The 116,616-nt window shown below is 43.0% G+C and overlaps 3 protein-coding genes and 1 long non-coding RNA gene across 5 annotated transcripts; 1 reads left to right on the top strand and 3 right to left on the bottom strand.

Moving 5' to 3' along the window:
* Nucleotides 1-19,975: 19,975 nt before the first annotated feature.
* On the bottom strand, nucleotides 19,976-84,307 carry LPCAT2 (lysophosphatidylcholine acyltransferase 2). 2 transcript variants are annotated; one of them, XM_060131466.1, is made up of 14 exons: nucleotides 84,044-84,307; nucleotides 76,425-76,564; nucleotides 74,925-75,142; nucleotides 73,501-73,613; nucleotides 71,527-71,587; nucleotides 70,335-70,393; nucleotides 69,023-69,057; nucleotides 65,718-65,772; nucleotides 55,702-55,784; nucleotides 52,993-53,118; nucleotides 51,258-51,411; nucleotides 30,383-30,481; nucleotides 25,145-25,280; nucleotides 19,976-21,654 (listed from the first exon to the last, which is right to left on the bottom strand). In XM_060131466.1, exons 1-14 carry the CDS (start codon nucleotides 84,212-84,214, stop codon nucleotides 21,470-21,472), a joined length of 1,635 nt encoding a protein of 544 aa, XP_059987449.1. In that variant the 5' UTR covers nucleotides 84,215-84,307; the 3' UTR covers nucleotides 19,976-21,469. The 2 variants fall into 2 exon arrangements, with proteins under 2 accessions (XP_059987449.1, XP_059987450.1); XM_060131467.1 differs by lacking the exons at nucleotides 71,527-71,587; nucleotides 73,501-73,613.
* CAPNS2 (calpain small subunit 2) lies at nucleotides 36,763-37,794 on the bottom strand. The gene has a single exon (XM_060131468.1). It carries the CDS (start codon nucleotides 37,693-37,695, stop codon nucleotides 36,946-36,948), a length of 750 nt encoding a protein of 249 aa, XP_059987451.1. The 5' UTR covers nucleotides 37,696-37,794; the 3' UTR covers nucleotides 36,763-36,945.
* Nucleotides 38,030-47,677, top strand: LOC132509693 (uncharacterized). Its single transcript, XR_009537106.1, has 3 exons — nucleotides 38,030-38,062; nucleotides 42,383-42,466; nucleotides 47,438-47,677. It is a non-coding gene; the product is annotated as an uncharacterized LOC132509693 (long non-coding RNA).
* A 2,315-nt stretch (nucleotides 84,308-86,622) lies between the features above and the next one.
* Nucleotides 86,623-112,414, bottom strand: MMP2 (matrix metallopeptidase 2). Its single transcript, XM_060130572.1, has 13 exons — nucleotides 111,976-112,414; nucleotides 109,185-109,411; nucleotides 108,160-108,308; nucleotides 107,009-107,137; nucleotides 106,617-106,790; nucleotides 103,767-103,940; nucleotides 102,737-102,910; nucleotides 100,688-100,843; nucleotides 99,302-99,437; nucleotides 95,061-95,197; nucleotides 93,889-94,048; nucleotides 89,227-89,336; nucleotides 86,623-87,751 (listed from the first exon to the last, which is right to left on the bottom strand). Exons 1-13 carry the CDS (start codon nucleotides 112,129-112,131, stop codon nucleotides 87,648-87,650), a joined length of 1,986 nt encoding a protein of 661 aa, XP_059986555.1. The 5' UTR covers nucleotides 112,132-112,414; the 3' UTR covers nucleotides 86,623-87,647.
* Between the last annotated feature and the right edge of the window lie 4,202 nt (nucleotides 112,415-116,616).

Here is a 116,616-nt window from a genome sequence, read left to right as displayed (position 1 = left end):
ACGTTCTTAACCATTGTTCTATCCTGGTGGCTCAGGGTCTCCCTCTTTGGTCCCCACCTTCTTCATCCTCCTCACCTTCTCACCTTCCCCCTTCCCCACTCAAGCTTCCCACTCTCAGCAGGGCTCCTCTCGCTTTTTGTCTGGGAACCCGGAGGCTGTGGCTGATGCAGTTCTGAACCCCAGCATTGTCTGTTTGCAGCCACCATCTTCTCTGGCCCTTTCTCCTCAGAACTGGAGTCCTTCCCTCTCCAAGGCTTACCTCCTCTCCACTCCAGTCCCTTATGTCCTCCCACCTCTGGGACCTGCCCCAACACCATCCTGTTTCTCTTCTACTTCTCTTCTCTCCTCCCCTTCCCTCTGTCCTACCCAGGTCTTCTCCACCTGATGGCATCCCCCCTCCTTAGTGCTGTATCACACTCCTTTCCCTTCCTCCCAGGTAACTCGAAGAAGAACCCCCCACTCACAGCTTCCGTGCCTCACCCCCAACTCCCAGGGTCACACAGAACAAGCGCTCAGACTCTGACTCCTGACATGTGGTCCAGGGCTCTTCCCACATGCCACATCTTCTCTGTGGAGCATTTATCAGACTAGGTAGTCTGGGCACACCCTGAAGGGATGAAACAAGGGACGGGGAAGCTGAGATGAGGAGGCTGGCGAGACTTTGAGGTCTTGGTGGAGGAGGGTCCAGGCTGGGCAGAATTCTGGGTGACAGAGTCGAACACAGGTCATCATTAGGTCATCCCTGCTTATTCCAGGGGACACAGAAATGCACATACTAACCCTCCAATGCACTGCTTTCCTTGTGAGGAGACCAGGTAGCCAGTTCATACTGCCCAGGCATAGATGGGGGCTGTTGAGTTGAAGTCAGTGCAGACACTCGGACACCCCTGCAAATATACTGCATATTTCTGCTTGCGTGTGTGCCGGGGAGTATGAGGAGAGGGGGTGGTAAAGGGGCTGTGGCCTTAGGAGACTGAGGGACAGACCTGCTGTCCTCATGGGGTACATGCAGTCAGAGAGGGGAGGTGGCAGTTATATTCTCTGTGACCCAAGAGCAGGATCAAAGCCCATAAACACACACTGCAGGGAGTCAGCCCCCAGCTCCCCGGAGCACAGGAGGGGGCTTAAAGAGCTGTACCGGGGTGGACGAGGCCCCCCTCCCAGGCGTGAGGGCCCGGCTCCCAGAGGCGTCCAGGCTGAGCCCCAGCGTGAGAACAAATCACATGGTGGGGATTGTTTGCCTGACAGTTTTCCAGGCACTCATGAGGCCTGGGAAGGGGGTCGCAGGAGGCTCTTCCTCAAGGCTTTCCCAATTCTGCCAATCATTGCTAATCATTTTACTAATAATAATCCCTCCACTTTTGCCTCCCTGTCTCCCAGCCCACTCCTAACAAGACCTACTCCACTCCCCAAACCACTTAGAAGGCAGGACAGCCAGGGCTTAGAGGGACCTCGCTACCCTTTCCTGAAGTAGAGCAGCACAATGGGTTGTGAGATGTTGATGATTTAGGCCCATGCAGCCCCTGCTTTAAATGGCTTTGCCTCATATAGGAAGAAAGTGTGACCCCCTTCCCACTGTAATAGAGAAGAACAAATCTGACTACATATTAGATCTGTTTCTTCTGTTTTAACCTTTGTATTCTATTGCTTTTGCTTCCAGTTAAGAATGTTGCCTATAGCCTGAAATATACAGCACAGCCCATTCTCAAGGTCGTAACCTTTAAGGGTATAATACTTTCCCATTCATATAGAGATAAAAAGTTGCAGAACAGGGAGAATAACATTTTCTTCCTTGGAGGTTTACAGGAACATCCTGACCTGACCTACATGGACAGCTACAAGAACAAACGATTCTGACACCAAGAAGTTTGCAAGAACAAGCCACGCTCCTCCCTCACCTTGTCTTTAAAAATGCTTTGCTGAAACCCTTCGAGGAGTTTGGGGTCTTTTCAGGCATGAGCCACCTGTTCTCCTTGCATGGCCCTGCAATAAACCTTTCTCTGATCCGAACTCCAACGTTTCGTTTGGTAACACCATGTCCTTTTAACCCTGACTATTGAAGTAGCACCTCTCTCTCCTTCACTGATCCCCATTTCAACAGAGGGAAGTGGGGCTCAGGATCAGACCCTTCTAGCCCAAACAGTGTCAAAGTACAATTGAATAACAGTGTTTCATCTCATTGCATATCTATTGTTACGCTTACCATCTATTTATAGCATGTGGTAGTGGTTTTCGATTTCTGATATTATATAAAGTTTCTTTCATTATTTATTACTTAATGATTTTAAACTTATGACATATCTCAGACTTACATAAAATTATAGACACTCCTATAACAAACAACTAACTAACTTAAGAAATAAAAACATTAGAAATATGGTCGAAGTTCCTGAGTCTCTTTCCCAATTGTATTCCTCTCCCTCCCACCTGCCCTGGCCTGCCGCCATCCTTATATAATATTGATTATTCCCAAGCATGTATCTATGTTTTCACTAGATGGATGATAGATTGATAGGTAGATGGATGGATGGATGGATAAAGACAGAGACAGATATAGGGATATATAACTAAAATTGTATGTGTATACTCCTAAAATTATCTTACATATATGTGTGTGTGTCTATGAGGCTTAACACACACAGAAAAATACAGAAAAGTGCAATAATTACGAGTGCATTTTTTACATAATGAATATACTTTAAAAAAAATGACCAGCACCCCAGAATTCCCCTTTGTACCCCCTCTCCGTCACCATCTCCTCCCTCCTCCCCTCTAATGGCATGGACTAGTTTTGCCTGTCTAAACAACAGAAAGTATCGTTTTGCATTTTTTTTTAGTTTCTGCTTTATAGCAAAGTGAATCAGCTATACATATACATATATCCCCATATCTCCTCCTTCTTGCGTCTCCCTCTCACCCTCCCTATCCCACTCCTCTAGGTGGTCACATAGCACCGAGCTGATCTCCCTGTGCTACGTGGCTGCTTCCCACTAGCTATCTATTTCACATTTGGTAGTGTATATATGTCCATGCCACTCTCTCACTTTGTCCCAGCTTACCCTTCCCACTCCCTGTGTCCTCAAGTCCATTCTCTACATCTGCATCTTTATTCCTGTCCTGCCCCTAGGTTCTTCAGAACCATTTTTTTTTTTTTTGCTAGCTGATTTTCCATGAATGGTTGCTAATATAGGGTCTAGCTCAAGAACAAACATTTTAGAACCAATTATATCTTTTTTTTCTTTTTTTTTTTAGATTCCATATATATGTGTTAGTATACGGTATTTGTTTTTCTCTTTCTGACTTACTTCACTCTGTATGACAGACTCTAGGTCCATCCACCTCACTACAAATAACTTTGTAGCTTTTTATGGCTGAGTAATATTGCATTGTATATATGTGCCACATCTTCTTTAACCATTCATCTGTCGATGGACACTTAGGTTGCTTCCATGTCCTGGCTATTGTAAACGGAGCTGCAGTGAACATTGTGGCACATGACTTTTTTTTTGCGGTACGCGGGCCTCTCACTGTTGTGGCCTCTCCTGTTGCGGAGCACAGGCTCCGGACGCGCAGGCTCAGCGGCCATGGCTCACGGTCCCAGCCGCTCTGCGGGATCCTCCCGGACCGGGGCACAAACCCGTGTCCCCTGTATCGGCAGGCGGACTCTCAACCACTGCGCCACCAGGGAAGCCCCACATGACTCTTTTTGAATTATGGTTTTCTCAAGGTATATGTCCAGTAGTGGGATTGCTGGGTCATATGGTAATTCTATTTTTAGTTTTTAAAGGAACCTCCATACTGTTCTCCATATGGCTGTATCAATTTACATTCCCACCAACAGTGCAAGAGGGTTCCCTTTTCTCCACACCCTCTCCAACATTTATTGTTTGTAGATTTTTTGATGATGGCCATTCTGGCTGGTGTGAGGTGATACCTCATTATAGTTTTGATTTGCATTTATCTAATAATTAGTGATGTTGAGCATCCTTTCATGTGTTTGTTGGCAATCTGTATATTTTCTTTGGAGAAATGTCTATTTAGGTCTTCTGCCCATTTTGGGATTGGGTTGTTTTTTTTATTACTGAGCTGCATGAGCTGCTTGTAAATTTTGGAGATTAATCCTTTGTCAGTTGCTTCATTTGAAAATATTTTCTCCCATTCTGAGGGTTGTCTTTTGGTCTTGTTTATGGTTTCCTTTGCTGTGCAAAAGCTTTTAAGTTTCATTAGGTCCCATTTGTTTATTTTTGTTTTTATTTCCATTTCTCTAGGAGGTGGGTCAAAAAGGATCTTTCTGTAATTTATGTCAAAGAGTGTTCTGTCTATGTTTTCCTCTAATAGTTTGATAGTGTCTGGCCTTACATTTAGGTCTTTAATCCATTTTGAGTTTATTTTTGTGTATGGTGTTAGGGAGTGTTCTAATTTCATTCTTTTACATGTAGCTGTCCAGTTTTCCCAGCACCACTTATTGAAGAGGCTGTCTTTTCTCCATTGTATATTCTTGCCTCCTTTATCAAAGATAAGGTGACCATATGTGCATGGGTTTATCGCTTGGCTTTCTATCCTGTTCCATTGGTCTATATTTCTGTTTTTGTGCCAGTACCATAGTGTCTTGATTACTGTAGCTTTGTAGTATAGTCTAAAGTCTGGGAGCCTGATTCTTCCAGCTCCGTTTTTCTTTCTCAAGATTGCTTTGGCTATTCGGGCCTTTTGTGTTCCATACAAATTGTGAATTTTTTTGTTCTAGTTCTGTGAAAAATGCAAGTGGTAGTTTGATAGGTATTGCATTGAATCTGGAGATTGCTTTGGGTCGTAGAGTCATTTTCACAATGTTAATTATTCCAATCCAAGAACATGGTATATCTCTCCATCTGTTCATACCATCCTTAATTTCTTTCATCAGTGTCTTATAGTTTTCTGCGTACAGGTCTTTGTCTCCTTAGGTAGGTTTATTCCTAGTTATTTTATTCTTTTTGTTGCAATGGTAAATGGGAGTGTTTCCTTAATTTCTCTTTCAGATTTTCATCATTAGTGTATAGGAATGCAAGAGATTTCTGTGCATTAATTTTGTATCCTGCTACTTTATCAAATTCATTGATTAGCTCTAGTAGTTTTCTGGTAGCATCTTTAGGATTCTCTATGTATAGTATCATGTCATCTGCAAACAGTGACAGCTTTACTTCTTCTTTTCCCATTTGGATTCCTTTTATTTCTTTTTCTTCTCTGATTGCTGTGGCTAAAACTTCCAAAACTATGTTGAATAATAGTGGTGAGAGTGGGCAACCTTGTCTTGTTCCTGATCTTAGAGGAAATGGTTTCAGTTTTTCACCATTGAGAACGATGTTGGCTGTGGGTTTGTCATACATGGCCTTTATTATGTTGAGGTAAGTTCCCTCTATTCCTATTTTCTGGAGGGTTTTTACCATAAATGGGTGTTGAATTTTGTCGAAAGCTTTTTCTGCATCTGTTGAGATGATCATATGGTTTTTCTCCTTCAATTTATTAGTCTGGTTTATCACATTGATTGATTTGTATATATTGAAGAATCCTTGCATTCCTGGGATAAACCCCACTTGATCATGGTGTATGATCCTTTTAATGTGCTGTTGGATTCTGTTTGCTAGTATTTAGTTTTGCATGTTTAACATTTATACAAATGGCATCATTCTGCATGAATCTTTCTGCAAATGTTCTTGAGATTTTTTCATATTGATACTTGAGTTCCTTTTTAAAACAAATGTATTTAATTTAGAAGAGTGAGTTGATTTAAAGGAAAACATCAAGGGCACACAAAGACGAGTTGAACTTGGACGGCCAGAGGAACAATGGCTCTAACTCCACTGCCTTCCCCCCTTACAGATGTGAAAACTGAGGAGAGTAAAAGTCATACCCTCAGGTCACTTTGCAAGTTCGGGACACAACTGGGATGAGTGCCCCAGCTCCAAATGCTAGAGGCCAGAGATCTTTTCTACTGCGTCATGTTGGCAAGAACTGTCTCCCTCACCCCACCCCACGGCAAAAGATACCAACACTATTTTCTAGCCAGGGTTAGTTCTTAACCTTGAACTGCAGAAAGTAAACTGTTTTTGTGAGTTGATTGTTTGAGAATTAAGCCTGGGATTGGGGTGTGTTGTGTGGGGGGAACAAGACAGCTGTCCAGCCTTCAAAGTTATGACAAGGCTTCCACTTGGCAGCCCACCTCGGTGACCTATATTTTAATATGTGCTATTAGATTATTGCTAATGAGACATCTTAGGGATAAAAGAATTATGCTTGCTGCCTGGGCTGTGGTAAAAGTAGAATTGAATTAAGGGCTGAAATCGTTTAGGACTCTGCTAGACAACCTGTCCCCCAGGCTGGGCCTGAATGGAGATATTAAGCTTTGGAAATTACACAGGAAAAATAAGTATAATTGATCTAAGGTAACTTCACTCGTCTAAATTAAATAATGTGATTGTCACAGGCAGAAAGGATGGGGATGAGGAGCCGGACAGAAAAGGCTCACTATCTGCAAACAAAGTTATAAGTAAAAGCCGTAGGGAATTGACTTTCCCCTGATGAGCTGAGCACCCTCCCGATGGCTCCGAGTGTCCACTTGGGCATCAGTGGGAAATGGATCTAGTCTGGGCATCATAGAATAATCTGTGGTGTGGCAGGGACTCAGACCACCGTCTTTACCATCTCCTACCTAACACCTGAGCACTTCTTCCTCTCCTCGGCCTCCAGTGTGGGAAGCTCCTGCCCGCTCCAGCCCCCTAGTCAAGCTGTCCAGTGTCTGTGCTCTCGGTTAAAAGAGATTTCTCTGCTGGTGGCCAGCCAGCTGCTTTTGTGTAGCATGTGTCCAGCCACATGAGTCCTGCCCTCTGGAACACCAAAGGTTGGTGCAATGCCACCTCCCTGGAACAAGGTCCCACCCCCTCCTGAGCCACCTTCATCATAGCTCAGTTGTGTGTGCAGTGCCCACCTGAGGCCAGGTCTTGAGCGACATACTTCATTTGCATAACTTCAGAAGACCTGGGTCCCGTCTCCAAGGACCTCATGGGCTGAAGGAGGGAAATAAATTATATTCCTCGCTCTGACCTAAATATTTGCATTCCACCAGCTCTTTCATTGATTCTACGTTATTTGAGGGCAAGGCTGGTCCTAATGCTGTTTATACAATGGCAGATGCTACCATCACATGCCTGCCAGGCAGGGCCGATCCTGCCCACCTGTGAGGGCGGAGACTTCTCCCCTCCTCCATCCACTCCATCCAACCATCGCGCCCCACTGGCAGCTCCCTTTACCTCCCCAGCTCCTGTCTGTCCTCCCCTGGACCACAGAGCTGGCTGCCTGGAAGGTGAGACTGAGGGCTCCCCACCCCCAATCTGCCCCCCAATATTGCTGCTTATAATGCATTAAAACCCACAGTTAATCCTTTTGTTTTAGCTACTACCCTCTTCAAGCTAGACACCAACTAGTATATGTAGATATAAGAGGCTTCCTTTATCCTTTCTCTTTTTCTTCTCCCGTTCTTCCACCCTCCCTCTTTCCTTCCTTCCCACAAGTATTTCTTGAGCAACTATTACACATCAGGAACGGTTCTATGAGCCAGGATTGTAATAATAAAGAAAACAGATGAGGTCCCTCTTAAACTCAAGCAGGGGGAAGACTAGAAAGAAATAAACAAGTAACTAAATCAGCTATCAACAGATACTGACAAAGCCTTGCAGACAATACCAGAGCAGTGGGTTAACTCAGAAAACCTGGGAAGGGCCCTTTAGTTGGGTGCTCGGGAACGCCTTCTCCAAGCCCTCCCCAATGAGACCAAAAGGTGAGAGGGACCTAGGTCGGCAGGGAGCAGGGAGGGATGACTCAGGTAGATGAAGCACCGTGTGGGTTGGAGGGAGCTAGCAGCAAGGGGCAGTGCCTCCCAGGGGTGTGGCCAAGGGCAAGGGAGAGGAAGTGGAGAGGTGGGCGGTGGCCTAATTTTAATCTGCTTCTTGGCCACCCTGAAGAGGATGGCATTTACTCAATGCAGTGAGAAAGCCACTGAGGCCTTTATACAGTGAGCAGCACAATCAAAATTGTATTGAAAGGGTCTGTCCAACACTGTGTGCAGAGTGCCGGGCAGGGGTGGGGCAGAGGCCTGGTCAGGAGGTCCTGGAGTCACCGGAAGAGAAGAGGGGGCAGTGTGGAAGGGGGGCTGAGGCCTTCCTCACAGGCAGGAGAAGGAGGACAGCAGGCGCAAAGGGTGGTTTTAACGACGAGTCTAAATCACACCCCAAAAGAACAGTCTGGGGACATTTTCTGATCCTGAAAAAAGGTAAAGAAATACTGAAAGAGTAAATGGACCTGCTCTCTCTAGTTCCTTACACACGTGACCACCCTGGCTCAGAAAACTGCCTAACCTTCCCAGTCCTGCTGGGAACCCTGCTGGGCCTCTCTGTGTCTTTCAAAGTGGGCCAAACAGGTTCCATGCCCCTGAACCACCCAGGGATGGGCCTGCTCTCTGGGTGGGTCTGTGAACAGGGCAGAACACAGAGCCTGGTGGTACTTAAGAACATCCCCAAACCTCACCCTGTCAACAAAAACGTGACTTTTAGTGTGTGGGACAGGAGAAATCTCTATTTCTCAAAAGCCAGTTATTGAGTTGGAGAGACTCCCATATTAATCTCCAGAGATGATGTTTTTTAACGCAGAAGCGTGAGCTCTATCTTCAGTGCTGTGAACTTCTTTTCTATTAAGTTAGGAGAGAACATGAAGCGGCTCTTGCACATCTCAATCTTCCCTGTCGCACTTGGTACAGGGACCGTTCTTTGGGCCTCCGCTTTCCCTTCTGTACGATGCATGCAGTGTTTCCCAACATCTAGTCTACTTCTGTTCTGATGTTCTGCGTCCTTACTGAGGGGGAGTGATGAAATGGACTGCTCAACACTATAACTGGACGTGAAGAAGATCACTTGCGCAAATGGTGAGCCCCTGGTCTCGTTGGGTCCTGGGGTGGGTGTGAGGGCTGCTATTGACCGGGAAGGAATCCAGTGATAGGCGAAGGCCGGAGCAGGACGTCTGGCTGCCGTGAAGGACTCCCCTAGCAGGGTGTAATTAACTTTTCCTGACTTCTCCTGTTGTGTTCGTCACCAGGGGTCTCTGGAAAGCCTTCATTACTCTCCAAGTGTCGATTTTCTTTTTTCCATTTCTTATTTTTTCCTGTTACCTTCAGACTTGGAAATTATCTCAGTGACTCAGCCATTTGACTTCTTATTAATTCCAGGATTCCATGTCCTATCTGCCCATTTTCCTTCCTGTTTCTCAGAAGCCTGGCTTGTACTTTAGTTCTTCCCGGCAGCCACAAATTAAGGCACTGTCAGTGACTCCCTGCTACCTTCGCCTCGAAAGTATCGCGGTCCAGGGTCACTTTCCACTCCTCATAGTTCCTGTGCTGAGAGTTCTAAGTCCCATTTCTAGAGTGGAAAGAGAATTCTGAAGTTTCTGCATATCTTCTAAAACAAAACAAAATCAAATCCCAAACAAACAAAAAACAAGACCCCAAATAAAGCAGGTCAATTGAACTGTGACTAGTAAGATAAATCACAGAATTTCTAGGATGGATGGAACTCCAGAGTCTGTCCAAAGTGATGCTTCTCTCCACCATATAATCTCCAAACGGTGGGCACTGAACGTGTGCTTGGATGCCTCCCACGACAGAGTGCTCATTTCTTCCAAAGGCAAGCGACTCCACCTTTAGACCTCTGATTGCTAGGGAGTTGTTTCCCTATAACTTCCACCTGCTGGCCCTGGGTTTAACTCCTGGATCCTCACAAAAGAAGCTACTTCCCTCCAACTGTAACAACCGGCGGGTATTTGAGGACAGGGATAACTACTCCCTCTCCCTCCGTTTCACCACGCCCTCGCACCTTGGGTTTTCTCTTCTCTGGGCCAGGCATCCAGCCCCAATGCCTTTAAGTGTGTCTTAAGAGACTGATTCCAAATCATAGCTTCTGGAATTGCCTCTGGAATTCAGCAGCTGCTAGGGACATCAACGCTAATTGCTTAAGAGGCCACACGACACATTTCTTCCCCTCCTAGCCCTTGACTTTCTCAGGTTTCCTTGATCTGGTTTGTAATGATCGCATCCCAGTGAAATGCAAACATTCACACTGTTTCACTGCCCCAGAGAGACCTGCCCATTCTCCGCACCAGAGAAGGCCATAACCCTTTGTGATCACTTAGGAAGGTGCCTAAGGGCCACTAAAGCAGCCGTGGCCACGCAAGCCAGATGTCAGGGTGGATGGTGGAAGGAGTTAACCTCTGTTACAGAGCATCACCAACCAGTGCCTTTATGGGCCCACCTTGAGGTCCCAGTGTTTTACTTGGCCCACCCAGTGCTTTATAGATCAGGAAATTTCACATAAAAATCTAGGTCTCTGCAGAGAAAACAAACTTATTGTTATCAAAGGGGAAGGGATGTGGGGGGAGGGATAAATTGGAAGTATGGGATTGATAAGATGCACACTCCCATATATAAAATAGATATACAACAAGGATTTACTGTACAGCACAGGAACTATATTCAGCATCTTGTAATTCAGTATAATGGAAAAGAATAGAAAAAGAATTTGGATAACTGAATCACTTTGCTGTACACCTGAAACTAACACAATATTGTAAATAAACTATACTTCAATTAAGAAAAAAATCTTGGTCTCTGGCTTCCCATAAAGCTTGGGGAGTTATGTCTGGCCACCCTGAGTCTTGGAGAGGGCAGGAGCTCTCCAGATCACTCCAGACCCCTTATATCTTGACGGCCGTACTCACTTCCCTCTCTGCCGAGCCTCCGTGGCTTTTGAGTTTGCAACCACGGCCCTCGGCCCTTCCACTCCTTTGTCACCAGTGTTGCCCCCGCGATGTGGTGCTGCCTGGGAAAGAGTTATCGCTTTGCCTCTACACGGGGCTTTCCATGTGCACTGACCTCCCCAGCCATCGCTGGCCCTCTGTCTGAATTCCTACCTATGTGAGTGTTGCCAGGTGATTCCTGACCAGATCAGGTGCCTTTGGGCCATCCTCCTGGTCTAGCATTTGAACCTGATCAGATGTTCTGCTGAAATAGGCAGGAGGGATAGGGAAAGAACCATGGGTTACCAGGCTAATCTGAGTGTTAATTAACCAGTTGCCCTGAGAACGTGTGGTCACATGCTTCTCTGGTGGAGGCCTGGGAATCTGAAGGGCTGTTGCTGAATCTTGTTCAGCGCCATCTTTGGAAACAATACATTTACCAGAAAGGACTGTATGAATTTCCTAGGGCTGCTGTAACAAAGTACCACAAACTGGTGGCTTTAAACAACAGTTACTGTCTCATGATTCTGGAGGCTGGAAGTCTCAAATCAAGGTTTCTGCTGGGCCTTGCCCACTCTGAAGGCTCCAGGAAAGAATCCTTCCTTGCCTGAGGAAGTATGGGCCTTAGGTGTGGCTCAAGGGCTGCCATGTGAGGGATCAAAGCAAAGGAGGTCTCTTCAAGGTACCACTTCTACCCTTATGTGGACTTCACGAGCATCCTGAGCCCTCTCCCATCTCTTGTCGCGTCAGCTTTCTCCAAAGGCCCTGTGTGGTCGACAAAGCCATGATGATGATTTCCTTTTAGAGAGGCAGAAATTGAGCTCAGAGAGATGAAAGTGGCTTCTTGGTGGTGTGTGGGAATCAGAGTTGACCTACGAGTTAGAGGACTTGGAACACTAAGCCAGCTTGGTCCCCAGAACTCTGCCCCCAGAGCTGGATCCGGCAGTGACTTCGCCTCATGGGGTCTCAGCTTCCTCATTTGTAAAGGAGGCCTAATGCTTCTTTTGAGACACTGCTAGTAGGACCCAAATAGGTAGCTTCATTTTGATAGTACCTTGAGGATCATTAAAAAAAAAACCCCAACTTTCTGGACCCATCATTCAAATGATCTACTGATTCAGTGAATGAATGGAGACAAAGTTAAGGTATATGTGTGACTATTATGAGTGAGCTCAAGGCAGAAAACAAAATCATTCTCCAAAAATGTCCTCTGAGGGTCAGGACCCCATGATCTGGTTCCTTCACTTCTGAGCCATTTATGGTTTACATTTGAATGTTCCCACAACTGTTCTGCATTTGCCAACATTTAATGCAGGCATTGCAGGGTGATGATGGGGAAAGGGGCAGTTCTGGCAGATTTAAAAGCAGCTTACTAGCAGGTTGGGTTTCTGTTTACACACAATTTAAACAAAGAGTCAAATTGTCACTGGGGAAAGTGACAGTGCTTCTCTCTCAGGATTTCTGTGTTTTGTTTCTTCACCAAGAAACTCTGAGGTTGAGAGTATTCAGTTACTTATTTGTCCAGAAATATCATGGCAGAGTTGAGGAGATAATGCGAGGCCCATAAATGTGGCAGAATTTGGATGAAGAGGAAATGTGCTATGTAAAGATGACACTAATACGGTACGGTAGGGTTGGGAGATTATTGAACAAATGTTGCATTCTATGGCAGGTTGAATCTATTGCCTGAGAAAACACCTTTGTTCAAATAAATTTCCTGTATCGGAAATCCGTTTTAGCCTCCTAAAATTTTCCCTGTTCATTTTATTTGACAAATCATTTGTTCTCCTCCACCCTGTGCATCTGAAAGGAAAGTAACCCTGAATGGAGTGAAAAGTGATTTCAGCAGGCCCCGTCAGTGCTGTTCATAAGGCCTGTGTTTACCTTTCAAAGGAAATTCCTTTTCCGTAACCCGTAACAATTGTGCCGAGCACAGAGATTTTGCTTCAATTATCTCAATTTAATTTGGAGCGCCTTCTAGTTTAAAACACTGACAAGCAGGTGATTGAATCTAAGAAACCTGGAAAAATTTGCAAGTTTATATTATGAATGTTTTTCACTGGAGAAAACTCTGTGTGTGTGTAAAATAAATTTAGGGGAAACTTTGGGCTTTTCTACTATAGAGAAGTGGCTTACAATTCAGCAATGCTATTCAAACAACCACTTTGTAAGGGATTCTTTCCTTCCCCCACCTCCAGTTCCCCAAATTATCACTCACTCGAACTTTCTCCATCGGACACATATGCTTCATCTTTCTATATGGCAAAAATGCATCCAACAACTTGTGAAGCTATCTACTGGGAAAATCAGTCTGGGTTAAAACTTACTAATGTTAAGAATAAGAAAGTATATCATTAAGATTGTACAGACATCAAAAGGATAACACAGGAATATTAAGAACAAATTTATTGTAATAAATTCAACAACTTAAGTAAAATAAATAAATTCCTTGAAAAATGCAACTTATACTGACTCCACCAAATGCTAGTGAGAATGTAGAGCCTTCAGGGTTCTTATCTATTGCTGATGGAATGTAAACTGGTACAGCTACTTTGGGAAAAACGTCTTATAGTCTTATGCTTTTGGTGTCAAGTCTCAAAACTCTTTGCCTATCCATAGAGCCCAAAGATTTTCTCACACATTTTCCTCTGAAAGTTTTATAGTTTTTCATTTTACATTTAAATCTGTGATCATTTTGAGTGATTCTTTGTATAGGGTGTGAGGTTTAGGTTGAAGTTCATGTGATACTCTGCAAGTAAATTAACTACCTGGCAGAACAAAACTCAAAACTCTGTTAAGGATGATAGCCAAATCTAGACACTCAATACAGTGGCATCTATAATGTACAGGATATAGTACAAAATTACTTTCATAAATAAACTGTACACATTTGTGTACAAAATAATTTGTATAAAGACACGTGAAGAAGGAAAATATGACCCATTACCAGGAGAAGAATCAGCCAATATAGACCCAGGAATGACAGAGATGATGAAATAGGAAACAAGGACTTTAAAACTACTATTATAAGTATATTCCAAAAGGTTAAGAAATCTATGAACATAATGAGGGAAAGAAATATGGATTTCTCATTAGCCAGGTAGAAACTAAGAACCAAATGAAAATTCTAGAAGCAAAAGTTGCAGTATCTGAAATGAAACATCTGCTGTGCAGATTAGATGAAGAAGAATCAGTGAACCTGAAATAAGAGCAACAGAAATGACCAAAATTAAAGTACACTGAGAAAGACTGAAAAAAAATCCCACCATTTGAGGTCCCACTCAGTGACCTGTGGGATAATCCAAGCAGTCTAACATATGTGTAATTGGAGGAGAGAAAATAGAAATATGAGGGGCAGAAAAGTTATTTGAAAAATATAATAGCTGAAAAATTTTCCAATATGATGAACTCTAAACCTATAGATCCAAGAAGTTCAATAAACCCCTAGAGGATAGCATAAAGAAAATCACACCAAGGCAAATCACAATAAAATTTCTCAAAAATTTCTCAACAGTAATAAAGAAAAAAATGTTAAAAGTAGCCTGATGGTGAAAATACATTATATACAAGAGAGCTATGAAAAGAAATATTTCTAACTTTCATCAGAGACAATAAAAGGAAGAAGACAATGGGATCTTTAAAGTACTGAAAGGAAAAAAAATGTTAACCTAGAATTCTGTATCCAGCAAAAATATTCTTCGAAAAGGAAGGCAAAATAAAGACACATTTAGACAAAAGAAAGCTGAGAGAATTTATTGTCAGGAGACTTGCACTACAGGAGTCGTTTAAGGACATTCTCCAGGCTTAAGAAAAATGATGGAAAGGTGGAATTAGAATGCCAGGGACAGTAAATATGTAGATAAATAGACCTTTTTTTCTAAATTTTTAACTTGACTATTCAGAGCAAAAATGATAAAAGTGTCTTGTGGGATTTAAAACACATAGAAGATATATTACAATAGCACAAATGATGGGATGGAGTGAATTGGAAATATATTTGTAAGGTTCCTATGTTATAAGTGAAAAGTATACTATTATTTGAAAGTAAACTATATTAATTTAAAGATATCTATTGTAAGCTCTGGAGAAACCACTAAAAATAAATAAGTACAGCTAAGAAGGCAAAAGAAAATAAGATAATAAATGACCAAAAAATATTGATTAATCCAAAATAAATCAGGAAAGGAGGAAAAAAGATCAAAGAAGATCAAAGAAAGTCAGACAAAATATAAAAGCAAGACCCAAACAGACCACAAAACACTCACTTAAGAGATGCATATTAAATATAAAGTAAAAAGATAGAAAAAGGTAAACATGCAAACACTAAGAAAGTTGGTGTGGTTGAAGTAGCTATGTTAACAGAACAAGTATTACTGGAATTAAAGAGGAATATTCATGATGATAAAAAAGGTTATTTTATCAAAACTATATAACAATTGAAAATGATTATAAACCAATGGCAAACTCCAGACAAACTGACAGTTGCTAAAACCACAATTACAGTTGGAGATTTCAACATCCCTCTTCAATAATTAATAGAACAAGTAGACAAAAAACAGTAAGAATAAAGAGGACTTATACAACACTATCAAATAACTGGATCTAACTTATGTTTCTAAAACATTACACCCAACAACTGCAGAATACACATTCTTTTCTAGTACACATGGGATATTCACCAAGATATATCATAGGCTGGGCCATAAAATGAGTCTCAAAACATTTAAAAGAATTGAAAGTTTTAAAAAAGTTATCAGAGGAGGAGTTTTTCCCCCAAGCTAGAACCCAGGCCAGGACAGAAAATTTCCTCAGAGTCTTCCTTTACCAGAAGATGAATTTTCGCAGTTCATTATTTTACTGAGGGTGTAGCCCTTCAAGTGTCTTTTTTTTTTTTTCCTCCCCTGAGATCTCAGTTCCAAATCCCCACATCATATAAAAACCTTGTCTTTTGTTTCCCATAGCCACAAAATACAACCCTCTTTGTTACTAAGATTGACGAATATCCCCAGGTCAACTATAACTTATGCCTTCACACAGTGCTGGGGTCCAGCTCCCTTTTCATTTTTGGCCTTTGAGCATTTCCCTTAGTATTGTGCATGCTCAGCTACACATTTCAAATATGTTGGTGATATTTTGTTCAACATTCTAGGGGTTTTGTGGCCAGAGGGTTCTCAGATTATCTAGTTTCCACGTTTCTGGAACCTGAAGCTTGTCATACAAGTTTTTACTTACTTTATGGGTTCAGGTTGCCTTGGCCTAATCAAAAGTCCCTTCACTTAGGAGCCAGGCAGCCTTGGGTTTGAATTCCAGCCCTGGTACTCACCAATTATGTAACTCTGAGCAAGTGACAAAACCTCTCTGAGCCTTATTTTCTATATTAGTTTTAGGGATCATAATCCCAGGTTTTCAAGTTTGTTGTAAAGATGATCTCTATTCTAAATACAATACAAGGCACAATAAGTGAAAGATAATGTTATCATTATTCATTCTTCAAATACTGAGTGTTCACTGTCAGGTACACCCTCTTAGTGCTATGAATAAAAGACAATAAATACATGAATAATACATTATATAAACATATTTTAATATATAAATATATATTTGTTTTATATATATATATAACAACAACAAACCCCCCAGAAGTTTAAGTGCACTACCAAAAAGGATAATGGGATTGAGACTGCCCATAGAGACAGAGTGAGCTTTTTGATTAGGTGATAGGAGATTCCCATTTGATGGTGTGACATTTGATTTAAAATCTGAATGAAGTCAAGAATAAAAAATTTAGATGAGAGGTGATGGTTGCACAACTCTGTGAATATGCTAAAAAAGCTGAATTGTAGGGCTTCCCTGGTGGCGCAGCGGTTGAGAGTCCGCCTGCCGATGCAGGGGACACAGGTTCGTGCCCCAGTCCGGGAAGATCCCACATGCCACAGAGCGGCTGGGCCCGTGAGCCATAGCCGCTGAGCCTGTGCGTCTGGAGGCTGTGCTCCGCAACAGGAGAGGCCACAACAGTGAGAGGCCCGTGTACCGCAAAAAAAAAAAAAAAAGCTGAATTGTATACGTTACATGGGTGAATTGTATGGTGTGTGAATCATATCTTGATGAAGCTGTTTTTCTTTAAGACTGAAGGAAGAAGAGAAAACAAGGTGAAAATCTTTGGGAAAGAGCACTCCAGCTAGAGGGAACGGCAGTACAGAGACCATGAGGTTGGAAGGGACTTTCATCAGTTGGAGGAAAAGAAAGATTGGGTGGTGGGAGTTTAGTTAGGGAGGAGATTGGAGATGGTGGAGATCTAGACTATGGTAGGGGACAGACCAGGCAGGGCCTTGTAGATCATGTTGAATACTTGAGATTTTATCCAAAGTGCAATGGGTAGCCCTTGAAAACATTTAACTGGAGAAGTGATATCTGGTTTATGCTTTCAAACAATAAACTTGTGCTTTCTGTATGGCAAGAGGATATATAGGAGGGCAAAAATATAAGCAGGGAGACCAGCAAAGGGAATGCTTCACAATAGTTAGAACGAAGGTCCTAGATATTGCAATTCTGGCTTTGTCCTCGGTCCCTCAGACTCTCCTTTATTGATCATAAACTTTATTCTGAGAGCAGAGATGTGACAGAAAAGGCCACTGCAGCAGAGGGACCCATGAAAAGTAGAGAATTCATGCTCTACCACTACCCACAAAGGAAAAAGGTTACTGTAGTACCCTGGCATTCACCTCACCTTTGGTTTACAGTAACTTGTACTATTTCTACAGGAAGGTTTCAGGGTTTTCAGCTGATCTCTCCTGGGCCACAATGAAGAGGGTCAGGAGGGTTCACTTTTCTAGGCTGGGGTTGGCCAATCTTTTTCCCCATCTCAGCCACTGCTTGGAACCATTCTGAACTACCTCTGTCTCTCTTTAAGAACTAAGTCAAGGGCTTCCCTGGTGGCACAGTGGTTAAAAATCCACCTGCCAATGCAGGGGACACGGGTTCGATCCCCAGTCCAGGAAGATCCCACATGCCGCGGAACAACTGTGCGCCACAACTACCGAGCCTGCACTCTAGAGCCCGTGAGCCACAACTGCTGAGCCCCCATGCCACAACTACTGAGGCCCGTGTGCCTAGAGCCCATGCACCTCAACAAGAGAAGCCACCGCAATAAGACGTCTGCACATCGCAACAAAGAGTAGCCCCCACTCGCCACAACTAGAGAAAGCCCACATGCAGCAACGAAGACCCAATGCAGCCAAAAGATAAATAAATAAAAAAATAAAAAAATAAAAAAAGAACTAAGTCAAAATTTCCCACAAGTAGAAAAATACACGGGCAGATGCTCAATCTATAAATTTTATAAATCAGGCAGCTTTGCTGCTTTATATAAATGATTAGAAGCATGGCCTTTGGAATCAGACAAAATTAGGTTTAATTGCAAGCTCCGCCACTTAATGAGTAACTTAGGGATAGTTCTAAATTTTGTTTAGTAAAACTAGGGACAACAATACCTATGCTTCATTGAGTGTTTAAATGTGTTGATGTCTGTAAATCACTTAGTACAATGCCTGATACATAGTAAGGATGCCAGATTGGTAGTATTATTATTATTACTTATTGTAATAATTAGTAAGTCTGTTACTTTTACAAAGGGAAAAATACCTTCAAAAAGATGAAGTCTACTTACCTTTAAAAGACATGAACCTGTTAACTACTACATGAGGTTAAAACTATGGAATCAAAAATAATCATTTCAATTTTTTCCTGTAATAAAATTAATTTAAAATAAAGTTAATAATTATAAAATCTTTAGCCAAAAAATTTTTCATTTTGGAATTCAGTAAGTATAAATAAGCCCCTTAGCAAACTACTCATAATTATAAACTATTATGGAGTATGGAGTTGATTATTTTTAATAGTCCCAAAATGAAAATCAAACTCACAGTTTCAATATTTGAAGAAAGATCACATATATTATGTTATAGCTATATACTATGTTATAGCTATATACTATGTTATACTCTGAAGGAGTATTAGGTATACTTTTAAAAATTTACATTTCCAGGTAATTTTAATGATACTGGAAAATGTTATATTGCAAGTAAAAAAGCAGTATATAAATACCATCTACATTGTTTATGATATGTATACGTGATATCTATGTTGGATATATGTCAAGAACTTTGTGAGGGCCTTCGCCTCTATCAACTCACAGCATGGCATCGATGGAATACTCTGGTATAACAATTTACCAAAAATGGAAAAGTCCATTCAAGTGAACAGAAAAGAAAAAAAGAATTATAAACATGTATGCTTTCCTAGGGGATGGTTTCTTACTAGTGTCTTTTAATCCTCTTTAGTGATTCCTTTATAAGAATTCCACAAGGACCTTTGTGGTCGAGAGCCCATTTGTTCCAATACAGTCAATGGTGTATCAATTAACTGGCATCAACTAACCACCTTGCATCTGTAACAGTCTGAAAGGGAGAGCTCCTGAGTCTGGGAGTCAGATATCTGTACTGCTGTGCCTCATGCAGACAGCAGACCATGTGTCTTCTAAAAGGGGCTCTTTTAAATATCCATTAGAGGTAGCACTACTAGCGATCACACTCAGCCTTCCAACACTCTAAAAGCATTGGCAAAGGAGAATTAAATATGCATAATGCAAGCAACTTGTTCTATAAGCATTCAGTATGCTGTTATCCTTCAATAGAACTGTTCTGATGGAAATTTTTATGGTCTTTATAGGTCTTAGGATCTAGTATTTCTCATTTCAAGGAGTAACCTCGTTTTTTCAAACTATTATATAAAACCACAGTGCATTTAACTGATTTAGTTAAATTTAATTTCTTACTTTAAATTCTAAGAGGAGAAAAAACTCTTTGAAGGAAATCTTTGTTTAGATGGCATAAAAGTAGAGGCCTCGTTGGTAGTAGTACTGACAGTCATGACTTGTGTTATTACATACACCCTACCAGTCAAAAGTCAACTTCTTTAGGAATAATAACTATTGCTGCTTTGGCTAAAATTTGAGTCTTTCATTAGAGTAAAATTATGTCTGACATTTCATAAGGCTTAAATGCAAACAAAAATGATTAATCACATTCATAAATATGCAAACTTACGTTCAAACCATGATATTAAAAAGGTATATTACATTTGAGACAAAATGGCAAAACCAGAATTTTTAATTGCCAAGAATTTTATGTAGCAAGTTTGTTCAGTAACATAATAAAATAGGAATATTACATTGGCAGAAGTGGAATTAAAGAACATAAAATATTACTTTAAAACAGGAAAACAATGGGATCACTTTCAAGAGCCTCACATAAAGCTTGTAATTTAAAATGCTACCTTTTCATGATTAATGGGATTAATATGTGGGTTTTCTGTGATAAAAATCATGGTACCTGAGTAATACATACATTCAATTGCATATGACAACCAATATTATAAAGATGTACTTTCCTAATTACTTAAGAAATTGTTTTCAGCTTATTCAATGCTCTGTCTAAATAGCTTAAGATATGTAAAAAGCAAACAATCATACTGTTTCATCCTTCATACTTAAGGATGAAACTTTTTAGTAAGCATGTGTGACTATAATAAAATAGCACTTGAGGGAAATTATTGCTTAACCTAAAGGAAAAAAATATCACCGTTAAATTCCTGCCTGGGGGTTAAATTGTGGTCTTGCATTAATAAAGTAGGTTTTTGGATTCCTTAGCTTTTGGTGATAATTTGGAACCTTTCGTATTTTCCCTGTAGATATTTCAGGCAAGCTCTAAAATTTGAGAGGACACAATAAAATAAAACTCCCACTTAGATAATAAAATATATTAATTCTAATAATATATAAATAAAGTAAATCTGATTCATTTACTGGGCAAGGGCTACATTCTAAATTACCCAACTCAAATTAAACTAAACTCTGTGGCAAACAATTTTTCTCGTTAGGCAATTAATGTTACCTTCGATAAGGCAATTCCCACATAGCCTTTGGCCATAGCTGTTGTCTTTAAAACAAAGTTCTAAATCTGTAGATCATGCAAAAGGTTATGATCTCCTTAGCAGGTGGTTAAGGAAATCTACAATAGGGATGCATGGTCAAGAGAATATGAGTTTTTAAGAAGTCTCATCTAATTAGCGGAGCTCTCCCTTCCAATCCCCCCATGTTTAGTGATCCAAGAAACTGAAATGCAAATGGAAAAAATGAATCTGTGAAGTTAAAGGTATAAAATTCTGCAACGTTCCTCAGACTCTTCATTCTTATTTCTAGAATGGGAAGGGATTAAAGCTAACCTTATTTCTTTAGAGGAAAGTAAATGAAAAATTATTTATACTTTTAAAACTTTTTGCAGCGTTGATTAATGCTCATCAGTAAATAAGGGAGACCATTTCATTCATTTGGATATGCAAATTAACCTGGAAAATCCATAAAAACATCTTTATTGCCAATAAGCCCATCAGTATAGCAAAATATAATGTAAAAGAAAATGAATATTACTTGATAAACACATGTGAATAGAAGCATTTCAATAAGAAAATCTATCTTTTTTTATAAAAAAGCTTTCTATTTTAAACATCATTACTCAATCACAAATAAAATACTATGAGTAAATGCCTTTGAAATTTCAAGTAAAAGCCACCGCATTTTCCTTATTAGGAATGTTTGCTTTCAGTCGTCCTTTTTGTCTGAGGTACTCTCTTCATGACTTTCAGGGCTGACTTTATTACTTACGACTGAGGGAGTTGCTTGGACTTCTTCTGGTAATGAAAACACATGGCACGTCTGGAGGTCTAAGTAGGTTGTAAATATCTTAGCATATTCTGGATGCTTTAGGGCAAAACTTTTAAATTCCTCTAAAAGAGGAAAAAAAACAAAATCCAATAAATTGAGGTGAATCTTCTTTTGGCATGATGCAGATTAACATATGATCTTAATAATACAATGATCGTAAAAGTCTATTACTCAACCCCTTTAAATTATACAACCACTTTGGGAGATAGTTTTTTCCATTAGCTAGTCAAGTTGAAGATATGCATACTTTATTCCAGGGTATATAAGTGAGAGAATTTGTGCATATTGTGCTCTGGGAGACAGGTATGAGAATGTTCATAGCAACATTATTCATAATAGGTAAAAAATGGAAACAATTCACATGTTTGTCAACAGTTGGAATGGCTAAGTAAATCATGGCATATTTGTGGAACAAAGTGCTACACAGCAATGAAGATGAATGAATAGCTGTGTTGTAACAATGTGGATGAATCTTAAAACCATAATGTTGAATGAAAAAAGCCAGATGCAAAGGAACACATATTGTATGAGACCATTATGTAAAGTTCAAAAACTTAGGCAAAACTAAAATATATTTAAAGATGTGTACTTTTGTGGTGAAATGCTAAAACAAAGCAGGCAAAGATTCCTTTTTAAGTCAGGTCAGCAGTTCCCTCCTTTAAGACAGAAGAAGGGGTTCTATTTGGGAATAGGCACATGGAGGCTTCTAGAGTTATTGAAAAGCTCTATTCCTTGACCTGAGTGGTAGTTACACAAGGGTTCATTTGTAAAACTTTGTTGTGCTCTATGTTTATGTTTTATGTAATTTTATTATTTTTTTGTAATAGAAAATGTTAACAAAATTTATTACCCAGGACTCTCTATCACTGGCTTTTAAAACTATTTTAACCTTTAACTCTGGTAAAGAAATAAACCATCTTGAAAAGCTGAGCCCTGACTTATGATCAGTAAGGGCAAGTAGCGTGCACAATATTCACTAATCATATCACAAGACCCCTGAGTAGTAGGTCTCCTTTTATCTCAGGTGTTTGAGATTTAGGAAGTGAGGTAGAGTATAGAAGGCTTACAAAATTAACCATCAGAATTTGAACCCAAGCCTCCGGTAACCTGGAGTTTCTGAAATATGATGCTACCCTCAAGTTTGACATTTCTCTCTCCTCTTCTGTTTGGACGGAGAAAACTTTATTGAGCTTATATAGCAAAGTGAGCTTGGTCTTTGAATCAGCTTGCTATTTGACTCTATAATAAAAGGTTTTTAACCCAATATCCTATTTCTATCCATTCACTAAAAAAAAAAATCCTCTGATAACCAAGTGTCTACTTCATGGCACATTAGACTATCTAGCAACTCTTGAAGATAAAAACAGGTCTTAGTGATGAGGAAGTCACCAGATAGAGCCCAGATCATTCTTTGCAATTACAACATTATTTTGCATTGACAGAGCACTTTATATTTCCAAATCAGGCAAGCTATTAATTGTTCTTTCTTAACATCCAAAATAAAGATTTATCTGAATGAGTCTATTTCAATGACAGAGATACAGAGGACATAAGTGACTTCTAAGATACGTGGGCAGGAGTGTTGATCTACTGAAACCACGAGCTTTAATTTTAAGACTTGTGCTCTGGTCAAAAGATCAAGGCTCTCTGTCCTCTTTGGGGATGCTAGTGGCATTAAAGAGTAACTCATTTCTAGAAGTGCTGAGAGCTGGCAATAAGTAGAATTTAGGCATTAATTTGGCTAAAGGAAAACCAAGAATGAAAACACTTTAAACTATCACATTTAAATAATGTAAATGGATACATTCATGATACATTTCTATACCTATTCTTTCATAAAATCATACTTAAATACCTCAAACATTCCTGCAAAAAAAAGTGGGCTTGCATAATATTGGGGAAAGGGAGATATTCTAAAAAGAAAAAGGTTGAACTCCAAAAAACAGAGTAGATTTCCCTAAAAACATACTAAAACTGACAGGTAAAAATATGACTACCTACAAATAATTCTTAGTATTAGTTTCCATTGAAATAGCTATTCCAAATACTTTTTCAAAATTTGTAGTTTGGAGTAATACAGAGTATTAACTATGCAATGAAAATGGTCAGCGAATTAGTACACATGGGGTTTTTGACTCTTAAGTTTTTTTTGTTTTTTTTTTGTGTGTGTGTGGTATGCGGGCCTCTCACTGTTGTGGCCTCTCCCATTGCGGAGCACAGGCTTCGGATGCGCAGGCTCAGAGGCCATGGCTCACGGGCCCAGCCGCTCTGCAGCAATGTGGGATCTTCCCAGACCGGGGCACGAACCCGTGACCCCTGCATCGGCAGGCGTACTCTCAACCACTGCACCACCAGGGAAGCCCAGACTCTTAAGTTTTATATCAGTATCTACTTGCCATTTTATCTTTTTTTTTTTTAAATGAACTTAATAGATAAGTGCACTTAATTACCTAAAATAGAATAAGGACAGCCAAAATGATAGTAATTAAAAACAGAAGAGTAGGGCTTCCTTGGTGGCACAGTAGTTGAGAGTCCGCCTGCCGATGAGGGGGACACGGGTTCATGCCCCGGTCCGGGAGGATCCCGTATGGGGCCCGTGAGCCATGGCCGCTGAGCCTGCGCATCCGGAGCCTGTGCTCTGCAACGGGAGAGGCCACAACAGTGAGAGGCCCGCGTACCGCAAAAAACAAAACAAAACAAAACAAAAAACAGAAGAGTAAGAGAAGTCTATGAACTAATTCCCCCATCCCATGAAAGTTATCGGGTTGAAACTCTTTGAACACCAGAAGGAAAAAGGCATTCAAGAGGAATCCCCCTCTGGCCCATGAGAGAAGACTGGGGAAGATAAGCCACGCTGACAACTACGACCATATCAAAGCTAAGGCAGAGGCCTCTCCACTGAGGTGTGTTTCCCAAGGACACTGTGAAACTGATGAACCATCCCTTCAGCCCTTAGGGGACTTGTCTTCATGTGTGGACTCGAGCCATCAGGAGAAAGGCTGGTCACTGGTGGACGGACCTGCCACTTGGCCACAAGGTCTTCCTCCACGATAGTCCCTACCTCATAGGGGTGCCATCAACATGATGTGAGATAATGAACGTGAAAGCTCATCTAAGCCACTAACAGGAAACATTAATAGATGGTTTAGCTACTGTTATTACTGTGGGTGCCTCAGTCCATATCCCTCTACTGTGGCTACAACTCTGACATTCTCTAGTAGATGATCTTAGGTAAGTCACCTAAATTCTTTGCATCTCAGTAACATAAGAATAATGAAGAGTACTAATTGAATAGGCTTGCTATAAAGAATAAATGAATTAATACATATAAAATGTGTGAAGAGTGCTTAGCATACGGTAAGTCCTCAATAATTAGCTTCTACCATTACACCACTACTACTATTATTACTATCATCATCATTGTTACTATTACTTCTATTGTTAACATATTAGTGGGGGGAAACAACACTCTTGTATGAGGGTCAGTCATAGTCTGGATGTACACTGTATACTGTACAGTACACCGAACCAGGAGCCAAACTGCCTACTCACCATATGAAAAAGAATCCCCCTGGGCTATTTCCTTGAAGAGACCAGAAACATCAAGGTCAGGCACTCCAAGGGAAGCCTGCATAATGGTGGCGAACTCTTCCTCTGTTATGAAGCCATCCTCGTCAACATCAAAGAGCTGAAGGAAAAAGAAAATAAAGCCTAAGAATGAGCTCCGCCAGAGCAATGGTGGTATGTAATAATCTTAAAAAATAAACTGTTTAGTAATTCAGACATTCATTGTGTGGGGGGCTAGGGATATATGTCCATAAGTATGGTATCTGCTGCCTTCACAATACTTATAGTTTAGTGGTAGAAAGAGATAGGATTAAAATAGGGGCTATAGGGACTTCCCTGGTGGTCCAGTGGTAAAGAATCTGCCTTATAATTCAGGGGTGCAGGTTCGATCCCTGGTGAGGGAACTGGGATTCCACATGCCGCAGGGCAACTAGGCCCGCATGCCACAACTACTGAGCTCTCGCGCCTTAACTAGAGAGACCCCATGCCACAAACTACAGAACCCACGCTCCCTGGAGCCTGTGTGCCACAACTAGAGAGAAGCCCGTGCGCTGCAACAAAAGATCTTGTGTGCCGCAGCCAAAAATAAATAAAATAATAAATAAATCTTTAAAGAAAAATACGGGCTACGACCATAGTAAGTACAAAAGCACATGGAAAAAATAGGGGATATAACCATAGTAAGTACAAAAGCACATGGGAGTCCTGTGTAAACAAGATGAATCCTACCCGGAGAGGTCAGGGAAGGCTTTATGACATTTGAGTTGGGTCTTAAAACATGAAGAGATGTTCCCAGAACATACAAGTACTGGCAGGCAATTGCCTGGGGCTCAAGTCAGGAGAGAGAAAGACAAGCAAGGATCAGATCATGATGGCCATATAAGGCCTCATCTACCCCTGCAGGATTATGATGGGAAGGGCTGTGGGGTGATTGCCTGTGAACTGAGGGAGCTCTGAGGCAAAGTGTGGAGGATGGAGAGAGGGCAGAAAGTTGAAAGGACTAGAGGCATGAAAAACAATTAAGAGTCTGGGGTGGAGAAGCAGGAAGGGCAGGAAGAGACAGAATTTATAAGGAAGCAAAGACAGGACTTACATATCAGTTAGAGGTCTGTAGTGATGGAAAAAAAGGAGCTAAAGACGGCTGAGGGATTCTAGCTTGGGCAAATGGGTGAAGGAGGGTTATGTTACCAAGAGTGGGAAAACAGGTTCCCAATGAGATCAAGGGTTAGACCTGGAGAGCTTAAATTTGAGTCAGAAGTGCCAGGAGGAAGTTAAGATTGAGCACATCAGCTCAGGAGAGTGATGAGGCTTCAGATATGAATTCAGGTAAAGATTGAAACTACAAGTGTGTTTGAGCTTCTCTGTGGAAAGTGCACAAAGTAAGGCAGAGCCCTGGGAACAGCAAGGGTTGAGGTGTGTGCAGGGAAGAGGAACCGGCCAGAAAAACTCAGAAGCAGCAGCCAGAGACATGGAGAAGCAGAAAGAAAGAGCATGCATCTTGGAAGCTAGGGAAGGTTTTCAGCAAAGAGGAAGAAACTCTGAGTGTGGTAATGGCCAACAGAGTAAAATGGCATAGGAAGGCCAAGCAAGAAGCAAGAAGGTTTGCTGGATTTGGCAATTAGGAGATCCTGGCGACGGATGGTAACAGGAATCAAGCAATGATTAGAGAGGTGAGGCATGGAGGCAACAGGCATGGCTCTTCTTTTAAGAAATTATGGAATAAAGCACAGGAGATAAATGGGGTAATAACCACGTACAAAAGGAGGCTGCCTTCAGGAAGGGAGAGACAATATGTTTATAGGCAGAGGGGAAAGGGTGGGATAGTCTGAAAGTCAAGCAGCAATGCAGGGGTAACTGATAGATAATTAATATGCCATATTCATAATCCTCTCCAGGGTATTAACATTTTTTCATGATATCAACACTGACTCTTTGCAGGCACTGATCCAACATGTTCAAATCACTTTACACACTCATTGAACCCTAATAATAGTCTTATGTAAGGGGGGGTGTTGTTATGAGCCCTATCTCACAGATGAGAAAGCTGAGCAACAAGGAAGCCAGGTAACTTTCCCAAGGTCAGACAGCTTGTAAATGGTCAAGCTGTCACCCAAATGCAGGCAAATATCTACAGTTCCTGCTGTTAAGGTATCCACTTCTGACCAAATACACGATCAAAAACAGGCATTGGATGAGGTGTGATAATCATGAAAAGAACAATAAGCAAATACTGAATAGTGTTTTAATTGTTCACTAGGGTGGGAGGAGAAGAATATAATTCGAAGTTGTGATTTGCTGCTCCCAGATAAGAAGGCACTGGGACGCCTAGTCCATTTTCTACTACTCAGCCCCTAAATGGACGATAAGATAGCTGGAAAGCGCAAAGTGAATTAGCTAGCATTTGTTTTCACAACAGTAGCCCCGGGGCTCTTTATGGGCCTTGGACTTCAGGCGCTAACTGCCAGGATTCAGTCACAACCTCCCCCCACCTTCTCACAAACTCTAATTTTTCTGTAAAAGTCTTCCATTCCTAAAGAATTCTCATCAGCTTATCAAATCATCTAAATTTGGTCCTTTGATGGCTCTTCCGTCTGTGTAAGTTTCCTTCACACGTCCATTCTGGGGACTTTTACTTCCTCTCCATTTGTCCTTTGTCACAACTACCCCACGAAAACCCCTCCATTTCTCTCAATTCCTCATCGCTCCCAATAGCCTCCCTACTACAGAGTTCCCAGATCTAAGGTAAATCTCATGCTCTGGGCTCTGGTAGAAGGTTTAACACCCCATTTTCCTTGGAGAATGGGGGAGCGATATCTCCCCAGTGCACGGAATGCTGTGGGACTCTGCATCAAAACATCCTGTCTTTCCTAGCAAGCACATGGTCCAAGACCATTTGGACTCTGCCTGGAATTTGAATGATGAACAGCGTTGGAGTTTGCTCACTCTAACGGCAGTGCCCAAGGGAGATGTAGAGCAGCTCCCACAGCTGGGACCTCTGGAGCTGCCTGCTTTGGAGTATTCCCTGGAGCCTGCTTGCTGTCCTCACAACTGATTCCTCCACCAGAGTCTATGCCGACTGCTTACAACTGAAGAATGCTGACTAATATTCTACCTCTAAAGGTCACTGTGATGATGAAATATGATCAAAGATGGGAAGTTAACAGTGAAGTGTTACCCAAATAAAAGGATGTGAATGCATTCTGTATATATACAAAATGATACTACTAAATGAAAAATAGAAGCATGCCAAAATAATTTTCAAAAACATCATACAGGGACTTCCCTGGTGGCACAGTGGTTAAGAATCTGCCTGCCAATGCAGGGGTCACTGGTTCGATCCCTGGTCCGGGAAGATCCCACATGCCGTGGAGCAACTAAGCCCGTGCGCCACAACTACTGAGCCTGCGCTCTAGAGCCCATGAGCCACAACTACTGAGCCTGTGAGCCACAACTACTGAAGCCCACATGCCTAGAGCCTGTGCTCCACAACAAGAGAAGCCACTGCAGTGAGAAGCCCGTGCACCGCAACGAAGAGTAGCCCCTACTCGACGCAACTAGAGAAAGCCTGCACACAGCAACGAAGACCCAACACAGCCAAAAAATAAATAAATAAAATAAATAAATAAAATAAAATAGGCAAATAGACACTTAAACAAAACAAAACAAAACGAAAAAACCAAAACATCATACACCCCTGAGAAGGATAAAAAAATAACCAAAGTAAAACATGACACTTGCTTTACTGAAGAAAAGAGCTAATTATAGTTTTAGGTTCTTCTTTCCTCTCCCTGTCCCCCCTCAAAACCAAGGTCTAGGCTAGAGAAAAATCTCAGGACTTCTTTAAAGACAATAATTACTATGATTAAGGGCCAAATTTTCTATCAGGTCTTTCATTGGTAAACCCAAAGTGACCACTTGCCCAGCTGACCTTATAATCACACAGACAATCTCAGAACAGAAACAGAAATGTCTGGGTTGGAATAAGTTAGCTATGTGTATAATTTTAGGTTTTATGATGAATAAGTCTGTAAAAGTTTTCAGCTTGGAAAGAGTTCTGGCCCTTGCCTTGAGACCATCTGCTAAGCATCAACCTCTTAGGTTCTTTATAGGCCTAGCAGTTAACTCAGTTGAAACCAATCTGAAATAAAAAGTCAACCTGGGGACTCCTCTGTCAAGGATAGAACACATGGAAATTCGTGAGGCTAACCCAGGTGGCCTCTAAGACGTGAGAAAGGACTTTGGGAGGAAGAGAGTCTTTCTAGATGATAGAAGGGAAAACACTTGTTGAGGACACAGTGGGATATTCTTCTCAGAGAAAATAAGGAAGAAATAAGAGTAGGAAAGAGGCATGGGGAAGGTCCTCAGCTGTTATGGTGGATGAAGCAGAGACTCAAAGAGCTGTATGATAAGATTCCACATACACAGCTTGGTAAGTGAGATCAAGTTTTTGTTTTACTTGAGAGCAGATCATGTAAGATTAAAATATGGAAGGGAACATCCCATTCAAATACTAATTAGATAAAGCACGTTTCATCTCCAAAGAACCAAAACACACTTTGGGAATGTACTCTTCCCTCTCCTTTTTGCATATATAAGTGATAAAATGGAATCTGAGTTCTCATAATTCAAACCTCCATTAAGTTCTGCTAGGGATGGGGGACATGGATTTTATTCATCTGCCCCTCAACCCCCCATACTGCTGTGACAATATATGTGATATACAGGAAAACACATAGGGTGGAAACTTGAGACATTTATGATGGTATTCACCTGACACCACCACAACAAAGTAAACTCCATCGGGAAAAGATCACCTAAAATATCTCTGACATACAGAGTGAGAAAATAAGGATGGATCAGAACTTTCTGCCTGGTGAATTGGGATGACTATAGACAGGTGGTGTTTATTTATAAACCTCACTTTGGGGCTCCAAGATGGGGAGGCTGAAAAGAAATAATTTTTAAACTAATTTATGAAATCACCTGCTCTTCAATTTTAATGCTGTTAACTAGGCTGCTTCCAAAGACTTTCTTTTTGCTTAAATGGATGCTTGTCTTTTCTTTATTCTCGGTAGCGATTGTCTTAATCACATTGCCCTCGTATACATGTCACAGCAGATCTATAAACACTCGTAATAGATGCACTGATTTTCAGATAATACATTTAGAGTCAACACTTGTTTACGAGACAGACCAAGATGATTTCAGTGGGGCTGACAGTACCTTAAATGCCACCTGGATGATCTCCTCTGTGTTGGCAGGGTTGCACAGGACAGCCAGGCCAATTACATACTCTCGGAAGTCGATACTGCCATCATGGTTCTGTGAAAGGATGGGAGAAATCAGTTAGCAGGGCCACTGGTTGAATGACTATTAATCACAGCCCACAAGGTGAAATTCAGACATGCCACGCAGCTCAGCCTCGTCATGCACTGAGCCAATTTGGAAAAATGTTCGCACTGAGATAGAACAGCTAGTGAGTGGCCCACCTATTCCCAACTCAGAAGGAAGAAAAATATATTCCTGTTGAGTGATCAATATAAACATTTTATCACTGAGGCTCATTTAGACTGGCTCTATGGCACTCATTGTGGGTTCTTGAGCTCAGCCTTGATGGGAGCCTGTCTGGGAAGCAGGATGGGGATTTCATCCTAGGTGGGACTGAAGCCTTCATTCCACCATCGATGGTGGGCCTGCCATGATGGCCAACACCAGTGGGTCACTAAGAGACTCTCTCCATGTAGGAGATAGAAGGCAAAGGAAAGGGGCAAATTGAGGCAATAGTCACAGCTACATTCTTTCTCCTTTCTGTGCTTACTCTGCAATAAAGCAGGAGAAAGTAAGCAAACCCGAGCAACTTCAAGGGCCCCTTAGTGATATCGGGCCCTGGAAGATCCTGCACTTCTAAGCCTTGGAAACTAAACCTAATTCGTATGATGTTTATATCTATACACTGCAGCAGGTATTTCTTGATGGTATTATAAAAGAAGGGGTTGATAATTCTAATCCATGCTGACCGAATACAGAGTTTTTCCTACACATGAACTACTCACCTAGATGGGAACACTGAGAAGATGAAATGGGGAGAAAGGAGAGAAAGCTTAAGGAAGAGAGGAAGAAAGGGAGAGAGAGGCAAGGCAGAGAAGGAGGGAGGATGGAAGGAAGAGAAAGAAGAGAGAGAACAAGAAGGAAAGGGGAAGAAGAGAAAGGAAAAGTGAGATGGAGAGTGGAAGAGAAAGATGGAGGGGGAAAGAGGAGGAGGAGGAGAGAGAAAGGAAGAGGACAATAAGCTCAATGATTATAATCCCAGGTGCGGAATCATTTTGGCAGCAAGATCTTCATGTTGCCAGATGAACTATGAACTAGTAACAACAAAGCTAAGTGTGATACTTGATAGGTTAGCAGATGTTTGGCACTGATGAGAGCGTAATCTTTAACTGTGACTAAGTGTCTATACTTCAACCATCAAGAGTTCCTCTAGGGCAGGGATTGCCTTCCTCTGTGCAGTGTATTCCCATTGCCTAGCACACACAGGTAGGTGCTAAAAAACGATGCTACCTTTTCCTCACCTACTCTCACCTACTATTGATACTTTGGGTTCACCTTAAGACACTTAGGCAGTGTTTTTCACTGGAGTTTCATAGATGAGCTTGAAAGGGAAGGCCGTGAAGCCTCTGAAAGGGTATGCCTTTTTTTTTGTTTTTGGCTGAGCCACAGGGCATGCGGGATCTTATTTCCCTGACCAGGGATCGAACCCTTGCCCCCTGCAATGGAAGCGTGGAGTCTTAACCCCTGACCAGGGATCGAACCCGTGTCCCGTGCAGTGGAAGCATGGAGCCTTAACCCCTGGACCGCCAGGGAAGTCCCAGCCCTTTTTATATGTACATTTTTCTAGGGAAAAAAAATCTTGTAGTTTTCCTCAGCTTTTCAAAGCAACCAAGACTCACTGTCACCATACTACTTTATCTTGCTGCAGGGTGGGAACTAAAAAGGAATAATTTACCTTCACTTTCTCATCGGAGAAGGTAGAAACAGAGGATTCAAGATTTCCCTAAAGTAACAGGGTTTCTTCCTAGGATTTAAAACTCAGGTCATCCGACTTCCATTTTTGTCTGATTACCAGCCTCTAAGACAGCTGTTTTCTGCCTTTCCTTTAATCGACTTTATTGAGGTATCAATTACAGTCAATAAAAAGCATCCATTTTAAGTGTACAGTTTGATGTTCTTTGAAAAAATGCAGACACCAGGGTAACCACCATCACAATTGATGGCTATGATATTTTCATCACCCCAGAAGTTTCGGAGTTTTAAGGGACATAATTTTCCTTGTGCCACTAACGTTTAATTTTCTTCTGTACTATGGAGGGCTGTTGTTCATTAGGACTTAGAGGCTGAACAGCTTATGGTACCGTGAATATATGCTCAATAAAGGTAAATTTATTCTGCAATTGGTTTTCTCCACTAAGCAACATAGAAGTCTTGAATAGAAGTTCTGAAGTATAATGAACCGGTTTGCAGGGCAGAAATAGAGACACAGATGTAGAGAACAAATGTATGGACACCAAGGGGGGAAAATGGCGGGGAGGTGGGTGGTGGTGGTGTGATGAATTGGGAGATTAGGATTGCCATTTATACACTAATATGTATAAAATGGATAACTAATAAGAACCTGCTGTATAAAAAAAATAAAATTCTAAAATTCAAAAAAAAGAAGTTCTTTAGTATAGATATAAGAATGACCTATGAATATATTCAATATCCTGTGATAAACCATAATAGAAAAGAATATGAAAATAAGTATATAAATGTATAACTGAATCACTTTGTTGTACAGTGGAAATTAACACAACATTGTAAATCAACCATACTTCAATTAAATAAATTTAAAAAAAAGAATGATCTATGGACACTGAAGATATGGTCATAGGTAGTATGATTGGAAATACGCCTTTGATTTATTGTGAGGCATCCAATTTTTATCTATATTACCGGACCCTATGTATAATACAGGTCAAGCATTATAGCTTATTTTTCAGATGGAGAAAGAGAAATGTAAAAGACCCTTAGTATTACTGCTATTCACGAATAAAGGTAATATTCTGGACCCCTGGTTTTCTTTAACAGTTTTATATGAGTGGCTTTGACCGACAAAAGAATATTAAAGCAGACTCTTGATAATCAGTCACATGAGAAACTATATGTAAGTTTTCATCCTAGTAATGTGAAGGAAAAAAGGCAGCATAGAAATTATTCTGAGAGATTTCATTATAGGACTAATAAAATAATACATTTTAAGGTTCCAATTTCAGAATAATAAAATTTAGAACTGGGAGGAATCTTAGAAATCATCCGTTCAACTTCTTCATTTTTACTAATGAAAAATTGAGATGTAAGTTTTACTTGAGGTCACAAAACTCACTATTGCCACAACGACAATTAACATTTACCTAAACATTTACCTGACTCCCAGTCATTCAAATTAAAGCAGGCAAGTTGATAAAATATATTCAAAAACAGATAATAAAAAAGTATACAGCAAAATACACTCCTTTAATTTTTCAAATTCAAATCAGTCCCATGGTAAAAAATTATTCCTCAAAGCTGTGGTTCTTTCCTTTAAAAACTAATGGAACTCCTCAGGAAGAGTATTATTATTCAAATTCAATAAATTCTCAGTTATCCAGGAGAGTCAGGGAAGAGGTATTCTGTTTACCTCAATATTCTTATTTAGAGCATATTTCTACCCACCTGTATAATTGTATTATCAATTTTCTAGGAATTAAATTGTTTTAATCCACTTAGCATTAAAAATAGACATTTTAAAAAAAGTAATTCTGAAAGCACTTCAAGATTAATACGTGCATTAAGTATCAGTGCCCTGCAGGTGCCTCAGCAAATATTTTTTAAGGCCTGACTATGGGTTAGTTGTGCAATATTACTGATGAAATTTCTGATTGAAGTTGATACATAAATCAACTTTTAAATCACATGCACTATTACTCAAAAAATATTTTAAAGGTGACCTTTAAGATGACATACAAATTTTGAATGTTTTTGGACATTTGCTGTTCTTAGGTACAGAACACACAGTTCTTTTTCCTGCTATGATAGGTTACAGAATTCAGTGTATTAAATCAAGACTAAGGTGTTTTTCAAAATCATATGGGATATTTTGAAATTAAAAAATGTAGCTGTATAATTTCACATTTAAACAAAATCATTATTATTTTCAACTTACTACATTGATTGTATTGCTTTTAGAAATTTGAAAATGAGATGGAGTTATATTAATGAAAGCCCTTCATCTTAGGCTATCAGTAGTCTTCCATGTAGAAAAGGCAACATTTGAAAAAAATTATCAGGTGAATACTCCCTCTTACACTGAAGATGTGCCTTTAAAACACCAACTAAAACAAAAAAACAAACAACAAAAAAACCCATTGGATGGAAATTAAGAAATTCAATCACTTGTTAGGCTATTGGTTCTACACAATGCTAAAGGTTTGTTTACTTGGAAAAATCCAGACTTTGGACTAAATTTTCTGGGATCCACTCTAGTGCCTGGGGTTATTTGTCCAATTTTACACAAATTCAGAAAAGAACAAGAGAAACTTAGGTAACTTCAGGATGTTTTGCCCTGTGCATGCAGGAAGAGAATCATAAAAGTAGGTAATCCCTTAACTTGAAGAGCAAGAGAAATACCTAATACCACCCCTAGTGTGAGATAATTGTCTTAACTTTCATAAAACATTTAAAATGAAGTGAGGGGAGAAAAGTGGGGCTATGTTTTCTTTTCCCCAACCATCATGTGGAAAGATTAAATTATAAACTTAATATTCTGAGACCTTAAAAGGTATCTTGGCAGATTTCCCCTTTCCTGGCTATATTACTACTACAGCCATGCCTAACATACTAGTGGCCATATTCTAAAACAGGGATCCTGATATTAATGTGCGGTTGCAGCCTCAGTCTAATATAACCACACCTGTTTTAAGTAGCTCCCCAGACCAAGTTTAAATTACAAGTCCCTTGAGGAAAGCGGATGTGATCTCTGGGCTTGGCTCAAGTCAGAATTACACACATGTGGTATTTCATAAATATTATATGATGGTGATAATGGTGTCCACAGAGGCCAAATGCCAACCTGTCCTATTTTCACTGGGGATTTCTAACAGGCAGCTGAGGGCTGTTAACAGGCCAGTTACATCATTTCAACAGTTACAGCTTTCCTCTAAATGACTCAAAAAGGAAGGATTTATCTTCAAACGCAGGATGATCCTCCAAAGTAGATTGGGAGAGAGGGAATGCATTAAAACCCAGAGAAGCAGGAGGGTAGAAACCAATTAAATAGGCAGATGAACAGAGCACTTGAAAATGCAGCCTCTCTAGCTGAGTCTACTGGCCAGGGATTCCTGGATTCTCTTTGCCCTGTTATCACCACCTGAATCAAAATGAAAAAGCCAAACCAAGGGCCATTCACAAGAAAGGCACAACTACCCCTGCTTTTTGGGTGGCAGTTTCTCCATACTCCTATCTTCTTTTTTTTGGAAGCTGGCAACACTGACTCCTGTGGGGACCTCAGTTTTCAGCTGAGACTAATATGAAAAATACAGTGAAGACAGACTAACCTTAAAGCTGTGGCTGTCAACCTTGGTTGCTCATCAGAATCACCTGGGGAGCTTTAAAAACTACTCATCTCTGAGCTCCACCTCTAAAGATTTGTATTTAACTCATGTGGAGTGGGACTCAGCTCAAGAGCTCTCCCGGTGATTCTAAATTGCAGTCAGGGCTGAGAACCACTGCAATAAAGACTCAGCAACATTTATACATATTTATACATCTCTCTATCGCTTTAGATACCAAATAACTGGTTATGATTTGTGTACATTTTCTTTGTTTACTTTTTTTCCTGTCTGCAGTTTTCAAACAAATGAAAGAGTATTCTTTGCTCTGAGGCAGGGCAAGACGTGACAAGAGCTGGCTAACATCAGCAGGGCGTGCCTGATTTTGAAGTACATGTAAGAGCGATCACTTTGATTCATTAAGGCAACCAGAGACATTTCAACTATAAGTACGCTCTTTCATTCCCCAATGCCCTGATTCTCTTTACAATTATATCAAAACAAAACTGTTACATGCTTATTTTGCTAGAGAAAAGGGACTAAAGAATTCTAGATTTTAGATAGTTGTTCCACCATTAAAAAAAATACTACCTTTTATAAAACTGCTTAATTTCACATTTCTGAACCTGTTTCTATACAGTTAAGCAGGTTACCAGGAAAACACTTTTTTTTTTAAATGTAATAGAAAGACCTGATGTGAATTAACAGAAAAACAGGTTTTGAATTTCCTGCCTCCTCACCTTTTTTAAAGGAAAAAAATATATCTCCTGAGAGCTTTCTTGATTTATTCCAGGATTCTTTTCAAAATTTCATTCTTAACAATAACAACAACAGCTTTCCTGCTCTTTGGAATTCATTCACCAAATAAGAAATGACCTATTAAAATCTACTCCATTAGAGCCTGCCTTGCATTCCCATCACATATATAAGTCCATATTAATCCTGTGTCTCAAAAAGCCGACATACAAACCACTCAGAATATTTTTCATGAAAAATCTGTTTAATTAAGCAGTAAAGGGCAGCACAAGTTCAGAAATAGGTCGGGTTATGAAAGAACTCGGCAGGAAATGACAGCTTTGGATGGGGTAACCGCAACCGTGCAGAGAGCATGGCTAAGCTTCCAGCACTCCTGTCCCCCGGGGTAGTCCCGACTTAGTGCCCACTTTAGGAATACATGGTCAGCTGCAGCCATTCTTGGATAGACACCTGAATCAGGCCATCCGCATCTCTATCCAGGGATTTGAAGGCACGAAACATGGCATCCAGGCGAACCAGGCAGCTGATGAAGTTGTTAAAATCCATACTTCCATCCTCATTGGCATATCGGCAGACTATCATTTGGTAAAGTTGTTCCTTTAGCTGGAAGCCTGCTGCCTGCAGAGCCCCCCGCAGCTGAGAACTTCCCAGAGACCCAGAATGGTCCCTGTCATATTGCTTATAAACACGCTGCCATTTCTTGATGTTTCTCCAGAGATACTTAAATTCTTTGAAGCCCAGCTTTCCAGTTGTGTCACTGTCCATGATGGACACGATGCTCCGGCAGGTGTCAAGACTAAAGCCGTCAGACTTCAGATCCTTGTGCTTAGACAGGACTTTGTTGAGAATATTCATTAGGTGAGTGGCATCCACTTCCATGTCTGGTCCAGCCAGCTGTGCAAATTGTTGCCGAAACCGCCTAACTTCCTCACTTTCATTGGCCTCCACGTTGGTGAAATGCTGCTCAGTGGGTGGTGGTTCTGGGGTATACTGAGCAGCTGCAGCCTCGCTGATAAAATTCACAATTCCTCCAACTATCCCTCCAATATTTCCTGCTCCTCTACTTTTCTGACTGCCTCCTCCAAGAAGGTCTCCAAGAGCTTGTCCAAGATCTTGACCTTGATCTCCTCCTTCCAATAGAGACTTTACAAGAAACATGCTTTTGGTTTACCGAAAGGGTAAAGGGTAAAGGCTGCTGAAATCTTGGAGGTGGTATGAGAGAGATGAAATGGAGTCTAAGTAGTTTACATGTGGAAGAACTGGCTTTTCTGTACTTGCTTGCACTGTACAACACCCTGGGTGCACCTCCTACCCTAGTTGCCTGAATTCCACTAGGTCCTAGCACCTGCCATTTTTCAGAGGGCGTCAATAAAATACTCCTAAGTTATAGTATGTCTGACAAATTAGAAGAAATCATATTTTTAAGTGTAATATATTAAACTATACATTTCTATATGCTGTTAACTATTTTTAGTTCTCTTTCTCAGCACCTGAAAGATGACGTGGAGTTTCCTAACAGGAGAAGGTAAATGACTCAAGGATATCAAGAATTTCTTTTCTAAGGAATATTTATTGTTAGGGTACAACTGAAGAATTCTGGGGCACTGGAAAAATATTTACCTAATTCTCTTCCTTTAGCAAAGATCTGCAGCATCCAATGTTCTTAAGAAAAACTTGGAAGGGGGATTTTTAAAATGCAGGGTCCCCAGGTCCCATCCTCAGAGATTCTGATTCTGTATAGTCTGCTGTGGGGCTCATGATTTACGTTTTTGGAATCTTTTGGAAGTGTAACATTCACATAGAAAACTGTACAAATCACAAATATATAGCTCAAAGAATTTCATATATATATATATATATTTATATATGCCCATGTCATACACCCCGATCAAGAAATAGAACATCATCAGGACTTCCAAAGCCTCTTCATGCCTCTTTCCAGTTATTCTCCTCTCCCAAGGGTAACTAACCATTGTCATGACATCTAACACCACAGATTCATTTTTGTACCTTAAATAAATGGAATCATATAGCATATACTTTTTTGTATCTTGTTTTTAAATTTTTAATTAAAAAAATTTAAAATTGTGGTTAAATACATGTAATGTGCAATTTACCATTTTAACCATCTTTTAAAAAATATTTATTTATTTATTTGGTTGCACCGAGTCTTAGTTGCGGCAGGTGGCTCCCTAGTTAGTTGCGGCAGGCGGCTCCCTAGTTGGGCTCCTTAGTTGTGGCACATGGGCTCCTTAGTTGTGGCACATAGGCTCCACACTTGAGTTGCAGCTCGTGGCCTCCTTAGTTGTGGCAGGTGAACTCTTAGTTGCGGCATGCACGTGGGATCTAGTTCCCTGACCAGGGATCGAACCCGGGCCCCCTACACAGGGAGCGCAGAGTCTTAACCACTGTGCCACCAGGGAAGTCCCCCATTTTATAATAGTTTTAGCTCTTATGCTTAGGTCTTTGACCCATTTTGAGTTAATTTTTATATATGGCATAAGGTAAGAGTCCACTTCATTCTTCTGCATGTGGTTATCCAGTTTTCTCAGCACCATTTGTTGAAAAGACTGTTCTTTCTCCATTGAATGGTCTTGGCACCCTTATCGAAAATCATTTGTATGCACACACACAGGTTTATTTCTGGGCTCTCTATGCTATACCATTGGTTCATATGTCTGTCTTTATGCCAGTACCACACTATTTGGATTACTGTAGCTTTGTAGTAAGTTTTGAAATCAGGAAGTGTAAGACTTCCAACTTTGTTCTTGTGCAAGACTATTTTGTCTATTCAGCATCCTTTGAGATTCCATATGAATTTTAGGATGGATTTTCTGACTTCTGTAAAAAAAATTTTTGTCGGGATTTTGATAGGGATTGCACAGACTCTGTAGACCACTTTGGGTAGTATTGACTTCTTAACAATATTAAGAATTCCAATCCATGAACACAGGATGTCTTTCCATTTATTTGAGTCTTTTTAAATTTCTTTGAACAACGCTTTGTAGTTTCCAGTGTACAAGTCTTCTACCTCCTTGGTTGTTTATTCCTATTTTATTCTTTTTAATGCTGCTGTAAATAGAGTCACTTTCTTAATTTCTTTTTCATATTGTTTATTGTTAGTGTATAGAAACACAACTAAGTTTTTTTTAAAAAAATAAATTTATTTACTTTTGGCTGCATTGGGTCTTCGGTGCGGTGCACAGGCTTCTCACTGCAGTGGCTTCTCTTGTTGCAGAGCGTGGGCTCTAAGCACGTGGGCTTCAGTACTTGTGGCATGCGGGCTCTAGAGTGCAGGGTCAGTAATTGCATTGCACGGGCTTAGTTGCTCCATAGCATGTGGGATCTTCTCAGACCAGTGATCGAACCTGTATCCCCTGCATTGGTAGGCAGATTCTTTTATTTATTTATTTATTTATTTATTTATTTATGGCTGCATTGGGTCTTTGATGCTGCACGTGGGCTTTCTCTAGTTGTGGTGATCAGGGGCTACTCTTTGTCGCGGTGCACGGGTTTCTCATTGTGGTGGCTTCTCTTGTTGTGGAGCATGGGCTCTAGGCTCGTGGGCTTCAGTAGTTGTGGCATGCAGGCTTCAGTAGTTGTGGCTTGCGGACTCTACAGCATAGGCTCAGTAGTTGTGGCGCACGGACTTAGTTGCTCTGCGGCATGTGGGATCTTCCCAGACCAGGGATCAAACCCATGTCCCCTGCATTGGCAGGCGGATTCTTAACCACTGAGCCACCAGGGAAGTCCCCACAACTAAGTTTTGTGTGTGGATTTGTATCCTGCAACTCTGCTGAATTAGTTTATTAGTTCTAACAATTGTGTGTGTGTGTGTTGTCTGCAGGATTCTTTTACATATAAGATCATCTATTCTGTGAGCAGAGATAATTTTTGTTCTTCCTTTCCAGCTCATATTCCTTTCATTTCTTTTCTTGCCTAACTGTTTTGGCTAGGGCTTCCAGTACTATGCTGAATAGAAGTAGTGAAAGCAGGCATCCTTTTGTGTTCCTAATCTTAGAGGAAAGGTTTTCAGGCTCAAACCACTGAGTATGCTGTTGGCTGTGGGCTTTTCATATATGGTTTTTGTTATGTTGAGGTATTTTTCTTCTATTCCTAGTTTGTTAAGTGTTTTTATCTGAAAGGGTGTTGAATTTTGTCAAATGCTTTTTCTGGATCGATTGAGGTAACTGTGTTTTTTCCCCCTTCATTCTGTTAATGTGGTTTATTACATTGATTGATTTTCATATGTTGAACCACCCTTGCGTTCAAGGAATAAATCCCACTTAGTCATGATGTAAAATCCTCTTTATGTGCTGTTGAATTCTGTTTGCTAGTATTTTGTTCAGAATTGTTGCATCAATATTCATATGGGGGACTTCCCTGGTGGTGCAGTAGTTAAGAATCTGCCTTCCAGTGCAAGGGAGATGGGTTCGATCCCTGGTCAGGGAACTAGATCCCACATGCATGCCACAACTAAGGAGCCCATGAGCCACAACTAAGGAGCACATGTGCTGCAATTAAGTAGCACACGTGCTGCAACTAAAGGAGCTGGTGAGCCGCAAGTAAGGAGCCCGCCTGCTGCAACTAAGACCTAAATAAATAAATAAATAAATAATTCATATAGGACATTGGTCTGTAGTTTTCTTTTCATGTACCGTTGACACTTGAACAATATGGGCTTGAACTATGTGCCTTCATTTCTACTAGGATTTTATTCAATAAATACATACTACAGTACTACACTTGAGCTTGGTTGAATCTGTGGATGCAGAATCATGGATACATAGGGCCGACTATAAAGTTATATGGAGATTTTTGACTGCACGGGGTTTGGTTCCCCTAACCCCTGTGTTGTTCAAGGGTCAACTGTACTATCTTTTTCTGACCTTGGTATCAGGATAATGTTGGCCTCATAGAATGAGTTGGGAAGTATTCCCTCCTCTTCAATTTTTGGGAAGAGTTTGAGAAGGATTAGTGTTAACTCTTCTTTAAACATTTGGTAGAATTCACTAGTGAAGCCATCTGGTCCTGGGATTTTCTTTGTTGGGAGTTTTTAAAAAATTACTCATTCAATCTCCTTACTAGTTAGGTCTGTTCATATTTTCTGTTTCTTCATGATTCAGTCCTGGTAGGTTGTACATTTCTAGGAATTTGTCCATTACATCTAGGGTAACCAATTTGTTGGCATACAGTTGCTCATAGTACTGTTTTATAATACTTTTTATTTCTGTAAATTTGGTAGTACTGTCCTCTCTTTTCTGATTTTGTGTGTCTGGATTCTCTTTGCTCAAAATTACATTTGTGAGATTTTATATATATATATATATATATATATATATATATATATATATATATATTTTTTTTTTTTGCGGTACACGGGCCTCACTGTTGCGGCGTCTCCCATTGCGGAGCGCAGGCTCCGGACGCGCAGGCTCAGCGGCCATGGCTCACGGGCCTAGCCGCTCCGCGGCATGTGGGATCTTCCCGGACTGGGGCACGAACCCGTGTCCCCTGCATCGGCAGGTGGACTCTCAACCACTGCACCACCAGGGAAGCCCCAGATTTTATATTTTTAATAAGTATCTTCAGAAGTCAGTCTATGACAGATAGTCCCAGATAATACTTTGAGAAACCTCACCCTTGATACTAGGTAGAGTCAGGGTACAAGCCCTTCAGCAGTCTTTGGAAGTTCTATTGGTAAACTCAGGGAAAAGTGGCCAGGACATAACTAAGTCCTTATATCACTCAGCATTTTGGACCTTAATTTCAATCTGCAAACTGATGATAATAGTATCTCCCCTGCCTACTTCATAATGATTCAATTTCTTTTATTATGTTTCAGGACTTGGACTCAATGTTTAGGAGAGAAAGATGAAAACATCAGGATTGCTGTCCTCAAGGATCAAAGAGACCCACAGAAAACTAGGTGTTGTAACTGTAATCTGAGGTCTATTTTCACATTTCTACTATTAATACTAAACTATTACATTTGTATATAATATTCTTTGGTATATCGATTTTATAGAATTTCCATGAAAGACATAAAAGCATTTGATGTAAGGAAAGGAAAACTCAGAGAAGTTAAGCTACTTATAAAAGGTCACACAGCTAATATATTGTATACGATTATCAAACCAATATGGGTGCCCAAAAGGGGAACAATAAGTTCTGCTGAGGAAAGGAAAGGAGAACATTTACCTACAGAAGAGGTAACGTGTAGGCCTGACCATAGGCTAAGTCAGAGTTCTCCAAAAAGACAAGATATATATATATATATAAAGGGGTGGTGTAGTGAAAAGATAGAGGAAGTAAAGCATGTGTGGTATTCAAGAGATAATGAGTAGTCCAGTGTGATGAGAGTTTACTGCTGAGAATGATGGGAGATAAAGGCAACTCAATAGAATAGAATGAAATTGGAAAGGACTCTGAACTGCCATGTGACAAAGTCTATCTCACAGGTTACTCTGGAAACTACTAAGGCTCAAATATGAAGTCAAAAGGAGATTAAACGTAAAATTACTTTATAAACTGTACAATTCTAGAATTAAATAATGATTATTCTAGCTATTATTAGGGAGAGAATAGTAGCTGGGAGACACTGCTCTGTGTAGGATATGAGAGCAATGTCTCCTGCCACACTTAGTGGTTTATAGAAAACTCTCCATCAACTGGTTTTATGGCACAATGACTCCAATAACTGGTCTCATGGGCACCGTGAAATGGTCTCTGTAAACACCAAAGGCCAAATGTCTTCCTTTACCACACTGAAGAAGCACCACAAAAGGACTTTCTTCCCTTTAGGGGATCACAAGGGGCCATCTGGCCTCAGACAGATTTAAATCCATTCATATAAGCTTCTGAGGAAATTACATGGGCTTTGTTTTTATAATATTGCAAATTAACTTGACAGCATCCATTGTCATATAAAATGTGCCTCCTTATGACCATCTGAAGTGTTTTTCGCTGAAGTTTAAATCCAATTCCTCTCATTTATTTTCTGCTAAGATGGAAAGCATTTGGCTAACAGTTTCTCATAAGCCATCATAGAATAAAAGACTGTTATTAGATTAACAAGCCTTTTCTTCTCTGGACTATTTAATCCCCTAAGGCTATTTATTAGAACATTAATAGGAACTTTGGTTGCTGTCTGGGGGAACTCTACTGTGCAGCTCTGGAGAAAAAGAGTAGGGGAAGAGGCCATATTCAATGGAAAATTTAACCTCAATTTGAGGGGGAAGAGTTATTGAACTTAAAAAGTTAACAGTGACACACGAATGCTACTAGCAACACTATTCATAATAGTTCCAAAGTAGAAACAACCTAAATATCGACTAACAGGTGAATGAATAAACAAAATGTGATAAATTCATATAATGGAGTACTATTTGGCAATAAAAAGGGATGAATTACTGATACAGGCAACAACATGGATGGACCTCAAAAACTTACAATAAGTGATAAAAGCCAGACATGATACTGTATATTGTAAGATTCCATTATATGAAATGTCCAGAAAAGGCAAATCTATACAAGTCTCTATTCTAGTCTTTATTCTAGACCAGGTCTAGAACAACACAGGAGGACTTACTATAGTGGTTGCCTAGGGTTGGGAGATAGGTAGGTGACAGGAATTAACAGTTAATGACACAGGAATCATAATGGGGTGATGGAAAAACTCTAAAACTGATTTATGGTGCTGGTTGCACAACTTGGTAAATTTACTAAAAAAATCATTGAACTGTATGCTTGAAATGGCTGAATGCTATGATATGTAAAATATGCCTCAAGAAAGTTATTTTTAAAAAGTCCAGAGATGGTTTGTAGTAAAAAGAATACTGAACTAGGAGTTCCCAGTGCTGCAACTAACCAGCTCTGTAGCCTTGAGCATACAACTTCCTCTTTTGGGCTGGAAGCTTCCTGAGAAATGAGGAAGATGGGCAATTTGACACTAAACATCCTTTCAGCTCTAGAATGCTGTGAGTCTAGATCTTCACGTGCCATGAAGTGGTGACTGCAGCTTCGTTCTTACCTTGCATTCAGTTTCCTTCTCATGCCCAAGTATTTTTATGTTATATATGACTGTAATTTAATCTTTTTCTTGGGTCTGGTTCTACAACTTTTAAAGACATACTTACATACCCTTATCCTCACTTTGACGTATTGTCTGGTTTTCAAAAGTATTCTGGTAACCTATCAACTATGTTGCTCCTCCAGACAGAACTCCAAGGTGGGGGGACTGAAGCAGGTCTCGAATAACACAGGACACACAGCTCCCACTGTCAGTGAGGGCTCTCTGTCAAGTGGGGCTTTCACCTAACTGCAACATGATCTGGACCAGACCTTCCTAATTTATTGATGAGAATGTCACGTTGGATGAAATCAAAAACCTTTCTAGAGTCCATATAGATAATATCTATTTCTTCTTCTTTATCATCTTGGAATGTCACTCTGTCATAGGAGGAAATTAAATTGGTCTGACACAATTTGCTTCTTATAAAGCCCTGTTCTTTACCTCTTTATGCTCTTGGAGGAGGCCACTGCTCACTTGTTCCAATAAAAAATCGAGCTTTAATCAATGCCCTCTCCTTTCTGTTTCCTCTAAGTGTCTCCTAGGTAGACTTGCATTGAGAAGCCAAAAAGAAAGCATACAATTCTCATGCTTAAAAGGATATTTCTAGTGTAAGAACACTCAGGGAGGGAAAATATTGCATGGGGGAGTTAAGTCACCATGAGAATTGAAGAAGGAAATGGTCAGACATATAGGCCATCAAACTTCCAGGATGACTGGTACAACTGGATAGGAATGTTCATCTAGCCCACTCAGAAAGTTATAGCTTTCTTCTGTTAATTATATCATATGAGCTTTAGATTTCATATAACAAATCCTGATTAACTGAGATTGGAATCAAGATGAGTTCTTTTCACATGAGCTATGAAATACTAAAGTATACATCAAACCCGAACTGGAAATTTAAAGGATAGAAGAAAGGGGAAGAGGGGGGTGGAGGAGGGATAAATTAGGAGCTTGGGATTAACAGATACACACTACTAGATATAAAGTAGATAAACAATGAGGTCCCAGTGTGTAGCACAGGGAAAAATATTCAATATCTTGTAATAACCTATAATGGAAAAGAATCTGAAAAAGAATATATAAATATAACTGAATCACTTTGCTGTACACCAGAAACTGACACAACATTGTAAATCAGCTATACTTCAATTTAAAAAATAGTATAGAAGACTTCACTGTTGCAACTATTCACCTCTGGCACTGTATTATGAAAGCAGCCATAGACAGTACATAAACAAATGGGCATGGTTGGTGTCCCAATAAAGCTTTATTTACAAAATAGGCGTCAGACTGGATCGGGTCTATCAGCTGTAGTTTGCTGACTGTCACCTGCTATATTTCCTAAACTGATGAAAATAAAGCATGCTGCTAAAATTTAAGGACTGATCGAAGGATTGCAGTCAAGGCTTATAGCCACCATCGTTCCACATCTGATTTAAAGGGGGTCATTCTGAATCTTTATTCTCACCAAATCTGTCTACTTCTTATTGACATCCTCCCCATTTCTAACTAGTGGTATATCATTCATCTTCACAAATGAGAGAGACTGATTTCTAATCACTCAGCTATAGTCTGGCATGAGCTCACTCTCTTTTTACCAAAACCATTATGCACACAACAGACCACAGGCTAAGAAAATTTAGATAGTTGGTTACTATTTCCATTCTCTAAAAAATGTGAAAACTGTCCTGATTTTTCCCATTTCGGCCTTCTAACGGGTACTTGGTTCTTCTGGCATTACTATGTCCTTTGTTTAAATATTAGAACAGGAAAGTGTGTGTATACTTTAGCACTTTGACAATCCATCATTTTTGGCTATTCTGGAGATCTTTTATTACTCTTTTGCATTGTGTGGAATGAATGCGTTTCTTTATCCGAGTTCTTCCTGTCTGCCCTGTTCTTGGCATTAGTTCAAGTGTTAAACCATGAGCAAATAATGAGCATATAATAACAAGCATCCTTGCTTGCCCTTCCCTGTTAGAGAAGGTAGGGTGCTGTATTATGCAGATTTTCAAGCTGAGAGTTAGGACAGGGCATTTATGTGGCTTAAGTGACTGAAAATAAACAGAGAAATCTTTCTGAGTGGGGTGGATTAACTTTTCTATTCAGTTGTACAAATTATACTGAAAGTTTAGGACCAAATGTCCCACAAAGTCAAAAACATTTACAATCCTGCTCTTTGCTGAAAAAAGCCTGCTGATCCCTGAAATATAGCTTCGCCACCAGCGAATATACATACCGTTATGGTGATGTGTACCAGATGGAACATGACCCTGAATGTATCATGAGATGTAGTGCAGATGAGATGACTTGCCACTAGTAAGAGGTAAGAGGCAGATAACATGGTATACTGTCAAACTAGCAACAAAGATGATATGTGTGCTGCAAAATTTGAGGACTTTGTCTCATAGGTATGTAAGATACTGCTGGCAGGGCAGCACATGGCTCTGCTCAATAACACAGCGTTGAAGAATGAATGAAATAAGGTGATGCTGTGTAGATATTCTTATAACTGTACAAATGACTGTGTTATAATTATTTCTGACTTAGCCAGTGTTGTTTCTCAGTCCCATTAAGTGTATTTAAATGCCTTCAAGAGTGTTGGCAAAAAAATCTAGTCTTGAAAACTGAATTTGAATATAAAAAATGTTGAGAAGCCACTGTTTTAAACTACTGTCTCAGCTCTCAACTGTCTCTAACTCATGTGGACTTTTGACTAATCCCTATCAGCCTCTGATTCAGAGAGCTCAGTGTACATTTGGGAAAATAAAGAAGCTGAATGAAACCTAAAGATGAAAAGGGTCTTCTTTTCCTTTTTTTCAGAGATGAGACCTCTCCACAAAAAACTATCCTAATCCAATGAGCCATGCTATGCTTTGGATCATGAATGCCACATTTCTGTTGGACCTTGAAATCATCTGCCATCGCATATCTGACAATCTAAAAGAACACATCAGATTGTCAGAAGAAACTGAATGGACAGCACATTTTCTTTTTTTTAGGACAGACTGAGATGAAAACCATTATGAAGTTTTTGCAGACTTGCCAGGAATGTATGTGGGAAGAAGGAGTAAGGGAACATGGAGAGATATACAGATCTCTCCCCTTCCCCAAAATACCAACCACAATTGCACCAGACTTGGGGAGAGACTGAGAGAAGAAAAGAAGGAAGGGGAAAAGGAGAATAAAGTGGGAAAGGCACATGGGAGGAGCCCTCTGCCCTACAAAAATTTATAGCTACTGAAATGAAAGAGCAAGAGGAACATCCCACCCTCTCTTTCCCACCCTTCTTCCTCCCCCACCCCTCATAAGTATTGAGTTTAGCAAGATAAGCTACTCAGAGAGAAATAAACTATGACGTTACTGAACTTCTTTGTCTTTTCCGTGGAACATTTCCCAGCTAAATCCCTCCAAGAGAGCATGGAAGTGGGGATGTGCACAGGGTGTGGCAACGATTACATAATTCAGCTTCTCAAAACAAAGCAAATCTTCACAGGCACAGACATGCAGGTATGTTAAAAACAAAAAAAAAGGAAAGCGAGAAAGACAGAGAGACAAAGAGAAGAGAAAAGGAAGAGGTAAAGAAAGGTCAAATGCATTAGTTGTTAATTCTCCAGATTATTTTCTCTACCTTCCAGTATGTTGGAGATCAAAAGTGTTTTAAAGACCAACTCGTGGTCTATATCTAAAGCTAAGTCTATACACTATACAAAGAAGTGAAGAAAACTTAACAGTTATAATTGATACGTGAGCCGATTGAAGCAGTCCATGCAGAAGTGTGATTGACCACACTGGCCACAAAGGCTCACCAGTCTCCAAACTGCTTGGAGCTAATTGTATTCTTTCGTTCAGAGTGAGTCAATCTGGCTAACTAGGGCTTATTGTAATCCTTGGTTTACACTCCCTTCCCCACTCCCAAATCTTACCACATATCCCAGTGCTATAGAAACAATGGGGCCACTGGCAGGTATCATCAGTCATCAAAAGACAGAACTGGTGTCAAAGCAATCCTGTTATTGCTGTTATGACAGTTTGACACCTGAAAGACAGGGCAACTTCTATGGAGACTATTTTTTTTTTTTTTTTTTGCGGTACACGGGCCTCTCACTGCTGTGGCCTCTCCCGTTGCGGAGCACAGGCTCCGGACGTGCAGGCTCAGCGGCCATGGCTCTCGGGCCCAGCTGCTCCACGGCATGTGGGATCCTCCCGGACCGGGGCACGAACCCGCGTCGCCTGCATCGGCAGGCGGACTCTCAACCACTGCGCCACCAGGCAAGCCCTCTATGGAGACTATTTTTAATCTTGATTAAAAATCCTGATGAGCATAAAGTCTATGATGTGCTTTGAACTTCCCTCTTGGTCCCTGTTTCATGTCACTTCCCATTTCCCCATCTCCTGTTCTTATTTGTATGCCCCTGCCATATTCCTTCCTGTCACCAAGTTCATATTTATAGAAACTTTATTTAAAATTGCTTGCATGGTTTCCAGAGCCATACTGAAAAATGCTATACAAATCTCACAGAAATACTAGTAACAGTACAAGTGAAAAGTGCCTGTATTTTCCCAACTTGCACTGTTACATACCATAATTTACATCTCCTTTTCCCTAAATCTTCATTACACTTTAAAGTAGCACCATTGCAGTGACACATTACCATTTCACGGACAAGGAAAAAATATTTGTATGCTGCAACAAGCACAGAAGAGAGGCTTGTGCACTCCATACGGAAGAAGGCTGCTTACCTGTATCATGTTAAAGAATAGTTCATCTAAGGGACTTCCCTGGTGGCGCAGTGGTTAAGAATCCACCTGCCAACGCAGGGGACACAGGTTCAAGCCCTGGTCCAGGAAGATCCCACATGCCGCGGAGCAACTAAGCCCGCGAGCCACAACTACAGAGCCCACGTGCCACAACTACCGAAGCCTGCACACCTAGAGCCCGTGCTCCACAACAAAGAGAAGCCACCACAATGAGAAGCCTGCGCACCGCAACGAAGAGTAGCCCCCGCTCGTCGCAACTAGAGAAAGCCCGGGCCCAGCAGCGAAGACCCAACGCAGCCAAAATTAAAATAAATTAAAAAAAGAAAGTTCATCTAAGAGAATAAGTCACAGAATAAGTCATTAGGAATGTTAGTGACCTCTGGGTAAGAAGAAAAAGAAAAGCTCTGTCCTGGTTTCTGTCAGCAGGCTATAATTTCTTTGCAAAATATCTTTTCCCAGTGGTTGATAGAGACCTGGTGCCAGCCAGGATGGAATGAGCTTAGTTTAGCCTATCTCTCCTTCTCACTACAATTAGAAACTCTGATCGAAATACAAAAAGCACTACCTCTGGATAAAATACCATGGCAGGAGGAACTTGAAAAACAACCAGATAGGCCTGAAGGCAGCAGGATGAAATTATTAAATTGTTGAAAGGGAAGAACTCTATACAGAATTCCATATATGTACAACAAAAATATCCCTCAGGAATGAATGTGAAATAAAAAAGATAACAATCCTAAGTATTTACCCAACCCTAAGTATTTACCCAACTAAAAGGAAAACTATATTCACTCAAAAACCTATACATGAACGCTTAGAACAGTTATATTCATAATTGTCCCAAGGTGGAAACAAACCAAATGTTCCTCAGTTGGGGAATGGATACACCAAGTATGGTACATCCACACAATGGAATACCATTCAGCAATAAAAGGAGACAAATTACAGATACATGCAATAACGTGGCTGAATCTCAGGTGCGTTATGCTGAGTGAAAGAAGCTGGACTCAAAAGGATATACTACATGATTCCATTTGTATGGCATCTGGAAAAGGCAAACCTATAGGGATGGAGTGATTGCCAGTGGTTAAAGGTGAGGGAGGGGCTTGACTATAAAAGCCTAGCTACAGGGAATTTTTTTTTTTTGCAATTGTATTTCTTGAATGTGGTGGTAGTTACATGCCTCTATGCATTTGTTAGAACTCACAAAACTGTAACCAAAAAAGTAAACTTTACTGTCAACTTTATATATTAAAAAACAAATTAAAAAGAGAGAACTTGAAATCTTGATGCACTTTTCCTAAGGAAACTTTGACATTTCAATTATCTAACTCCATGTACGTACATATTCGTAAGCAGAAAACTGAATCCCCAATATAAGGACTAACAGTCAAGCTTTAATTGAAAACTTTGTTATAAATAAACTAAAATCGATTTGGTCTTCGGATATTTTGGGGGAAGTCCAGAAACCTTCAGGATAGAATAGTACCACCCGTGTCATCAATGTATGATTTTGACATAAATATTAAAATTCTTGCTAGTTATGTAAACCTTTCCAATTCCATACACAAATATGGGTATATGGTCACAATATTTATTTCTGACCTGGTGTTTAAAATAAATAGACACTATCATAACTGTTGCCACACACACACACACACACACAATTATTATTATATTAGTATTATTATTACTACTACTACTACTGCTACTACTACTATTAAGCTGAAAAACAAAATCATGCAATTAAACAATGGGCTCAGCCTTGCTTCTTCTAACACTGACCTAGCAAGTTTTTCTAATGCCTGCCATACTGATTTATACCCTGTGGGGACTCGCGAAATAAAAATATTTGCGTGTTAAAGATTAAACTTTAACCTACCCTGTCAAAGAGCGCAAAAAGTTGTCTCAAGACATCTGAAACAGGCAGCTTCAAATACTCCGCAAATTCTTCAATTCCGATTCTTCCTCCTTTAGAGGAACTTGCAATAGCGGCATATTCATCCAAATGCTTACGAATTCCATCCCAATCTAATCTAAACAAAGAGTTATGAAGATGTATTAGCGTTTTACAATCCACATGGACATTTTGTGAGTTTTGTTTTATTCATCTGTCTGAGGGAAAAATATATTCAGTGTTACATTTGAAAAGGAGAAGAAAACGAATTAAAAAAAAATTTTTTTTGCGGTACGCGGGCCTCTCACTGTTGTGGCCTCTCCCGTTGCGGGGCACAGGCTCTGGATGCGCAGGCTCAGCGGCCATGGCTCACGGGCCCAGCCGCTCCGCGGCATGTGGAATCTTCCCAGACCGGTGCACGAACCCGTGTCTCCTGCAACTGCAGGCAGACTCTCAACCAGTGCGCCACTAGGGAAGCCCCAAAAATGAACATTTTAAGGCACACTTTGAACATGGATACAGACTTCTAATTTTTTAAAGGATATTAACATAACTATAATTATCCCAAATATCTGAGGGAAAGAAAAGTAACTGGGAAAAGGAGCAATGTCGTAAGATAATAAATGACTCATGAGAAGAAAAAAAGAACTCACATTTTAATCTAAATATTACTTAGTAAGTCAACAGTACTTACTGAGTTGTTAAAAAAAAAATACAATTCTTGCTTTCAAGCTTTCCGGATGATAATGAACTCACATTTCACAAAATGTTGTGATGGGGGATTCATTAGACTTTGTACACTTCCTCCAATATTAGTTATAAAACACTTTAAAAAACACTGGAAAATATACTGTAGCTTACATCACATCCTGTAGAGTTAAACAGGTGACTTAACATATACTTCTACATCCAATTTCAGTAACTATCTAATTTTTTCAAATCTATTGGAATATTGTAAAAATATAACATCAAAACATTGCTATCTAGAAGATATAAATAATGTTTGCTACATCAGTTATCAAAAAATATTTTTTAATATTGAACTTTAATACAGTAACTGGTTCTGCAGCTCCCTCCTAGGGAGGATGCCAAGGTCTACTGAGTTAATAAATTCTGCAGATCTCTGTCAGGGCTGAAAACAATGAACTGTAATCAGAGAGGGATGTGGGAGTTACACCTTCATACCAGGAAGTTCAAAGGGAATGTTCTAAATGGTTTAAACCAGATCATTAAAATCACAATTTTTTTTTTTTGCCTTTTAAAAAAATTATGTACCCAGAAGGAGAAGGTTGATCTAGGGAAGTATTTAAAATTCAATGACGGTCAGAATTGCTGCTCTACAAGTCAATTCCTATTTCACATGAGGAGTTCTGACCACCTCGTGCCAATACCATATAATTATGCCATCTTTCTTATAAGAAGGTGGCAGGACCAACTACTCAGCTGTTTCTGGGTAGGGAGGCAGATCTGTGCTGACTCGTGTTTACTATCTCGTTCTCCTCTCATGACCAACGCACATATTTTTGAGTTAGCTGTTCTTGAAAAAACAAAACTAGATGAACTAAATGGGAGATAAATTCACATCCCTGGCTTTCTTAATAAACACCACGTAGGTTCTAGAGTTTGAGCACTAATGAAACCAGAGAAAATAAACATAACAGGATTTCAGGTCTCTTTTGGACACCTTTAGGAAAGTGTGGTAATTTTAAAATATGCCTACTTCAATTTCCGGCTGATTTTGGTAAATTCCACCAACCCAGCTTCCATAGGCAGTGTTAGCTGTCCTGCTGAAATCATCAATCTGCAGTCTTCATAGGTGTGATCTGTTACTGGAATTCTCAGAGCTCTAAAGTATTAAAAAACAAACAGATTCAACTTTTTAAAAAAGGTGATGGTTTTTCATTAGGCCTGAATTGGTCAACAAACGACAGTAAATGGAAAAGTATTTACTACTTTTTGAACCAGTGGCTTTGGCTTATTATTGCCAAAGAGACATAGTTCTCTACTTCACAGACTTATTGTGGCCCGAGTTGATCTCCTTATGTCTGTGTGCTTCTGCCAGCTAGTCATTTTTGTTCTGTGTTTTGACTACAGTGATAATAATAGTTGAGTTCAGTCCATGGAAAGTAATGAGAAGACTTAGGTTCAAGTCCTATGGAGTCTTTTACCAGCTGGCACTTAACCTAAGCCTCACTTTTCTCATCTGCACATGGGAATAATCACTTCCTACACAGGGTTATTTTAAGGACCAACTAAGAATGCCTGTGGAAGTGCCATTTAAAGAGATAAATGGTACCTGTACATATTATAAGTGAATGGTCTATCCATATTGCTAGCTAGCTGCGTCTTTCCATCTTTTAAGACTGAAGATCACCTTCTAGCTACATAGCAATCTTCAAAAAATACTAATGAGGACTGATTATAAGATCATATTTCTTCCAAACCTAAACACCCTCCATCCTCAAAGGAGTGCACAATACTGACTACCTCCCTCCTGCTCAGAGATCTACTTATAGTGAAACAGATTTGGAAAAAATACATATTAACAAGAACTTGAAATAACACTTGAGTGACAAGAAGAAAATCTGTGCTGTACATAAAATAATTTCCTGCAGATCCCTCTTGGCTAAATTTTTATTCACACACATTCAGTGACAATCATAAAATTATGTCATCAACTGTTATTTGATTTTGTTGAATCATGGCTAAGAACATTCAATTTTCAATGAATGCAATATGAATAAACATTTTTTTTCCTACCTGCCACTAAGCTGTTTTTGATTAATGACTATTTGGGTGTAAGAATATATAAGGAAAATAAAAATTAAAAACACTTCAGGAATTATGAGTAAATAGTAGAACAAAACAGTTAAGAGCTTGGGCTTTGGTAATAGGAAGTGTGGATTTGAATCCCAGCCCAGAAACTCTCACTACCTCAGAGCCTCCATTTTCTCACTTGCCTCAGAGCTGCTGTGAAGATTATGTTAGGTAACACAAGCAAATGGCCTAGCACAGGATTTGGTAAATATTTATTAGTGGTCGACCACCACTACTTACCTCGGCTTTGCTCTTTACCATTTTCAAATGCTTTTAACATTTCCTACTTGACTCTCATAATAACCAAAACTATGAGAAAAGCCAGGCAAGGATTAGAATTCCCACTTTACACATGAGGAAAGGAGCCTTGGAGGGGACTTATCCAAGGTTGTACAGCTAACTGAGGTCTTTCTTACTCTTTATCCAAGGCCCTTCTACCTCCACGCCTCCAAATCCAGGAAAAGGCTGCTTAAACAAACCTTTCCTGTTTTTAGGCAGGTTTTGGGAAGTCAAAATATCTGATGTAAATTCTCTCAGTTCCTAATACTTATCTTCCTTCCTAAATTTTGGACATAAGCTAGTATGAAAACATAATGGAGGAGGGAAGAAAACAATATCAAAGCAAATTTTGTAGCTGCTCTAGAAACTAGGTAAATCAAGTACATGTAGGGACACGTAGTAACAAAAGTTTTTCAGCCAAACACTTAAACATTTATTCTTTTTTGAAAATAAAGTTAGTCTCCTGTGAAATATTAATATATGTAATATACATATAATATATATAATCTTGCTTATAATGCCAAATTCAGCTATGAAGCTAAATTCAGAGTTCTTATTGCATTTTTACTAAGAGAATAAATACTGCTGGCTTATTAGCTCCAAACCTACCGTTGGGCATGACTGAGGGAGGTGGTGCTTGGGGAAAGGGTGCACACCTGGAGGGCTCTGAGGCTGCCTGGGTGGTGGGGATAGTATAACACACTCTTTCATTACAGGAGGAGAGGTGATTTATCTAATCAGGATAGTGGCCAGTTAAAACTCCCTTAAGTGCAGGAAAATACTTGCCTTATGTTTTGCAGTTTCTAAATCCTAAATTTATAGCCATCCCCTTAATGAGGGTGACTTTCCCCCTTTTCTATGCATCTATTGCATTCCCTTGCAAACTTTTCCCTTTTTGGTGCTATAATCATTAATGCCTTTGAAACACATGGCCTTGGCAGCTATATGGAGGCTGAGGGGATAGAAGGTGGGTCACAGCAGGAACCACTCAGACCATCATTAGCTTTGTCTGACAGCGACTGGCCAGCTTGAGAGAATTCACCCTTTGGAGGTCACTGGCTGGTTTCTCCTGGTTCATGTACCCTCCCTGTTCACCTTCTGGCAAAGCTACGTCTCCATTAGTTTGGGGTTACGTCAGGGAAAATATTTATAGATTGTCTTACTGACCGCATTCCTAGGCACATGATTTTTCCTTACCAAAATGAGTTGGGGAATGAGGCCCTCAGACAGAAAAAAACAAAGACAAAAAACAAAAAAACAAAAACAATGTTAAATGCCATTTACCAATAATTTTAAAACTATTTACTGATCATAATCACATATAGATACTTACTCTGCCATTAAATTCCGGACTGTACTGGCAAAAAGGACAGGATCACTTTTTTCTTCATCATTTGGTATTTGAACAGGCATAAACTGAAAGGCAAATATACTTTTCCATTACAATTGTGAGGCCTAAGACTTTAAATGCTAAATTAATTTATAAGCTGTCATTATATGAAATCCCCTGCCTTTCTAGCATACGGGATATAGGATAGAATGTAAAGAGCACTGTGCTTGGACTCAAGAGATCTGAATCCAAGCTCTGGGTCTTTCTGTGTGTTAACTAGTATGACCTTTAACTTTTCTGAACTGTCTCCTCAACTCTGAAAGGAGGGCTATGACCACCTATGTCCCGGGTTGTGGTGAGGATGAAATGAACCAATGTCTGGAATTCTGGAAGTTGTAAAGCTGAAACTACTCAGATCTTACTCTCAAAGCTGCACTTTCTCCCACGTACCCTCTGTGTGAAAATGTTATTAGTGGTAGTACTTTGTTTTTTGTAGTTTATCTTCTCTATCCATTCCTATATCAGCCATATTTTTTATCACTTGATCAAGCTTTATGTTTGATCATTTCTTCTGCTTGTTTTTGAACCCTTATATTGGCTTTCTACCATGTTTTGCTTTATCATTTTAAATTTTACTCTTTTTTCTCCACTTGATAATCTGTGATACCTCATTTGTACTATTCTTGTTTTTAATTATAGTTTCCTAACATTAACAAGCTTTCAGTGCTATATTTAAGTCATTGTACATTTTTTGAGCACCTACTATATACCAGGCAAGATGAACAGGACCCTAATTCCCACTCTAAAGAAGATCCATATTTTAACAGGATAGACTGACACAACACACACTATCATTACCCCTAATGATAGGGCTTAAAAGCTTAATTAACTTACTTAAAGTTATATGGGTCACATGACTAGGATTCAGCTCAAGGCCTGTCAGACTTTAAAACCCTTGTTTTTGCCACTAAACCATCCTTCCTGGAGTATGAGCACAAGGGATAGGAAACGATTAATTTGGTCGGGGGCTGGGAAAAGCAACCAAAGAGGTTTTATAGAAGAGCTAATGCTTGATCTTGACTTTCTGAGGATAAACATGATCTTGCCAATTCCTACTGTTTATTAACTGAACCAGGCACCGCTAGGTGTTTTATATGCATTATTTCATTTTACTAATCCTCCCAATTCTAGTCATAAGGAATTGGGGATCACAAAGATTAAAAGACTTGCTCAAGATTTCATGGCTCATTTCCATTCAACAAATCCTGCTTAAGCACACTGTTATATGCCAGGCACCACACTAAGCCTTGAAAACATGACAAGGAAGTTCTGCCCTCAAGGAGTTCTTCATGCAGCGGGGAATAAATGTACGATACAGTGAGCTAAGTCCACCAGTAAGGGCTACCATCCTTCAAGAACCTACTGTGTACTGGGTACTTTATATAAGGGGTTTTATGTGCCGAAATCTTGCAACAATTTCTTGAGGCAAATTCTACCATTTCCCTTTGATAGGTAAAGAATGTGGCTCCAAGAGGTTAAACGATATAGCTAAGCCACACACAGATGGCAGGGTCACAATTTGAAAGAAAAGTAAGTATCTGTATAAATAACACCACTTTCAGACTCACATGGACCTGTTTTCAAGCTTGTTAACCATGTTTAAGAAGCCTACGGGGGGCTTCCCTGATGGCTCAGTGGTTAAGAATCTGCCTGCCAATGCAGGGGACATGGGTTCGAGCCCTTGTCTGGGAAGATCCCACATGCCGCGGAGCAACTAAGCCCGTGAGCCACAGCTACTGAGCCTGTGCTCTAGAGCCCGCGAGCCACAACTACTGAGCCTGCGTGCCGCAACTACTGAAGCCCACGTGCCTAGAGCCCATGCTCCACAACAAGAGAAGCCACTGCAATGAGAAGCCCGTGCACCGCAACGGAGTAGCTCCCACTTACCGCAACTAGAGAAAGCCCTCGTGCAGCTATGAAGACCCAAAGTAGCCAAAAATAAAATAAATAAATTTATAAAAAAAAAAAAAAAAGAAGCCTACGGGCAATAGTGACTCAGAGATGAAGTTTAAGCAAGGGAGTGAAATGACCCGGTCAAAGTTTTTGAGCAGTAACTTTGGTGGCAGGGAGTGGATAACCAAAGAGGAAGAGGCTCGGAGCAGGGAGAATCCCTGGAGGCAACCACAATCACTCTGTGAGTGATGGTAAGACCATGAATAGAGGGAGGGAGGGAGGGTGTACAGGCCAGCATGGACCCAACTGGCATTTTTAGGATAAAATGGACAGAAATCATAGGATAATGTGCTATTTGTTATTTCACTTCTCACATTTATTTTATTAACATCCTCTCCAAGAGGACAGTGGCATGCTGCGGAGACAGCACTAGGCCTGGATTGATGCCTTGGCTCTGCGATCCTGGAAAAGTCATTTAGCCATTATAGGCCTCAATTCCCTCTCTTGTCAAAGGAAAAGTTTGAGTAGATGCCGTCTAAGGTCCTTTCCAACTGGACTTCTAAGTCTATCTTTTCGCTTAGTATCCAGTCATTCTTTAAGATGGAAAAATAAACTAAGCCACCAGAGGTCCCCACCTCACTTATATATCCAGAGCAATGAAAAATCTTTGCAAATAAATATTTCTAAAAATTCCCTCCATCCTGTTCTAGTAAAATCTCTTATAGTTGCTTAGGATGAAATCCAAGGAAGAAAACTATGTTAAAATCAATGTTCATAAAAACCTAACAAAATAATACAATCAATTAAAGTTTTAAATTGCCATTTAATTCTTCATTAAAAAAAGCTAAATACTCATTTATAATACACTTGATTGGTAGGTCATAAAAGTTCATACTGAAAACCCTAAAAAATAAATTGCTGTTACACTGTTAACCAAACACAATACAATGAACTATGGGTTTGGTTCCTTTTAGTGCAGGGAATATTTTCCATAAAATGATTTTTAATAATGCTTATATTGGCATGGCATCTTATTCTTGAGGAAAATAATTCCCCTGAGAGTTCAAAATAGTTAAAAGCCTGGATTTGATACTCACTGGTCTTGGAGGCCCCCATGCCTCCTGAGAAGCAATTCAACGGAAATTCTAATAAAAAGTCATCTCTCCTTGGATAAGATCTTGCCCTCTATATCACATTTCCAATTTGTACAAAGTCATTCAAGGGTCACAGCATGAACATATCTTTTACTTGGGAAGGAAGATCAGCCAGAGAGAGGGGAACATGATTGTCATTATCTATTACTGAAAGCTAATACACACCTAAATACCCCAGTGACCCCAGGACCACAAGTTATCCTTTCTACCTTTATCTTCTCTCGTTATCCCCAGTATCCACATTGATGGCCCATCTTGATTTCACACTCCTTCATCTGGCCACAGATATTCTTCTCAACTCTACCTTGGCCATGGAAAAAACATGCAATTCTAATTCCTCCTCTGACAAGCTCTTCCATGAGAGTTTCCCCTCATTATCTATTAGTGTTTACTTCACCCCTAACCTGGTCCTGCAGAGACCGCAAGAAACTGACGGTCACCCTCAGGAACTATTCATCCCTCTCTGCCACCCCCTGCTGACAACATCTGTCTGCCTATCTACACTGTACTTTGAGAATCAGACACTTCTCTATGACCCTTCTGTCACCTAGAATCTGTCACTTCTGCCACATACTCGGTCACCTCTCCTGATCCCGCCTCCCTAATCCTGTTAGAGAGTGATGCTAACTGAGAGATGCTAAACAAAGGTACAAAATCTTACTGGCTGAGGCTACTACAAATTCATGTTCAGTTCCTTGGAGCTGCTTGAAAAATTATGTAATTTCCCAAGGTGACCATGCTGCCTCCAAACATAAAAAAATACTTTTTTGTTTCTGTTGTCGAACATCTTCTTTTATCCTTCTAATCTGTGTAGGTGGGCCAAAATATGTGATCTTAACATTGGGTCTCTTTCTTTAATGTTTATGTGATAGGTGAGGATCAAGTTACTTAAATCGAACCTCACTGCTGCTTGGCAGCCCTCTTCTGTCCTTCTTTGACCTGCTGCCATCATATTTTCCTGTTTCAAACGTGTTCCTCGCTTCTCAAGTTGCAATTCCACTTTCGTCTCAATGATACTTCATTTTCAACTTTAGAAAGAAGACAGTGAAGGAGTTCAGGACATGCAACTGCAAAATGTGCCACTTGGGTATATCAATTATTTTGAGCTGTAGGCACTTAAAAACAGCACTGTAGGGAGAGGTTTTCTCTGAACTCCCCTTATCTGCCCATGACAGATCCTCCAAAAAGAACTCAATTGTCCTAAATGTGCTCCTGGGGAGTTTCATCAAACAGGGAAGACTGACTCTCATCAGAGGGGAGGAGACTAGAAGTCAACATCACACCCAGACAAACTTTATCACACACCATCGTGTCTCCCATCTGTTCTAAGGGCCCACTGGTCTTTCTTAAAAATCATTTACTCTCCCCTAAGTGGCCTATGCCCTCCCTCCCCTGCTTCTTTTTTTCTTTCTCTTTAATTTGAAACTTTTATTTCTGCTATAAACTATGTGGAAGCTCTAATTCATCTTGTTTTTAAATTGGAGTAAAATTGCTTTACAATGTTGTGCTAGTTTCTGCTGTACAATGAAGTGAATCAGCTATATGTGTACCTATAACCCCTCTCTCTTGGACCTCCCTCCCTCCCCACCCCACCCATCTAGATTGTCACAGAACACCAAGCTGAGCTCCCTGTGCTATACAGGAGGTTCACGCATATTTACGTCAAACCTAATCTCCCAATCTCCCTCTTCTTCCCCGTGTCCATATGTCCATTCTCTACGTCTACGTCTCTATTTCTGCCCTACAAATAGGTTCATATGTACCATTTTTCTAGATTCCACATATATGCATTAATATATGATACTTGTTTTTCTCTTTCTGGCTTACTTCACTCTGTATGACAGACTCTAGGTCCATCCACATCTCTACAAATGACCCAATTTCGTTCCTTTTTATGGCTGAGTAATATTCCATTGTATATATGTACCACATCTTCTTTATCCGTTCATCTATCATTGGACATTTAGGTTGTTTCCACATCCTGGCTATTGTAAATAGTGCTGCAATCAACATTGGGGTACATGTGTCCTTTTGAATTATGGTTTTCTCAGGGTATATGCCCAGTAGTGGGATTGCTGGGTCGTATGGTAGTTCTATTTTTAGTTCTTTAAGGAACCTCCATACTGTTCTGCATAGTGGCTGTATCCCCTGCTTCTTTTAATATGGTATATAAGCTCTCAAATCTCACTTTTTTGGGTATTCATTTTTTATTCCCTGTGATGCCCTTGTGCATATCATATTAAAACTTAATAAATCTGTATATCTTTTCCACTGTTAATCTGCCTATTATCAGTTTATTTCACAGACCCAGGAATCAGACCTGGGTGGGTAGAGGGAAGTCTTTCCTCCCTGACAGCATCCTGTGTAAACTCCGTTAATTCCCTTTCCCGTTGCACCTGAGATGGGCTCCACAGCTCCAGCCCCCTCCTCACTGCAGTATCCCCTCTTCCCTCACCCTGCTTACTCTGTACCATCCTGACTCAGATGAGGTGGAGACTAACTGGCCTGTCTCCCACACCAGCACCTCTAGTTTGCACTTTTGGTCCCAGAGCCTCCTACCTCTTCTTGGGCCTTAGACTGCACACAAGATAAAGCCCAAATTCCCCTGCCTATTGTTTAAGACTCTCCATTACCCAGAGCCAGTCCTTTACATGAATACTCACTACCAGTGAGACTGGTGTATTCATTGTTTACTGACCACATCAAGCACATTCCTTTCTATTAAATAAGTGATGATGAGAGGGAGAAAGATTGACGAGTGATGACGCTACAATCAACTTTTTCTGCTTCTAAGGAACAGAAAAGGATTTTAACAGGTGAATCTTAAGAAATGTGCAGTTCTGGGAATTCCCTGGCAGTCCAGTGGTTAGGACTTGGTGCTATCACTGCTGGGCCTGGGGTTCAATCCCTGGTCAGGGAACTAAGATCCCGCAAGCCGTGCGGTTCAGCCAAAAAAAAAATAAGAAGAAGAAGAAGAAGAAAAGTGCAGTTCTAGTTCTGCTCGTGATTCTCCTTTACAGTCTTCAAAAGGAGAAATGCAAAAGAAGAAAGGTTTTATGAACAATGTTTTATGAACATTAGCTCCTTCCTTCCCAAAAGAACAGGAAAATCTAGTGGATAAGGTGAATAAAGGTTAATGCCTAACTCACCACATACTAGCACACAAGCAACCTGATTAAATCCTCACAACCCTATAAAATAGGTATTAGTATCCCACTTTGACCAGTGAGAACACAGGCTTAGAGCGGTTTAAGTAATTTGCTCAAGCAAATACAGGTAAGTACTAGCAGAACTGGAACAAAAACCCCAGCTAACGCTCTTCTTGTAGCACTCTATTTCTCCACTTACAAATTCCAGAATTCTATCAAGTTCCAGAAGAAATTACCTCTGTTAGAACAAGTACATATGGGGTGTGTTGTGTGTGTATGTATGTATGTATTTGTGTGATGGTTTTCTAAAAGGCCCGTTTTAGATTAAAAACTACACATCATTTTAGTGCATTCGGATATTTAAATAAACTATATAAATGTGTTTGAAACTTCTCTAAGTAATTAGCTTTAAGAGATTTAAAAAGTGATATATTTCTATAGGTGTTGATCATAACACTCATTATTATAATCCTTTCCTACATCAGAAATTTTTTAATGAAAAAAAAAAAACCTCTTTCTATCACAAGGCAATGAATTACCTACCATTAAGTAATGCCAGCAGCCACCAGAAGCTCACTATAAGCTTTGCCAAGGAAGTTTCCTAAAGCAAAATATGTATGTCTACAGACAAATCATTTTTATGTATCTCTAATATAATGGATGGCTTTAAAGTCAACATATTTTGAATGCAAACTAAGACACAGCCCATGAAAAAGGAAACTGATTGTAGAGTCAATGTGAATGTCATGTTTCCATTCAGAAACTAGCTGTTATCCACAGAGTGCTATATAGTCTGACTTTGCTTATATTCTCTCTCATGAGATAAACTAGAAGGCTCTTTATTTATGTCATATTTTGGGATGTTCCCTACTAGCTAGCTTATTCCCTATGCCCCTAAGCCATATGCTTATTAAGGAATACTTGTGGAGTAGCTGGCTGATAAAAGTGATCACTAAAAGATGCTTTAAGTACACCCACTATGCCACATTATGATCCAAAGAATAACTTTCAGTAGAACCATTCTGCAGACACACATGGCATCATTGTTCAAAGATGCCACAAGACCAATTACATAGGGCATGAGGTTTGGAACTTGTTGTATTTTTAAGATCCAAGAGTCAAGAAAATAATAACCTTTTCAAAAATAAGTCTTTTTGTTGGGGAAGCAGAGAAGGAGTGGGTAAGGAAATAGTCCTAAATACTATATTCCCTAGATTTTTAGATATCTGATCATTTTGGTAATTAAAGAGATTGATAATCATCATTAATGAGGGGAGACTTGTGAAACTAAAGGATACAGCCTTCAACATACTGAGAAGTCCTTGACTCACAAGAACAAGTGTGTCTAAATGGACATTTTAGTAACAATCCACTCATAGCTCATTTTAAAAACCATAAAGTTAAGGCTATATTCTTGAATAATACATCTTGAATTAGGTTTACCTAATTAATATTCAAGAAGGTCTAAAAACACATGTTAAAAATAACACCTAGGATTTCCATCCATTTTAAGAAAAAGGAAAGCAGAGGAGGTGCTTTTGAACAACCAAGACAACTGAAATTGTAGCAACTAAATGTACTGAGACTTCTGACTAAGCTGCATTGGAGCAGTTCAAGCTGGGCCTCCTTTGACGTGGTGGAAAAGCTGGAGCCTCAGAGCTAGTGCCCAGCCCCTGAGAGTCTTGAGCCAAGGTGTGGGTATACTTAGTGCCTGGCAGGCTGCTGGGATACATTTTCCAGTTACATCCCAACAGTGGGGAATTAAAATATTCAAAAATCATAAAGTAGTTAGGAATCCCCTGGGTGAAAGGTAGACTCATAAATCTCAAATTAAATTACAGTTAAAATAAGAATACTCAATTTGAAGCCTAAAATTTCCATCTTCTTACCCTGCACCACAATTCTTATACATCAAATCCCTACCTATTCAGCTTTTTTCAACTGGTTGAAAGCCATTTTGTGGCTTTCATATCGAACAAAGGATATATTCTTTTATTTGCAGAAAATATTATCCAAACAGGTCTGAGAACAGGTTGGAGAATGCAAATATTGTAATTGAAAAGAAAGAAGGACAACCATGACATGGAAAGGAAATGTGGTAATAGTGGTCAGGGCAAAAGCATGAGGAATTTGCAACCTCTGTTGTAACACAATTTGACCACTGACACGTGTGCTAGACAAAAAAATGTACAGTTCTATGTGCATTTCCACATCTATTGCTAGATTTCATCTTAGCTAAAGAGGGGTAAATTCAGAGGAAGGAACAGCATATATATATAAACAATATCTTCCAAATTTGCAGAGAATATGGGTTTTCTTATTTATTTATTTTTTTTTAGAGAAAGAAAACAGGGCTAGCTATCTGAGCAGCTTTTCAAGAAGGAAGAACAGTGCTCAGTCGAAGTACTTAGAAATAATAAGATATCTCTTTCTACCGGGGTTTCCCAAAATGTATTCTATGGAAACTGGCTCTAGGAGGTATCCAGAGAAAAAGGGGTTCAGTGGTCAAACATTTCAAAGGCACTGAGAAGTCTTGAGAAAAGAAATCTGATTCATTTTATTTACCCTGGTACTTCCTAAACTTATTAGGATACAGATTAGTTTTTTTCTCTAGAAACATCTAACTATATTCCAAGATCTAGTGTTTTCTGGTCACACTGAGAGATACTGAGCTGGTTTTAAAAGTGGGGAGGTGTGGCATATAATTAGTAAACAGGTATTTTCAAGGTAGGCAGACAACCTGCAAGTCTCAAGAAAAATTTCACTGAAGTTAAATTCACTTTGACATAATTTTCCCTCCTACATCATTTGGTAGTGCTGACAACATCTAAATGGCTGAACAACCAAGCTATCCAACAAAATAAAACAGGATTCTTGTGACTTCCTTTCCACAGTCCTGTCACCTGGAGCACTGGCCCCCCCGCTCAGAACTCTGAATTACATATGCAAACTTAAGGTTTTCATTACAAAAGCCATGGATGCAATTGGAAAATCCAGGCAAGAGTCTGGAGAACCACTATTCTGACCCTCTCTCTTCAGAGGCTACCTGAAGGTATCACTGAAGCCAATGAGATTCTGAATTCAGGGGTCCATTATTCCATGTCATTCCTGGAAACTAAGCATAGTTCTTGGAATCAACCTTCAGAGTCTTAAAAATCTGGTCAGAATTTTCAGAACATTCTAATCACTCCTTTTACATTCTAATCACTCCTGTTACAGCCTGCTACTGTGACTTAAACTGAAAAACTGTCCTGTGAACGATGATATGAGCTGCCTTCATGGCTCATACAACATGATTTCCTCAGGCTTTCCATGTGCAGATTGATTCCAAAAGTGAGGGTTTCTCACTCTGTACCTCTCCCACAATCTCTCAGCTTTCACAGAACATACTTCTTCAAGAAGCTGTGGGGTTCTACCAGCTACTGTAGTTCCTTTGGTCAGGATGTGAAGGCATATCATACAACTTGGCAGAGGTGAGCACTAAAAGGATTAAAAGGTAGGAACGGGTGATGCAAATCTGGCCAGCCAGGGTGGTGACATGCTGGAAGTTCCCAGAAGTTAGGAAATTGTGTTTCCTAACACAGTTCTAAGGGCTAGGGTTGACAGACGGTTTAGGCACACAATTTGCAAAAGACCAGGGCTTATTTTCAAGGTGGCAGATTTAACTTCCAATCTTTCTACATCTGGTCTCTCTAGACTAAAAATTCACAATGAAAGGAAAGGCCAAATCTTAGGCTCCAAGGCTACATTTTGAACCACTTACCTCAACTTCCACCTTTGTGAAGGGCTGGCAGCAAGTGAGCACACAAAGTTGAATGCTGAAGAGAAAAAAGAGAAGGCCATCTTTATGTGGTAATACAAGTACCATCTAATATTACTGAACAATCTTTTCTTTACATACAAGCAACCCCATGTCACTCTTTGTATGTATTCTGCATTTATAAATGCCACACTGTAGCCACAACACTTTTTGGGTTTAGAGAACTATTCTTGATATTCAAAAGTTAAATTGCTGAATGCAATACCAAATATGTATTTGTGGGTCAGAGCCGCAGCTCAGCAGACTAAACCCCAAATTTGAAGTCTTCTTGACAGCTAAGACTCATAGGTCTAGAGAAACTAACCATGGTCACATCTTAAGGTACATTAATATGTTTATAGAAGAACTGCTGAGTAGAACATTACTAAATTCTTTTCTAATATTAAAAAAAACAAAAAACCAGTGGGCCTTTCCTTAAAAGCAGAAACTTTATCATCATTGTCCCAGTTATTAATAAATGTTTTAGCTATGGGGAAATTTTCTGAAAAGTTTCAGATTTCATTGTAAAGCTAGACGAAGGCTTTCTTTTTTTTTTTTTTTTTTTTTTTTGCGGTACGCGGGCCTGTCACTGCCGTGGCCTCGCCTGCACGTGGGATCCTCCTGGACCAGGGCACGAACCCATGTCCCCTGCATTGGCAGGCGGACTCCCAACCACTGCACCAACAGGGAAGCCCGACAAAGGCTTTCTTTAAAGTGGTTATAATCAATCCTCTCAAAGATAATTTTTGAAATGGTTCCTACTTGCAGCTTTCCAGTGTATATTTAGACTCTCTGGCTGAGATTTCTATGGGATTTTTATTTCGCCTCATGTAGACAGATGACCCAGAAGTCAGGCAGAGTAAATTAGGCTACATGTTTAAGAAAACAACCAACCAAGCTTTTTCTGCTATTAAGAAATTAAAATATGATTTACCTGTAGAAATTGCTTGAAGGGACTTACTTAAGACAAGGAATTTAGGAATTTAAACAAGGAATTTACTTAAAAGAAGGAATTTAGGAAACAGGCTTATTAATTCCATAATTAACTATAAATTGTTAATGTGTCAGTTCTCATATCTTCTGTTTGAAAGGGAAAGAATCTTTTACTATCAACTCCAAGCCACAAAGCCAATCCATATTATCTATCATTAAGTAAATTGTTCTTTAATGATTTAAATTGAGCTTTGGAATTCAATGACTTGAATACATATTTTGTTCTGAAAATTCTGAATGCTGTTAAAGAAAAAAAAAACATACACAAATGAAACCACACACAAGATCTCTTTAAACTTGACTTGTCCACACTACAGACAAACCAAACAACACTTCTTAGACTGACATAAAACAGCTTTTCCAAGGCTTTCCCTTCTTGATGGTTAGTCCCTGAGTCTCCTCTCCCCTAGGACATCTGCTTTGGTGTAAAATCCCTTCCCTAGATCCTGAGTCAGAGTAGTACTTGGAGCCAGGACAATTGAGAAAACTGATTTAGAAGTAAGAGACACAGTGCTAAATATAACATGAAGACCAGAAGATAAAGGTGGAGACAAGAGGTTACCACACGTAAGTGTGATGTGGCACTTGGATAAAACAACGTTGTATCTTTAGAAGATTTTGTGTTTGTTTATAAATCCTAAGAAACCTTTAACTCTGAAAATACTTTTTTTCCTCTTTCTTTGCTGAATTCTATTTTTCCCCCTCTGTCACACATTTCTCAGGTTAGAGCCTAGATTAACTCAACCACTCTATTTACCCCTGATCTCCCTTCCAGAAAAGCTTCCTATTTGACCTTCACATCCACCAGCCCAGCTGCAAAACCAAAAAAAGTCACAATGAACCCAAAGTCACTATCTCTATGAGGGCTTAACTTGTAAAGGCCCCAAGGATGACACACCTCTGGAAATATAAATACGTTATCCCCTCGATTTTCAGGCACTTCTTTTTCTAAAATGCTCTCATACTACTTGTTTCTCCTACTTTCCCCTTGTATAGAAGTTGAAAACCAGGAATTCGTAATTAGTAATGACAGGAAATACGTATTCTAGCCAAGGGAATAAACTGATTTCCTGTAGGGTTAAAGATAGCATAATGTCTAGATACCTTTTACAATTTATGTTCCTTATTTTTGGTGTTGTTTACTTAACTTCAACTACCAGGGACTGAAGTATAACAGGAACATAAATGTCTCAGGCGTATCAATGTTTATTAACACATGTAATTGGCCCATCTATTCTGATTTAAATGTATCATTTCAAAGCAACTTACATACACAAAAAAATGGAGAAAATAAGTATGTTTTAGTTAAAAAAAATCTAATTTTCAGAAGTTGTTTGGATTGTCTACAATGTACTTGAAGGCAAATGATGATTTCTTTTAAATATTTCCAAGTGATCGTCACCTATCCATCAATAATTTGAGCTCTGTGTATAACAGTATCAAAAGGCATTACTTCATAAGTCCTGGGAAAGTCCTCAAATCCAAAATATAAACAGGCTGTCTTTTTAAAATTTTTTTAAGTTTGGGGAAGGTTTATTATTTTTTTTCTCTTCTGCCACCCAAAGCCAGCCAGGTTCCTTGAGGTGAACATAGAGGGGTGTCGACACTCTCCATGCAGGTAAAGGACCAAAGGAGGCACGTAAACAGGCAGGGGAGCCAAACAAAAGAACTTCTTGAGAGTAAGTAAGATTCTACATGTTCTGCTCTTTTTAAAAGGTCTATTTCACTTCAGCTAGCTTAACAGTGAAACTGTATTCTTCTCTTCAACATTTATAGAAACTGCTGATCCTTAGGCTCTTAAAATCCAAGAGTGGAAGTGAAAGTTTGGTTAGCTATTTCCTCAACTCAAATCAGACACATCACAACTATTTCAGGCCATATGACTAAAATGCTCTGGACTGTTTAAACGAATACAGTAAAATAAAGATGGAGACACCAGATAATGCTAAATTTGCAATGGGAATGAAATTACAAAATTTAAGCTGAGTAGGATTCAAATGAGATCACTGGAATGTTTCTTAAGAATAGGTAGATAAACACTTGAGACCCATTAGAACATGACAAACAACTAGAATTCTGCACATGGCAGACACTGGGGTTTAATGGGCAAGATAGTTATGCTCTCTACAGAAACTTCTCAGTTACAAGATTCAAGGATCTGATTAGAAATCTTTACTTCTACAAAAACAAGGCTTTTTTTTTTTAAAAAAAGAACAAATTCTTTTTCTTCACTCGAATAAAATTTATATAAACTAATAATAATATAAGCAACTTACAATTTATATCCTTGCCATGTCCATGTCACAGTATCCTAGAATAACAATAGTATTTAAACTGTTAGTTCAGAGAAAAAATACCAAATAAAACAAAAATTTTATTTTGATACTGAATATACTTTCTTTCTGAATTAAAAGCAATATGCTGAAAAGTAAGACAAGCATACTATTATTGTTAAACAAGAGTGAACTGATCTATAAATTCTTGGATCACATATCTACATGGCAAAGACCTGTCTTCCATATGTAACCACCTATCTTTTTATGGAATTAAGTTGCTTTGAATTTTTAAAAAAACTTGTGCATGCTTAACTATTTTTCTCCTAATATGAACATATCTGGGTAATTAATTGGCTTACAAAAACCAGAATACATCAGTTCTTAAAAAAAAAAAAAGTTTATTTTGGGAAAAAATACTACAGTAGTGAGGTAATGCACAGTGAAAGAATTTGAGTAAATGACAAATGCAAACCCACAGGTAGAAGTACGCTGAGTAAAAATTTGATGAATTTTAATTTTTTAACTACAAGTGTCCAAGGTTGAGAAATAAGCCGCTGATAGAAAGTTGAATGGATTAAGAACTCAATCTTAAATGACACAGATGATTAATAATTACATCCTGCCTTTTAATGTAAATTCTCTAGTAAAGAAAGCTCCTCTCCAAAACAGAACATCCCTCCCCCTGACAAAAAACCACTTTTTTTAGGAAAATGGTGACGCAGTCAATACCCAGAAAAAGACAAAGCTCCTCGCTGGAGCAGAAGAGTATTTCCTGAGCCCACATGGACTTTCTATAGGATGTTAGGTTCTTTTCAGATATTTCCTTATTTAAGCTACTTGCCAAGTGTCACACAGCTACGAAGTACTGAGCCCGTAATTAAACACCAAGCCTCTTCCAAATTTATCCTACTACTTCAATCCTTCTCCACCAGTAATGACCAGTGAATCAGGAGATTTCTCCTTCTAAGCTTAATGAAAACTACAAATTTATGAGAGTTTTCTGAAGTCCAGTCTAAGAGACCCTGAATCTGAGACTTAACCATACCATCACAGTGACTACAGGGTAGAAGCTAAGGAAATATCTTCCTACAGCTTAGTAATAGCAAAAGCAATATGTCAAATTGGTATCAACCAATATGTGCCTATCTTGCAAATTTTTAAAAACTAAATTGTAGCAAGGAGAATGAGTCTACCCATCTGCTCCCACCATTTATCTATTCATCTATTTTATTTATTCAAACAAAAGGAGTCCTAGAGAATTTGTGCTGTTTGGAATGTTGAGATTCTTCCCATAGTAAACTACGATGCTTACCAGCTTGTTTGGGTATCTGAGGAGAACTGGCTGTACTGGAACTCCTGGAATGAAGGCCCCTATAACCATATAGTGAAATTTTATAACATGCTCTTTACATGAACACAAAGTTTACAGTGAATTAAAAAATTAATAATAAATGATGTAAATATGTTTAATATTTTAAGAGTACATATAAACTATTGGCTAAATGTTGGTAAATCCCTAGTGTTAGCCAAAATGACAGATTTTTGAATTCAGAATTATGTAAGCAAAATATTAAATGTTATGCCTAAGTCACTTAAAATATTACTTATATCTCCATTTGTTTTCATTTGCCAAATACCTATTATTCAACAGGATTAAAAAAAACAGTAATGATGAAACCAAGACAAAGAGAAAATAAAGAGAAGAAAATCTAGTTGAAATCAAATGCTTGAACCCTAAACTATCACACTTGCTAGAATTGAGTTCTAACTTTGGCTCTGAGCATTCTAGCAGCCAATACGAAAACATTTTAAAGTATTAATAATTACTGTGAAATGACATATGAAATTACAAATTACTATAAAATTCACAACTTCATAATATATATATATATTTTTTGTGGTACGCGGGCCTCTCACTGTTGTGGCCTCCGCTGTTGCAGAGCACAGACTCTGGACCCGCAGGCTCCGCGGCATGTGGGATCTTCCCAGACCGGGGCATGAACCCGTGTCCCCTGCGTCGGCAGGTGGACTCTCAACCACTGCGCCACCAGGGAAGCCTTCATAATATTTTAAAAAGGAGTGAACCTTAGAAGGAACTGAAGGTATTTTAATGATAATTGAAGTAGGTTTTCTAACTTGATGACACAGGACCCCAAGTGTCTGTGAGGGTTATCTTTGGAGGAAAAGAAAAATCTGCTAGTGGCTTCTGCTCAAACACACACACACACACACACACACACACACACACACACACACACACACACACACACACATACACACACACACACACACACACACACGGGACATTCCAAGGAAGAAGGGGTTATGATACCAAAAGAGAAAGCAAAGGAGTGAGTTCTGTGGATCCACATCATTCAAAACATTTTATCAGAAAATAAGAAATGCTCCAAGCAAACTGACAAGTTATTTTGTATATTTATTATCAGATCATTGAGAAATCTTCCATACTACTTTGTCACAATACATAATTTAATTGATCTCACCTGGTTTAAAAGTAATCAAACAGGAACGATTAGTACAAGTACCTTCTGGGAAAACTAGTATCTTGGGAGAAAAGGAATAGATTTAATATTTCAGTCTAATTAATAGATTAGCTCTTTACTTGCTTTCTTAAGACTTTGCAAATAGTTGCCAATTTTTATAAAGCAAAAATAAAATAAAAGGCTAACACCTGATTCTAGTGAAAGCTAGAATCTGATTATTCGGTTTTGCTCTAAAAGAAGTGTAGTCTGACCATTAAGATAACTAGAAAATGAATTAAAGCTTTGAAGAGCGAATACACATAGTAAATATTTCTTCATGATGATGCTAATGATCTGAATAGACTTCGAAGAAGATGTAGACCCTGAATCATGGTCAAAGTGTACATTTTAGGCAATATTAAATGCCTTCTTCTACTGCTGTACACCCTTAACCAAATCATTTCCTACTTCTTTGTTTCAGTCTTCCCATTAAATGATATTCCCTCTTACAACATATAGCTTTGGGACGTACTGAGAAAAAAGGAGGAAATGCCTACAATATGCTTTATGCTTACTTCAATTCGTTGACATATGGAATACAATTTAATGTCCTTTTTTGAGGAGGCGTTTTTAGCTTTTAATATACTTCTTTATGTTTTCCACACAAAAGATATGCAGTACAGTTCCTCATTAACTGAACAGCATAGCAGCTTCATTTTTCTGAAGCTTTTAGAATTTAGCAATGAGTAAATTGCTAGGCACATAAAACAAAAAAGAAAATCCCTGCACTAACAGCAGTTAGTAATGGGTATTTTATAATAATTAGAGAAGGAAAACATTATTAAGCTAAATTGTCACAATAACAAGTTATTTGTAAAATAAAAATTGTGAATAGGTGCAGTTCCATCCTCCAATTTAAAAAAAACCAGGTTTCTTACCCCAATCGGATACAATATCAAATATGATTCATGGAGTGGATATTCTATATACTATGAACAATAAATTAATATAGAGTAAATCATAAAATCTCAAGAACTGGATGGGGTATTAAAAGTCATATAGCATCTCTAATGCTTGAATTCTTTTTACAATATCCCACCCAAGTTGTTGCTTAGCCAGTGCCTGAACATTCCAGAAAGAGATTCCAAATCAGACCATTCTAATTCTGGACAGAAAACTTGAGATGAGCAAAATGAACTGAAATCTACCTACTCGTTAACTTTCACCCACAAGTCCTAGATACATTCCTTGGAGCCAAGAGCAAAATCACACCCTTATTCCAAATGTCATTTCTTCCCAGTGACTTTTTAAATCATTCCTTACATGCCTTGGTTTCTAAAACCTCCTGGTTGGTCATATGCCTCTTGGTACTTTAACAACTACAAATCACCATGAGTGGCCAGACCACCTCAGGACCGTGAGTTCTGCTAGAGATCACTTGTTTTCACCTGGGCAAAGATAGAGGGGTACTTATCAGAATCACCCATGAGGCTCCATTTATGCAATAAATGTTGCCCCTTCCACACCTTCAAAAAGCATTCCAGGGGAAGGAGGTGGTGGGATGGTAAAATGTGAAAAAGTTCTACAGGTGATTCTGATATGCCCCTGAACTAAAAAGGCTGTCTAAATACACTTCAGATAAACTTAAGATTTTAATCATTTTCAAAATAAACCCACCATATTGTTGAGTATAACTGAGCTTCAGTATCTCATCTTTAAAAGGGTAAATAAATTCAGAGGTAGAGAATTACTTTTTATGACACAAAGTAAAAACCAGTTCAAAGAGTTTGGAGAATAAAAAGGAATGATACATTTAATTCCACAGAGTAGCTCATGGGGAAGAGGACTTTTTAATCCTCACTCATTTATTCTGCTTCTAGACATCTAGCAGAAGGTGTCCCCCAGTATTGGATCTGTGGATCCAAATGAGTATGTATACAAGTGTACAATAAATAAATTTTCAATATATTTAAATAAACATCTACTATGTTTTACCTGGGGCCATTCGCCTCCTGATGTGGCCCGCCTTATTATTTCATTTATTGTGTTTTTTCGAGAATCTGGATCTACACGGGACACCAACACTGGTTGCAGAGCCCGCAATATTCCTTTAAAACAAATGAAAAGTCACAACTAAGTCATTTTTGGGGCTACAGCTACGACAGCAATGATACCAGATAAATCATAAAACAAATTGTATGGAAAATTAAAATGACAGCAAATCAAAGAGAACAACTTAAAAAAGCCCTCTAATTCAAAGTTTATTAGAACTTAGCTTCCAGTTTCAAAAGGATAGGTAGATATTTAGACCTAAAAATATTTCACTGATTTAACAGAAGTTAGCAGCAGGAATATGAAAAGAAGCAAATGCAGTTTTCTCCCTAAAAGACTTCTTCCTCAATTGACATTAAACATTTGGAATATACTATAAGATTATCTTGTTTTATTTCAGGAATATCCTGCAAACCGATTATGTGAAGTCATAGTACACGTGGGTAGGAGGCAATTATTATTTATCTTACTAAAATTTTCAGCGCAATAGTCTTTTAAGTAGGTAGCTTCCTAGCACATGCAAAATAAACCTCAATTTACCAAAAGACTATTGCTAAACAACTTTTGGGGAAAATGTCATATTACACAAAGCAAGGTGGTTACCTTAAGAAAAAAGAGAGAGAGAGAGAGAGAGAGTCTGTCTTTCTTAGATGAATGACAAAGCTGTAAGAACTACTATTATTTCTCCAGAGTACCAAGGCAACATCAGGCAGTTTTCACACGCACTTTCTCACCACTTGATGCTTGGCAATAACCTTGGGACAACTGGTAGCAGTTACTTGGAGACTAATCCCCTGGGGAGAGAGCAAAGCATCTGGTGGGAAAAACATTTCACTTGCTTCATTATTTTTTATGGCAGGAAGCATTAATTTTTCCACATCATAATTTTCAAAGAGTTACACATTTGTCCCTCATGGAGATCTGGACAATAATGAAGAAAACAGAGTTAGGAGAAAAGACTTAGTGCATTTATTTATCAGTCTAATACGCTAAAGAGAAATTCACTGAAATAGCATGTAACCAGTGCTTTCACAGATTCTTAGATTAAATTCTCTCTCCAAAAAATCTACCATGTTTGGTATTTAAAAACTGTTCTTTTTGTCTATATTTAGGAGCAGAAAGAGGTGATGGTGCAGTGACAGAGTTTAGACTTAAAAAGAATGATAAGGGTACAGATACGGAAGTCTTTAATCTTTTTTCATAAATTCATTCTTGTGATATAGTACCTCATTAAAAGCAAGGAAATATGTTTGAAGTGTTTTATTATTTTAAAGTTTTTAAAAAGCCTACCAATGAACTATACATTTTCTAAATTGAAAGCATGAACATGAAAATATTTTATCTCTGTTATCTTATAAAGTACTTACTGCCAATCAGAGGCACCTGCACATTCTCATGTCGAGATACTATAGAAGGTAACCCAGCCACAACACAGGCAATTCCATCAAAGAATGTTGAATGAGGGGCAACAACAAAAATTGGTGCTTCCACAGGACTTGCGATCTTTCCTTTCACGGTAACTATAAATCCCATTGAAAAGAACATGGCATGGCCTAGAAACTTCAAGACTGGCTGAGTAATTGTCCTTTGGAAATAAATACAAAAAAGGACATAATTAGCTTTGCCAACTGCAGCTAACAGCAGGGTTTTACTCTAAAGCACAATGCAAAAACCAAGACAAGCTGGAGCACTTCATTTTAAAACGTGAGCTAAGAAGAATAGCTAACACTTCAGTGGAGCTCTTTCTGCCAGGCACTGTTCTAAGTAATTTATGCATATTAATTTCTTTAATCCTTAGCCCAATTTTATGAAATAGATAGCATTTATTATTATCCCCATTTTACAGACATGAAAACTGAGTCCCAGAGAAGTAATTTTCCCAAGGCCATGTGGCTAATAAGTGGCTCCTTTATTCTGTGACTATAAAGTAATAAGAATGAATCTTCAACATGCATCCACCACTGAGAAATCCAAATCAGTACTGTCCTTCAAAGGAGTCACCTTGGAAATCTATATTTGTGTAACAAGGATGCTGCTACCTCCCAAAACACTTTTAGAACCGGCATGTGGAAATTGTCCTCAGAATTATTTTAGGAATAAAATTTTAAAAGTAAGCCTTATGACCTATATCATTATAGCCCTTAGACATCATCAAGAATCTTAAGAAGTAAATTTACCATCTCACTTCTCTGGAACAAAGAAATTTCAATTCCAGAAATTGAATTGTTTACTCTTTAAAAAGAACCTGTCATTAAAGATTAGTTAATTCATCAAATTGTGCCAGGAATTGTGTTGGACACACAAGACAAGTAAGATCCAGGTCTCTGTCCTTGATAAACTCAGTTGAGTAGAGAAACAAAAAAATAGCCCTGGAAGTACAAACACATGACAGACATCTCAGTATGTGAATAAGCGTTATAGCTTTGCATGAAAAATGTCTCCCATAAGACAACCAGTGGGAGCTTTAAAAAATGGGCTTCCCATAGAATTCTCTCAAAATTCACATAATAATATAGCGAGGCGCTATTAAGCAACTAACTCCTGGGAAGTTTCTCTAACTTTAATTTCACGGTAAGGAGAAGTGAGACACAGAAAACCAAAGAACTTTTCCAGAGGGCACAGGGAAATGACCGATCTCTCCTTGCCCTGTAGTTTAGAGTTGAGATCTCTATTTATTTAAAGACAAAGAGCTCATCCCTTCACAGAATTTCCATACCTCCTATTTTTTATTTTTAGTGACATAGCCTGTAAAAACTATATTCCAAAATATCCTATATTCAGAGTCATAATTGTTGTTCACTGACTAAACTTTGACAAACTCTTCTTTATCTTGATTTTCCTAATATTTAGACATAGTTATTTCTTACCTCTTCCAACCAGTTATTGGGTGGGTCAGCTTTTCAGGACAGCATGTTGTTGAAATTGCAGCAAATGCCCACGCCAGTAATAAAATTAATGCAAGCAACAGGGCACGAATTGGAAGCAGGATAATTCCAAGAAAGAAAATCTGAAATCAAAGTAGATTAAAAAAACAGATGACATTATTTTAATGCTGTAGTTATCAAACAGAAATACATAAGAGGAAAATCTTATGCTATTCATGCATTCATTCAAAGATGAATTGGGCATTACCCTGTACCAGACAAGGATCTAAGCACAAAGAAAATAAGACATTGTATCTGACCTCACAAAGCCTACAAAGCAGCAAAAGAAACAGGGAAGAAAACCAAGTACTGCCTGATCTGTATATCAATGAATGTGAATAGGGCTGCTGGGGGAACAAAGAAAAGGTTTGTTGGACTTAGTAGTCAGGGAAAGCTTCCTGGAGGAGTTGAAGCTGAAATGTCTTGCTTTAAGAAGCAAGCAGAAGCTGGCAAGGTAAGAGGGGGAAATAGTTTTTTGAGAGCTATAAGTAGGATGAATATTAGTAAAGGCATTAGAGTGTGAAGAAGTAAATGTATTATTTTATATACCTGCCAGTCCTTTATAACTAACAATAAGGAGATGGGGGAGGAAATACAAGAAATAATAAAAACTAAATAAGAATAAGAATAAAAACTAAATAAATAAGAACAGCAAATAATACTGAGTGCTTACTATGTACCAGGCACTCTAAGCACTTGGCATGTAGTAACTTATCTGAATCTTACAACCTTAAGCTGTTTTACATACAAGAAAGGAGTGGCACAGAGGGAATTAAGTTAAACTGCTTAAGATCACACAGTAAGTGGCAGAACCAGGATTTGAAACCAATGTGGTTATAAAACTCTTGCTCTTAATCCTATCCCATAATGTCTTTCAAGTGAAATAAACTATCCTTATATATCACAAATTGTCTTCTTTTTTTTTAGCCAATTACACTACTCAGACAGTGCAGCCCTTCTTGTCTCTTTTGGCCCGTAATGTGAATCTGAGCATCACCAAATAATTTATGAGAAATGCCAAAAATATTGTAGTTATCAGATCTCTATCAAATTATATGTGTACATGTGTATGACTGAATTAAAAATTACATACAGGGCTTCCCTGGTGGCGCAGTGGTTGAGAGTCCGCCTGCCGATGCAGAGGACGTGGGTTCGTGCCCCAGTCCGGGAGGATCCCACATGCCGTGGAGCGGCTGGGCCCGTGAATCATGGCCGCGGAGCCTGTGCTCCGCAACGGGAGAGGTCGCAACAGTGAGAGGCCCGCGTACCGCCAAAAAAAAAAAAAAAAAAAAATACAAGGAAATATACAGATCTTAAATGTATAATCAATGAGTTTTGATAAATGTGTACTCTTGTAAACATCACCTCAATCAAGATACAGAACACGTCTGCCACTCAGAAAGTTGCCTCATACCTCTTTCAGTCAATACTTATCCTCTTAGGCAATGAATGCTGGATGTTTATCATCATATATTATTAGTTTTGCATGTTCTTGAGTGTCATATAAATGGAATCATACATTATGCATTCTTGTGTGTCTCACTTCTTCCACTTAACATAATGTTTTTGAAATTCAACTATGTTGCTTTCGATGTCAGTAAGTCATTCTTTCTGACTGCAGAGTATTATTCTACTATATGACCATATGACAATCTGTCTATTCTCCTGTTGATGAACATTTGGGCTGTTTCCAGTTGTGGGCTATTATGAATACAGCCAGTACAAACATTCTTCTACAAGCCTTTTCGGGAATAGTTGCTTTCGTTTCTCTTAGGTAAATACCTAGGAGTGCAATTGCTGGGTCATAGATGTAGTTTAACTTTATAAGAAACTGGCCAAACAATTTTCCAAAGTGGCTGTATCATTTTAAAGTGTCACTGGTAGTGTATGAGAATTTCAGTTACTGTACATCCTTGCTGACATTTGGTGTTTGTAGTCTTTTATAAAAATCAATTTTACTAAGGCATAATTTACATAAAATAAAATGCACCTATTTTAAGTATGAGGTTTTCAAATGCATAACCCTATGCAGACACCACTATAATCAAGATATAGATCATTTCCATCATCCAGAAAAGTTCCCTTGTGTCTCTTTGGTTTTTTTTTTGTTTTTTTTTTTGCGGTACACGGGCCTCTCACTGTTGTGGCCTCTCACGTTGCGGAGCACAGGCTCCGGACGTGCAGGCTTAGTGGCCATGGCTCACGGGTCTAGCCGCTCCGCAGCATGTGGGATCTCCCCAGACCAGGGCATGAACCCGTGTCCCCTGCATCGGCAGGCGGACTCTCAACCACTGCGCCACCAGGGAAGCCCCCCTTGTGCCTCTTTGCAGTCAATATATCCTCAGTGTATAGCAACCACTGACAGTCAGTCTTTCCTTCACTATAGTTTTTGCCTGTTCTATATTTTCATATAACTGAAACCACACAGTATGTACTCTTTTATGTCTGGCTTCTTTCACTTCATATTTTTGAGATTCAACCATGTTGTCATATGTATCAGTAGTATAGTCTTTTTAATTGCAGAGTAATATTCCATTGTATGAATATATCACATTTAATCTATCCATTAATCTGTTCAGGGACATTTAGCCTATTATAAGTTTTTAGCTCTTATGAGTAAACATTAATGTTTGAGTCTCTATGCGGACATACATTTCCATTTCAAGGGGAGTGAAATTGTTGGGCCAGGATATGCCAAACTGTTTTCCAAAGTAGTTGTATCATTTTATATCTCCACCAACAAAGTATGAAATTTCCTGTTGCTTCACATCCTCATCAACATTCAGTGTTGTCAGTCTTTGTAGCCATTCTAGTGGGTGTAAAATGATATCTCACTGTGGTTTTAATTCATATTTCCTTGATGAACAATGATGGTGAGCACATTTTTTCATGTGCTTATTGGTCATCCCTTTAACCTAACTGTCTGTTCGAGTCTTTGGCCCATTTTTATTGGGTAGTTAGTCCTTTTCTTATCAATTTGTAGGAGTTCTTTATATGTTCTGTTTACAAGCCCTTTTTCAATACATGTATTGAAAATATTTTCTCCCATTTCATGGCGTGCCTTTTCATTTTCTTTATTTTTTTTAAAATTTAATTTATTTATTTTTGTCTGTGTTGGGTCTTTGTTGCTGTGTGTGGGCTTTCTCTAGTTGCGGTGAGCCGGGGCTTCTCTTCATTGTGGTACACGGGCTTCTCTCTGTGGTGGCTTCTCTTTGTTGTGGAGCCTGGGCTCTAGGTGCACAGGCTTCAGTAGTTGTGGCACACTGGCTCAGTAGTTGTGGCTCACGGGCTCTAGAGCGCAGGCTCAGTAGTTGTGGCACACAGGCTTAGTTGCTCCATGGCATGTGGGATCTTTCCGGACCAGGGCTCAAACCCGTGTCTCCTGCATTGGCAGGCGGATTCTTAACCACTGAGCACCAGGGAAGTCCGCCTTTTCATTTTTTTAATGGTATCCTTTGATGAGAAGAATTTTAATTCTGATGAAGACTAATTTATCAATTTTTATTTTCTGTTTAGTTCTCTTCTGCATCCTTTCTAAGAAATCTTTACCTATCTCAAGATCATGAAGATATTTTATATTTTCTTCTTCTTCTAGAAGATATATGAGTTTTGCTTTTATGTTCAAGACTATGATCCACCTTAAATTACTTTCTGTGTAGTGTGCAGAAGGGATCAAGTTTCTTTTTTTTCCGTATGCGGGCCTCTCACTGTTGTGGCCTCTCCCGTTGCGGAGCACAGGCTCCGGACGCGCAGGCTCAGCGGCCATGGCTCACAGGCCCAGCAGCTCCACGGCACGTGGGATCCTCCCGGACTGGGGCACGAACCTGCGTCCCCCGCATCGGCAGGCGGACCCCCAACCACTGCGCCACCAGGGAAGCCCGTCAAGTTTCATTTTTATCCATAGATTTATCTACTTGTTCCAGAACCAATTCCATCCCCCCTCCTTTTTTTTTTTGGCTGTGCTGCCGCTTGCGGGATCTTAGTTCCCCAACCAGGGATTGAACCCTGGCCCCAGCAATGAAAGCGCCGAGTCCTAACCACTGGACCGCCAGGGAATTCCCCAGAACCAATTTTTGAAAAGACTTGACATTCCCCGATAAATTCTCTTGGCCACTTTGTCAAAAATCAATTGAACATACATGTGGGCTCTCTATTCTGTTCAATTGATCTATTCATCTGTCCTTCTGTTGATACTACCCTACCCTCTTAATTGCTGTAGCTTTCTAGTAATTCTTGACATAAGGTAGTGTATGTCCTCCAACTTTTTCTTTTTCAAGCTTTTTTTGGGCTAATATAGATCCTTTGCATTTCCACATAAATTTCAGAATTAGTCAGTTTCCACACAAACAAAAAGCCTGTTGGGATTTTTGTTGAGATTTCAATGAATCTATAGATCAATTTGGGAGGAATTATCATCTTAATAATGTCGATTCTTCAAACTTATAAACATGGTATATCTCTTCATTTTACGTAAATCTTCATTAATTTCTCACAATGGTATTTTGTTGTTTTCATTGTAGTGGTCTTACATGCTTTTGGTTAATATATTCCTACGTATTTCAGGTCATTTTATTGCTATTACGAGATTATTTAATTTCATTTTGCAATTGTTTGCTGCTAGTATATACACAAAGTTGATTTAAAATTTTAATCTTTAAACATTATTAAGATGACAAAATCAATTCTGAGTAACTCTGTCGAATTAAAAGGATTACCCATTATATTGCCATTTGCTAATATGTCATCTCTGTAGGAAGGCCTTCTTTCAACACTCTATTGGGATTATTTTCCTCTCTGGATTTACTTCATAGCACTTACTAAAACATGGAATTATATATTTCTATACTTGCTTGTTTAACTTTTTCAGTGAAATACAAGCTTTAAATGAGCAGGGTCCTTATTTCTCTTGTTCATTGCTATGTCTCCGGGGATTAACAGTGTGCCTGGCACATAGTAGGCATCCAACAAATATTTTTGGTATGGTAAATGACCCCACAATTACAACCACTCATTTTAATTCCATATTCTATTGAGGAAATAGAAGCTAGGCTAATTTTTTATATGCCATTGTGTAGCAGACCCTTAAACGGTCATAAAAGAGAAGGGGAGCAATAAAGCTAAGCCCTATAATGAGACACAAAAGTCACAACAGTCCTTAAGCAAGACATTGATCATCATTTAGGATTAAATTTAGTCTGATTTAATCATATCAAATCATACTTAAATGCAAGTATATCAATCTTTTAAACTGGATAATACAGACAACATTGTTTTTCAATCATGTCTATTTAAATTTTCCTTTTACCCAGACTGTTCAAGCCATTGAAACTACCTTGGAATCTCTGGTCTACACGCATTTTTAATTTTTTTTTTTTTTGAGGTATGCGGGTCTCTCACTGTTGTGGCCTCTCCCGTTGCGGAGCACAGGCTCTGGACGCGCAGGCTCAGCGGCCATGGCTCACGGGCCCAGCCGCTCCGCGGCATGTGGGATCTTCCCAGACCGGGGCACGAACCCGTGTCCCCTGCATCGGCAGGCGGACTCTCAACCACTGCGCCACCAGGGAAGCCCAAATTTTTAATTTTTTAAAAAATATCGAGATTATATTCATTTCTATCCAATCCAAGTGGTAAATTTTAAGTGCAGTATACAATTGTAGATAACAAAGAGCATTAACTATCAATATTAAGATCAGCAAACAATACCAGATTCTTTCACACATTATCTCACTTAAATTTTAATCCCTCTTCCATGTATTATTATTCCAATTTAATAGATGAGGAAAGTGAAGTTCAGAGAGGTTAAGTGACTTGGCCAAAGCTATACAACTAATAAATGGCAGGGCCTGAGCAGGTTTTCTGACTAAGACTAGTGATCTTTCCATCATCCTACAACTCTTGCAGGGTTATTTGAAAGTGCTCTCAAAATGGTTGCAGGCATGCTATTAAAAAAAACACAAAAACTCAAAAACTTAATAATTTACTCCAGGTACAATATAAATACTTATAAATATGCCACTTTGAACCTCTCTCCAAAACATGAAGCCAAATAGACGGACATGACTTTCATTTAAGTATGACCGATTTGACTGAATCAGACCAAAAGGAACCTTGAATGATAGTCAATGTATTTATTGTTTCAGAAGTTTTAAGATATAAAGGGAATATCTATCCATTTAAAGACATGAAGATCAAATTTTTAAACATTTAGTTTCTTTACAAAGAGGTATTACTACATTCACTATCTTCCTCTTCCTCTCTCACACCTTTCTTCAACCAGACACCCATCTACCATTATTCTAACCACCACCCCATGGTGCTTAGCCAAAAAGTGCGTATGCGTTTTTTCCTGAATATATTCATTTATATATATACACTTAACCTGCTTCCATCGTATCAGGGCACACAAGTATGCCGTGCAAAAATGACACTATTTCAAATCCAAAGTAAATAAATGAGTGAGATGGACAGGAAAATATTAAAACCATTTTTTCCATGCAGAACACAAAGGACAAACGTAGCTTGCATAGTCTATCTTGTTCTCTGATCACTAACTTCACCAAACAGGAAGTCCAAAGAGCGAGTATTACAAGAAAGAGCAGCGTTTTACAAGAAAAAGGAAAGGACAGGAAACTTCCTTTTTGTATGTAGCTGTTTTTAAGAATGAAAGAAAGTCTGAGCTGCTTCTCATCCTTGAATGTAGAAGTGTTTGGGCGAAAACTGACTCAGGACCAAAAACTCTTGACTACCTTAAGCTGCCCCACAGAATCCCTTTTCTTAGACTGTGATTTCCCGTCCTTGATGCCCCTGCTCAGCCGGAGCATCCCAGCCTTTCTTCTTGTTCTAATTCCAGACCTGGGTTCCTTGCCTTCTCCCTTACTCTTCCCATCCCAAACTGACTCCTCTCCTTCCCTGCGGCAAAGCGAAAACTTCCCCAAACCCGCTCTCCTGGGCTACGATGACCTCCCACTAGACTTCCACACACTCCAGTCGAAGTTCTCCCACAGTCGAGTCGTTGCCTCTTCTCAGCATGGAATGTTTCCTCTGCCAACGGCCCGCCTGCTCGGCCTCCTCCTGTTTAGGACCTTCCTCCAAGGCCCACCTGTTCTTTGCGTCTTCTTTTCTCACACACGCCCCCAGACCATCCTCCAAGGGCCCTCAGTTTTCAGCCCCGCATCTCTGTCCCCTGCAGACTCATGGCCCCTTCAAAAGCCCTCTCCCCTCAGATCTACATCCCTGTCTTCCTCAGAGCCTTGCTTCCCAGACTCATGCCCTCCTCAGCCACTCCCCTCTGACAACAACCTCCCCTGACAGGCCCAAGCTCCCCTCAGACTGCCTCCTCTCTCAGACCCACGTCCCTCCCCTGGATCTGCGTCCCCTGTCAGACGTCCCTCCCCTGGATCTGCGTCCCCTGTCAGCCGCCCCTCACCTGAATCTGTTTCCCCTGTCAGACGCTCCTCACCTGAATCTGCGTCCCCTGTCAGACGCCCCTCACCTGGATCTGCGTCCCCTGTCAGACGCCCCTCACCTGAACCTGCGTCCCCTGTCAGACCCTCGCCCCGCACCTGGATGCGCCTCGCCGCGCCCAGCCGTGTCTGCTGCACGAAGGGGTTGCGCACGGGCGGCGGGAAGAAGGACGTCTGGCGGGGCACTCTGGGCGGCCGCTGCCCCGCGTTCCCGACGCCCGCGCCGGGTCCCGAGGCCGCCACCGCCGCCGCCTCAGCGCACCGGTTCATGGCCGAGCCCGGCGCCTCACAGGAGCGAAGAGACCCAAGCGGTGCGCGCGAGCTGCCGCTGCCGCCAAGGCTTGAGGGGGATCAGCTTAGGAGTCCGGGGTCTTTGCGCAGGCGCCAAAGTTACCTACCCGCCCTCCGGTCTCGCCCCGCCCCCTCCGGCTCTGAACACGCCCAGGCCCTGGCCCCACCCCCTGAGCACACCCCCACCCTTTTAGGTTGTCCGGCTCTTCCTCTTGGGGTTAATAGCTCAGCCTCCTTGGGGGTGAAGGTTTTTCCTTCAGAGCCAGGCACCCCACAATGAGAGACAGTTTAGGCTGAGTTCTCTGCTTTAGGGTCAGGCGGACCTGGATTTCCTTTTGCTTTTTTTTTTTAAAGAAATTTATTTATTTATTTATTTTTGGGTGCGTTGAGTCTTCCTTGCTGCCCACGGGCTAGCTTTAGTTGCGGCGAGCGTGGGCTGCTCATCGCGGTGGCTTCTTCCATTGCAGAGCACGGGCTCTAGGCGCGCAGGCTCAGTAGTTGCTCCGCGGCATATGGGATCTTCCTGGACCAGGGCTCGAACCCATGTTCCCTACATTGGCAGGTGGATTCTTGACCACTGCGCCACCAGGGAAGCCCTTCCTTTCGCTTTTACTGGCTCTTTGACGTTGGTCAAATCACTGTCTCCATGAGCCTCCGCTGCCCCCTTCGTAATCGGGGATAAATGGAGCTCACATAAACAACCTGAATCCAGCAATTCAAGTAGCAACCCCTGGGCTGTTCCTGTAAGAGGGTTAATTATCCAGGGTGGGTTTGATTTCTGGTGTATGTTTTGGTTTTGCTTAAACCCGTTTGGGTGGGATATTTATCAGTTACCGCTAAGACTCCTGACTAATATAGAAATTGGTACCAGGAGTGGAATCTCTTTCAGTCAAAATATGGACTGACAATGGGGAGATAGTTCTCCAAAGGAAAATTGAAGCTGTAATTACTAGAAAATGACAAAACCACCACTGCCCTCTGCACTAGATGAGGAACCTGGCCTCAAAAAGGGAAGTGACTTGGGCTGTGGCTCCACTTCACCCTGAAGAAGTTCAAGGGCCCATCTGGACCTTTGTTGGTGGGGGTTAGGGGGAGGATTTTCCCAGGACCTGAGATCAGTTGGTCAAGCCCTGAGTGGCTGAGAGGCAGATGGAGATGGTGAATGATTTATCTTTACTGGTCAACTGCTCACAGCAGGCTGGAGGCATGATGAGAATCTGACTCTGGGCCCTGGGACAGCTGCTCCTTCCAAGGTGTCCACTGTAGAATCTCAGAATCTACCAACCCTACCAGATAGATGCAGCCTTCAGCTACTCACTTAACCTCTCTGAGCTTGCATACTCATCTCAGAATGGGAAGACTAATTCCTAACCCATAGGATTGTATTGGGTTGGCCAAAAAGTTTGTTTGGGTTTTTCCACACCACACTATGGAAAAGCCCAAACGAACTTTTTGGCCAACCCAGTAGTATCAATTAAGTAAAATAATGCATGGGTAGTGTTCATAGAAAAGCACTCAAGAAATGGCACCTTTTAGGTATTACATAGTGGAGCAGCTGAATTTTCTCAGTATTTAACAGAGAACCTTAATAACAACATATTACAGCCGTGATATAAAGTGCCCCAGCTTTGGGGTCTTCAAGTAGAGGGTGTCAGACCCTTATGGTTCTTTAGCACAGAAGGCAGTCTCTCCAAGAGCCCTCAAGGACCGGAGCGATTGGGCAGGCCACAGGAGAAAAGAGGACTCCACCAAGGTCACTTTCAGAGAGACCTGTGCACTCATCATCCGCTTCCCTACCAGCCCCACCATGAGAGGCCTGAAGTAATAGTCTATCGGAGCCAGAAAGGGCCTCTGAAATAACCCCAGGCCTTAAGTTTCTGTTCTGTAGCAGCTCCAGAATTTCTATATAGGAAGGGATTAAAGATGGGCAATCTGCTGGAGAGGAAGGTAAGGAGCTTACCCATTAATAGAAGCTGTGTTTAGAAAGCACACACATTTCTCCCCTAGTTGAGTTTACTTAGAGGGTTTTGGGGGAGGTGAAGGTTAATGCTGCTGAGGGAGATACTCAGCTTCCGGCTAAACCTCCTTCTCTAGGTCATCTTTGGCCTTGAGTCAGGATGTTACCCAGTATCTATGGTATCCTGGGAAAATCACTTTTCTCCAAGCCTTAGTTTCCTTATCAATAAAAGTTGACTAATAATATTCTCCCTTCTTTAGGTTGGTATAAAGGTTAAATGAAGTGATGCACGTGAAGTGCCTGGCATGTAGTAAGCATTCTATTAATGCAAGGGGTATTACTGTTGTTCACTGTTATTAGTATTAGAATTGGTGTTACTGTCAACGAAGAAACAGACTCAAGAAGAGAGGAAACCTTGAACAAGGACCTGCAATTAAATAACAGAAACGCTGCTGTTCCAGGGCTCTTTCCACGGGACAGAGCGACTCCAGCTCACCCACCCTGAGTCTCTCGCTGTTTATTTGGGCATCTGTGACCTTTCCAGCATATGTTACCTGTATGCTGCAGGGAGCGAAGATTTAGACTTTCTAAGTTTCCTCTTCTGGCTAGGGCTGGGGCCCCTCTCTAGTCTCTGCTAAAACAGCCGGCCAACATGGCCACTCAATCGGTGTCTTTATTCATACTTGTTGATTTTTCCCACGGGGAAACTGCTGAAGGGAGAGGAGGGGAGACTGGGTGAGGAGCCAGGGTTTGGTTTTCCTCCATCCAGTGGAGTAAGTGACAGAGGAGGGACATACTAAATAGAGTGACCAAGGGGACCATCGCTACGTGGGCTGAGATGCATTGTGCAGTGACTTCAGATAACCTGAGTCCTTCTGTCAGGAAACGCAATTTCAAAGTGGAAAAATAGATCAAAACAAAAAAAAAAACAAAGTGCATACAAAGCAAACTGCTAATGTAGGGACGGTTCTAAGGCAGCCAGCAGTGAGAAGGCCAGGTGTCTGGCGTGGCCACCGGGCCATGCCCCTCTCCCACTGCCCCATGCCAGGCCAGGCTGTCGGGCCACCAGTGCCCTCTTCAGACAGTCTCTGTTGGCTCCAAGGGTGCTGTAAAGCCACAGAAGGTTGTGGAAGGAGAAGAGCCTGAAGGGTGGCAGCACCAGGGCAGCCCAAGACAAGGCTGCATTGAGAATATCAAAGCATCTCTTTGGGGGTGGCTCTGGAGGGCTGGTGAGGTGTGGAGGGGGAGGGGCACCTGGGACGGGTACAATCAGCACCTTTCTTGGAGCACAGGGCAGAGCCACTCTGTGGTTTCTTAAGTTACCAGGTGGGAGTGAGAATGCTGATTAACTACAGAGCTGAGGGCTGCCAGGCCCATCCGGGTCCTTCCCTGGTGCTCAGGGCCCGGTGTGCAGAAAGTGATAGAGAGGCAGGCCCTGGGGGAGGCAGAGACAGCTCAGCAGCCCAGCCAGTCGGACTTGATGCTTCCAAACTTCACGCTCTTCAGACTTTGGTTCTCCAACTTCAGGTAATACGCGCCCTTGAAGAAGTAGCTGTGACCTGGGATGAGAAAGAGAAGAGGCTATGACCAAGCCATCCTCAGGCATTATGGCACAGGGAAGGTTCCTGAGAGTTTTACAAGTCTGCCTGCCATAGGGAAGAAGCTTTTAAATCACAGGAGACCCCTGTGAGGCTGGAAGAAGGGAAACGGCTATGGAATTATGCTCTCTGAGTCTTTGTTTCTTCATGTTTAAGATGTGGATAACGATACCACCTCTTAAGGCTTCTGAGGATTAAATGAGATGATATATGCTATAATTAAGATAAATAACAGAACTCCACTGAGCACAAGCTCCAAACTAGGCACTTTCCTTTTCCAGAGGTGGCAAACCAGGAGGCTGCTAGCCCCATCGGGCCCACAGATTGGTTTTATTTAGCTCACACAGTTTTTTCTTTTGTTTTGTTTTGAATAACTGGCCAACATGTAAACATCTGGAAATTTCATATGAAAATACAGATTTCTCACTTCCTTTTAAAAGAGTTAGAATATCTAATAACACTGCTCCCCTTTTCTTGCAGGGCAGAGATCGCCAGAAGCCGAGAAGCAACTGTCCCCTGAAAATGAGCCATGTGCTCTCTGGTGCTCCACAGACCCCACCACTCCCTACTGTCTGCCCTGCCTGCATCACTTATTCAGGCCACCAGCTTGGCCCCTGTGGGCTTTGGAATTTCTTACTCTGAACATATATGATCTCATTTTCTTCCTTTCAAACCCTGGCATATAGTACGTGCTCAGTAGACGTTTATTTCTGAAGATAATATTTAACCTAGCACCTGATTGTATACTGCTTTTTCCTGGACATGTAAGACCTTTAGCCCCTGGAGGTCAGGGCCATGTGCTTAGCGTGTGATAGGAACTCAAGAAGCATCTTTGCGAAATTTAATTGAAATCTCCTCTAAAAAGCCAAACTGGACTCATTTCCAGGGCCCTAGAGACCTCCCAGAAGCCTCCTCAGGAATATGGTTTCCAAACTCCAAACTCTATCCCTCGCTGGTTTGGTGTTTCATTCAGCAAGGGACCAGGGACAAATTGAGCCGATGGGCTATCTCTGCCACCTCAGCAGCAGGGCCTAACAAAGTCTGTGCTGTCTCAAATGGAGCCATCCTTCTGCTAATAGGAAGCAGTCACAAGGCCCCTTGTGGAACCCAAAAGGGCCTGGATCAAACCCCAGAATGAATCCAGGGCACTGAGCCCAGGTTTCTCACTCCCAGCAGGCCTCCCGCCCTCCCTGCTCCCTGGCTCCAGGCTCTGCAGCTGTGAGGGGCCTTTCTGGGTCTTATATCCTGGAGCCAGCTGAGTGAGCAGAGGTCAGGGGTCTGGATGCCTTCCCAGCACTGGGTTGAAGGGGCTGGTTTGTTTTCCCGGGGCGCCACATGCTTTCCTGCACAATAAGGGAGTGTGTGCTTGTGAGGAGCAGGGCCCTGGCTGGGGGGCAGGGAGTCCTAGAAAGTGGACAGAGGCCTGGGCAGCTCACCCCCGCCCTGCAGGTCCACCACGGCATCCAGGTTATCAGGGATGGCGTTCCAGGCATCTGCGATGAGCTTGGGGAAGCCGGGATCCATTTTCTTCTTCACCTCATTGTATCTGCAAGGAAATGGCCATGGTGAACTTGTGGGAATCCCTAAAGGCCAGCCCTTCCCCAACTTGATGGGAGGACAGGGATGATGGCTCCTGCGTGAGCCTGGGAAGCCAGACCTAGCCCTTCAGGGAGGCCATTGACTGGAGCTGAGGGGCAGGGAGTCAGACCTGGGTGAATCCTAATTCCACTACTCACTAATCAGGTGACTTTGGACAGCCCCATGAAAACAATCTTGTGATTACTGCTCACGTTTTTTTTTGTTTGTTTGTTTGTTTTTTTTGCGGTACACGGGCCTCTCACTGTTGTGGCCTCTCCCGTTGCAGAGCACGGGCTCTGGACGCACAGGCTCAGCGGCCATGGCTCACAGGCCCAGCCGCTCGGCGGCATGTGGGATCTTCCCAGACCGGGGCACGAACCCGTATCCCCTGCATCGGCAGGTGGACTCTCAACCACTGCGCCACCGGGGAAGCCCACTGCTCACGTTTAAGCAGTGTGTTACCCACCTTCCATATACTTTCTCAATCCTTTCGACAACGCTAAGACACAGTCACTACCATAATACCCATTTTACAGACCAGAGGCTTAAAAAGGGCACCCAGTTTCTAAGTGGGAGTCCAACCCTGGCCTATCTGGCTCAGGGCAGCAAACTGCTCTCTGGGCCTCAGTTTTACCATCTGTAAAATGGGTTATAATTAATTTAATGTATTTAATTAACACATATGTGAAACAGAGTAAAACATGCAAAGTGCCTATCCCAGTATCTGGTACTGGGTAGGTATCTGGGAAATGTTAGTTCCCTTACAAACTCTGATCCCTGCTGCAGTACAAACAGCACTGGCCCAGGAGCCCAGAGACAGGGTCCGGCCCCATCACTGCCCTTCACGGCTCAGCTTGGACAAATACTGCTTCTTCATCTGTCAAGTGGAGTTGACAGTCCACAACCTGGGCAATGATCTTGGCTGGGACAGTGAGGTTACAGTACAAGGTGGTGTGTGAACCCAAGCCCTGTCAGTCACAGGGCGACTTCCTGCCACCTCAGTCCCAATTGCAGTTCTCAGGGCAAGTCGTTATCTTGGGCTCTGCCTTTAATTTGTGTAAATACCTTGAGTATTAGTTGGCATATTCTTCTTTCTGGCTAGCAACATCTGTGTCTTTTTAATTTGGAGGGAGAACTTTTTAAATGCTGGGTTATTTTGATTCCATTGCTTCTCCACTTACACTCAATATATTTATTATTCTGTAAATATTTAATGAGCTCCCACCATGTCGCTGTGGATATTGTAATCAACAAGATAAAGTCTTGCCCTCATGATGCTGATTTTCTAGATAGATCTGTGTTTGAATGCCATCCCGGTGACAGCCAAGCATCAGCCTCATAGCTGACTCTCTTCTTCCCTACAGCCAGCCTGACGACCTCCGCCCCAGATGCCAAAAACAGCTTCCTCTCTGAGTCCCCTTCTACAGGGGTCTTCCCCCTCTGCCCTCAGAACTGCCAGAAAAGCCTTCCTAATCCTAGTTCTGTCATGAAACTTCTTCTTGCCAAACCTAGCATGCTTCCTCATGACCTGGGGTACCAAAACCAAGTTTCCCAGCTCAGAATTCTAGCAATCCATCCATGTCACCTGCACTGACCTCCCAAACTACATTCTCTAGAGTGATGATGGCTGAGAGCTATGTGTCCTTGAACTTGCCCTCATTTCTCTCTCACTCTACCCACGGAAGGTAGGGATAGCAGGAAGCAACCCCATTTGATGGATGAGGGAACTGAGGCTTGGAGAAGTGAACCAATTTGCTTCCAAGTTCTTTTCCTCCAGGAAGAATACAGCATGGAGCCATCAGAACATGTTGGCTCTGAACAGAACCACACCTCTTCACATTCCTCTCTGTCCCCAGAGCCTCCTCTGGGAGCCTCCTTTCCTGCTCGCTGGTACACTCTTTTGAAAGGCTTCTCTGTGACCCTCTGAACTTCTCCCTTCTGGCTGTAGAATTGCAGTGCAGAGCAGGTGTTAAGAACACAGACATCGGGCTTCCCTGGTGGCGCAGTGGTTGAGAGTCCGCCTGCCGATGCAGGGGACACGGGTTCGTGCCCCGGTCCGGGAAGATCCCACATGCCGCGGAGCGGCTGGGCCCGTGAGCCATGGCCGCTGAGCCTGCGCATCCGGAGCCTGTGCTCCGCCAGGGGAGAGGCCACAACAGGGAGAGGTACGCGTACCGCAAAAAAAAAAAAAAAAGAACACAGACATTTGTGTCCAAGCTTGTTCAAAGGTATATCCTTGAGGCACTTCAGCCTGAGTTTCTACACTTAGAAAATGGAGTTAATAATAGCATCTACCTTAAATGAGAAATACAGGTAAAATGCACAGCCCTGGGATGTGGTACAGGTCCCATCACAAGAGCCATCACTATTTTATTTGTATGTGTTTATGTCTCTTCCCCTCACGATATTGTAAGTTCTACCAGGCAGAGAGAGACTATTTCTTGACAGCTGTCTTCCAGCACCTAGGTAATTGTCTGGCACATAGGAGATATTGAATACATTATTGTGGGTTTGGTGGAAGCTTCTAGAAGCAAGGGCTGAGCACTCCCTGGCATGACCTAGGGTTTGCCCAATCTGGAAGCAGCTGCTCGTCCTCTGTCATTCTGGAGCACTCTCTCCTTCTCCAGAAGGGAGGCCTGGGAATCGGCAGACTCCACCAGGACCAATGTCTCGAGCTCATTAACTATCTCTCTGGGGAAAAAGATCTGTCTCCTTTGGAAACCCCGCCCAGATCCTCCAGTAGATGTTTCAGTTCTGCTGCTTTTAAGGAAGATTCACAGAACTTCCTCTGTGGAGCAGGCTGTCCATCCCAGATCCAGGCTTTGTGAGGTGGGCTTGCTGTGGAAAAGGACTGGGAAGCAGATAACTCTGCCCAAAACCCAGCAAGGTACCACCACAGCGTGAGCATCAGTGTGTGTGTGTGTGTGTGTGTGCGCGCGCGCGCACGCATGGACACGTCTGTTCTCATATGTTTACATTCACCGTACGTGCTGGGGGGTGATTATAAATGTCCTCTCAACACCATGATTCAAAGACAAGAGGTCTATGGTTCTGCTCTGTGAGGCTGGGCCTCTGGCTGTGCGTGATGCTAAGATCCGGAGATTCGGAGCGCCTCCTGTGCCGAGATGCCCTTCCCCAGTACGTGCGCGTGCCTGAGTGTTCTGGAGCCTGTGGGCAGAGTGCCTGCTCCGCGTTTTCCTGGCTGACTGTTTCCTTTCTTGAGGCTTGAGATATCAATCAGCTTAAGTTGCTAAGCATCTTAGCAATATGTCTGGAATTCCACCCTGCCATGGCAGCCTGGGACATAAACAGCTCCTGAATGCAGGGCAGCTGGGGGCGGGTGGTGGGGAGGAGACGGGAGGAGAGAGGCCTTGGGAGGGAAGCAGGATTGTTCCAGGGGTGGCAGACAAAGGTCCAGATGCAGCCACGGGAGGAAACGTGGGGACGCTAGGAGGGAAGGAGGAAGACCACCCCTCCCCCACCGACCCGATGACCCTGAGGGTACAGTGCAGGGGGCCCAGGGTTAGAAACCAGAAGAAGCAGTTATAATCCTATAATCTGTGGCCAACACACTTGCCTATAAATAACTTAAGACAAGTTGGTTCATTTCTATGGACCTCAGATTCCTCATCTAGGAAATGTGAAGATTTAAAATCAAACTCCTGAGGTCTGGGCTGCCTCTCACTAAACTTTCCTGGAGATCAGGCTCCCTGACCCTCAGGCCTGACCGTGGCCTCTCAGAGTCAGACCCTTCCCTTTAGACGAGCTGGAGCGGAGAGTTACCTGCTTCCACACTGGCCCCCGGCCAGCCTGTGCCCACAGCTACTGAGCCTGCGGCAGATGGGCCAGCGGGTGCCGCTGTTTTCAATGAGGCTGAATTTGGATGCTGGCTCCAGTGGACACCCGTCTCAGTTTTCATCCTATGTTTGCTATCTGCCATCCCTGCCTCCACCACCCCCATCTCTTGGGACTCCACTATCTCAGGTATAGTGTAGAAAAGTGAAAAATGTTCTCTGGGAGCCAGAATTCCAGGGTTTAAATCCCAGCCTGCCACTACTTGGCTGTGTGACTTTTAGCTAGACACTTAACCTCTCTGAACCTCTTTCTTCACCTGTAAAATGGGAGGAATAGTAATAATAATATCCACCTCATAAAGCCTTTGGAATGGTGTCTGGCACATAGCATCAGAGTAGCAGCTATTATCTTTATTTTTATCACTCCCTTCTTCAGTGATTCACTCTAAAATATGGGACTCCAGACCAGACGGACATGGGCCCAATCCAAAGACTTCTGAGAAGGGAAAGGAGGATCTAACCAGAATTGTACCAGTAATGTGCCCAAGAATAGCTCACCCTTTGGTGACTTTTCAGAGGGCCAATAACCCTGGCAGATTAGAGACCAGAGAGGGAGCATCCGTGGTCCACCAGCCTCCAAACTTAACCCAGGAGGCTCAAAGCCCGTGTCTTCTCTCTGTCCACGCAGCTGGTGGTGCCGCTTTCCTTCGCACCGCCCTCCCTTACCTCCAGAATTTGTCTCCAGCGAAGATGTACGTCTTCTTGTTCTTGCTCCAGTTAAAGGCAGCATCCACTTTTTGGACATCAGGAGGAAGCCCCAAGCTGGTCAGCGGCTTGGGGTACCCTCGCTCCAGGGTGCTGGCTGAATAGACCCAGTATTCATTCCCTGGGGTGGAAGAAGAGGGTGGGCTGGTGGCAGGTGCTGGAGGCTGTTCCTCCCACCATCCATCTGCTAGGGACCCCACTGTGGCCTTTCTCAGCAGGGACACGAGTTCTGCCCAGTTCCGCATTCAGTGTCCGGAATCAGGGTCCACATATAAGGTTTTACAAATCGGTTATGGAAGGTCCCTGGCCAAGAAGGTAAGTGGGAGTGAGTCCTAGCCTGGCCCCACTTACCAAGCCAGAGACTCTAAGTGCCACACCTGTTGTGAAGAGGCACCTTTTTCTAATTTGCACAAAGGTCCCCTGTGAGCCAGCAGCTGCTTTCATCACTCTGGGCTGGAGGAGCTGGGAAGCTGGCTGGTGGAACATGCACCCGTGGTGCTTCAGTGCCCCCAGGAAGCCACCCCTGGGCCTCCACCGCAGCCCTTCCTGAGCTCCCTCCTAACAGCCTGGTTTTCTGTCTCCCCCACTAGTTCATGAGCTCCCTGAGAGCAGGGGCTGCATCTCTGGCACACGATAGGTGCTCGAATAAAGATTAAATGAGCAGGGTTTCCCAAATGTTACCCAGGTGACCCTACCTCGGTGATTTTTTACCACTTATAGAGTCTCCTCATATTACTTAACTCGAATTAACGTTTTGCTTTCAAGGAATTCATTTTGAAGTCTATAGAAATAAATTTAAACATTAAAAATGAAAACAAATAAGTGTTTAAAAAATTCTAATTAAAATTGTCATCTGCCAAAGGCACTAGCATTAGGAAGGTGTTAAAGACACCAGAACTAAAGTGTCATTTTCCCTCTGGAAAAGGAATCAGAAGGATTGAAAAGGGATTAAAAGGTTATTGAAATGGTCGTTCTGTGGGCCAGTGCTAGTTGATGCTGGGTGTCTGAACCCATCTCCCAGATGATGGTTGAAAGAGTGGATCCCTAAAGGAGAGGGAACACCCACCAGTGCACAGGAATCACGGTGCAGTGCCGCCTGGAGCCCAGGGCCAGGCAGCTCCCCTCCCACACACCTGCAAAGAATACAGCCTTCTCCTCCTGTGGGGCCTCGTATACAGCATCGATCTTTTCCGGGAGCTCAGGCCAGAATGTGGCCACCAGCAGGGGCCCCATGGGCTTGTCACGTGGTGTCACTGTTCGCCAAATGAACCTGGGTGGGGGAAGGGGACACAGGAAACCAAACCTTCAGTCACTCTGCAGTTGTAACTGCACATGCCTCTATAAGCCCTCTCAGAAACATCCCTGGATGATTCCCTGGGAGGTGGGGAGGTAAGATCAAAGAAAGGGTGGAGAAGGACTGGAGAATGGGCAGAGCCCCCTCTGCAAGATGCCAGGGCTGAGAAGCAACCTTTTGCTCGCCCTCCTGCTCCCTCCTCCAGGAAGCCTTCCCTAACTACTTCTGTCCCTTACTGTGTTCTCCCTCCTCTGAACCTCTTAAAATCATCAACACTGAGTGCCCAGAAGAGTAGTTTGATTGTTTGTTTTTTTAAGTGTCTTATCTTTCCTGTCAGTTTCAAAGCCAATTCAGGCAGAGGCTGATGGCTCTCAAAAGTATTTCCTGAATTGAAATGATGGATTCAGGCACTTTGGCAGGAGTAGTAAAGAGCCATCGTTTATTGAGGGCCTACTAAGTGCCAAGCACTTTATGTGGCTTGTAAGATGTCGATTTCAATGTCAATATTATAAGATAATATGCACTCTCAGTGGTCTACCCAGCATCTATTATCTTATTTCCCTATCATCCTCCCTCACAAAATTCCCACATTTATGGCCCCTCCTTTCCTATAGGTGGACCCAATCCCCATTCTGATGAGTTTAAGCTACTGGTTCTCAAAGTGTGAGCTCCAGACCAACACCTGGAACTCATTAGAAATGCAAATTATTGGACCCGACTCAGGACCCATGAATCAGACTCTGGGCTTGGGGCCCAGTAATCTGTGTCTTAAGAGCCTTCCAGATGATTCTAATGCATGCCAAAGTTTGAGAACCGCTGATCTAAGCCTATCGGAGCTTAGCATTCCCCGGCAACTGTTATTGATTCAGCAGTGGCCATGTGTCCTATGTTGGCACAATAAGATTGAACACATACACTTATAGTTCACATCTGGAGATCTGTCTCTCTCTTTCTTTTCTGCTGGATGTTTGCAAGGAAGTTTATAGCCCCAGTTGCCACTGGCAGCCATTGTGTGACCCTGAGGGACCCAGTCTTAGGATGAAGACAATGCCAAGGAGAGCAGTGGACGAAGACATCATTGAATCAGTGACCCTCTTTCTGCCCCTGGAGGCAGCCCTACCCCTGGACTTTGTACCACGTGGGAGTAATTTCTTTCCATTGTTTAAGCTGGTTTCAGCTGGGATTCTCTGTTACTTGCAGCCAAAACATCCTGATACAGGAAAGTATCACAATCCTTATTTGGCAAATGACGCTCAGAGAGGTAATGGAATTACCAGGATTCAAATCCACATCTGACTCCAAAGTCTGAGTTTAATTATCCTACAATACTGCCTTTCTTGTCCCCCACAATGCCTAGCACCAATTTTTGCATATGGTCAGAGCTTAAATTTTTTTTTTTTTTTTGGCGATACGCAGGCCTCTCACTGCTGTGGCCTCTCCCATTGCGGAGCACAGGTTCCGGACGTGCAGGCTCAGCGGCCATGGCTCACGGGCCCAGACGCTCCGCGGCATGCGGGATCTTCCTGGACCGGGGCACGAACCTGTGTCCCCTGCATCGGCAGGCGGACTCTCAACCACTGAGCCACCAGGGAAGCCCAGAGCTTAAATATTTACTGATTAATTCAAGGAGTCCGTTAAACACTCATCAACTTCCTTTTGAAAGAAAGTAATGTGTCAGGCCAGGGATGGCTCCGACCTGGGCCTAGGCACTGCACCCTTTCCCAACTCTGTACTCAGATCCGCACGTGTGGTCAGGGCTTCTTTAGGGAGAAGTGCTCCAGACCAAGGGTGGTGCTGGGGCACGGGGCCCCTGGGCTCACCTCTTCCCCAGCCCTGTAATGGGGGCTGCAGGACAGCACTGACATCTGTTGTTACATGTCCTGGTTTGGGCGTTCATGGCCTGATGGACCTGACTTCTCATTGCAATTTGGGTCTCATCTCACTCTGTATTCTTGCCCTCTCTCTCCCTACTGGCATCTGCCCCCCGGCACCTAGCCCAGTGCCTGGAGCAGAGGAGCCCCTTCACAAGAGTCTTTGGAACATCTTCAGCCTCACCAGGCTCTCCCGGGAAAAGCCAGGAACTTTCACATCTCTATGGCTTTGTTCTTGCAGTTCCCTCATCTCAAACACGCTCCCACCCTGCCAGCCCCATCACGTCCATCCGCATCTGCTTCTCCTTTAATGTTTCCCCTTGAGCGCTGCTTCACCTGCAGAGCTCTTCCTTCACTTGGACGTGTCCACAAAGCATTTTGCTAATGTCTCTTGCAGTCACATCTCTTTCATTCTGCCATGTCAGTCCTCTATACCTCTATTCCCTAAACCAGACTGGGGGTGCTCAAACTTTAATGTGCATCAGAATCACTGGGGAAATTTTCTTCTTTTTCTTTTTTGGCTGTGCCACATGGCTTGTGAGATCTTAGTTCCCCTACCAGGGATTGAACCCAGGCCCTCGGCAGTGAAAGCTCAGAGTCCTAACCACTGGACCGCCAGGGAATTCCCATGGGGAAATTTTCTTAAATGCAGACGCCTGGGACCCATTCCCAGAGATTCCAGTCAGAGGGCCTGAGGGTGAGGACAGAAACCCACACGTTTAACCCTCACACTCTAGGTGGTTTCTGTGTGGGAGATCCACTGACCTCTTTTTGAAGACACTGATTCAGGCATTAAGTAGCCCCTCCACCTCTGGAACAACACCTAGCACCCCCAGCTCCCAAAGCCTAGCAAAGGATTTGGCACAGTAGATGGCAAGTAATTATTTGTCGATAATAACAGCTAGTATGCTTGAACGCACTTAGTCTGTGTCAGGCACTCTTTTAAGCACTAAGCTCACCTAATCCTTACAACAGCCCTGTGAGATAGGTTGGAATATTCATCCCATTTTAGAGATGAGGAAATTGAGGTTAAAAAGAGATACACAGGGCTTCCCTGGTGGCGCAGTGGTTGAGAGTCCGCCTGCCGATGCAGGGGACACGGGTTCGTGCCCCGGTCCGGGAAGATCCCACATGCCGCGGAGCGGCTGGGCCCGTGAGCCATGGCCGCTGAGCCTGCGCGTCCGGAGCCCGTGCTCCGCAACGGGAGAGGCCACAACAGTGAGAGGCCCGCGTCCCGCAAAAAAAAAAAAAAAAAAAAAAGAGATACACAATTAACTTGCTTATAATCATGCAACTGGTTAGTAGCAGGTCCAGGATTCTAACCCAGGCAATCTGGCTCCAGAACCATTCTCTGAGCTATTATGCTCTCTGGATGGATGATGAATGGCTTGATGATGGATATGGACAATGGACGATGGATGGACAGATAATAGATAGATGGATGGATCATGGACAGACAGATGATGGATAGATGGATGGATGATGGACAGACAGATGAATGGATTGATGGACGATGGATAGATCCTTTAATGTCGTCCTAGATTCTGCCTGCCTTTAGGATAGCTGGGTGAGTCTTAGCCCCTGATGGATTGAGTCGGGGCCTTTATTTATAGCACGAAGGGCACCACTTCTTTCTACTCTGTGGTTACTTGCTCCCCATACATAGAACATTTTAGGTCAAGGCCATTCCAGGAGAAGGCCTGTGGTAGACTGGATTACTGTTCCTAATTCTTCCCTCCATCCCTAGTTTAGAAGTATACATCCACGTGTGTTGTCACAGGACTCTGCAGTACCATCCCCTAGAGTAGGTATTGGGCTTGGCCACGTGATTTGCTTGAGCCAGTGGAATATTCTCAAACATGCTGAGACTGAAGGCTTTAAATGTGCTTATGTGGTTTGATTCGGCCTCTTGTGCTCCTGCCATGTGCCACAAGTAGCCGCTAATCCCAGGAGAATGAGTGACACGCAGAGCATACCTGAGCCCAAACTGCAGCCCGAAGCCAAGGCACCTGGTAGACCCACGACTAGAAGAGGGCACGAGACATGCCTGTTGTGTAGCCACCAGGATCTACCTGACACGCAGCAAAAATGGTCTCATACAGGCCATTCTGTGAAGCCCACAGTAGGATCCTTGAGCAAGAGATGGGCACGAGAATAACAGGGAAGGGGCAGAGGGCAAGGAGGACAAGAAGCGAGATCCCGCACTTACCGGTCCTTGAAGAAGAAGATCTCCCCACGGATCTGAGAGATGCCATCAAAGACGATGTCCTGTTTGCAGATCTCAGGAGTGATGGGGCCCAGTGTGGGCGTGGGGCCAGTGCCAGTGTCAATGTCAGGGGAGGCCCCTGGGGGAGGACACCTGACCTCAGACTCAGACTCTCCCCAGCTCCAGGGGTTCTCCCTACCAGGCTGAGCCCCTAGGCTGGCCCACCCAACCTGCGAAGTATCAGAAGAATAGTATTCTGGCCTCGGTGTCAGCCCAGGGAAGACGGGGGCCGAGGCCTGGACTTGGAGAGAGGAGACTGAACAGAAACCGGAATCCTGTGGCCCTTCGCCTTTTACAAATGCTCTTCCCTGACATCCTCAGAATCAGTCCTCTCTACATCCCTAAGAGGTAGGCATCATTATCACCCCCATTTTACAGATGAGGAAACTGAGGCCCAGAAAGGTTGTATATGACTTGCCCAAATATTTAAACCCAAAGCTCATGTTAGTAAGCCCGCAGGAGAGTCACGGTGGTCAGAGGGGATACTCGTGTGTCCAGCACTGGGGGGTGTGGTACTTCCTTCACTCCTTAGGATAACCAGCTGCAGTTTAGAGATGGAGAAACTGAGTCGAAAGAGGTAAAGACCGGCTCCATCTTTTGCGGCTGGTGAGTGGCAGAGGCAGCACTCGAACCCACAGCCTCTCACTCCACTGCAGTTCTTCCCCGAGTCCAATGTTCCCCACACTTCATCACTCCAGAGCCAGTTCCATGATTTCAGCTTTGTCCAGGTACCACCAGTACTATTCCATATTGACTTTTCTTTTTTTAAAATGGAGTTACTTTGTAAACTCTGGCCTCACTGTAAGCATTAATATAAATAAAATCCCTAGTTTCAGGTACTAGTTGTATTGATCCTATTACACGTTAAACTAGAAGAATCGTTAGGAAGACTAGAAACTTGCACCCCTGTATCACTAAGGTCATTCCAGGCACTGGGAAACTCTACCTTGTGTTTAGCTAATCCTCCTGGATTCTAAACCTCACTTGGATACATAAACCTGGTTGATCTCGGGCCAGAGGGTTACCTTTCTCATACCTCAGTTGACCCGCCTAGAAAATGGAGAGCCCATTTCTGCCCCGCCTGCCTCACAGCATGGCTCTGGGGAACCAAGTGGGGCACAGACACTGGTGTTATTTGGAAAGGAAAGGGCTGTCCAAGGGTCCCCTTGGAGAGTTGCTCTGACACACCCAGACCAGGTTAACACTCCTGCCCTTGTCTCCTGCAGTCCTAGACAAATGGGACCTGGATGCTTCCGCTCCCTGGGCCTCCATCCCCGGTGGCATGACCTCCCCAGATCCCTGCCCCAGGGACCCCAAGCTGAGGCTTACCATAGAGCTCTTGAATGCCCTTGATGTCATCATGCGACAGGCGGAAGTTCTTGGTGTAGGTGTAAATGGGGGCCATTAGGGCTCCGGGATCCTCTGAGTGTTCCAGCCCCATTGCATGGCCAAACTCATGGGCTGCCACGAGGAACAGGCTGTACCCTGAGGCCCGCAGGGAGGGGAGGAGGGACAGAGAGACAGGGAGAAAGATGAGAGAGAAGTCAGGCCTGGCCCCGGCGATGGCGACATTTGAGGACATCCCCATGGTGGGACTGAGAGCATGGAGGTGACATGTACTGATTTTTCCTTCTCCCAAGAATTCTGGGGTTAACAGACCATGCCTATGGTTTTCAAGGAGAGTCAACCAAAGTCCGCTTGTCCCTTTCCAGGTGGGCTGCACGTGTGCTAGAAAGGGGAGCACGTAGCATCGGCAAATCCTCTATGTAGAGTCCCATTTGTTAAAAATCCTGTTTCCTGGCTCTTTGTTTCTCTATAAAGACTTAGGACAAAACCTGCTCTGTGGGTTCTCCAGAGAGGTAACCCCTGGGACCACCATTTCTGCTCCAGGGGAAGCAGTAAAAAGATTCTTACTTGGAGTGGTTGCCCAAGCTCAAGCCAGACAGTGGGCAAACCCTACTGTCACACCCTGCTGTGTATTGAATTGTGTCCCTCCAAACCCCACGTACCTGTGACTATGACCTTATTCGGTAATAGAGTCTTTGCAGATAAATTAAGATGCAAGTTAAAATGAAGCCCTACTGCAGTAGGGTGGACCCTTAATCCAATGTGACCCATGTCCTTATAAGAAAAGAAGATACTTAGAGATGAACATATAAGGTCAAATAACAACAGAGGCAAAGATTGGAGGGATACAGCCTCTAGAGGGAATGTGGTCTTACCCACACCTTGATTTTGGACTTCTAGATGACTCTAGAAGGACAAGAGAATAAATTTCTGTTGTTTGAAGCCACCTGGTTGGCGGTACTCTGTTATGGCGGCCCTAGGACACGAATACACCGCTCCCCAGGTGCACCACACCTGCTCTGGAGCCTCAAACCACTCCGGTAGGTGGAGAATCCCACCTTTAGGTAGAGACTGCAGCAGGTAAAATCAGGATATGTCTTAGCACGGCACTTGGTGGAGGATGAGAAAAACTCCTTTGGCCAGCCTCTGTCAGCTGGCGTTCTCCAAGTTCCATCTCATTGAGAGTTAAAAAGAAGAAAAGTAACTTAAAGAGAGGCTGACCTAATTCTGGCTGGCCCAGGACCAGCACTCTCACCTGGCTATCTGGGGCCTTGAACCCAATGACACTGGGCCCTGCAGCCTAGGCTGGGCACAGTGCCCCCAAGGATTCTGTTCATTGCAGTGACCACACAGTATGGTCATGACCTGTCTCCTGGTCACTCTCTCGCTCCAGCCTGTGAGTCCTGGAGGGCAGAGAACTGTCCCAGGTAGCTGTGTTTTCAACACCCAGCACTGACGAGGACCCCTCCATTCACAACTTGGCAAAGGACGGTGCCCGTGGGGCAGGAGGGCTGTGGACGCTTCCCCGTGCTGCATGGAGGGTGGGGAGAGCAAGGATGAGGCTCCTCCTGTTTTCCTCTCTTCTGCCCACCTGGCTCCCTGTTGGAGTGAGAATGCCTCGCAGGAGAATCATCTCTCTGGGGCAGGGCTCCCTGTGCCCAGCATTGAGACATTTTGGGGTTTGACAGACCCACCTGGAGGGGTACAGATGTGGGAGGGAAAAGCAGCATCTCCTCGGGAAAGCTGGTTCCCACCCAGGAATCGGGTACTGGGATGGACGGGGTCTTATTTCGGAGGCCATGTCTCTGCCCAGAGAAACAAGGCCAAGGCAGGGACACTGTCTCCACGAGGAACGGACAGCATCTCTGCCAAGTGGGTGGGTCTGTTGTGGGCAGTGTCTCTACCAGGGTAGGTGGGTGTCTGGGGGGCAGTGTCTGTGGCTGAGGTGGGTGGGGACTCTGGAAGATTTCCAGCCCAGTCGCGGGCGGGGCAGGGTGTGCAGTGTCTTTGCCCAATGGCCAGGGCTCCTACCTTGGTCGGGGCAGAAGCCCCACTTGCGGTCATCGTCGTAGTTGGCCGTGGTCGCGCACCACAACTTCCCATCGCTGCGGCCGGCGCTGGTGCAGCTCTCGTGCTTGTTGCCCAGGAAGGTGAAGGGGAAGACACAGGGGGCACCTTCCGAGTTCCCGCCCACAGTGGACATGGCTGTGGGGTTAGGGACATGGGTCAGCGGGCAGCAACGGGTCTGGGGCCACCGCCAGGGAGCAATGATATGATGCGGCCATTAACAAACCAGGCTTACTGAGTACTCGCTCAGTGCGGGGCACGTGGTCAAGTGCTTTACACACCGCTCACCCGCCTGGCCCCCTCCAACAGCCCTGTGTGGGTGGGACCCTAGGTTACCCCCCATCTCATGGATGGGGTGACTGGAGCTCAGAGAGATGAAGTAACTTGCCTGGGCACATGCTGCTAGGAAGTGGCAGGGCTGGGATGCAAACCCAGGCAGCCCGATTCCAGAGCTTTAATTAGCCTCCCATGGATGGGACCACAGCGGCTAGAGGCAAAGGGGGCTGGGCAGAGCTGAAGGCGTCAACACGTTTCCCGAGACCGGGAGCTCCATCACACACGGTCTCGTGGGAGACCTACCTGTGTCTCCTGCAGAGAGCAGGGACTCAGCAAATGTCTGCTGAAGGAAAGGAGGAAGGAAAGAAGGGAAGGAGGGAGGGAGTCCTTACTGAAAAACAGAGACCAAAGGAGATACAGACTAAGACAAAGAAAGGCAGGCAATAGAGACATTGAGATCAGAGAGAGGAAGAGATAATTGCCAGGGAGGCTGCGAGAGTGTGGGTCGTTCAGAGGGTCCTGGGTGGACCTGACATTAGACATCACCAACCGATTCAGCTGAACTGGCTGTCGGTGCCCAGCGTTTGTCCTGATTTTGGTGTCCGTGCTGGACCAGCTGCTACGCACCCTGACTAGCGCCCCGGTCCTGGGGAAAGGAGGTGGGGACAGGGCTCCCGTGGGCTTGCTATCGAAGGACAGGGAGAGGCGTGACACCTACCAGTCTCGGGGCAGAAGCCATACTTCTTGTCGCGGTCGAAGTCCTCGGTGGTACCACACCAGCGGTAGCCATCGGTGCGGCCCTCCGTTGTGCAGCTGCTATAGGATGTACCCTGGAAGCGGAACGGGAACTTGCAGGGCTGTCCGTCGGCGTTGCCACCCATGGTGAACAGGGCTGGGGTGCAGGAGAGAGGGGGAGGGTGCGAATGTGAGGGAGACCGCCCACCTGCCCACGGGAGCATCCGCTGGGCACCTGCATGGGCGCAGAGCTGCTGCCCACCTGCCCGCTCATACCAGGGAAGTTGTAGCGTTGGTAAAACATTAATTCTGAGCTCCCAGGGTGTAATTACCCCTGCCTACACGGCCAACCCCATCCTTCCCCTGGGACGTTATGGACGGCCCCTCCACACCAGCAATAAAATAGTAAACACCTGGCACACAGGGGGGCCCTCAGATCCCTGCCCCAGCCCCAGGGTCACTGTCCACTCTGCCTGGTTGTTGCCCACATCCCTGCGGATTGCTAAATATATCATCCATGGTGGGCAGGATGGCAAGAGTCTCTCCATTTGATAGATCGGGAAACTGAGGTTTGCAGAAGCTGGTTCCAGACCTGCTTATGGTCATAGAAACGGAAAAACTGGATGAGGGCTGTACCTGAAAACTACAAAACACACTTAACCGCAATTTCTCCCTTCCTCGCTCTGTCACACACGCTCGTGCACACAGAGAAAGCTTCACCTCCTTTCAACCCCAGGCCCTCTCCTGGACGCTGCAGTCCCTGCACGAGGGAGGAGGACAGGAGAAGGAGGGCACGACAGGGAGGTGGTGTTTTGGGGGACCTTTCAAGACACACCCCAGGCTCCCACTCTGACCTCCCCAAGACATGGGCCATGACTGGAGAGTTCAGGGCAGACAGTGGGATTAAGAGCCTGGGCTTGTCTGTCTTGGGTTCTTCCCCTGCTCCCCCTACCCTCATCCACCCTAAAGCTACAAAATGGTGTGTCTTTGGATTTGCCAACTAGCAAAACCACAAGTGCGTAACAAGGACCATCTGTGCACTACAGCGCCAGAGGTGACCTCACCAGCCCCCGTTAACTCCGCCATGGCCAGAATTGAGCCCAGTCCATGGCGCCCCCAGCGCGGGTCTTGGGGCCCCATACCCTCACTGCTCCCGTCTCCCCAGTCTAGTGACCTTCTCCTGCAACGCCAGAAACAACGGGACGAATGGAGAAAGAAACACTGAGGCCAGATGCCTTGGTGACCTCAAAGTGGGAGAGGCAATTGTTAAATGTATCATCCACGGTGGGCAGGATGGTGTTAACCTCAATGGAGGCCAGTCTCCACCTCCGGCCTTCCATCAGCTGCATTTCTACCACCCAGGAAGCCCCCATCTCCTCTCAGATCCTGCCCCCGAAGGGACGGAGAGAAGCAGACGCTGACTCAGCAGTCAGGAGGGGCTGAGTAACCAGAACCTCTGCCCCAAGACCCAAACACGTGCATGTCGTGCGTACTTGCATCTGGCTAAAGACCAAATCAATGGCTAATGTTCAGGGCAGGGAAAAACCCTTCCCTGACTTATGAATTCCAGCTGTTTCTACTTCTATTATCAAGACATTCTGTTCTAAACACAGGGGTTGACACATGGGAGGGTTAACACCATCCAAACCCGTACTGGGAAATGCAAGATACATTAAATATTTTTGGTTTTAAATATTTCTGACTTATTGATGGTCAATGCCTTGAACTCTTAATACAAAGTATTGTGTGCACTTTGGTACCAAAAGCGTAAACAGGAACACAGTTAACCAGGTCTTTGTTTTTTTCCTTCTGTCAACATAGCTGGTACTTAGGGTTCAGTTGCAATAGTCACAAGAGATTCACAAACATGTAAAATTACAGCCAAGAAGACAGAGGCATCTATAGATCGAGGAGTCTTTATGGGATAGTGAATACTTTTAAAAAGTATTTTAAAAGGTTTTGGACTTTCTCCCCTTTTCCCCAAACTTTCTCAGCTTTCAATTTCTAGAATCATTAAACACGATGACTTGATAGAGTATGAAGTACGTACGCTGTCCTTTTATGATTTCTGATTATGAAGTGTGTCAAGGATAGATAGATGAAAAAGGATTGAGTGTGTATGTCAACACCCTCACCTTTTTAAAAACTTTTCCCTCTATGTTCCTTCAAAATATCTGAAGCTTATGTCTGAAGCACTGACAAAAAGGCACACACAAATACTGCGTCAAACCTAATGCCTTTGCCAAGACACAGAGAGGCAGCCACAAGCAAAGACAGATGGAGACCAAGAAAGGCAGACGCAACAGCTTCCAGACACCCCCACCCCCACCCCCACACACATACTCAGAGTCCAAATCAGAACCAGAAATGATGGCTGAAATTCCCCAGGTTGACGTCCCCAAGCCGGGCTGGGTACCAGGCCTTGGTGTCTGAGTCTTGCCTCCCAATCCCACTGCTAGGCTTCTCATCTACCCCCAAGCCTCTCCTCATGCCCTTGAACCTCCAATCCTGCTGGAGGGTAGAGAGTGGTTCTCTAGAGATCCGCTGGGCATTTTAATCATTCTAAGTTCCTCTAACGCATGTTAGAAAAAAATAATTAGTGCATCAAACTGGTGAGTTCAAAAATACTATTGCTAATGATAAAACTTAAAGAAAAAAAGGAATTGATTTAATGAAAGTATTAACTGAATAGTGGAACAGACGAGAGGGGCACAGTGATGGCTAAGATCAGGACATGGGGCCTGAAGAAGGGGACACTGGTTCCCTGGCAGTGCCAGGCCTGGGGAGTGTGGAGGCCAGGAAGGTGGAGGCCTGGGGCCAGGAGGACACTCACCTTCATGGGGGCAGAAGCCGTACTTGCCGTCCTTGTCGAAGTTGTAGGTGGTGGAACACCAGAGGAAGCCGTCGCTGCGGCCCGTGTCCGTGCAGCTGGTGTACTCCTTGCCGTTGAACAGGAAAGGGAACTTGCAGTACTCCCCGTCGGCGTTCCCATACTTCACGCGGACCACTGAGGGGCCACACAGGGTGGAGGGTGAACCTCTCCAGGCCTTTCTTTAGAGACCAGGATTGCGACTCACCAAGGTGTGTGACCTCCCTCCCCCCCCATCTGAGCAGATGGAGGGGTCCGCGGTTGCCAGGGAAGCCAAAGTCCTTGTTGCTAGGTGACAGGGAGGCATGCAGAGGACCGGCGAGGAGGCTTGGGCACGTGGATGGTCACTTTCTTACCTTGCCCTTCTCCCAGGGTCCACAGCTCATCGTCATCAAAGTGAGAGTCTCCCCCAACGCCAGGGCCTGGGGCGAAGGCGTGAGCCAGAAGCCCGTCTTTGCCGTCAAAAGGGTACCCATCTCCATGCTCTGAAATACACTGGATCTCAGCTTCTAGCTACCCCGCTGGGCACTGAAACCCAAGCACATGCCATCCATGGTTGGGGCCCTTTAGCCCACCTAGCATGTGTCCCCTTCCCTTGTCCTGTTGGGTTATCCAGGACTGGGGACACAGTGAGTCTAGAGTATTGCCTACTTGACTGTCACCATCCTATGGTCTACACTACTCCCTCAAGTCTACACAGCCTTCAGAATCTCTGCCACCAACCTTCACTGTCTACACTACTGCCAATGACACTACCATACCAGTCTCCTCACCACCCACCCTCCTTGTCCACAGTGTCTATACCATCTTCCCTCAATCCACACTGCTCTCTCTTAGCCGTATCACCTCCCTTCATGTCACACTATCCCCAGTGGCCACAACACTAACCCTCATAACCGCTTTGCCACCCAGGGCCACATGCCTACACTGTCTCCTGTGACTGTGCCACTTACCCTCATCACATACCACTCACAATGTCTACACCGCCTACCTTCATGTCTACACTACTGCCAGTGTTCCTACCCCAACACACATGGCGCCCTGGACCCTGGGTTCTATCCCACTTACTCTCATGTCTACACTGGTCCATCTGCCCCACTCCCATATCTAGAGTTCCTCAGTGTCTCTGAGTGTCATCCAACAGAACTTCCTGCCATGATGGGAATGTTCCTTGCCCAACTTCATAGTCTGATGTGTCTACTGAAATCTGACTAGTGTGACGGAGAAACTGAATTTCAAATTTTATTTAATTTTAACTAATTTAAAAGTAAGTAGCCCTATGGATCCAGGGGCTACCACGCTGGACAGGAGATGGGGAGCCACATGTTTTCAGGTTCACACCGCCTCCAGGGAGTCACGTCACTGCCTTCCCATCAACGCGGCTCTCCAGTGTCTGCATCTTCTGCCCTCCTAGCTAAGCTGGAAAGGAGTCCCCTGTGGCTCTCTGATGTCTGGATCGCCCCCTTGTCTCTGCACTGAGCCCCCTGCTGGCCCCTCTTCTGCCTACCCCAGCGGCCAAAGTTGATCATGATGTCAGCTTCTCCATCATGGGTCCGAGAAAACCGCAGTGGAGTCACATCACTCCAGACTCGGAAGGCACGAGCGAAGGCATTGTCCACTGTCTCGGGGTCCAGATCAGGGGTGTAGCCAATGATCCTGGAGGTGGCAGAAGTGCACGTGAGTGTGTATGGGTATGCAAAGGAACGTGAGCGTACCTATGCATGTGAGTGTGTGTGCATGTGTGCAAGGGTGTGTGTGTATGCAAGTGTGTGTGTACATGGGAGGGGTGTGAGAGTCTGTGTGCACGAGCGTGTGCATGTGAGTGTGGATACACAGGCAGACGATGTGTGTGCATGTTGAGTAGAGCTCCCTGGGAGAGGAGCCCGCCCAGAGTGCCTTGAGGTCCCACGGTGCCTCAGATCAGCCTATATGTTCAGGCCCTGCCTCAGGCGTCTCTTCCCTCCCTCTGGCCGAGGGAGAAGGATGGGGGTGTAAATAGTGCATTATGGAACACAGCACAGAGATCTCATCCTTGGAGTCCAACATGAGCCGTACAGAACAGAGCCCGCAGCCCAATTAACAACCAATTATAACAACTCTATAATACAATAAAAAACCCAATTAGCAACCAATCATCAAGTTCCCTTTACCCGCCCCAATGACCTCATCTGATAATAATAGTGACTAGCATTTATTACACTCTTACTACATGCTGGACACTGAAAGCCCTTTATACCTATCATCCAGTTCCCAAGCCGTAAGTAAGGCTTCGTTTTAACCCCATTTGGCAGATTGGAAAGCCAAGGCTCAGAGCGCTGAAAAGGAAGGAGTCCAATGCCGCACAGCCAGGAAGCGTGAGATTCAAGTCCTGGTCTGTCTTATTCCAGGTCCCAAGAATTCTGCATGCAAGCTCCTTAAGAGGCCAAGTCCTCCCAAGATAGCTCCCGGGTCCCCGGAGCGGGGAGGCAACGCCCAATGAGACGCGGTGTCCCTTGGCCCAGGGCCCTGCCTCCCGCAGCCCTGCCCCGGCACCTGTAGGTGATCTGGTTCTTGTCCCACTTGGGCTTGCGGGGGAAGAAGTTGTAGTTGGCCACGTCGGGGTTGCCACAGCGCGGCTTCCGCATGGTCTCGATGGTGCTCTGGTCCAGTTCACCTGTCTGGGGTAGCCCGAAGAACTTCTGCATCTTCTTCAGCGTGTCCTTCAGCACAAACAGGTTACAACTCTCCTTGGGGCAGCCATAGAAGGTGTTCAGGTATTGCTGGAAGAAGTAAGCACCCCGGCACAGGCAGCCACGTTAGGATGGCATAGTACTGATCAAAGGAGTCAGGGACCCAAGGGCACTGGGTGGAGTCCTAGGTTCCCAAACCAGCCCTGTCACCCACTAGCCGAGTGACATAAAAGCTGTAGAGAGCACGGCTTGGGAGCACATGTTGAGTGCTTACAATGGGCCCAGGCACTAATGTCAGCTTGTGTTAACTCATTGAATGCTCACAGCAACTCTATCATGTAGACAGTCCATCATACAGGAGGAAACTAAAGCACAGAGAGGTTAAGAAACTTGCCTAAGATCACACAGCTCACAAATGGCAGAACTGAATTTGGACCCAAGCAAACTGGCTCCAGAGGCCAGGCTTAGAACTGTACCTCTCTACCACCCCTCTGTACCTCCATCATCTCTTTTAATCCACCAAACTGCTGATGACATAGGGATTACTTTCCTCACTTTTCTTTAAAGAGATTCAAGGGCTATGTGCCTGAGCTCCAGCAGCAGTCAGTCCTGGGTTCAAATCCTGAATCTGCCAATTTCCCAGAAGAAAACAGTCCCGTCCTTCAGGTCCTGTGCAGTGGGCTCTGCCCAAACGGAGGCCAAAATCAAACAGGCCCCTGCAGGGCATCGGGGACCCATCAGCTCACTTATTTGTTGAACAGATACTTTTTGACACGTACCAGGTGCCAAGCCTGGTGCTAGTGCTGGGGGTCAAGTGGTGAGCACGACAGATGTTTCTAGTCTCTAGGGTTCAAATCCCAGTGTGGGGAGGCTGATGGACCACAAAGAAGTGAAAAGTTAAATATGTGATAGGAATGGTGGGAGAAGCCAGGAGATCTCATTACTGGGGCCCTGACCTTGTTTGAGAGGGTAGTTAGGAAAGAAGAAATAAAGGGTATAAGAATAATAATGATAATAACAATATAATGACTAATACTTATTGAGCACTTACCATGTCCCAGGTACCCTTCAAAGTGTCTAAGATTACCTCTCCTCGAACCCCAAGACAGGTACCATTATCACCCTCAGTTTGCGGAAGCAGTTGAGAGAAGTTAAGTCACTTGCCTGAGACTTACTAGGCCAGTTGATTCGTGCAGCCCCAGATTTGAGGCCAGGCAGACTGAGTTCAAAGCCTGGCTTCTCAAGCCCCGGGCCCCACTGCATTGCCTCTGGGCAACAGGGACTTCCATATGCTGTAGAAAGCATGGGGACCCAGGTAGCTTTGTCAGTGCTCCAAAGCTCCACCCTCCCCCTCAGCCATAGCCCCCTCACTATGCAGACCACCTCCTATGCAGACCCTTGAAAAAAATAGCCCCCTAAAAACGTAAGGTCTCCCAACCCATATGTCCAGAGAAGGCAGAGACCTAGATGCTGGAAAGGGGGCAGGGGTGGTGTCACATCCAGAGAAGGGGCCCCCCAGGTGACCAGGGGGCACGAAGATCCTGTCCTGGGCAGTTTGGAGACCACGCTGAAGGCGAATAGGGGCTTTCTAAGGTGGCTGAAGCAACACGTGGCAGATGTCTTGTGCGCTGGAAAGAACATCTTGAGGGGTCCCCAGCCCGAGGCGCTTACAGGGTGAGGGGGAGTGTCCTTCAGCTGCCCGCATCTCTGCTTGTGCAATGTGGTGGCCTGGATGCCCCTCTGGCCAGGCGCGCGCGCCCGCGCCCGCGCGCGCTCGCAAAACAACATCTGAGCCGCAGCTCGGAGCCCCGCCAGGAGGGAGGGCTCCCTGGCCGCTCTCCGACCCCAGCCGGCCTCAGTCCGCCCCCGCCCCACGCGCCAGGGCCCTCGTGCCGCCCCTCCCTCCGCCCTGCCGGCCAATTCTCTCCTTCTGTCCTCCGACCCCTCTGGAGAAGTTCGAGGAAACTTTCTGAGGTCCAACCCTTGACCCTCCTTGACCAACTTGCTCATTGAGCCACTGGAAAAAGCGCTGTCCTCTTCCCTCCTGCCCCCAATACTTGCCAAAAGGTCCCGGGGAGCGGTTTGTCCAAGGCCCCTCTCCAGATGTGTGCCAAAGGTTCCCAGACGTTTGCCAAAGTTCCGCTTTGCCCAGAGCTCCCACCCTCACGCGTGCAAAAACTTATCCAAATTGTGTGCCAAAGGCCCCTCTTCTCTAAGTCCCACAGGGGTTTAAAGGATCCTCCACCGTTTGCAAGAGACCCCTTTAGGCTTTTTGCCAAAGGTCTATCAGGACGCTGGCCAACGGCCTCGTTAGCCAACCCCCCAGATGTGTCCAAGAGATGCATACAAAGCCGCCCCCCTTTGCCAAATCCCGGATACTAGTCAATGTCCTTACTATTTGCAAAGGGGGCCCATTCCAGCGGTTTGCCAAAGCACCCCCCGCGCCCCCCGCTGTGTCCCGAAAGTTGCCAAATTGGGCTTCTCTTACCACAACTCCTCACCCCCTCCTCCTGCGAACCAGACCACCCCAGGCTGTTTGCTGAAGCCCCTCCCCCACGCTGTGTGCCCTCCGTGGCGATGGGGGAGGGGTGGCCCTTCCTCTACCTCCGAAGTTTGTCTAAACTCGGTTGGATGAAGCTCGCTTCGGAACTCACCACAGCCAACTCTTTGTCCGTTTTGGGGGCGACATCTCCAGGAAACTTGATGATGGGCGACGGCGCGGCGGTGGCGCGGCCCAACAGGCAGCCCAGGACGCAGAGCGCCCGCAGGGGACCGGCCAGCGGGCCCCGAGCCACTCGCGCCTCGGTCATTGCGCTCCCGGGCCCCGCGCGTCGCCCGGGGGGTTGCTGGCTCGGTGCGTGTGGCCCCGTCGCCGCCTGGCCCCCCGCGCAGCGCTGCGCCCCCAGGGGCTGTTCGACTCGGTCTCCTCGGCTTTGCCCGGCTCAGCGGCGCATGGTCCGGCCCCCAGCCCTCGCCGCCTCCGCCAGCTCTCGCCGGTCCTGGCAAAGCCTTTGTATGTTTAAAGCCCCAGATGCGTAGCTCCAGCCACCGCCGGAGGAAGTCTGGATGCAGCGGAAACAAGGGAGGGCAGCCGCCAGATGTGGCCGGCTGGGCTGGGAGGGCGCTGGCAGTGCGTCGCCGGGTGGAGGGGGAGCGCTCAGGCCCGCCCCTCTCCGCCCCATTCTCCCTCTCGCCCTCCTCCTCTTTTCTCCTTTCTTTTCCTTTCTCCGCCTCTTTTCCCCTCAGCCAGAGCTTTGGGCCTCTTCGAGAACCATCAGTGCGGCGACCTTCCAACCTTTACTCCCCAATCCGGGCGCAAAACCTATGGAACCTCTGCTGGGAAACATCTGGCGCGACCACTCTAGACACTTGAAGTCCTGAAGCTGGAGAGCTGCGGTTCTTGGAGGGACACACGGCGGGGGGCCGGACGGCCTGCACTCCCAGGGGTGTAGGGCAGAGATGGGGAGGAAGGGTCAGGAACAGATGATCGGCTGCACCTGTAGATCGTCAGAGAAAGAGATTTTAGATGATTAGAGATGGAGACAGAGAGATGAGAGAGATAGGCAGAAATGGGAAGAGATACAGAGATGGAAACAAAGTGAAGGCCCCTCCTTCCTCATCTCCCTCCTCCCTTCCGCTCCCCTCCCTCCTTTCTTCCTTCCTTCCTTCCTTCCTTCCTTCCTTCCTTCCTTCCTTCTCCTTCCCCTCTTCTTCCTTCTATGACTATTTAAGCATTTACTTGGCCTCAGGCATAATGCTAGGTGCTAGATAAACACTTGGAAACCCAGCAGTCCTGGTCTCCGTCCCTGAGGAATGTCCCCTTCCTCCCTCAGGAAGGAGAATTCATTAGGTGCTAAGCTGTGACGGGGAACTCCAGCAGGTGTGGGGACACCTGACCTCAGTCCCTAAACTAGTATAGGTGGTCAGGGAAGGTTCCCTGGAAGAAGGGACTTCTGGGCTGACACCTGAAGAGCTACAAGACTTGAGAGTATTGGGGTGGGGGGAGGGATGTGGAAGGCACAGTCTAAGGAACAACATTTACAAAGGTCCAGAGATGAAGGACAGCAAGAGGCACTGGAGAAGGACGTTCCCTCTATCTGAAAACTGGGGGGGAAGGGGGAGGGTGAGGAGATGGGACTGGGGGTCGGCAGGGACCAATTTGAGGAGAAGAGTCATGGGCTGAAAGGGTCAGCAACAAGCTGCCTGCGAGGGCCTTGGAAGTCAGGGTGATGAATCTGGTCTGTATCGTAAGAACCAGAAAAGCTTCTGCAGCTTGGGTGTCAGTGGGTTTCAGAGAAGTACAGGCTTGCCTGGCAGGCATGTGCTGCTGGCTGGCCAGGAGTCAACCTGAAAGGCACCCCTTGGGAAGGACTTCGCTCCACAGGAGGAGCCCAGCCCAGCATCCTGACCCAGGGAGAAGCCTTGGCTATTTGGGGGAGGGTGAGTCTGAGGTCAGTGGGAGAGGGGGTTGCCTCCTGGCTAGGCCCCATTTGGCTCAGGTCCACATCCTCTGGATAACCAGAGAGCCAAGTTGGAGAGCAGAGAGCTAGGAGTGAAAATGGAAAAAGTTGTCTCACTGAAGCAGGGCTTACAAACTCGTGGCCTGTGGGCTGAATCCCGCCTGAACAGCACTTTGAAACGTGGGACACTTCATCTAAAAATCTGACTTTCTGGTTTGCTTTCAGAAATCCCCCCAAATCTGGCAATACTGGGTGCCGATGTCCACATGGCAACAATTAGCTGAGGCATGTACTTTGGTTTGCCACAGTCCCCACCATTCTCTATTGCCTTGCATGTGACTCAGCTCAGTTTTGCTCATTTACATCACTTGTCCCATTTGAGGTTTAACATTTTCCCGAAAACCTTTGTGAGACATTGGGCACTTCTAGCACAGGGCAGCTGTGACTGTGCCTCTTCACAGTCTGTGTAGTTTTGGCATTCCAAGGGCATTGGTGCCCAGTGTAGGTGCTTGGTGTCCATTTAGAGATGGTGACAGCTGCAGAAGCAGGTGTCCATTGTACCCAGCAGAGCAGTGGCAGCGCCCAGTAGTGACTAAGGCCCAGGGGACCAGGAGATCATAGGCAGTATCTAGTGGAAATGAACGTGTCGGCGAGTGCACGCGATACACTCCAGGGCCCCTGTGTATCCCTTTAGCTCTCTCTGCCTTGGCAACCTGCCATGGTCACCCTGGGAGCCATGGTAACCCCGGGAGCCCCATGGTGATGTGGCAGAACCACAAAATGAAAGCAACCAGTCCCACTGTAGACTTGGTAAGTGGAAAAAGAAACTTTGACATAATACTATAAACCACTGACATCTGGGGATACCGTTGGCATTGCAGCATCTTTCAGCCCATACTAATACAGGTAAAAATTGTGGGCCCCCCCAAAAGGTATGTTCTACTCCTAACCGCCAGTACCTGTAAATGTGCCCTCATTTGGAAATAGAGTCTTTGCAGATATCACCAAGTTAAGATGAGGTCATACTGGATTAGAGTGGGCCCTAATCCAATGACTGGTGTCCTTATAAAAGAAGAAATTTGCACACAGAGACACACATGTGACCATGGAGGCAGAGTTTGAAGTGACACAGCTGCAAGACAAGGAATCCCAAGGACTGACAGGAGCCCCAGAAGTGGGGAGAGATGAGGAAGCATTTTTCTCTAGAGCCTTTGGAGAGAGCATGGGTCTGACAACACCTTGATTTTGGACTTTTAGCCTCCAGAATTATGATAGAATAAATTTCTGACGTTTTAAACCACCCAGTTTGTGCTACTTGGTCACAGCAGCCCTAAGAAATTAATACAGGCTTCAATGAAGTGACACCAGGATATGGCATCGGTTTCTGCCATGCATTCATTTATTCATTCATTCATTCAGGAAAACTTTAATGAACACTGTTCCAGGTGCTGGGGTACAGCAGCATCAAGATAAAATTTGTATTGATGAAGAGGGAAACAAGGATGGGAGATACCAAACAGGAGACGACTGGGTCCTGGGGGAGGTAGTGGCCATCTGTTGTTTATTGCTTCCCAAGATCCTGTCCTCCTCCTTTTGGTAGCAGGCCCTTAATTTTCCTTTGAGGAAACCTCCTCTAAGCAATTCTTGGTCTATGAGGTTCAGTGGATGTGACCTACCTCCTGGATCGTGGGTCCATGTGACCCAGGCCTGGCTAAAAAGCAGATCCAATGTCACTGGCTAGATGCTTGTCCAGAAGGAGGCTTATGAGTCCATTGGAGCCCATGAAAAGTAATTCTGGGACATTCACTGGAGGTATTTGGGATGTAGCCTACACTTGCAGCTATAAATGGTATGATGCAATGGTGGAGGAGCCCTTAAGGACAGAGGCTTCCTAAGATTGAAACTACACCAAAGAGAACAGAAATGGTGATGCTGAGCTCCTGCTGGCATCGGCTGAACTCCTGGATCCAGCCCTGCCTGCAGCCAATGTATCCTGAGCTTTTTAGTTTGTGAGTCTATATAGCCTCTCCTCCTAACTTTGTATGTGGTTTGTTTGTTTTTTGCTTAAGTCTGTTTGAGTTGAGTTTCTGTTGCTTGCAACCTGAGATTCCTGACTGATACAGTGAAAGACTTAGCTGAGAAATCAGCACCAGTTAGATCCTCTGCCTGAGGTCACAGCCCTCCCTCATTTTGTCTCTGTCTCTGGTCCCAGGGACATCTGAGAAGCAGTCCTGGGGGCACAGGAGTGTGCCAACACACTCCATCCTAGAGGAGCATAGCAGGACCTTCTCTGGGGCCAGGGAACCCCAGGTACCTTTTGGTTTCCTGCTGGGACCCCAACCCTAGGCCCAGGCCTATAGATTCCAAGCCATGTCCTCTCCATACAGTCAGGAGCCCAGGAGGGAGCAGGTGGCACTCTTGCAGGAGGTTAATTCCAGGAGTGCCTAGTGAGGAAGAGATTAAATACAAAGTGTGCGGGTGGAAGGTAGGGGGGACTAATGGGCCAGAAGCAGGACCGTGATCATCTGGCCCAGAAGGTTGACCGGAGGGCGCAGTTATGGGAGAGCAGGTGCCTTTAACGAAACGACAGCCCAAGAGACCTCCTGCCGAGGGATCCAGGAATAAACACCCTCCTTTGTTCTCTTCCTTCCCTCCCTCCTTTGCGGGGCTCCCCAGCGCGGCAGGAGCGGACCCCAGCAGTCCAAGGGGGAGGGAGGTGGAGCGCCACCTGGAGGAGCAAATGGAAATTGACCAGCACGCCCACCATCTCCTCCCTCCTGCACTTTTTATCTGCAGCTAAGCTGGCTTTCTCTCTGTTCCTGAAAGATGGCAACC

Source organism: Lagenorhynchus albirostris, chromosome 19 (genome assembly GCF_949774975.1).
Source record: "Lagenorhynchus albirostris chromosome 19, mLagAlb1.1, whole genome shotgun sequence".
Taxonomy (NCBI): domain Eukaryota; kingdom Metazoa; phylum Chordata; class Mammalia; order Artiodactyla; family Delphinidae; genus Lagenorhynchus; species Lagenorhynchus albirostris.
Note: the sequence above shows the minus strand (reverse complement) of the source record. Positions and strands in the feature narration are given on the sequence as shown.

Coding starts and splice junctions, on each gene's coding strand:
- CAPNS2 (XM_060131468.1), bottom strand. CDS start 37,695: ATGTTTCTTGTAAAGTCTCTATTGGAAGGAGGAGATCAAGGTCAAGAT.
- LPCAT2 (XM_060131466.1), bottom strand. CDS start 84,214: ATGAACCGGTGCGCTGAGGCGGCGGCGGTGGCGGCCTCGGGACCCGGC. Junction 69,058..70,334: donor TCAGATACCCAAACAAGCTG/GTAAGCATCGTA, acceptor TTGTTATTCTAG/GATACTGTGACATGGACATG. Junction 21,655..25,144: donor GGGGGATTCTTTTTCATATG/GTGAGTAGGCAG, acceptor TTCCTCTTTTAG/AGGAATTTAAAAGTTTTGCC.
- MMP2 (XM_060130572.1), bottom strand. CDS start 112,131: ATGACCGAGGCGCGAGTGGCTCGGGGCCCGCTGGCCGGTCCCCTGCGG. Junction 108,309..109,184: donor AAGAACCAGATCACCTACAG/GTGCCGGGGCAG, acceptor TGCCACCTCCAG/GATCATTGGCTACACCCCTG. Junction 89,337..93,888: donor GCTGGAGACAAATTCTGGAG/GTAAGGGAGGGC, acceptor ATTTCCTTGCAG/ATACAATGAGGTGAAGAAGA.